The following is a 133,975-nucleotide window of genomic DNA, read 5'->3' as shown; positions in this document are numbered from 1 at the left end:
TGTCGCGGAGCGGAGCCGGGACTGTGCGGGAACGTCCCCGCATGGGAGCTGCCCTCGGCCCCGACGGCAGCGGAGCGGAGCGGCCCCCGGCGTGCGGCGGAGACAGCCGCAAAGTTTTCCCGTGTTTGAAACCGAGAGGATGCCATCGGCTTTGCCGGGAGAGGCGATCTCAGGGATGAGATCCCTTCCAACGCAGCCGATTTTTTTAACAAGGATCTGCCCCGTTTTCCGTAATGCTTTAACAACTCTTTGCAGCCTTAGCCTCGAAACCCCCAGCGAGCCCAGCGCTGGGCGCTGCCCGTCCCGCGGCTGTCCTGTCCCGTCCCGTCGGGCCGCGGGCTGCTCCCGCTTCCCTGAGAGTGTCGGAGTTACTTAAATGTAGCTCGTTGCTCCTAGAAAAATATGCTCCTAGAACATTAAGGAGAAGAGTAGAGCAGGAGACTGGATTTAGGCCCACAGTGTAAGAGATTATACCTCTACGTATGTGTAAGCGGGTAGGGGCTGCTGGCACTGAACGCTCTGCTGCTGCCGTAGTCGTTCTCCAGCACGCCAAAGGCGATCGTTGTGTGCTGCTGCCTATCGCATCCCGGAGTCCCTTTGCTTTAAGTCTCTTCTGCGTTTTCCAAAGCCTGCTGAGGACTCAGCCCGCAGCTCCGTGCCGTTTCGCCCACAGATCTTTTAAAAGATAATATTTTTTATGTCCATTTAAAGAAAAAGAAAAGCGAAATAGTCCCTGCTCACTCTCCCAGTCCACGTCCCAGCCCCGGGGAGCGGTGTCTGCCCGCGCTCCCCAGCACAGCTCAGAACAGCAGAGTTGTGTGGGAGGGATGCGAATGGGCACACTGGAGGGAGCTAAGGCAAAAAGAGAGCCCGTGGATAACCGAACCCTTTCCTTTTACTTTCCTGGTGCCTGAAATAAAAGTCAAAGAGGCAGGCCGGCACCCATCGTGCTGGAGGAAATGCATTTATTTCCAGTCTTCGCTGCTTTTAGTTTTTTTCATAAAATTTCTGTTCAACCTCTGTTGTTACACACATCTCTCCTTCCATATGAGCTGTACCAACCAGCACGAGGGCTGCAGAGGACTCCTGGTCAGCACCAGCACATCCCCAGCTCTGCCCGTGTGGATCTCTGGGGTTCTGTGTGCCCAAACACCACCAAGCACCCCCGGGAGATGCTGCCACAAACAAAATGCTCCATTCAGCTGCTGGAGCAGAGTTACTCCTTCCCAAACAGCTCAGCACACTGCTGGCTCCATGCAAGACATGTTACCCCATCTATGAATGACAGCGTTAAGTTTATCTCATCTCCCACAGTGCCTAAATGCTGATGGATGCTCCGCAATTCATTCTCTACTCCCACAGCCCTCCTCCCACACTCCACCTTTCCATTTCTCTCCTCCTACTCCTGCTCCCATTTTCTACTCCTCTACAGTGCAGTTTCTCCCCTCATTGTTTGCATCCACGTGTGTTTTTCCAAATGAAAAACCTGAAGATTGCCTTTTATCTTCAGTGGAAAAAAGCAGAGCCTCTTATTCATACGCCGGGTTTGAGACAGCCAAAATAAAGGATCTGCTCTGCCTTTTTACTACTGTATGTCTAGTTCACTTTCTGAGGTTTTGATCACATTCAGCAAGGGATTACATGAAGTTGCAGGCAATGCTGTTCTGTGCAGAGCTCCTTTTGCTGTGCGTTTGTGCACGGTGAGCGAACACACGTGTAACACAGCAGTAAGCCATGATGAAGGATCAGTTTTGTGCCAGGTATGACAGAAGCTGTTGTGCTGGGAGGAAGATGACTGCAGATGAAGACTGGGGGAGATCAGCACCCCCGTTTTCTTCCCTCCTCTCTCAGTAGGAGAGACTTTATAGAACGTTTGATAGCATATGGGAAACGTTTAGCCACCAATTCCCCTGCCATGCCATCCCCAGGATTTTCAGTGCTCCATCAGTGTCTGGTAGCCCAGTGCCAGCCAGAAACTCCCTGGGCAGCCTGTGCCACTGCCTCACTGCTCCTTCTGAGAATAAATGTTTCCTAACATCCATTGTGAACCACCCTTGGCACAAATTGAGGCCATTACCTCTCATGCTATCACTAGCTACCTATACTTCTGAATTGTGTTATTTGAAGGAATCAGAATTTAAATTTTTTGTCTAAGATGGAAGCACTTGGATGTTTTTTCCTAATGAAAATGAAGAATAGAAATAATAATATGCTGTTATTGGCTGGTGTGTTTAATGTGGCTCAGATTCCCACCTAGCATTGTTAATAGGAGTTGGACAAAATCATATTCCCTGAATAAGTCCCAGTGAAACATACATAGAATCACAGAACCATAGAATCATAGAATGGCCCGGGTTGGAAGGGATCTCAAGGATGATGAAGCTCCAACCCCCCTGTCACAGGCAGGGCCACCAACCTCCCCATTTAATACTAGACCAGGCTGCCCAGGGCCCCATCCAACCTGGCCTTGAACACCTCCAGGGACGGGGCATCCACAGCCTCTCTGGGCAGCCTGTTCCAGCATCTCACCACTCTCTCTGTAAAGAACTTCCCCCTGACATCCAACCTAAATCTTCCCTCCCTCAACTGAAAACCATTTCCCCTTGTCCTGCCATTGTCTACCCTTTCAAAGAGTTTCAAAGGTTCCTCTCCTGTTTGTAGGATCCCTTTAAGTACTGGAAGGCTGCAATGAGATCACTCACAGCCTTCTTTTCTCCAGGCTGAACAAGCCTAGCTCCCTCAGCCTGTCTTCGTAGGAGCGGTGCTCCAACCCTCTGATCATCTTTGTGGCTCTCCTCTGGACCCTCTCCAACAGCTCTCTGTCTTTCTTGTACTGGGGACCCACACCTTGGATGCAGTACTCCAAATGGGGACTCACAAGGGCAGAGAAGAAAGGGACAATAATTGGGACCCACAAGTTGCCACCACATTCCCCAAGCAGAAGAGGAAGATGAGCCAAAGGAAATCCATAGCACAGCCCCTTATCTTAGGTAATCTGTCCAGGCTGAGCCCCAGCATTTCACCATGCCCAGCTCACACCCACGTGCATCCATGCTGAGGTGAAAGACTGAAGTGCAGCGTGCCCAAGAAGTGATCCTCACTGGGATCAATACAATAAATACCAAAGGTAGTGCCTGAGCAGCTCTATCTGCTCCCACTGTGTCATGTGCAAGCACCGACCGTGATGTAAAAACAGAAGGCAAGAGTTTATCAGGTTTCAGATTCAGCTGAATCACCCGACCCACCCCTATGCAAAGGCCAATGTGCCTGGAAGTAAACACAGTTCGAGCAGCACGTATGTTTTCCAGGGTGTTGAGTTTCTGTTTTGTCGTAAATACGATCCATTACAATATTCTCCCACATCCTCCAGTCAGCGGCTCGGCGCTTTCAGGTGCCTTTCTCAGTGGTTGTTTTCCTTTCTGTATCGCTCGAGGAAAAACTGACTGGCTCCGTCTGATAGCTTTTGTATATTAAATAATTTGATTGTGTTTGAGCAACAAACTAAAAACAGGATGTTTGACAGTTACGGTGTAATTCAGTGGTTTCTCTTGAACCCGCGCGAGGGAAAATTCATGGCGCAGCACAACGCGGTGCCTGACAACCAGAATCATAGAACTGCTTCATCTCCTTCCCCTTTATTTCCCAGAACAGTGATAGCTACCTGTCATCACCGAGAAGAATCACGTACACCCAAAACGGGCACAGAGGCGGTGGCACAAGAAAGGCTCGCTTTTAAAAACAAATATATTTTTCCGTTGTTTGAATTCGTGCTTGAAAAGCATATTTATATCTGCATAAAAATGCATTTGCATACAAATGAGTGCATTATGCATACACTACACATATGCACAGTATCATTATATACATTCTACTCTAGATTTATATAGATGGAGACGTGCTTAGGCAATAATAGTAAAGCGGTGTTTTGACATATATGTATATATTCCCACTCTGCTGGTAAGTAAGGCATTAAAGAAGGCGGTGTTGGGACAGGATGCTCAGTAGGTAAGGTACATCCCACGCATGGATATGCTTATGGTAGGGCCATATCAGAAATGCAGCGAGGCCAAGGGGCTGCACCAGAAGGAGGACAACTCAGCTGTACTCTCCTGCTGCCAAATCCGGTAGCTTTGTGCTTCTGTTTACCTCTCTGTAAAATGGGTATAAGTAATGCTTGTCTGCTAGGACTGTGTTCATTAACAGTTTAAACACAGCCCTGCTCTGTGAGGAGGCTGGTTTCAAACCAGCTAGGTGCCAGCCTAGGATCTGCCTAAGAACAGAAGCATGCTTTGTAGTGGCATGGAAGCAGGTAAGAAGAGCCACCAGCAGTTGCAATTTTGCATTTGTCAAGCTCTGAAGACCAAACCTCCTTTAGGATCAGATGGAAGTAACCTCATTTCCATAGCCTCTGAGCTTACCCACGGTGCTCTCAACAAAGCCAAGGGTCAGCCTTCACTTCTGAGGAAACGAGGAGGAAGCCAGGAACACTGGGCAAGGTGAGGGGTTGGGCAGACAACTGCTCTCCTGTGACCCACAGAATGAAATGCCAAGGGCCCACTGCACTCCTTGCAGTACTTTGCCTAGGAGCACTCAGGAGAGACGATGGCTACCGATGGCTGCATTCAAATATGGACTTGGGAGTCAAAAGAAAAACAAATTATATGTAATTCCTTAATGTACGTGGGTTTGTTAACAATTTGAGCCTTGTGCAGTTTGGTTGCAAAATGGCAACGTACATTTGAAATCTGGTGCAGAAAAGCAGGACAGATTGTTGTTTTTCTACATCTGCCAAATGTGTTTTCCTTTCAGTTGATATCTTCCTATTTTTTTTTTTTCAGTGAAACCTTTCTCACTACTTTTTGTTTCTCTCTTACTTATTATCTTAGTCTTTGTAAAACCTCTGCAGTATACTGAAAATCCACGCTGAATACTAGCAAGAAACACACTTTTTTCACAAAACCCAACAGCATTCTTCTCTCTGTGCATGAAACTTACTGCAAATTAAGACAGCAGACCCCTGTAACAGAAGACAAGAAAGGCAGCTCTGGATGATGGAAGTACTGTGTTAAGTCTTCAGCACAGCCAGTTAGAGCTGCCGTCACCACTGCTCCTGAACAAGTCTTTTCAGCCCCTCGTGATGTCAGGAGGCACTATTCAGACAGATAACAGCAATCTGCATGTCTCTGGATTCTCCTTAACCTCCATAAATAGGCACTTTCTTTGCTGCTCCATCATGTGAATCTAATGAGTTTGAGTTTCTTCATATTCCGACTAAATCAGGAGTACAAAAACAGACAACAGTCTGACCTTATATAGACCTTTCCTCCTCAATGTCTCCATAAGCAGTGCAATATCCAAGGTGTGAAGCCTCCTTGAAACCTGAAGCCCAGCACAGCACAGCAGCAGGCAACCCACTCAGCCCATCCCCACACCCAGCAAGTTTTGTGCCTCAGCCCACCAAAAAGCAAGGAAGGGACTCATCCTCTCCAGAGGCAGCAGCCCCAGGCTAGGAGATGACTGAGTTCATCTGGGTTTACCTCCTTGGAGACTGAATGATGGGCAATATACCTCTTTATACTTCTTATCATAGAATCATTCAGGTTGGGTTAAGACCACTGAGATCATCTATTCCAGTCATCAACCCATCACCCATGTCAATTAAACCATGTTCCTCAAATTTCACCCATGTTATCTTACAGTGTTGGCTCCTGCTTCAATCAGATCCCTTCAAAGCACTGATTTTAACCAGTGCTGATCACTTTGAAGCTGAAGAAAGAGCAAGGGTGATGTTCGGTCATCCTACAGAGGTCTCTGTGAAGGATGGAAAGGTGGCTCTGGGGATAACTGCTGAGATAAGAAAAGGAGAAGGACTTAGAAGACTAAAAATACGCCATCCCATTCTTCAAAAATGATCAAAGTCTGCAAGTAGAGATCATGCAACTTACTGGGAGCACAGTGAATTTCGTAGCAGCTGACTGATCATCACAGATTGCAGTTTCCAGTAATCGTCCAGTATTTCTGACCCACCAAAACACTTCTCATTTTTGTTCATTCATTCTCCTGACAGATCTTCAGGAAGGTACTTCCATTCTACTGCAGTTTGGCAGCATCCAATGGGTTTGCATTAGAATCTATCCCCTTGAATCTTATTTCTCCAGGTACAGGAAAGTACTCTGTAGCCTGACACAACCCAGAGGAAAGTCCCAAAAGTCCCTTCAGGAGGAGCTGCCCAGATCGCCTCATCCTCACCTTGGCTTTCAGCATGAGCTGGTTGCAGGTAAGAAAGGAGACTCAGCAGTCACTGGTGCTGTGAAAGCAGTGGCCAGAGCAGTTCAGATGAGTGGCTTGCAAAACATCAATTGTGGAGCACTGGCACACTGATTTCACAACCCTTAATCCCAAACCCCAGTGTTGCAGCACGGGTGGCAGTGACTCCTTCATGATCAAACAGAATTTTCCTGCAGTGGTCAGAGAAAAACATCTATCTGGCAAACTTCTCTGAAGTCGTGCAAATGGGCCTTCAAAAACATCTACGTCAATGGATTCTGTCTTTGATATTTTAAGCGAATTCATGTGCCAGTGTCAGATGAAATCAGCACATCTCTTCCTCAGTGAGGTTACTGTCTTGCTGCCAGATTGCGTCTTGTGCAGCAGCATCAGAGCCAGCCAGCGAGGTCTGCAGCTGAGCAAGGAAGTGGTAAGTGCCATGAGGGTAAATGCAAGGTCAAGGACGTGCCAAAGGTAAATGCTAAGCAGAGAAGTGACAAGCATCCAGAAGGGGTTTTTCACAAGCATGCTGGCACGCTGTCTCACACAGCTTGTGACTCTCCCGTAGATTTCAAGCAATCGCAGTCTGTGACAAATATTTTGAGAGTGCTTCACAGGAATCGAAGCTGCGAGATGTTGAATCCTCAGCGGTGGAGCCAAGCACCAAAAGTGGTGAGTGAACTTCTTCCTCTGCAGACTGCATCACAGAACGACAGCTTCCTCATTTGCAGAAGCTTTACACATCTTGTCATAGGCGACCCTGCTATGAAAAAAGTACATGGAAAACTTGCAGGACATGAGTGTCGTATCTTTGAATCAATCTGGGGGCAGAGAAGATAGAAGGCAGAGTTACTGAAGTGGCAGAAATGACCCAAGAAAGCTGCAGAATGCTCACATTGGGCATCGTCTTGTAGCAGGCGTGATGAGCAGCCTGGCAGCTGCTGCGCTCAGCACGGTAGCAGCACCCTATTGCTGCCTCGTAGATGATTCACGAGGGCTTGGTGAGGGAAAGAGGCAATTCGCAACAGGAATTTCTTCTAATGCAGCAGGTTTAGTTAGAAACCAAAAGAGCAATCCAGGCCATTGGAAACAATTCAGGAGTACAATTTCCCTTCTGAAAAGACAACTGCTTTCCTTAGCCCTATCACTGTAGGCACAGCAAGAACATGGGAGAAAAGCCCTATTTCTCAACATAGCGTATGTGGCTCACACAGAGTCTTTGCTCACCTTCACTGTGGGAAAATGGAGTTAATTAACTCATTATGGCAGTAAAACGGGCCTTTGCTGCCTTCTAACAATATCCCCAGGCAGAGGGGAAAGTACCTGCAATCTTCACAGTCATGAAGTGGAAGAGTGGCTTTCAAGTCATTTTTGTGCTGGCTGAGTCTTCTGGGGAGACGGGCACTGAGGAGCCTGCAAGCTGTTCCATTCAGCAGTTCAGTGTAGGCAAGGTTCACCAGCCATGACTCAGGCATCTGAAACTTAATGTTTACTTCCCTACTAATCACCTTCAGCTCGATTTGTACTTGAGGAAGAAAAGCCGGCAGAGAAAATTCACTTATCCAAATCCAGGAGACCCAAAGGATACTTTGATAGTGCCTCTGTCTGTTTTGACTTGAAGGGAACACAAAGAAAAGCTGGCTCTGACCTGGACATGAATTACCTTCAAACTTCCACTGTCAGGTGCAAAAATTACCAAAACATTATGTGACTAGAAATACGTGCAGCTGCTTCAATAGCCAATGATTTTTTCTCCAAGGTAATCCCAGTTCTCTCCATCTACGTAAAATCAGACATCGGAGCACATCAAGGAGCGTGTTGGTAAGCCTTGGCTCTGGCTCAAACTTGACAGCCACACAACTGCCAGGACAATGACCAAGAAAGCTCTTCCTCAAAGCATTATTAAAAAAAATTTAACTGCCTTCACAGTTGTCAGGCAACTGGCATTTCCTTCAAGGCTTGTTGAATGCTGAATCCAGCCTATACCAAATATCAATCGATAGTTTTGAGGCAACTTCTGTGCTTGAAGGCAACATGTTGGGTAGTGCCATCGCCTCAGTTTCAGGTGGAAAGCCTTCACATATTGCTGAGTTTTGAGATGACTTGCTGGCGTCCAACAGCAATGAAGACAGAGAGAGCATTTGTTTTGTACAAAGGTGGATCATGTGATTCCAGGGAAAAATGATCCTTTCAGTACCTAGAGGGGGCCTACAAGAAAGCTGGGGAGAGACTCTTTATTAGGGAATTCAGGGGTAGGGCAAGTCTTTAAATTAAGAGGGGATAGAAATTCAGACTAAACATTGGGAAGAAATTCTTCACCATAAGAGTAATGAAGCACTGGCACAGGCTGCCCAGAGAAGCTGTGGGTGCCTCATTCCCACAGAAGTTAAAGGCCAGAATGGATAGGACCCTGAGCAACCCGGTACAGTGGGAGGTGTTTCTGTCAATTGCAGGGGACTTGGAACTGGATGGTCTTTAAAGCCCTTTCCAACCCAAGCCATTCTATAATTCTGTGAAATCAAAACCACGCCAAATACAACACCATTCCTTAACCAAGTAGATCTTTAGCTTCAACTACAAACCATCTTCTTTTCTGTAAAATAAATTCACAGCTAAACTTAAAATTGTATGTTTGGTAGTACCGTGTAATAGTAGTATAGATGGTATTAACAAAAGACGCTATTATTTAAAAGCACCTGTGCATGCTGCTGTGGCAAAAGCTATGCTAATTAGAAACCTGCGAATATTGTTCAACCTCTGCTATTAATTTTACTTCAAAATACCATACCACTGTAACAGCCTTAATAGTGACTTAAAAACGGAAGCACGAACCTTGACTTGTCTGGTGTTCCTGGAAAGAGTGAGAAGATAGTAGTAATTTAGTCATCAGTAATAAATTATTAATCGTTCAACCTCTGCTACTAAATTTACTTTGAAATGCCATGTCAGTGTGGTAAGTCTAACAGCAACCTAAAAATAAAGGAGCTGACCTGAAAGTGGATTGGTGTCAGTGGAAAGGGAGAGAAGACAGATTGATTTTAAAGTGTGATCCTCCCGCATAGGTTATAGTTTGAGTCACTAGTGGCCTTAGGAGACCAGACTGCTCTTACCTGGAAAAGCTGCAGATGCAGCCAGCTGGTGCCTCCATCTCTACAGAGTAAAGTAGTTTTTTCTCCCTCTTGAATTGCTCCTTTAACCTGTTATTATAATGATGATGAATCTACATCAGAAGCTCTGTCACAGAGCTCCCCTTACCTACCAGGTGAGAATGGTGATTTCTTCCAGATACAGGACAAAAAACGGCCATGCAGCCAGTGGTGAGGAGTGAGGGCAACAGGCTGAGAGGGAATCTCACCAGCAGGAAACAGAACCAAAATGTCCCAGGGATGTACTGATCTGATGGCTGTGAGAGGATTGCTTTTGTCCTCTCATGAAGACAGGAAGAACCGCTTTGAAGTATTGTACACAGAAAGGGGAAGCAGACTGAGGATTCGGGGAGACACCTACAAGAAGCACCAAAAATGAACTCAAGGAAACTGTAAGAGATGAGCTGAAGGATGGAAAGAAGCGCACATGCTAGCAGAGTCTGCCTCTTCAAAGAGCTATCTAATTTAAAAGCAGCAAAATCTTTTTGCAAGAATCTTCACACTGAGAACTAGAGCATGCAGAAACTGCACAGTCAAAAAGGGAAAGATTCAACAGGAGAAAGGGAGGTTTTCAGAAGATGGCTATGCTTAGTGCCTGAAGCACCACCTTGACCAGCTTCATCATTAGAAGCTGATTCACCAGAAGGCAGCAGGAAATATTTTGAAGTGCAAACTCAGTTTTGCTGAACACAGCTTCTCATGATCAGAGTTAGAGGATCGTTCTGGTAGAGAATATTCATAAACTTAAATAGAAAGGGAGAACACAACCCCAAACATGCAAACAGTTATACTGTTTGTGGAAACGGAGGAGTGATGCGAGGGTCAGACATCATGATTCCCATAGAGAACCTGTGCCATGGGACAAGGGCTCAGAGGAGTAAGAACAAGCAAGTCAGGAAGTCTCTGTCATGAAGTCAGGATGAATATCTCTGGCATGAAGGGATGAATACCTTCTGTGCCCATTCCCCCAGCTGGGTAACACCTCCTGACTGTAAAAATATGGAATTTCTACAAACATTATGAAAAATGAAACAAAAATATTTGATGACAACACATGAACTGAAATTCTGGCACACACAGAACTGTGTGCATGCGCCATGGACTCACAAAAGCATTAGGTGCTGGTGGAGGTGGTCTTGATTCCTTTCAGGTGAATACTAAATCTGAGGAAACATATGTGGCTGTTCCACATTTACAGAAGGTCTTTTGCCTCACACAAACACTCTGGCTTGGAACAGCTCCAGCACACATCATCCTGCTAGTCTAGCCCCAAAACAGTAACAAATACAGGTAGATCTCCCCTCACTAGTTCCTTCTCCTCGAATATTTGCTCATTTATCATTATAAAAAAAAAAAAGAGGCAATTATCAGTTCAGCTTATCAACTTCTACAACCACCAGCAGCACCACCAGCAGCATCACCAGCAGGAGGGCTTCTGGTGACAGATGGAACTGAAACTGGCAGGGAATGTGAAAAACAACAGGAAGGGATTCTATACGTACGTTAGTCACAAAATAGAGTCCAAGGAGAGTATATTCCCTCTTTGATAAATGAGAAGGGAGAGCTGGCAACAACAGACATGGAGAAGGCTGAGGTCCTCAAAGAGTTCTTTCACTCAAACAGAAGTGTTCATGGACAGAAGGACAGCACCCTGGGCAGACTGATCTAGTGGGTGTACACCTTGTCCACAGAAGGGAGGTTGGAAATAGATGACCCTTAAGGGATCTTCCAACCCAAGCTTTTCTATGGTTCCATGACTTTTGGCCAGAGTCAGAGGGGTGATGCTGGAGCAGATGGGACCAGAGGGAGAGCAGGGTGAACACAGCAGAGCCAGCCACCCACATGGACACACTCCTCTGAATCACATTTACCTCATTCCTGTTGCTGAGAAGCAACTGCATCAAGAAGCACCACTTAGCAGCACCATCCTTCATGGAGACACATTGCACTGGACCCAGTCCTCTCTGGCCTTTGAGAGATGCTCTTGCTGTATCGGGATATGGGAGCATCCTAACAAAGGCGCTGATAGTTCTTCCTGGCTGTGCAGCTGTGAAACCCCACTGTGATATTGCTGCTTGCCATGCTCCAGATGCAATTTACCATGACACAGCAGCTGGAGGAGGTGGTCTCAGAGAAGCACTGGGCAACTCAGAGGACGGGCAAATTTTGTGGAGCACAGGTTTCCTTGCACTGAGCATCCTCATCCTGTGCAGAGGAGAGCTGCACAGTGCTCTCTTGCTACAGGGATACTGATGGGCTGAAATAACCTCCTTTATAAGAAGAAAACAGAATCATAGAATGGCCTGGGTTAAAAAGGACCACAGTGATCATCCATTTTCAAGCCCCCTGCTACGTGCAGGGTCGCCAACCACCAGACCAGGCTGCCCAGAGCCACATCCAGCCTGGCCTTGAATGCCTCCAGGGATGGGGCATCCACAGCCTCCTTGGGCAACCTGTTCCAGTGCGTCACCACCTTCTGTGTGAAAAACTTCCTCCTAATATCTAACCTAAACCTTCCCTGCCTCAGTTTGAAACCATTCCCTCTTGTCCTATCACTATCCACCTTCATAAACAGCCGTTCCCCCTCCTATTTATACGCTCCCTTCAAGTACTGGAAGGCCACAATGAGGTCTCCCTGGAACCTTCTCATGAGAGTTGGGGATGGATCCTAAAAAAAACTTGTATTCACCACTGAACAATAACATAACGGCTCTCAGGCTTATGCAGAGACATCTATGCTCATGCCTCCCTCTACACACATCCATCCCCCAGGGGAGATGCTCTATTCCATCTTCTGTGCATAATCCACCAGCTCTGTCAGCCTCTCCTGGCTCCCAAGAAGATGGATATTACAGATTATGCTTTATGGGAGCTTCCTCAGATGCTATCAGCCACAAATACCCCCCAGCAGCATGCGTTTCCCTCTGCTCCCACTCAACACTAACTGACGGTGGAACTTTGGCACCTCATTGCTCCTCTCTGCAGTTCCATGCCAGTGGGCTCTGTCCTGCCTCGGGAAACTTACTCTGGGGTTTGGTTCTCACCTTCTCCCAGCAAAGAGAAAGCAGCCTCAGGAAATGATGTGTGGGAGAGCCATGGTTTTATGGCTCCTGTACTCCATGTGAAATAAACACTGAGGTGGAGGAACAAGTAAATCATCATGGACAGGAAAGAACAATCCTTTGCTCGCAAAGGATTACAGGAGGTTATTGAAATACCAAACAGATGCCATCAGAGGAACTTTAAGAGCCTCAAAATACTTCAGTGAAGTATTCAAGAAAAGTTAAATATACACTGGATCACTTTATTCACAACTCGGATGGGAAGGAATAGCTCCTTGGCTGTGCACAGCAATAAGAACACCAGCAGTTAGGTACAGGAAGATAAAAAGAATACAACAGATATATTACATGTGAAGAGATAAGTTAACTGCTCTGACAGCATTTTACCTGAGTTGGGGTATGACTAGTATACAAGGGATAGCTTCTAGAATCACAGAATTGCTCAGGTTGGAAAAGACCTTAAAGATCATCGAGTCCAACCACAACCTGACCATTCTACCCTAACTCTAACAGCCCTCTGCTAAATCATGTTCCTGAGCACCACATCCAAATGGTTTTTAAACACATCCAGAGATGGTGACTCAATCACCTCCCTGGGGAGCCTATTCCAGTGCTTAACAAGAGACTTCACTGTCCATTCTTTCCCCAGATAAGTGTCTCCAGTCCTTCTGAGGAAACTTCCCCTGGGAAGGAAAAGTCATTTCTTGGGACACCAGCTTGAAGGAAAGCCTCCAAACACACTGGGTGAACGCCTGGAACTGAGAACCACAACATAATTTTAAGACAATTCATAATTCATTAATGGAACTTCAAGAGAGATTTCAGGCCTTTAATCATGCAGGTTGATCATGATTAGTAACGATCTGTTGCAGTGGTTTGTGGCGTGTTTCCTTATAATTCAGTTCAAGTACAAATCTGCCTTGGCAGTTTCTGAATAAAGCAGATATCCTGTAAGAATTGTTCCTGTGAGAGCAACAGTCTGGATACTGTAACACTAATTTCCATTGTAAGATGATTTTAAATAAATCAAAACCAACTGCTCGCACGCAGGTTCTTGCACTGAAAAGGTAACTTCTTGCCCAGCTGCTGAGAAACTCCAGCCCCATTTTTAAACAGGCTGCTGGGCCAACAGAATTGCTACACAGGCTCTAAAGGAATGAGTGGTGACCAGCTTGTTGTAACACAACATTCATAACACCTCCGGGGAACAGAGCAAACGGTTAAAAGGAAAGTTAGCTGACTCATTCTGTAAGTAGCTGGTGTCAGTCGTAGCAGCTTGGAAGTTAACAGATAAAAATGTTATCACAGCCAGCAGTAATATAGCCCTAACGATGGCACAGACTTGTGTATGAACGAAGCCCAATTAACTGCCTTAAATACGTGCCCAATTTGTATTTGGTAGTAATGTTTCAGTAGTATACTGGAGGCCAATTGACAGCTGCTTTAGAAGAAGTGTCTTGCATTTCCATGCCTTCTGCAGGAGAATAATTTTATTTGAAGACATGCAGAGACTTCAAAGTGCTACTCCCTTCTGGTAAGTAGGCCAAATTCTGTATTCAGTCACACTGGTGGTATAAACTGAGTTTACAGTAACTCCATTGACTTCATCAGCATAATTAACCACTGGAACAACTTATCCAGCGATGCCACGGACTCTCCATCACTGGAAATTATTAAGTCCCAAATGTCTGGCTTGCTTGTTTGTTTTTCCAGAGGAAAAAAATAGAATAAAAACTAAAAAATGAGTTAGTTGGAACTAATAAGCCAACTGGCTTGTGCTGTACGTGATATCAGATGAGTGGGCTGTATTGCCACACTTTGACTTCACAAGCCACAAACGAAAGGTCTTAGTACAGGAACTCCGTGGTAGCACAGTATGGTGTGAAAAGCCTTCCCTCCAGCACAGGCACCTTCTCACAGCATCACCAAGTCTTTTCAGGGCAATATTAACATACAGTGAAGGAGATCCCTCTTGCAGACAAGCCCTTGGCAGGGACCTCTGAACCAACCTGAATCTGTCTGAGATGGCCTGAACTCAGCACTTCATCTCTGCTTCTGCTGAAAGCCAAAGCATGCAGCCCGATACTCACAGTTCATTTGTCACCATCAAAAAAAAAACAACCAACCAACCAACCAAAAAAAAAAAACAACATTTGAGTGTCTTCTGCAAGTTTCTAAGCAATTATACACATGCGTCACCTGAATTATCAGATACCACGGGCTATTTGTTGATTTGTTATGTTTGGCTTCTGTGCAGTAAAAATCATATGTCACCATTTGTGGGGGTGAGTAGGTCTCTCAAATGGTTCAGAAGGGTGTAATGTCTTTCCATAGCCCAATTAAAATATGTAACTGCTGCAAAGACAGTCTAAAGGGAGCCACAGAAACTATTCAAATTAGCAGCTGCTCTATATGGGCTAATTACGAGAATCTGAGTGAGGAGAGGCATGTTAAGAGCCAGATTTAATTTTTTATCAGAGCCATTTCATCCTGGGCAGTGTCACCATGCTGGAGCAGGCTGTGTGCAACCAATCCCACACCACACAGTTACACCAGATCCCAGCAAATTAGGGAGGTTTTGCTGATAACAGGATAGGTCTGGAGCCAAAAGACTAAGCTAAAGACTTGCTGAAAGCCCCCAGGCCTCTGAGCTTCTCTTCTTTTAGTATAAGGAGGGCAAAAGCAAGGGGGAAAATTTACATTGGGATTTTAATTTCTTCCTACGTTTGACATTTGATGATTTTGCCTCCTCTTCCAGCAGCAACAATTCCTTCTGAGTGTATGTGATGTTGGCACAAAAAAGGAAAAAAAACTGATCCAAGTAAAACCACAAGCCACAGGTCACCTCCTCCACCACCAGCCCCACTATGGCATCCAGCCCTGCTGCCATTGGCCACCTCCTCTATCACTAAGCTCCAAGAGGCACTTGCCTTGCTCCAGGCACATACCCCTGGCACTTCTGACACCAAGAAATTAATATTTGGAGTTTTGGAGCTTTTTTAGATTTGGCTAGGATTCATCCATTCTCACCTCCACCTGTCTTCCACTCTGCCTTTCCCCTTCTTTTTAACAGCCATGTTCAACTCTCAACTAAATCTTCTACATAGCATCTATCAACACCTCTGATAACCACCAGGTGGGACAGATTTTTCTCTGCATCACCTTTCAGATTTGCCCTGCACAGTTCAGTCCACAACTGAATACCCAAGTTTTCTACAAGTATGGGTGCCACGCTGCAGACTGCTGAACCTTGCGTGCCAATTTCACGTTTCGGTGGAGCCCAGTGTGTTCATCAGTGGGAACTGCCTATGCCCTGAACTTCTCTTTTCTCCCTTTCCACATCCTCCTTTCTCCTCCTCCTCCTGGTTACATGGCAGTGGAAAGTAAATACTGCTTCTCTTTCCCATCATAGACACATGAGGAGTGAAGCAGGCTTTCCCTTCTCCGTTTCCATGTGGTAGTGAGACCTGATGAATAGGACTTTCCCAGTGCACAGTGAGAGGGAAAGCAAAGGCATATACTCTGCTGCTGAGTCTCAAGATATGGAACTGGACCCTGGTGAGGACCACAGACACCCTCATCACCATCTGACCAAACATTACTCCAACTTTGGTACCTACAGAACACATCCCACCATGCTCACCCCCAAAATGATGTACCCTCATTAAAAAAAAAAAAAAAACATCCTAAATTACATCCACATCAACTGCATTTTAAGGTGATAAGAGACTCTGGGTGGCTGCCTCCAGTCCAGTGCATCTCCAAATTGGCTATCTCCTCCTCATCTATTATTTCTCTCATGTCAGACTCCTCCACTATCATGACATTTGCCATCATGACCTGTTGAAAGGAGTGGAATGCGGTGGGATCATGTTTTGGGAATGGAAACATTCAACATGGAGAGAAGTTGTAAGCCAAAGTATCCCAGGGACAGAAAGATTTGGCCACTCCCAAACCTGCTTCCATCACCAAAGAAGAACCTGAATGAGCCCCAGAGGTGGTCCAGGGAGGGATGCAGAACCCCTTTTTAAACCACAGCGTGGTTTAAATATTTCAGGGCAGAGATTAGCACTGGTGAAAGCTGTCTGCTTGCTACATGTGCATCTAATTAAATGCCCATTTGGGGAAAGCCTTGCAGAAGGAGAAAAAGAACAAGTTATTGCCAACAGCTGGGGGGAATCAAAGCAAACCTCACACAGCCTGCTTCAAACTCGAAGTGATGCTACTGCCAAGAGAGAAACCCAATTTCCTTTCAAAATCTTGTGAAAAGCCAGGGCTGTGACTCAAGGAGCTGCATCTGCAAACCCATCTCACTTGCACCCAGTGCCAGACTCAAACATGTTCCCTTCAACAGGTCACAGACTTTTTATCGAATCCTGGTTCAGTGCTCAGGGCTTAGTGTCTGCTCTGGACTTCATGATGTCCCCTTCTCCTCAGTTTTCCATGCAGAAAGCGAACAACTGGGCAGCCCAGCCCAGGCAGAAGCTTAAGCAAGCCCACCATCTGCAGCCCTTCATTTGGTAACGGCAAAATGTAAGGACTGGGTATTTTAGCTACAGTTTTAGTCAGTCCTATTATCATTGCACTGCAGAAAAACCGCCTCAAGTGACAGTTATCCTAAAACCAAACCTCTGCATTATATGGTATACATGTAGCCGAGAATCAATGCCTGTATGGAGGAAGCTCACCCCCTCCAACATTTCTTTTTGTCAGATGTACAACCACGAGCTGTTCCAGACAAGCTGGCCACCACAAATGCTGCAAGTCTCTCAGACACTTCCTACAGCTTCATATTATGTGAACTCAACTGAAGCCTCTTCCAGCAGGAACACAATGGCTGGGATACCCAAGCCTGAGATCCCCAACGCTGGTATTGGTTATTTCTAATCTTGGGACCGTTGCTGGGACCAACAACATCAGTGGCAAAGATCTTGTTAGAAGTAACCCACAGAGTCAGGCCTCAGATGCCACCTCCAACACTTCTCCAAATGAGTAACAACCTACAGGGTTGGACTTTGAAGGAACAGAGAAGGCACACCAAGCAACTGGAAAGACCACCAGAGTACTCTTGCAATACCAGGTCTTTAAAAATCACTAGATAAAGAAAGGAATCTGGCTTCATTTGTTAAAAATTTTCATACTTACAATCACTGTAGCGTGAGGATACAAGCTGTTCAGCCTCCAAAGCAGCATCTAAAGTTTGCAAATCACTCCTAGGACATCTACAGGAATCACTCATTAAGAAGGAGACATTTTGGGACTGGGGAAGTAGACCACAAGTGGGACCACTGCCTCCTGCAGCACACCAGAAGCTTTCTCACATCCCTGCTGCATCTTGCATCTTGGTGAGGTGCAGGGCAGCATGACTACATCCCTCTGTACCAGCACACCAGATTGAGTCCCTTGGTTGGCTTTGGGCAGTCTTCATCCCTTTGGTTAGTAAGTCATACAGCAACAGCAGAAACAACTCCACCACAGACCCGTTAATTCAGACAATTGATCTCTCACATGCCTGGCATACCACCTAGCCTGGCAACCACTTTGACTCTCAAAGCAATCTGAATTTACACCCTAACAAGGCAGATACTGGCACAATCAGGGTATGGATAGTGCTGCTCGGCATCACTGCCAATCTGATTTAGCACTGCCACACTCTGGCCTGTGTATCTTGTGACTGTCCTAAAACAACCCCATAAAAGAAGTTGTAATATCAAATTCCATTCAGAAGGGGAAAAAAAAAAGGAACTTCCAATAATTTCATTGCAGTTATATTTCAGGTGAAACATCCAGAAATTGTGTTGGAAGCAACCTTAAAGCTGAGCTAAATTGGAAGAGCTCATTCCTTTTAGTTTCCTTCTTGTCTGATCATTTGTAGGAAGTGTGCATGATCAGATTTCTACATTTTTGTATCTGTTGATATCCTGTGGATTTCATATCTAACATTCAGAAATAGCCCTGATCCAAGAGACTGGGAGATTTTTACAACCAGCTTTTGGTACGGGCTGTGAGCTCTGCTTTCCTCCTTGGAAAGCCGCCAGCAAACTTCCCCTCTCCAGGGAGGCTTAGACTGAGATCACAGTAAAATCTTCATATATCCAAAACAGCAATCTGCTTGAGCAATCCCTAATTTCAGCAAGCCCCTGGCTTTGCTCTAAAATCAGGGCATCTGTACTGTTTGTACCTTTTCCCTCATACAGTGAGCAGCGTACCAGGAGTTGTTCTATTCTATTTAAAGATCAGCTCCAAAGATAAGATTATGCTTATCAGTGAAAATCTCCAGGCTTTGCAGAGCATTCTCCATCTCAGGAGTACATCTCACTGGATCCCCCAAAAGTCCTAGCAGCCCACAAGGAGAACTTATACATCATGCATGGAGGGGAGAGGCAGCTTCCACTCTGTCTCTAGCTGAGCAGCACCAAACCAACAGCAACAGGTAGGTTGTGATGGACAAACACTTAGTTGGCTATCAGAGCTGGGCCCTAGAAGGACAGTGAAGCACTGCTTTTACAGTAGGTTTTCCACCCTCGCTGCAAAGTTGAGGAACAGCACTGCTCTCCTTCCCACTGCCTCTCTGCTTACCCACTGGAATCCAAAAGGCAGCTATTTCTGACCCTGCTGACAAATACTGTCCTCTATCACTGCTTGCCTCCCTGGTGGGTGATGGAGTGCAGCACTGGGGCCATAAATGAATCATCGCCACCCACAGCCAGGCAGCAACACGGGGCAGGGGCTGGTTGGGAAGATAGCTCTAAAATTGCAAGGGTTTCAAGTGAGGGTAGGTTTCCTAGCAGAGACCCAGCTCATCGCTCACATAGCGAGGCCACTTTCTGTGTGGAACGAACCCAATGAGCTCTGGCAACCACGCACAGCTATTCTCCTCCAACAAGCACCTTGATCCAGTTGCCCTTGAATCCTTTCTTTCACCCAGGCTGCCCTGCTACTTTTTTGCTCCCTCTTCCAGCTTTTCTTCAAAAACAGACTCATCCCCATTCGGCATTAGCCCAGTACGGTACTGGCACCTCGATTTTACCAAATATTTTGTGGAGTCCTTCTCTCAGTTTAGGGTGCCATTCACACCTCTCCCTGTAGGCCAGTGCCGCCTCGCTCCTCCACAGGCAATGCATTCCCGAGCACAATCAAATCGATTGTGTTGCTCTAAAACAAGTTTGGGCTTTAATCTGTCGAGGGAACAGCACAAGGATTTGCTACCTAATCCCATAAATCTACACTGACATCTTGTGGAGATCACGAGACCAGAATGGCTGTAGCCACAGAGAGCAGAGAGACTGACTGACAGGGCAGCCGAGGCCAAGAGGAACCCGTGTCTGTCAGGCTGACATGTTGGGCACCTAGACCTCACCTTACGGGCAGCCGGGCTGCCCTGAGGGCCTCCAGTCTGTCTGCAGGGAAACCAGTCCCCTCAACCTCAATCACCATTCTCTGTCTAAATCAGGAAAAAGACTTTAGCCAAGAGATCCTTACAATCCCAGCTAAAATGAGACTGTTTACTTTCAAATCATTACTGAAAGCAATGGTGTGGCTCCTCTTTCATAAAAGCCGAAATGCTTCAGGCTTCTCATCAAAGCACAAGCTCCTGAGGAGGAGCTATTTTCATGCTGGAATTTTATTATCTCTGTAAGCACTGGAAGAAAATGGACCTGAGTAGCGCTCCAGGACTCCTTTAATGCTCCTCTTCGTCTTAAAAATATATGGTTTAAGTACTCAGGGAAGTGTTTGTCTCTGTAGTCAAGGAATACAAACTCCCATTAGGCACACACCACACCAATGCCACAGTATGACTGGTCGGTATAGTAAGAGCTGAAGCTCCACCACAGACAAAGTCTTGCAACCAAAGCATCATTCCTCCAGCTTCCTCTTAATACCACACTGGGGAGAAAACGTTTCATAGGTGGTAAAAATAAAAAATTAATAATAAAAATCCAATTTCTAGCAAATCATTCATATAAAATAGTTTTTAAAAGGCAGGGCATGCCATCCAGTGTCAAAGACAAGATTGGGTTGGTGCACAAAGTAGGTGGCATCAACACCCTACTGCCACCTTCTTCTTTAACAGCCATTTGGCCTGTCGTGGGTCTTTCATCCCCTCCCTTCACGCATGGAACCATCCCTGAGAAGTTTGTTTTTTTCCCAGCCCAACTTCTGACACATCAGCTGAAGTTGGAGAGACCCAGCACCAGGCTCCCAAGTACTGTAAGCAGCAGATGGATGTCACAAAGACCACAGCCGCTCGTCAGACCCACAAGCGCTCAGATGAAGGGATGCCTGATGAGAAGGAATACAAGCCTGTAAAATGAAGTCAGCACCGCGCCGCTGCAACCCGGGCAGTCTGAGGTTCTGAACAAAGCAAGGCTTGTCAGGAGAAGGAATGTCTGATATTTCTGGAAAAATGAAGCAAACAAACCACCACAGAGTATCCATTTGGTATGCTACCCCAAAACCAAAGCAGCAAATTCAGCTAAGGACAACTTAAAAAAACAGCTAACCCCTAAGTTGCAAACATGTTGCTTTGCATTTAAGCTCATCATGATTATCAATAAGACCACTGAGGGGGGCAGGGCAAGATCAGCATTTGGAAAGCAGAGATAAAGAAATTACAAAGGCAGAAAGAGAGTGTTAAGAAATTGTACGTGTTCAACCTTTTCATTACACCTTCAATCTGCGGTTTCTGGAGGGAATCGGGGTGTTTGTGTTTGTTTTTGTTTTGTTTGGGGTTTTTTGTTTATTTTGTCTTTGTGGTATCCACATCAAAATACAGAAGGGAACTACCACACAACCCAAAATGCTTGCACCACTGACACCACACCTTGTTTTCTGGCCAAAGGCCAGTTCACCAGCCCCAGCATGGGTTTGGTTCAGGGCTGGGAACAGGCACAGAGGGGAACGAGCTGTCCTGTTCTGAGCACTTACTGATCTGCTCTGCTCAGCCAGGCACCACATCTCAGAGCACCTCAGCCTGCCTCTGCCTCAGTTCTTGTGACATCAAACCATAACAGCAGTCTTCATTTCCTCTGAGGTGGCCAGAACCCTTCTGAAATCCTACTGGAAAGTCCAACCACACTATTTTACATCTGGATACAAGTTCCTGTAGTTCAGCCATCTCCACTCAACAAGATGGTTTTGTTCCATTGCACAACCATTGCAGCTATAGCTACGTATGATATATCACAGGAGTATGGCATTAGCACTACATTAATAAGTCCTCAGCTTCAGGCATAAAGAAGGAAACCTAAGCCTGCAGTATATAACAGATGCTATTTTGCCTTGAACAGCTCCCAATGCTGAATATATTATACTACACATAATACCACCTAGCCAGTTAAAAGAGGGAAAAACTTCATCATAAGAAATCCCCAAATGACCACAGTGAGGGAAACCATAGCTCCAGCACTGGCCGCTTTCTGCTGCATCCACCAGCAGCTAGATTTTGCCCTTTGGGCCACAAAAGAATGTTTATGCTTGCTTCTAAATGACTAATCTGCTAGCAACACTTTAAATTCCTCCAAGACCACTCCTCTGGGATGAACATGAAGTGTGCACCCCTCTCCAATACATGCCCTCACCGCCAAAAAACAGGAAAAAAAAAAACAAAAAACAAAAAACAACCCACATTGTATCACTGCCACTTAGGCTATTAATGTACACTGAACAGCCCCAGTAAGTGTATATACATACCTGTAGCTAGATCTGATTATTCAAATCCTGTTGTCTTGTATTAACTCCCAAATCTATATTTAAGCACTTAAGAAGGAATTACTACAGCTTTCCAAAGATGCTAAGCACCAAGAGCTTTTGTTAAGAGCTTGTCGAAGTAGTGACCTCCTAATAAATAAGTTTAAACGACAACATGCACCTCTGGTTCTAATGCTGTGAAATTCACTGCTCAGATACACAACTGAGGCTCCTGAACCTCTTTTGTTGAGGGCACAACATGTGAGGACACTCTATCTTTCATACCAAAACACAGGTTCAATGCAAAGAACATACATTGACGGGCAAACTTGAAATACAGCAACATGCAGGCTTTCAGGAAGGCCTCTTCAAACAATTCCCAGCATCATTAGCATTTAGGAAGAATGGCATTTATTAAGCAAAATGTATCCAGGCATTAAACTGAAAGTTAAAACCATTCTGGTATCGAATGGATAGACTTTTATAATGTTCTTGCTTTCTACATTCCAAAGTCAGGAATTTTCTGAACAACTCTGCAGAAATCTGAACCTCGTTGCTGCTGCTCTTATAGCTAGAAAGTTGAAGAGCAGCTTACCCCTTCCACAAAATTCTTAAGTCATAGAAAAAGGCCACCTCTTATTTTTCATTTGTTTTGTGCAGTTCTGATTAAAAATCAGTTTGCATGTGAAGGCAGTGCTTTATCTTCATTACAAAACCTCCTGCGCTGACTGTAAGGAAATAGGAATAACCCTGATAGGGTTATTAACTGCTGAAGTGGTTGCTGTAAATTGCAGAAAGCAAGCAAGAATTCAATGCATGAGGCTGGAAATGCCCTAGAAATCTAAGCAGTGAGATGTAATCCAGAATTCTCAACATCTGAGAAAATTCAAAAGACAACTGAGGACAAGTAAATATACTGCATTGCTTAATAGATACAATGAACCACATGCATTTAATTAGAATAAGGCTCATCTAGTTACTTCAGCATCACAGGACTAGACAGAAAATAGTAGCACAGTGCAGCCACAATCAGCAGGCAACAGCTCTCCTTGTGAACAGAACCAAGTCCTCTTGTCTTGTCTGTATTCAGCAGATAGAGGAGATAAGGCCTCAGCTCCAGACTTTGCAGTAATCATAAGGAAGCTTGCTCTAATCAAACATAATTTTGTGGATTACTCAACAACTAGGCTATTCTTAAGCATTCTTTGATGAGAAATTGGTCAAAGGCTTCAGAATTGCTGAATGAACAGTAGAAGAGACTTCTTGTATTATTTTATGCAACTCACCACTATTACGCTGTACATATATCTCAAGAATACGAGAGCTTTTCACTGAGAAGGTGAACTAAGGATTCATTTCACATGACCTAGTCAGTACCTACATTTTAAAATGAACCAAAAGGGATGATTAATGAAAGGAGATGGTATTCCAAATATCATCCAAATACCTGTGCATTTCATGAGCTCGCAAAATGAAGTGTTTGTTACTGTCTCGGTAACAGGTTTTAATAAGGCTGCATTAGGAATTTTAAAAAATGAAAGCACTGCAAGTTTTCAAGAACGGGAAAGATGAACAAACCTGTCAAGATACATACCAAACATGAAGGCAGTAGGAACTGGAATCAGATTTAGTATTTCCTATGGTCAAAAGATTAGTTTCAAGTTTAAAAGACAACGATTTTGATCAATTAAATTTTAAATGCACATTCTACAAAATCTAGACTTATCAGTTCCTTCTTTTGTTGCTGAAAGAGATCTATACACATACATGGACATACGCACACAGAAGTACAGCCTTTATTATTAAAAATGCAACTTTCAGATCACATGACTACTGCACATTTTCTTCACTTAAAGGTTAAGCACTTTCCCAAGTCTCAAATCTCTTGAAGAAATTCCTTCTTTTCCTCAAAATAATTCCGAAACCACTCAATATGTTCAATCTTCTGCTTAACACTGAGGTATGGGTTTTTTGAAAGCCCACAGATGACCAGTTCCATGAAGTGGCGAATAGGTCCTTGCTTGGGAAAGTCTTTGAGGTGTTTCTCCAGAAAGATATGTTCATGAAATTCAGCACCATCATCCATCCCTACCAAAAGGGACACAAAAAGACAGGTCATTATTATCATGTAACAGAGAATTTAACAAAATAAAAAAGGATAAAGCGTGTAAACAGACCTTTAATCAGAAAAATTAATGGTTATTGCAAAAGAATTAAAAAGCCCATAAACAAACAACAAAGAAGTGGAAGAAACTGCAGAACTCTAAGATATTAATTCCTCCCTCCATACAGAAAACGTCAGCATATATCCTACTCGTCTGCCATGTTACCTTCATTTTATGCTCTATAAGAATATCTGATAGTAAGTCTGCTGAAGGCTCATGCCAAAAATCTCTTAAAAAAAAAAAAAAAAAAAGCTCAATACATGAAACCTTTATTGACCATGTGCATTACATTTTAGATTCTCAACATTTTTAACACTTGAGGAAAACACTGACTACCTAATTCTACAGAGGATTAAGGAACACAAGTTAGTCTTGAATGAAGCAAAATCTTGAAGTATCTAATACAGAATAGTTAAGAAATACTTGCATGTTCATTACAAGTCACAGTTTTAGCACCCCTCTGCTATCAAATGGACATGGAAAATTGTTTTCCTGATGTTTTTCAAATCTGCAGACGTATTTTGATGTAAAAATGTTGTCTGTTCACAACAGTAGTGACCACTGCAAAAGACGTTGCATTCAAAAGCATTCAGTTGCACAGGAAAATGGCATAAGGGATTGTTTAGATCTCTAACCAAATATGGCTCAGATCCTATAGTAGCTTTTGTCCTCCATCCCATGGATTTCATTTACAGTTGGTTCATATTTTGACACCACTGTACATGAGATAGACTCAGAACACAAATTCCTACCTAAAGGAGAAAAAAAAAAAAGCTGATTTGCAGTTCCTAAATCTGCGATAAATTGTCAACACGAAATCAGCAATATTTAAAAATGAGCCATCTCAGTCCTAGGCTTCGTCTCATATTACAGCTTCTTCAATTTCATGTGCATAACACTGGGACAGAGAACACTTTCAGCCAGTATATCATATTTGTTGAGTTTGTATTCTTTCCTTCCTATGTTAGGTAATGCAAAGCCTGAAGGAGATGCATCTATTTTTCCCTACACATTTTTCCAAGAAGTGTGTGCAGGGTCTATTGGTGCCAGCTACATGCCACTTATCTCCCTTGTCTCTGGAATAGAAAGCCTATTTTTTTCTTCCATAAGCTCTCCTTTTCTGATAAGTTAAAAAAAGGAAGGAAAAAAAAAAAAAAGACCTCACTCACTTTAGAATGAGAATGCTTGAAAAACTATATCCACTTAGAGAAACACAGGGTTGGTATCTTACCATGCCATCTACACTGACTTTCTCCCCACCATGAACAAGTGGGATCTCAAAGTACCTAGATGCTGACAGTTGACTTCAGAAGTTAACATCATTTGTACATTTCATACTTCTGTTGGTCACAAAAATCCAAAAGAAATAAACCGATGAACCCACTACTGATAGGATCTGGACAGTGCCACCAGTAAGTCTCGTCTTTTTGATGCTTCTCTTTTGGTGATAAAGGGTAGAGGAAGAGAGTATGTCTATTAATAATTTCTCCAATTTTCATATCTATCCTAAAAGAAATTAAATCATTTATAGCCTTACACAAAAATTCAGGCCGGAGGAACAATTAAGTCATCTGCTTTGATCTCCCATTTGTAAAAGACAGAATGAATGGTTTCAGGATGAAGTGCTAAGTCCAAATATCTCAGTTAGATCACATATTTCAGTCCTCAAAAAAGTAAAGCATGCATCACAAGAGACCAAAGCATCAGGGGCTGTGACTTCTGGCAGAAACCAATTAGATACATTTGCATGATTCCTTCTCTCCCAGCAAGTCATACCTTCTGCTGCAGAGAACGATCAAGACTGTCCCTCTTTAACTGTCCTCAGAAACCTCTTTTGAAAGCACAGGTGCAGCAGGAGCCTGAAGCAGAGGATTTTCTTATCAACCTCAAAGCAAGAAGTCATCTACTCTCAATATCTTATCTCCAATTTGCGGTGTACTACAAAAGCCTGGAAGAATTTCTCTAGCTAACACACTAACTCTTAAAAAGACATGACCAATCTACCTTTAAAGACAACATCTCAAATGTAGATGTCTATCCTTACAGTTTTGAAAGAGAGAATTTGAGCCCTTACTGCAGGTTCCTAAAAGAGACCTAAAATTAACAAAATCCCTCCCTTAAAATGGCTGCATAACATCTGTCAGCTCTCCTGGTAAACTTGCCCAACTAGGAACAGCACTATAGCAGAACAATCAGAACAGGACTTTGTGTTCTTCTGCCTACATTAAGCCTATTGCTTATGCTGTAACAACCTCTGACATTCTTGAAGTGTTTGCTCCTCAGGATCTGAGTCATCAAGGTACAAATGCACAGAAATAATTTTAGAAAGTCAGAAATGGATGTCTTCCTCAACTTTTTGCCATGGCTGATCATGGAGTAGAAGTAACACTACAAGAAGAAAAGACAAGCAGATGGAGGAGTGAGAATGATGTTATCTGAGCTATAGTAATGGTTTGCTAATCTGGTAAAAATTAGAGGCAGGAGAGAAGGAAAAAAAAAAACATTTTCTTTTCTGCCTAGCAGTGTCTTCAGCTGCATCAGAGAAGGGAAAGAACATCAAGAACATGCATGCAGGAACCAACAACAGGAAAAGGGGGAAGACTGCTACCAGCACTTAATGGCAGCAAGCCATTAAGTCTGGCCACATCTTTAGATGTCCTCATTACGGTCAGACAAGTTTAAAAGTCATGTCCCTGCCTTGATGCCTCAAAGCAAGCACAGCGCCTCAATAAAGCACTCAAACAAGAACACTGAAGATGCTCTGAAGCCAAGAAAAACAGTGACAAACTGTCTTCTTTATTTTTCATATTTTATTTAAAACTTTAAAGGCTCACATAATGCTAAAAGTTGAGCACACATGCTTCCTCTGTAGAAAATTTAATTACATAGATGTTTTTAAAACCACGTGCTTGTGCATAAAAGATCTCTCATTTCTTGATACAAAACAAGGCGAGGGATGACTGTTACCAAACAGCAAAATTAACAGTGGGAATAGGCATCTTTCTTTTGAAATTGGAGTATGCTGAAATAATTGGAGTGAGGTTCTGAAGATTTTAACTGTACTTTGACACACCTGGTCTGATTAACAGCCTGTGATACAACTGGCAGTTCGAGAGGACTGAATTTCCCGACTTGATATTTTAACCTGAGAGGTGATAGATTTTGGAACGCTCCACTGGAATTTTCCACACGACCAGTCATTGTAGACAAATCAATAAAGACTCTTGTTTAACTACATGTAAAGACTCTTTGTCCATCCGTCATCGCATCCCAGACAGCATGGTTCAAGCCACGCTGCCACAACAGAAAAACCATTGGCTGCCAAAGACACCTGGTCCACTAACAGCCCCAGACAGCAGGGTTCCAGCCACATTACAACAGAAAAACCACTGGCTGGGGCTATTTTAAGTTTGCAAAAACATAAGTAGAGTACTCTCGGATTTCTACCTGAACAGATAAATTCTGGGACCAGGGATTAAATTCTGTGAAGAAACCTCCAGAATAGGATGAGAATAAATATCAAGAAACAATGAACCATATCATGCAATTTGCAATTCTGTAAAGGACAGTTTTTCAAAGACTCCCAGCTTCAGATACTAACCTGTTTTGCTATCAGAATGACTTTAAAGTAGTTCTGTTTGATGTCCTCAAATAAAGAAAATCCACATTCAAGCTCTCCCTGAAGTTATGAATCTCTATTCCTAAAGCGTATGCTTGTTTTCTGTATTTCCTCTTCCCTTAACATTCTCTCCGTTGGCCTACCTTCACACAGTTTTTTTGTTGTTTGCTGCTGTTGTTTTAATAAATGGAAATAGGAGCAAATAGAAGCACAAAGACGTCAAGATAGGTGCCCAGAATGAGTGAATACTGTGATTGTTTTTGCTAGGAAACTGATAGAGCAAAGGAAGCAAATGACTGTTCAATACCCAGCCACTGCAGATAGGGAACTGGCAAATAGCTAGCAACTGTGTCTATGAACCACACCAAAGAACAGTATAAGCATTATAAAACACTCAGCAGTTCCAAGAGTCTCCTTCTTCTGCTAGAAGCTTTACTTAAAAGACATTTCCTAGTAAAAAGTATTATGTAATAAGACCTGAACAGCTTTGTGGTGTTGAAAGCATCAGGACTGGGAGGCAGGGAGGGAGTGCATCCCTTTCTGGCAGAAGCCAACTGCCAGATCAGATCAGATCAGCCAAATCACTTGCAGGACTTCACCCGAAAAGTGCCAGAATGAGAAGAAGAATCTTAATCTGAAGAATCTCTCATTTGGTATAGTTGGAAAGTTACATTTGTCTACTATCATAATCTGAAACACTATGTTTTAAAACAGTCCAAGTGTTATAGCACACCACAATTCTCAAAAATGATAAATACACATAAATAATCAAAGTTTAAATGTACGTACCTGCTTCATTGTCAATTGGAAACTCCCACAGTATTCCTTCTTTTGTCCACTGGATCATCTCTTCAAAACCGTTCCTGGGAGGCTGCTCAGTTACTGCTGCAATCTCCTTTGCAAATTCCAGATCCCAAATTGTTGGTGAAGATACTAAATAAGAATTTTGTTTATAAGATCTATCAGTAGGCCAAAGATTTCTCCTTGGCTAAAACTATATACATATATATCCTTTAACATTGACCTTTACAGAGACTAGTACTTTCAGTTGTGCAAGCTTTTCTATCTTAGATGCCAGCATCATCTTTCTTCACTGAGAATTCTCTGTTGAAATGAAAATTCACTCTATGATCAAATGTCCACTGAAAACAAATCCGAACTGCCAGAGGTCAGTTTATTTTTAAGTCTGCCACTCAGAGTACGATTTTTTCACAATCTTTTTTCCCCTTTTTGTCTTTCACAGATTTTCACATGACAAACTCTGAACTTGGCTGGTACACTATACTAAAGCAATCTTGCTTACTAAAGGAGCTGTCAGGCACTTTACAGCTATAGCAATTCCTCTCCTGATCCTCTTAAGAGACCTAATTTTTTGCCTCTTGGGCTTGAGAAATCCTGATCCTCTATTCTTCTCCCAAAGTCCAGCAGTTCCTTTAGGGATGCATCTATCCTGATGTTTACAAATTTGAATTTATTTATGTTTTAAATCCAAGTGTACTCATACAGCAGGAGCTACTCTCAATGAGTTCCTGCCCCTCTACTCCAGGAGAATCAGACATGAGCCCAGACTGAAACACATCACTGAAATGAAAGGAAAATGAAGGAAGCAAGCTGTTAACCTTTATGAACTGGTCTAAGTTCTGTTACCCTCTGTCCCCCTGTGGTTATCAATTCACCTTGAACTTCCTGGGACAGAAATTTTGGTGTGAATTCAAATGTTACACTTGAAGTAGATCACGGGCAACCAGCTACTATTTTACTACTCATAATTTTGAAACTAAGATACAATTTAATCTTTGGTTCAATGATTTACAATTTGAATTAAAAAGAGTCTCCCCCACCTTTTCAGGAAATAAAAGTGCAAACAGTATTTTATTCTGTGATTTACATGCTGAAAAGTGTTTTCATTTTTGTATTAAATCAGAAGATACTTTTTCAAATTATATCTGCAAATGTTCCTGCTAAGAACTGTATTCCCCAGCTGCCTACCTTGATTTGAGAGCTAAAGGTATTAAGAAACAGATAAAAGACAACATGAGAAAATAATGCTATAATTATAGTTCACATCTTAAAGAATACCTTCTAATAATGTGCTAACACATCTTCTAATAGAATAGAAGTCATATTTTTAAGCTTACAATAAAGATTATGTATTTTCACCTCTGTGGAAATAATACTGATATTCTATGTTCTGATTTTTTTTTTCCCAATTTGCTTTAAAGTTACTGGTTGTGTTTCAAAATAAGTAAGTCAATACTTAACACAGAACTTGCTTCTCTGTCACCTATAAATAATATTTTAACTCATGATCTCCACCAGCATGAGCCAAGAAAGTGAAAATGCAAGCCAATGGAACAAGGTATCAAGTAGCACCTTGGTATTTCCTGAGACTTAGACTTTTAATTTTTGATTTATGATCATTAAGCTTAGTCAGTAAACCATTTAACAAGCCTTCTCTCTTTGAAGGTACTATAGATTTTGTCAAGGCAACCTGGAATCAAAGAAGAAAATGTCATCTAAGCTGAAAGAACCTTATTTCTTTATATCTGATATAAATGTGGTAATGTCCACTTGCTGTCTTACATCACTTTTGGCAAAACTTATGCATCCTAATTTCATATTTGGTGTGACTACCATTCGCCACCTCATCTCTACTGTACCATCCAAGAAATACATAACTAAAATCTGATTATTTCACCTGAAGTAAATGTTGCAACTCAAACATTAGTTACTTGAACATCCCTTTGGTTAAGATAACTTAACCAAACAAACAAACATCCTGCAGCATTCACTGTGGCTTCATACAAAAAAACTGATGGATTTTGAAGTCAACTGCCTTAAAAACAGCAAACTGAATTCCATTTTTAAAAGCAACTTTCATAATCCAACACAGAGATAGCTGCATTCAGAAAGCTCACAGTTGCTTGAATATATGCAAACAGCACCATCTGACATTCTCCTGGAGAAACTATATAAACTATTTTATCCCTGGAGTTTCAAGTGTTAAAAAAAAAAAAAAAGTAGAAGACTACTCATCTATAGCCTTGAAACAAAGAGTATCATTTTCTAAGATGCCAGAGAGGAATGATCTTTCTTCTATGGATGCTAACTTTATGTACAGTTTTAAGTCATTACACTGCAATAACCCCTTTTTTCCGAAGACCTCAGGAGAGTTTAGTGATATCAGCACACTAAGGAATAGTGCTAGGAATGGAGTTTCACTGTTCAGAAATCAAAAGCAAGTGAGACTACTTTAAATGACTTGCCCATATTCATACATCCTCAGTCTGTAGTAAAGCTAAGCCATAATTCAATGCTAGTCTTCTTGTGTGAAATTCATCCTGTTTATATTGTAACTCAGGCTCTTCCTGCAGAACTGTGCCCTACAGTGAATACAAAGGTGGATCATATCTGATCACATCCATTCCTCCACTTTTTGAGTTTAATTTGGTGTGTATTTTAAGCGTACACACATGAAGAATGAGCTACAGCAGGTAAAGCAAAGCATCTGTCAGGTACTACAGGATCTTTCAACACAAAGCAGCAGATGAAAGAAGCCCCCAAAGGAACCAAACATTCAAACTATAGTTTGTTTCCACTCTGCTCTGGCCTAGCTATCCACAGAGCAAACTTTTTGCTCTGAGATCACAGCTTTGAGTTTCTGTGTCATTAAATGAATGCAAGATGCTTCTGAAATAAACAAATTCACCAACAGAACCCACAAAACCATTTTCCACTTAAAACCACTTAAAAATGGTTTAATACTGTCAAAAGGAGCCCAATCTAGTGACAAGAAGTCAGTTTTACTATCAAATCACAGAACCATAGAATGGCTTGGGTTAGAAGGGACCTCGAGGATCATCACGTTCCAACCCCCTACCAAAGGCCACCAACCTCCAGATCTGGTACTAAACCAGGCTGCCCAAGCTCAGTATCAGACCATTCCAATTAGTACAGAAAATAGTACAGAAAATATCAACCCATGATACAGTGCGGAAGTTTTGTATGCTAAAAAGTCGAGTAATATTAAAATTGTTATTTTTTTTTTTTTTTACAGATCTGAAAGCAAGAAGTGAACAGATCACGAGTCTCCTTCACAACACTGAATCCCTTGATATTCTAAAAATTCACAACTCGGCTCCACTGGCTTTTTTTTTTTTTTTTTTTTAAATCTATGAATTTCCACTAACCTGTTTTCAGTGTATTTTCCGTTTCTGGAGAAGCCTTAGTGAATATATTAAGCCTTTTTCCTGCTTTAAGACTTCTATAAACAAAAAAGAAAAATGATATTTAGTATTTCACAACACTTCACAATATTGCCAGATAAAAAAAACGTAAAAGCACAAAATATTCTCATGAACTAACAGATCTCTGGAGAAAAAAATGACATACTGACTCTCACAAAATCCTCAGGCTTTTAACAGAGTGTTTATGACTGAATTATTACTCTGTAACAGAGCTTCCCAAAACACTTCGGTGTAAAAGAACGAGCATAAGTCAAATATTATATTTGCAATCATTTTTTACTGAAATATTTAGGAATTGAATGCAGTTCAACAGTATCAAACTACAGCACTAAGTAACTTCACAAAGTTGCAACTAAAAAGAGAATATGGTGATTGTTTTTTTTAATGTAAATATTATTACACAATTTGGGAAGAGAAAAGGCAACAGTTTAATCAAACAATTCCTGCTTTCTGACATAAATAGCCTTTTTGGAAGATCACACAGCCACCTCCTGTGCCTTATGGCAAACACATAAAGCATATCTGTATGATATATTTTAAACAGCATCACCCTGGTGCTCTCCCTTCTGAGTATGAAAATATTTTATTCTATCTATTTTTAAACAGGCAAGAGCCTATACTAAAAAAAACATATAAATTCCAAGAGCTCAATGACCAATCAAAATAAATTTTCATATAAACAGAAACTAAGGAAAACCAGTGCCTTTACTGTAGAACACACTGAACCTTAGGACAAATGATTCTTTTAATCATGCAGTTGTCTTTGGTTTTGTAGGTTCCCACCGAAATTCTAGTAGTTCCCACATAATGAAAATACATATCCACAGCTGCCCTGGCAACATCAGCCTTTCTTCACCTTAGAATTTCTCCTCTTCGGTTTTACTGCAGATTTCTGAGGGCAACAACTACTTCTGCAGCCTGCTCTTGTCATATTACATTTTACTGATGTAACTACCCTGGATCCACTTCAGCACGGAGCAATCTAATTACAAAGCCTTAAAAGAATGTTGATTTAGGATTATATTTTCCTATCTGTGTGTTAACTCCCCAAAACATTGGCTGAAGATAGAAGAATGACTTGGAAGAACAAGATGACTAGTTCAAATTACTACAAAGCAAATCAGCCATGTCACTGAATCTCCTAACTCAGTAAGTCCATTCTTCCTAATCCATTCTTTGCATATTATCAAACCATAAGTACACCTGTTAGACATTCAGGGATGCAGAAGGAAACCTACGACTGAAACTGGAGACAGTTACAAATAGGTTATAAATTATTTCAAGGTATTGTTCCTCAAGTTTTAAAACACGTAAAATTTCATCACACAAAGAAGGCGAGAAAGGCTTCTCATATACCCTGCCGAGGAGGACCTGGGGTTCCTGATAGATGAAAAAATGAACATGAGCCAGCAGTGTGCTCCTGCAGCTCGGAAAGCAAATGGTATCCTGGGCTCCATCAGAAGAAGAATGGCCAGCAGGGACAGGGTGGTGATTGTCCCTCTCTACTCTGCCCTCATGAGGCCCCATCTGGAGTACTGTGTCCAGGTCCGGGTCCCCAGTACAAGAAAGACAGAGAGCTGCTGGAGAGGGTTCAGAGGAGGGCCCAAGATGATCAGAGGGTTGGAGCACCTCCCCTGCAAAGACAGGATGAGGAAGCTGGGTTTGTTCAGCCTGGAGAAAAGAAGGCTGCAGGGTGACCTCATTGCAGCCTGCCCGTACTTAAAGGGATCCTACAAACAGGAGGGAAATCAACTCTTTGAAAGGGTAGATAACTGCAGGACAAGGGGAAATGGTTTTCAGTTGAGGGAGGGAAGATTTAGGTTGGATGTCAGGGGGAAGTTTTTTTGTTTTTTTGTTTTGTTGTTGTTGTTGTTGTTTGTTTGTTTGTTTTTTACAGAAAGTGGTGAGGTGCTGGAACAGGCTGCCCAGAGAGGTTGTGGATGCCCCATCCCTGGAGGTGTTCAAGGCCAGACTGGATGGGCCCTGGGCAGCCTGGTCTCATACCAGATCTGGAGGTTGGTGGCCCTGCCTGTGGCACAGAGATTGGATGATCCTTGAGGTCCCCCCAACCTGGGCCGTCCTGTGTGATTCTGTGATACCATAAGTTCAGTAAACGATCTTCAAATTTGCTTTACTTTGCAGTACATTAGTAAATAAAAAGTTTACCAAACACAAAATAATACACACCGTGTAAGCAAGTAATAGCTCAGGTTTTTGGTATATTCTTATAGCTCACATTATTTCCATTCTTAAACTTTGAAAAACTTCTAATCCAACACCTTAAGACAGATATTCCATCCAATTACCTAAGAATCATAGCCTAATAACAAAATCACTATCATCTGACTACCAACTCATCTGATAATTACCCTCAGATTAAAGATATCTTTTAAGCTATTATTCAGCAACCGATAACGAAGGCTGTTTCCTTACTCTGTAGGCTGACAGCTCATAGCTGAATGAAAATCTCAAGAGAAAAATAGCAGAGCTGTGAAGGGTTTGGTCTGGAACCTCATTCCACTTCTCTTCAGTTCCCAGCACAAGAAGTACTTTTACATGCTTTTTATCAGGAAAGGCAAACACTGCTTGCTGGTCTTAAAACAAGTCCCAAGAGATAATTCCCTAACCTTAATGGCTTGGCATCTCAAGAAAAAAGAAGTTACATAGGAACATTTCAACAAGCAGGCCAAGTCATTCTAATGACTGGCTATAGAATCTTCTCTGTGGTTTTCGCATTATCTACATGGCTCAGTGCTTAGGTTCCACTTTGTTCCTTGTGGAAGTCAGAACCCTGTTTACAAAATACTCAAATAGATGTCTCAGCCAAAGAGGGCAGAACAATGTACACCTACTCAGCTACAACTTTATGCTCATGTTGTTCTTAGTTCTCCACATTTTTTCTTCAGCATTATCCATCTTTGCTCTCTTCCAATATCTGAAAGGTAATACAGTGAGAGCAGGGCTGGTCTCTTCTCACTGATGACAGGACAAGGGGAAATGGCCTCAAGTCGCACCAGGGTAAGTTTAGGTTGGATATCAGGAAACATTTCTTTACAGAAAGGGTTGTTAAGCACTGGAATAGGCTCCCCAGGGAAGTGGTTGAGTCACCATCCTTGGATGGGTTTAAAAAGCGTTTGGATGTGGCACTCAGGGACATGATTTAGCAGAGGGTTGTTAGGGTTAGGGTAGTATGCTCAGGTTGTGGTTGGACTCGATAATCTTTAAGGTCTTTTCCAACCTGAGTGATTCTATGATTCTAAACATAAATGAATTCCTCAGCTTCCAGATCTCCAAGAAAGTGGAGTTAATTTGCGAGGCCATGATTAAAGAAGTTAATCTTACTAAAAACAGAACTGCCACGGAAAGAATATGCTGAGAAGAAATGCAATCATGAGTTACGATGGGAAAATAAAAAGAATGCAGGCACGGACTGAGAAATAGACTGGCCAGGTAAAAGAGCAGCAAGAGTTTACAGAGTAACCTGAAATCATCACCTAAATTGAGAAGTTCACTCTACAGACAATTACCATGTCATGGGCAATAAAGAAATAATCCATAGAAATGACTTGCCAGTTGCAACATGGTAGTAAACACTGAAAACAATCAAAAAAACAGCAACAAAAAAAACCCACAGCTCTAAAAAACATCTTTAAAACACAAACAGCTCTTCCCCCTGATATCCAATCTGAACCTTCCCTCCTTGAGCTTAAAACCACTCCCCCTTGTCCTATCACTGTCTACCCAAGTAAAAAGTTGATTCCCCCATGTTACCCATTAGTAATTTCTCACACATTCCTCCTCTGAGAGATAGAAAGTAACACTACAAAAGTACCTTCCGGAGTCAAAAGAGCGAGATGAGGATCTTCCAGGCTTGATTCTTTGACCATCTTCATCCATCTCCAAGGAGATGCGATTGGATATCCTCACACCTCTCTGAGCTGGCGATTGCCTCTTAACTGCCATTTCCGAAATAACATTGCTGAAATGAAAAATGTAAACATAAAAACCTCAACAAATTGACAGGGAAAAGAAGTTTATCACATTTATTAAGCAGAAAGTCTACTCTCCATTGGTTGAAAAGCCTCTGTAAGACAGAATTAATACAATCCTCACAAACTGCATCTATTTTTAAGTCATCCTAATATCAAGTATTACTTTTTAAACCGTCTACATATAGAATGTAAGAACTGAAAGTGGTATTTTAGCCTACAATTAATACTTCCTTTGAAATTATCTCACTTTCAACTACAAGAGAACTACCATTTCATAATCTGCATATCCATATTCACAGAGTGTACTAGGTACATTTTGCTCGAGTACATGAGAATGTTCTCAAGATACAAGGAATCTGCTGAAGCAGGGAGGTAAAAAAAAAAAAAAACTGGAGAGGAATCAACTCTGCCCAGGGACAGAGCTGTGCTGTTACACACTGAAAGGAAGCTTGCTTTCACACATCAGCTGACATGGGTCAATCATGCCACCCTAATAAGTAGGTCACCTTTCCTGATCCACTGCAATCTGCTGCATTGCATAATCACGTTACAGCACTTACAAACCTCATCTTCTTTTGTAATTCCGCAGCCAAAATCATATATGAAGAACAAACACTCTTATCTTTGCCAGTGCAGTTTGCAGTTTATACTGAACATAAAGGCTAAAACATACAACATACCTGCTCCTGTCAAATAAGTCCCTTAACTGCTATGGCTGTTGGCTGGGAAAGACCAAGGAGATTATTCCTCACAGCAATCCCTTTCTCCCAACTGCTTCCAATAACGTGCAGGCAGCCAAAATTGCAGTGCTCAAGTTTTAACACATACAGGCAGTTTCAAAAAAAAAAAAAAAAAAAAAAGCCTAAGTAAAAAAATACTGTCCATCCACTAAACTTTACTGGTTTTGTTACCTTAAGTTAAAAGAGATTTTATTAACAAGAAATACTTCTGGGAAATTATAAAAACTAACTGCCACAGCAACCCAGTGGGATTTTATCTTCAGTCTTAAATGTGGCTTTAAATATTAGCACAAGAGTAGCATAGCTCTTCAAGTACCTACTCTAAGGCATCTGGCAAAAAAAAGGATTGAAATCTTCTTTTTCTTGAAGGTTAAAGTGAACTATCTCAGGTTACCTGTGTATCTCACGCTACAAATTGTTCTATGAAGTGCCTGGTGGTATTAATGGGCTAGAGACCCTACACATTTCTGAGGGTCAAGCAAATATAGTTCCTAAGGTCAAAAAAGGCCGAGGCCAACTGCTCAGTTTGGCTGTGGTATTCCCCATACTACAGGGGGATGAGGCATCCTCCAAGAAACTCTCCTCGTGACAGAGGTTGATTTAGTAGCATTTTTGCACAGTGGGTCATACTTCCTTTTGCACAGATTATGCCACCAAACTATTTAGCACATGCAGTGAACCATCTCGTGTTTCTGATCAGAAAGTCCTAACGTCACCCCCTCCTGGTACATGAACACTGCTGGCTGCAATGTTCATCACTCCATAACTAATGATGCCCCTTTATTCCCTAAAAATAAAACTACAAAGATGTTTTTAATCACTGTCTATAATGAAAAACATCAGATAACAAATTCATACTCCAACCCGAGTATGTACAGTGGTTAGATATGACATGATAAAACCTCACGTCCCAGCATGAGGTTAAGAATCTAAATTCCTAGACACCTCTGCCTTCCAGAGATGAGAAGAAATTGAACTTTTATAATCAGATTTTCCCTCTTTTCTGACTATCATTAATTATAACACCAAAAACAAAGACCCAGGAAGTTTAACATCTATTTTAGCCTTAAGTTCCAATTACTTATTTTCTTTAACCAGAACGGGAGCTGAAATTTCAACTTGTATTGCCACTGGTTTTATTTTGGTACAGTGCTGTTGTAATTTCCACTGAGTGAAACTTCATTCCACACCAAGAAAAATAAATTCCTGTATCATTAATATTTTCCCCTTCTTGTGAACACGCTGTCCTCACACGTTTACAAAACAAGGCAACGAGACAGCTGTGTAACACTGACCTCTGGAGGTTAGGACACAGAACAGGGAAAAAAAGAAAAAAAAAAAGAAAAAAAAAGGCACAGACAAACCAAAAGATCCAGAAAATATACGTCTCATACCCTCAAAAATCTCAGTAGTCTCCCAGTTTTTCACAACTGGGCATTACGTGGTTCCTTCCAGTACATAAAGGGAGCCTACAAACAGGAGAGAAGTCAACTCTTAACAAAGGTAGATAACAGCAAGACAAGGGGAAATGGTTTTCAGTTGAGGGAGGGAAGATTTAGGTTGGATGTCAGGGGGAAGTTTTTTTTTGTTTGTTTTTTGTTTTTTGTTTTTTGTTTTGTTTTGTTTTGGTTTGTTTTTTTGTTTTTTTGTTTTTTACAGAGAGTGGTGAGGTGCTGGAACAGGCTGCCCAAAGAGGTTGTGGATGCCCCGTCCCTGGAAGTGTTCAAGGCCAGGTTGGATGGGGCCCTGGGCAGCCTGGTCTAGTATGAAATGGGGAGGTTGGTGGCCCTGCATATGGCAGGGAGGTTGGAACTTGATGATCCTTGGGGTCCCTTCCAACCCAAGCTATTCAATGGCTCTATGATTCCATGATAACGCTTGTGAAGGTATCTCATCTTAAAAATTGTTTTAAATAGAAGAGGAATCTATTTTTTTTAATTTGTGAGTATACTGAATGCAAAACCTTATACTTTAAAAAAAAAGTTCAACAGCCCACATTTTCTTTTGATTCAGACATGATTATTTTATATTGATTTTTATTTGGGAAAAACAAACAAACACTTTCTGATATATTAAAAGGACTCCAATGCTGCATGTGGATTGAGGCACTTTTGGAGAATGAACTCCTGCCCAAGAGGCGTGAATGAAATCAACTGGACCTTTCAAATCAACGTTTTAAAACTGACCAGATAGCTAAAAGTAACAAATAAATCTCAGATTCTAATCACAAAAGGTTACTGTTGGCCAGTTTTCAGTCACGATGATCAGCAAGTTACTGATCTACACAACTCATCTACTGCTGGTTTCGGACTGTTACCTAACTATAAACAGAACCTTTCGTGTTTCCAAGTGGAAAAATGGTAATTCACCAAGTTGCCATCACAAGTAGAAGAAACTGCCAACCCAAAGCACAGCAAGCTCATCATGACCTTCCTAACCAACTAAAAATGCTGTATTCACATTTTTCTAACCTTAACAGTTTATCCACAGGCACACTAAAGGATAAATGTACAATCACACCTTAACATATCTATCAACTACATAGAGCCACACAATGCAGGAAATTTGGCTGCTAAATGTTCGTAGAATTTAAACTCTCTTTCAACAGGAAAAAAAGAAAATCCTCTCTGCTTAGACTACAGCTTCCTTGGACACCTTCTTTTTTCCACAGCAGTCACAGCTGGTATGTGCTTCAGGACAAGCATAGCGAGTGGTGAGGACAGAGAGGCATTGTTGCCAGTAGGCAAAACAACCAAATTTAGAGTGCGTGCCTCAATAAATAGGCACAGGTGCACTTGAGGTTAACCACTGCATTTATTAGCTCGATCAGTAACAGCATGACCCTCCAACATCTTATCAGGAATTAATATTCTAATTACATTTAAATTGGTAACTCACAACCTAAGCCACTATTAAGACATTTCTCTATCCTGCTTGTCTAAAATCCCTTGTAATAGAAATTGGAATAACCTCACTGGTTATTAACACTTTAACAAATACATTCTTTACACAAAACATTCCTCATTTATTCCTCATAATTAGGAAGCGTCTCAGGTTTTTGTAACACTGCCCAGAAAACAAGCCAAAAAAAAAGAGCAGAAACACACTGATTTTACTTAAAATACTCAGATTTCTGATCTCTAAAGCAATTCATTTTGGCTCCAAAAGCCTGTGGAGAGATAATTTCTGTTAAGTTCTCAAGATCACTTTCACTCAGCCTGAGGAGAGGTCATTAAAACACCATACACACAACTTTTGGAGATGCTTGTGTACATTACCCAAAACCATACCTCCACCTACAACGTGGACTTCAAACACTTGAAGAGAATTCCATTCTGCTCTCTACAACACCCACTAGCGATCTAGGTAGAAAATCCTGAATTCAGGCTAAAAGAAGATCCTGTCAAGCTTCTCCCCTTTCCTTCCATAACCTCTAGAATACACACTTTGTTTACCAAAGTTGTTCACTGAGCACTGTGCTTTCCAAATACACATCCTATTTGCAAACAGTTGTTGCATTCTCCCTTAGTTCTCCCTCACTAAAAAGGCAACCATCTGCAGCAAACAGTATTAGTTTCTTGGGTGCTGATCGCAGTTCAGTGAGAAACACACAAAGCACAAACAAATCTTTTACAGATCCCTATAGCAACCTACAAATAATAGTACACAGGCTAAACTTGAATCCTGGTTTGGGACAAATTCATTTCCCCAGAATAAATTAAAACTAAGATGACCGGCTCGTCTCCCACCCTGCAAAAAGCCATAGAGATTTCATATTCCTCTTTTGCTGAAGAGCCAGCTTTCTGTTTAGTTCAACATTTCACCTGGATTTAATGCCTTATTTTCTGAGCAGTTGTACACGAATACAAGCCAAACAAATAAAAAAGACAACAGAAAGCCTGTATTTAGCTGTCATCCCAAAGAAGAGTAATACACACACAACCATTCAAGTTTCCAAACAAATGTTTCTCATCTGTTTGAAAGCCACACTGGAAACGGACCAGAGCCAAGTGATGAGTTTCTTGGGTTGACTGGAAAGTTTGGAAAGGAAGGGTGGGGCTATAAATAGAGCTGCACTAGTTCAGTCCAGTTCTTCAAACCTGTCATGAAAATTCACTGGTCCAGACAGAATGTCTGAAACGTCCACAAGTCCCTCCATTGTGTGAAAATTTCAGAAACTGAAAAAAAATAAAAAAAAAAACCCACTTACTTTGCTAACCTATCCAAGAAAATAATGATCCTGGGCAGGAAAACAATTCCATTTCTGCAAAAACATTTTAGAACAAGGATGCCAAAACTTAAGAGGTTTGGTATAACCAGACCAATGATATCTCCATTACTCATTAATTCCCTGGATAATAGATCCAAATTTATCTTCTAGGGCCATCTCTCCAAAAGGGAATCCAGTCACCTTCACGATGACACTGCAAAATTAGAATGTCAAGTATTATTGAAAATAACATTTGGTATACGGACCGTATGTTAATAGTTCCTCCCCTTCTCTGTTTATCTGTGGTTTCTTCATGTCTTCTAAGTTGTGCAAGTAATTCTGATTCTGCCTGTTCCTTGCTGCGTGGGAAAGAAGATGCAACGGCAGATGCAGCCTGCACCAGTTCTGGATTTAAAGGCTTGCTTCTGTAAGAGATACAAGAAATAAGGAAATATTTATTAAAAAAAAAAAAAAAAAGTCGTAATATATTAAAATTGTCATTTCTGTATTGTCATTTTATATCTTTCCATCTCAGCGATCACTACAAATAATCCCAAAGGGGCCGTAGGTAAACAAAGAGAAGGTCAGATTTATCTTACATTTTGCTAATCTACTGCCAAATGAGACTGATAGGCTGCTCTTCTCAGCCTGGGGAAAATGGCAGCTATACCAACTGCATAGCCTGTCAAAAGTGAAACGCTGATGACTACAAGCAGCACTGACCTGCAGTGCTATAAATGTGACATAACACATTGTGGAGGGGGTCCATGCACAAAATCAGGATGCTCTCCTTATTTTGTTTTTCCTTTTTCCTCATCACATTTTATCTAAACAATATTTTCTTCCTCCCCTTAAAGAAACTTTCCACAGACAAATTCTAGTGCTTTCAAGAGCCTCAGCGCAGAAGAAGGCAGGATATTGTAAGAAGCACACATCTTTCATCCAGATTCTCCCATGTGATTTACTGAAACCCACATCTGTATACCACATTCTCTTACAAGATTCTTTTCCATATTTGGTAGCAGCATTTGACACTTTATTTTGTCCTAGATAATGACTAAAGAAAAATGGTGGGGGAAAAAAAACTGTTCAAAGTGCACATGTTATACTTTACCGCTGAACGTCTTCCGCAGTATTTTGAAATGTGCTACTTTCACTGTCCAGGCCTTCCTGCTCGTTAGTGGCTTGCTTTTTGATCTCCTGTTCTTTTAATTCTTGAAATTTCCTCTTGGTGGTCACTTCTACTTTCATATCACCAATAATTTTTAGCAATTTCTGCTTTGGTGTTTCTGCTATACCCTCCTTTGATGCCACTTTGGTGGTGCTGTCTGTGGAAGTGGTAGATTCATCTTTTGTGGTAGAGAGCACATTACTAGTGCTGAAGAGTCTGCTAAATAATACAAAAAATAATAATAAAAAAAGATATAGAAGTTATTAATAGACTCCAAGGCTGAATTTTGTAAGCCCACAAAAAAAAAAAAAAAAAAACATTACCTACAACTGTCTAGGCTTAATCATGTGCAAACTGTCTACGTTAAGTACATATGAAACATATTTCTGTTCTTTGAGAAGGAAACAAAATGTTGAGTATCTCTACATTAGACTGTAGACAGAGTTTGCAGTTTCTACCTTCTACTGCTGGTGTTGGTTTTATTCAATGCTACAGATTATGACCTTATAATCATGAATTTGAATGAGTCACTTGCAGTTTTGTAAGCCTAGATTAAAATAATAAAATCACAGGACTGTTTAAAAAAGCCAAAACAAAACAAAATTTTAAAAAAGCCTACCAATTACAAAAAGCAACTCATTCCTAATACTTGAATTCATTAGTACTAAAAGTTGACTGAAACTCCTAATTCCCACCCCTCAGAAAAAGAGATTTGACAACATCAGACTGTATACACCCTGTATTTTCACTTCGTTTTCTGTCTGCGGGACTGCTAAGGTTCACATTAAACCTAGGATTTGCATCACAGCAGCCAAGCTTTTATGCAGCTGTATTAGGAAATGCATCATAGAATCATTTGAGTTGGAAGTGACCTTTTAAGACCATCTGGTCCAACTGCCCTGCAATGAATAGGACACCTACAGCTCCATCAGGTGCTCAGAGCCCAGCCAGCCTGACCCTGGATGCCTCCAGGGATGGGGTATCCACCACCTCTCTGGGCAACCTGTGCCACTGCCTCACCATCCTTATTGTAAAAAACCTCTTCCTTACATCTGACCTATATCTCCCCTCTTTTAGTTTGAAACCACTCCCCCTTATCCTGTCACAGCACACCCTGCTAAAGAGTCTGTCCCCTTCCTTCTTACAGCCCCCTTTAGATACTGAGAGGCTGCTCTCAGGTCACCTCGCAGCCTTCTCTTCTCCAGGCTGAACAGCCCCATCTCTCTCAGCCTGTCCTTGTAGGAGAGGTGTGTTCCACCCCGGGATCATTTCTGTGGGCCTCCTCTGTACACACTCTAACAGGTCCACGTCTCTCCTGAACTGAGGTCTCCATTCCATTACTACTTCAGTCACTCTGCTCTTAATAAATTACCCACAATAAACCATCAACGTTAAACCTTAAACGTGACTGCTAATAGGAAAAGGAAGATTCACACAAAGCTTCAGAGCCGCATTACAGGACAGCAGGTGCTCTGCTGTTTTACACAGGGCTGCTCCCACAGATCTTTCTCCAAACACGTTTTCCATTAATTCAGGCTGCATGCTCTTCAAAACTATTTATCCATTCGGAGATCTCTGCCTACAGCACTGGAACAAGTTCAGGCACCAAGACTGCGAGCCCTCAATACACGGAGCCAGCGGCACTCTGCTTCTCTCCGTCCCTCCTGCCCGCCCGAGCGCCGCGGGTAGCAGCCCGTAGCCGGGCACAGGCCCACGGCCGCAAGCCGACTGCCTTCACCGCAAGGCCCAGCTCAAGGCAGAAGCGCGGGCAGGCCGCCTGCCCGCGATAACGCTGAGGCGACTCCCGCTCCCCGGTACCTGTGAGGCCGCCCGCAGCGCCGCGCTGCCCCGCCGAGGAGGAGGAAGCGGCCGGAGCCGCGTAAGCGACCCCACATGGCGCCCTCGGCGCGGCACTCACAGCCCTGGCGTCAGTTAAGCGCCGCCGGCCGGGAACTGGAGCTGCGACGAGCGTTCCGCGCCACGGCGTTCCGCCCGGCCCCGCTGCTGTGCATTGGCGGGGTAACGTAGGGGTTGTGGTCTTGGGGCCCCAGCAGTGCTTCGAACGGTGTAAACCTCCACGTTACGCAGTTTTTCCCGTAGGGTTGGACTCCTGGTGGGCTACAGGCACATAAAGCTTAGGATTTACCTCGGGATGAGCCTGCCTGCCCTCACAGCACCTACCTTTAATGGGTTTTGTGGAGAAAAAGAGGCTCCTTTATGCCAAGTTTGTGTCTCTATCAGATAGCTTGCATTACTTCCACCCCTGGACAGTCATTAAGTTGGCTCTGGGTCCACCAACCATGCCATAATGGAAGAGTGGCCCACCAGTGCTGCTTACCTGACTGTTAAGTACAGATTTCTTGATTTTTTTTGCCAGCAGCTGATTTAAATTCCAGAAAGCAGGTTGTGGGTGCCCCATCCCTGGAGGTGCTCAAGGCCAGCTTGGATGGGGCCCTGGGCAACCTGAGCTGCTGGGTGGCACTGCTCATGTCAGGGGGTTGGAACTCAATGATCTTTAAGGTCCCTTCCAACCTAAGCCATTCTATGATTCTTTAATAATGGTTTTGCGGTGCCCAGCTCAGGGATGGACACATGCAGTAGATCTGACTTGAGGCCTTCTGCTGTTGCTGAGGAAGGATTCAGCTCTGAGCACAAACACTAACTAAGAATCCTGATCTGAACTGAAAAGGATCAGAGGAGCTTCAGATGTACCAGAAACTGAAAGAAAATATTGGGTCTGGCCTACATCTCAAAGAAACCAAACTGAAAACAAAAACCCAGTGAACTAGGAGCTGCTGTTGTTGGCCAGTTTCCTCAAATTCTGTCTGACTGTTGGCAGTACTCACTTGTACGTGTGCTTTTTGTCCTCTAAGTTTTGCTGTGTTTTGTTTTTTTTCTTATTCTATGGAATAGCAAATTCCGGGTGACATTTTCAGCTTGGCATACAGAAGCCCTGTATTTCCACCACACCTCTCTTTACTGATTTATTGTGGTTTGATGGTATCTTTCTTGCTGCATGTTTTAGGCAAGAACCGTTCTGTGTGCAAGTTGTCTGGGGAAAACTAATTTGTCTAAAACTCTTTCCTTCCTTCCTTCAAAATTTAGAGATGTGGAAGAGATGTAGAGTAACTGGAAAAACTATGGATGGCAGATGATGAGTACTACTAGAGGCATGAGAAATGTTGTGTATTTTATGGTTCATATCAATATTAAGCAAACTAAGAAACTTGATTTATTGTGTGGTCAGTGTATAGAAAATAGAATATGGAAAGACAGTTCTCTCACTGAAAAGAAATGTTCCTCTGAAAACCTATTTGCACATTATTATTGGAACAGGCTGTCCAGGGAGGTGGTGGAGTCACCATCTCTGGAGGTGTTCAAGAAATGTGTAGATGTGGTACTGAGGGGCATGGTTTAATGGGCATGGTGGGATGGATTGATGGTTGGACTAGATCATCTTCCAGGCTTAATGATTCCATGATTCTACGATCCTGTGATTGGAATCAGCAGCAATTTCACCCTAAAGTAAGTAACATGACAGTAATGTCATCGTCATCAAATCTGATCCAAACTATCTTAGTGGTTTTCAGCTGCCCATTTACACAGCTCTGCATTATGTCCTGTTTACCCACATGTTCACTATTGCTTTAGAGTCACCGCAAGCAGATCCTGAATGATAAAATGCTGACTGCAGCCAGGTCCTCTGCTCACAGTGATCCTCTATAGCAACTATATGTACATTTTCCCCCATACTTGTGTTATCCCCCAACCCAATGCTTCCAGATAGACTTGTACTGAGTCAGTCTCCATGCTTACTAGAAATATGCCACAGTCCAGGAAGCTCTGCAGTTCCCAAGGTGAAGGACTGCCTATGCTAATAATTAATTTGGTGCAGCAGAAATGGACTCACAGACTGAAATGTCTAATACTGAGGATCCTCACCTCTGTCCCAGGAAGTCTATTTTGCTTTAGGTTTGGTGTAGTCCAGCAGACCAAACATCCCTCCTAAATACACAGTACAGAGTTGTTCCCAGAGTTTCACTTCATTGATTGCAAGCTACACTGGAAAGGCCAACTCTCTTCTTTTACTTGTAGCATTCCTTCAGTATTAAGAATGCCATCACCTGTATAAGGCCTGAAATGCAGAAACAATCTTACTTTTGCTCCTTGTGCAACCCCCACGTGGCACTGTATGGCTTGATTCACCTCTACATATAACTGGGTGAGTTTTGGTGGTCTCATTTATGTAGCTTCTGCTGCTATTCCAGGAGGACACTTTAGAAAAGCTGATGTTCATCATCTTGGATGAACTAAAGAAAGGCGAACTGGTTTCTAGGGAATAAATGATTTGCCGTTGGTTGATTGGAGATGGGCCCACGAGCTAGGACACTGGGATCCTGCAGAATGAAAATGAGTCCATTTTGCAAGGGAACCCTCGCAGAAGTTACCGCTGGGCTTTATAAAAAGGAGTGCAAGTAACACAGAGAACCACATGGTGGCAATGTGCTCCTTGCAGCGCTGCATTTCACAGCTCTAAACTTTCCCACGCAACATCTCCAGTACTTTCTATCTTTCATGCAGTGTCTCAACATCCCACCAGGACTAGGGGTCTGAACAATCATAAAATCACAGGATGGCTTAGGTTGGAAGGGACCTTAAAGCACACTCGGTCCCAACCCATGCCATGGGCAGTGCCAGCCAGCTGCTCAGGCTGTCCAGTGCCCCATCCAACCTGGCCTTGAGTGCCTCCAGGGATGGGACACCCATAGCTTCTCTGTGTAGCTGTGCCAGGGCCTCACCACCTCTGAGTAAAAAATTCATTCCTAACATCTAATTTAAATCTCCCTTCTTTTAGTGTAAAGCCATTCTCCCTTGTCCTATCATTACCAGACCACACAAAAAGTCAGTCCTCCTGCTTGCAAGCTCCCTTTGAGTATTTGGAAAGCTACAACTAGTAGCTTTCCCCAGTACAATCATCCTGAAATACCCAAGATCTGATGATGGAGCTGACAAACAGCAACTGCAGGCAACATGTATTTCTAATGGCAAATTAGTCACTGTTCCCACTGTGATAGGCATTAGATATTTTTCACCAATTGGATCTCCCAACAGCACTTCAGTTCTACAAAAAAAAAAAAAAAAAAAAAAAGAAGTCAACACAGCTGAAAATTCCTTGCAATTAAACAGTAATCTGTTGCAGATCATTTGAGATGCACAATTAACCTGCTGTCACTAAACGGTTCCCAAAGACCAGGCTATTATTTCTACTCTCAAGTAAAAAATTCACAATTTGGTAAGTCTGCTCTTCTTTAATAATTGCCACATTTTGAAGATTAGCCCTAAATCATTTTCTTTGCTTTGGGCTCTCAAAACAGGAGCAGTTCTACTGAGGCGAAAACACTGTGGATCTAAGCTGTAATACATAGGTCTGTGTGTCTCAAGGCATGGAAATACATGTGGGCTGTACTACGTCCTATTGTTTTCAGCTTGGCACTGCTTCATAAGAGCCTGATTGTAGGCATTTCAATTAATTCTCAACCAAAAGGAAGAAAAGGAGTTATGCATGGTTTCAGTGGAAGGAAGTGATGTTAGCCCTCCCCATGGTTGCTTGAACCATTATATTCTACCTCATATTCCCAAAAATTTAGAAGCATTAAAGAGACATCTTAGCTTAGGATGAGTCATTTGCTGACCTGCAGCAAACTGCTGATGGATGTCTGTCTATATTCAATATGCCTTGCATACTGGCTTGCACATGTAAGTATAGCCGGAGCTGTCAGCAAACTTCAGAACAGGAGCACCTTTAAGCTTGTATTTCCACAATAATTTGTGTATTAATTCACACATGTGAAATGTATGAGGAATTTCATATTTTAGCAAAGAGATAACAGCCTTTTTTTTTTTTTTTTTTTTTTTTGCATTAACTGTTATACAAACAAATGGCCACAGGATAATTTCCGTTCTCCTGCGCTGTTTCAATGATAAGCATGCCAAATACTGCAAACAAGCAGGAAACCAAAACACGTCCTGCTCAAGCACGTGCCTGTTGTGGTTCCCAGGGAAATAACTCTGTCTTATCTCTGGGTAATTAATTCATAGCTCAGTGCCTTATTTTTTTTTCTTTCTTTCTTTTTTTTTCTAAGGGAGATGGAGTAAAGCTGACAAAAGATGACTGGATGATGACGCTCTGCGTGACCCAAATAGCAGGATGCTGCCTGGCAGTGCGCACACACCAGGAGCACGGCTCCACAAGGCCGCTTCCCTCCATCCTTCCCCACCACGTGGAGGCACGTGGCGTCCCGCAGCTCCCGGAACCGGGGGACGGCACGAGGGATGATGCTCCGGGCCCCGCAACCTCCCCTGTGGGAGGCGTCCCCCGCCGTGCGCGCTCTCCGCGGGGAGCCCAAGGCCCCATCCCCAGGTTCCACCGGCGCGTGAATCAGAGCCGCGAGCAAAACGCAGCCACCGCCGCACGAAAGAGCGCGGGGAAGGGCACAGGAAAGGCCGCCGGGGGCACCGCGTCCCGCCCACCGCCCGCCCGGCCCGCGCCTTCCCGGGGCCGCGGGGGGCCGCGCGGGGCCGCGCCGCCTTCCCCGGCCGCCTAAATAGGGGCGGCGGCGGCGGTGGTGGGGCGCTTGGGCGCTGCGGTGAGTGGCGGCGGCCAGGGGGCGGGCCGGCCGGCCTTGTCCGCTTCCCAGAGCGTGGGGGCGGCGGGGAGGAGGCGCGGAGCGGAGCGGGCCCTGGGCGGCAGCCGGCTCCCCGCGGCCTGCGGCGCCGGGCGGACCCGGGGCTCGGCTCGGAGCGGCGGCGGGTGCGGGCTTCCTCCGTTCCTCCTTCGCTTTTTCCTTCGGTTCCTCCCCTCGTCCCGAGCGCGCCGGAGGTGGCCGTTCACGTGCACCCTTCTACGCCGGTTGGCTGGCGATGAGCAGCCGCCGCAGCCTGCCGGGGCTGAGCACGGCGTGTCCCGCCGCACGCGGGGCCGCCCTGACCTTGGCAGCGGAGTCCCGATGCCACCTCCTGCCCTCGGAACTCCTCCGGGCCGGGCGTGGGGAGGTGACGCGTGTGGGGTTGGGGTGAAGGCCCTGCGGACCTGTTGAGCTCGCTGATGCTTCTGTGTTTGCAGGTCCGAGCTCTGGGTTTGCTGTAGAAGTGGCAGAGCAGTCGTTAACTCGGCATGTCCACGAGCAGTTTGTAATAGGATCGTGTAATCACAAAGAAGACGCGGGAGTAGGTACGTACGTGTGTAATAACTGCAGTTTTGACTAAGTCTTCTGAAAGTGGCAGCGTGCTCTTAGTAATCATGGGCTCGTAGAACTTTCATACTCTCACCTCCCTCTTTGTTTTTCCTTTTGCTGCCATGCATTCGGTGGCATGTGCTGCTCTGGGGACTGGCACAAGCTGATAGCGCTCAGCGTGATGCCTTCTGCTGAAGGCAGGTGGTGGTTGCTGTCTGGTAATTCTCTTCATTCGGAGGCTGCCTCACTGAGCTGCCTTTCTGAAGTTTCTGCAAGTGAAAAGCAATGCCTGTGTAGTGCTGTGTGAGGGATAATGAATGCAGCTTGGTTCTAGAGCCTCTGCTTTGTAATGAACATCAGGCTTATTGTGTGATCAGCAGTGAAACAGTTCACACAGAATTACAGAATGGCCCAGGTTGGAAGGGACCTCGAAGATCATGAAGCTCCAACACCCCTGCTGAATGCAGGGCTGCCAACCTCCCCATTTAATACTAGACCAGGCTGCCCAGGGCTCCCATCCAATCTGGCCTTGAACACCTCCAGGGATGGGGCATCCACAACCTCTCTGGCCAGCCTGTGTCAGCACTAATCTGTAACCACGGAGATATTGAAATATTGGTGTCGTTTATTACAAAATCAGGGTTTGTTTTTGTTTTTTTTTTTTTAACCCTTTTTTCGTCGATTCACACAATGCATCTAAACAGATGAAATATGTGAATTCACTGAGTGACAGAATTTGGCTTACTTCTTAACCTCCATGAATAACAAACATGTTCAAAGACACGTTTTCTTAAAGCCTTGTTTGTACTTGAATGCCCATGCTTGTAGCAAAGAGGATGTAAAAAGGATGCTTTGTAGTGTCTTTTGTAAGTCTTCCAACGTGACCTACAGGAAGTTGTATTTTCACTTTATATTACTCAGGAATATGGTTCAGGTAACAACAGGCTTCAAAAGAAGCACCACAGTGGGTAGAAGAATAGAAAACACTGTTTACTCAATGTGAAGACAAGTTTACCAGTCAATGAGGCACTGATTCACGTGTGTGCTAGTATTTTTTTGAAGACCCATGCAGCTTCTTTGACAGTAGCACCAGCCAAGTGCCTAGCTCAGCAACATGATTCAGAAACAGTGGGAGCTCTTTGGCTCACTGTTCTTACTCCAAATTACTCCAAATGAGCAGGCTTGTCTTAACAGCTCACCCAGCGAAATTACCTTGCTGCAAGCTTGAAAACTGAATTCTTTTGAATGTTTTCTTTGAAACTGTTGCCTTTGTATTTCTGCTTTCCAGCTGCCTTCCTGAGAGATGAGCTATAGTTCTTATTTTACTTTATAATATGTAGTTGTGTAAGGACTTGCACTGGGAACATGTCAGCTGGATGCAATTCTAGATATTCGTATTCACTGTTTTGCACTTGTATCTTCTGAAAGCCACACAGAAACACTTGATTTGCCTGTATCTGTGTGATCATGCGTGTAGTTTTTGAGCTGCTGTTCACTGTAAGTAGAACAGTTTTGCAATCTACTTTGCTTTATAGCCGGGGAGTCAAAGCAAGTAGTTATTCCTGCTGGTTGGCATTGGACACCTGATGGAGATGCTGCTTCTGTAATCAGTAGAAAGGTAGTAGTCAACAGTGCTCCCTGGAGCTACTCTTTCTCTTTATGTGAGATCCAAGAGTTCTAGAAACTGGAAAGCAGAAATAAGCTGAAGCTAAGTGGTGATACTCCAGAGGGTTTGCTTAATATGGCAGAAGTAATCAAAATACAGGTTTGCTACGTTTTGGTTTAGCTCTGGGGACAAGCATTCTCTGTTCCCAACTATCTTGAAAGAAGCTGAGTGGAAACGAAAGCATTCATGTGATATTCTGGCCTGTCAATTATTGTTGTGAATTGTGTGTGCTTTGTCTCACTTTTCCCTCAGGAGGAAAATATCTTGACACCTTCCAGGAATCTGGAGACTTTTCACTCTGCAATAATCAATAAACAAGTGTGAAGCATGAGGATCAACTCTGCTCTTCAGGCTGCTATTGACCTCACAGCAGGAGCTGCAGGTAATGCTGAGGGACAGTTTTAATACTTTTGATAAGTGCTTAAGAGCAATTTCCCACTGCTTAGAGAACTGGGGGGAGGAGAGGAGGACCTCACCTTCTGTATTTTAAGGATATTGAAGTAAAACAGCTGAACTTGGCTGGCAGAAGAAGTTGCATTGTCTCTGATGTTACTGTGCTGGTGATGTCTGTGGACTCATTTGTGGTGGAAGGGACCTCTAAAGGTCATCTTGTCCAACTCCCTAGCAATGAACAGGGATATCCACAGCTGTATCCATGGCTGAGAGATGAGCATTTTTTAACTCACTGGGGAAAGCAGTCTTTGAGATTCTAAGTTTCATCTCTGGGTGACATAGAAAGAGCTATGTAGCAAAGCTTTTGTTTTTGGAGCAGGCTGAGCTACAGAGATGCTAGTTTCTCATAGAAGCTTATGTGATACCCAGGACTCATTAAATATTGGAATAGAATAGTTAATTTGATAATGTTCACAGTGAAAAGGCTGAAGGAAGAGTTTATCTGAAGCGCTGTTATAACTGGTTTAAACAAATTCATCTTTTTTGCCCCTACTGTATCTATTGCAGTCATTCCTTTTATGACAGTGTTAATGGTGTTAAGTGCAGTTATTAGAGGACATTTGCCAGAGTGGAGTAAACCTCTGTCCACTGAGAAGGCAAAGAGTAACTTACAATAAGAGTTCAGTGTACCACCTTCATAAAGCATTTGGTCTTCCAGCACATTTTGCCAGTGCTTTGTTAGTCTTTGCACGATGCTAAAGCAAGGTAAGGCTCTGTTTCACTGTGAGGGAAGGCTCTTTTTACTATTATTCCCTTGTTGCCTTAGGAAAATCTATTTCTCTTAATCTGTTCACTCTGCGTTTTATATTTTTATTGCTTTGGGGTTTGTTTGCTTATTTTTGCTTTTGTAGGGAATGAGGAGTGGAGGTGTCTTTTTAAAGAGTAGCTGACAGCTGCTTTATTTTCCATGATAGCAACTTGCTATCTGTGCAGTTCTTGACAGTTTTACTGATGTTCCTTGGTTCTTAACCAGGTGATGTAATTGCTTTTCTTCCCAGGGCTTCAGCTAGAGAATACTGTTCTTAATTAACATCCAGGGCAGTGGAGCACTCTGACTTCTTGAGTTGCAGCCTTGTTTGTCTCTTCTTGTCTACTGCAAGTGCTGAAAGCTAGCGTTAGCTCAGGAATCTATTTGCCTGGTGGTACTCTCATACAGGCAAAATGCATGCACTTGGGGTTTGCCTGTTTTGTTTTTTTCTGTTGTTTTGATTTTTTTTTTTTTTTGTTGTTGTTTTTGTTTTTGTTTTTGCCCCAACAGAGATGAGAGAGTCTTAAAACTTTCAATGTCATTCTTTCTTATGGTATTGTTCTCCTTCTTTCAGATAGGATGAAGAAATTCAGACCTTTTTTTTTTTTTTTTTTTTTTTTCAATATGGTTTCAGAGTTCTTAAATCATTGTTCTTGTCCTTTGGTTTTCTTTGCTACTTTTGTTGTAATAGATGGTTCTGCCTGAGTATTTATTTGCCACGTTCTTTGCACATACTTGCTCAGTACTGCCTATGTTCACTGGCTGTGCCTGTTACTGTTGTACATGTCTTTGCACCCTTTAGGAAGTGTATTTAACAAGGCAAACAGCTTGTTCCTGAGCAAATGCATAACCTGATTTTACCTTCCTCTACAAATAATCTCGACTAGCTGATAAGTAGTGCTATTCTGGGGCAAGTAAATTGTGAGCAGTAATAAATCAGTCGTTTATGTGCCCGTTGGTCATAGTCCTTTGGCTAGGATCTGAGCTGCCTCTAATCACTTCTTAAAGCAGGACTCTTCTCACCGTGCTGCTGTTACTCTTAGGACCACACTTGCCTAAGCTTTCAAGCAGGGTTTTTGCATGTTTGTTTTTACAGACATTCTGCTGCTGACTGGAAGAAATTTTTTTCCTTAATATTTGAGATATTAACCAGAACTTTTTGTCTTGAGTTTACAAAGTTCATTGCTGTACTTGATTGGGCTTCTCATGCCTTCTCCAGAGATGCTGTAAGAAGAGCACTTTCTCTTTTTAGAACAACCATTCAGTCAACTCCCAGTTTTCCAGCTTTGGATTCTCAAAGCCATCGCTGATTATCTTGGTCTTCTTCCAACAGCCATTATTTTATGACGTGTATTTTAGGTCTAGCCTTACACAGGAACCTAACACATGTCCTGAGGATACCTTTCTTGGCTTTCATGCAAGTGGCATTTGCTGAGCCTTTCCAGAGTTCTTGTCATCTGAGGCTGTTACTGCTCCTTGGTTATCCCTCCAGAGCAGGCAGTTCTCCCTGTATGACTTACTCTGAAACTTGCAGTGATCCATGTGGTTGGGAATCAGGTTTTGTGAGAGCTGGGTTCCTGAATTCTTACAGGCCCAAAATGCCTTTTTGCAGAGGAACAGCAATAAGTGTGTTTACAAAGAGTAAAATGGGTTGAGAATCACCCTGGTTAAACAAGCATTTGCTTACTCTTTGTCTCTCTTCTTAGAAGAAAAATAACTGCTTACATGCACACACTTGTTTTTACTTCAGTGTCTTGAGCTGGATTTACAGATAAATATTTCAGTTCAGCAATAAAGAAAAAAACACCATCTTGTTCATCTGCCCTCTTTAGGGCACGTTCTTGGTACTACATCGAAAAGTCAGTTTCTGTTGTAGGATGGTCCTTTCTTTTTAAAAGCAAAGCCCTATAGCAGACACCCATCATGTGCTTCCTGTTAGCTGTCAGCTCCCAACAGGTTGCTACCAACGTACTCCTGTAATTCTTATTGATAGCTTATGTGTAACTTTTTCTGTAGACTACTGAATTGAGTTGAGTTTCACAGAAGAATATTATAGTGAGGGCAAAGTGGTTATTGACAACACTGATGGAAGTATCTCACAAGTTTGTAGGGTATTGACCTTGCAATTCAGTTTGGAAAAGATAACAGCTTAGGAAACTTTGCCCTCTTGCCCTTTTTAACTTCTCCTATATGCACTGTTCCAATATATAGGAATACAAGTAAAGAAACTTCATCTGAAGTTTTGAAGGGGAGGACTTACAAGTTTGGTTCTCAATTTATAATGTGTCATCAGTTTTTAGCACTCTCAGCAGTGCTCCTCTTGTCCTGGAGGAGTCTGCCTCACCTGATTACAAATCATTCAGTTTTTTTATTGCTGGAACACAGAATCAGATAGCTTCTGATCCACTGCACTAATAAGTGAAAGCATTGCTTTTTAACTTATCACAAATGCCTTGATTGCCAAAGAATAGCTCTAATTCAGTACTCCTTTATAGAACTGATTAATTTAGATGCTTGCTTTTATTACAGTAGAGACATTTTTACTGAGAATCAAGCTATTAGTCTTTTTATGCATGATTTTTTCCCTCAGGTGACTAAGTTCACCACTGACAATAGATGCTATTGTGCTAAATTTACTGCAGTTATCTTTTCCTGCAGAGAACTGATTCATCTTTGCTTTCTGCATGACTTTTCTAGCAATGTTTGTGTGCAGACCCTTCAGTTGTGTTTACCTTCAGTCACCCTCTTAACTTCCACTGCTTGCTTAGGTGGGACAGCCTGCGTGGTGACTGGCCAGCCCTTCGACACAGCAAAGGTGAAGATGCAGACGTTCCCTGACATGTACAAAGGAATTGTTGACTGTTTTGTGAAAACCTACAAACAAGTGGGATTTCGAGGCTTCTACAAGGGGACCACACCTGCTCTGGTAGCCAACATTGCAGAGAACTCTGTTCTTTTCATGTGCTATGGGTTCTGCCAACAAATTGTGCGAAAAATTGTTGGAGTAGACAGGAAAACAAAGCTCAGGTTAGTAACAGCAGTCTGTTTTGTATTTAAAAAAAGCTTGGGAGGGGAAAAATTACGGAACTGCTACTTGCAAATATTTTCTAGGTGCAACTGGTGTCCCAGGTATCTTTCTGCCAATAATGCAGTGTAGTTTGTTTTGAAATGTAGATCTTCCTGCTAGGATATGGTGTCTTACTGCGTCAGAGCCATCTCATGGCTGAAGCTGACTGGTTTAGATGTTCACAACTCAGCTGAAATGTTCAAGACCTGGAACACTTTATCAAAGAACTGAGCGTTGCAACTTACAATTCCCAAGCTGTTCTAATTGTACAGGGGAGGTAATGGTTCCTCTTATAAGGAAACATACTGAGGGGAAAGAACGCTCTTTTATTTAATGGTTTTGTTGTTATTTTTTTTCTCTTCAAGTTTCAAAGGCTTCAACATAATATTGATTAGACCAGAGGATCCTTTAAGCACTATGTGTTGTCTACAGTACTGGCAATAAATGATTGCCTAATGGATGAGAAAGAAGAGAGAAAATATTTAATGCTTCCTCTGGGTCCTGTCAGTTTGTGTTCTTAGTTAAGAAGATTTCTTAATCCCAATGTGATTTTTTTTTTTTTTTTTTTAATCAGTGACTTTGGATATCTTTCAAAGCACTTGTTCAGTCTCTCCTTGAGTTCTTGTAAGGTTCTGCACCAGATGATAATTATTAATTCTGTAACTGGAAGAGATGGGGAGCAGCTGGTGCTCAGCCACCTTCTCTGGATCATTTGGATCTCATAGATATCTGTCTGGATTTTCTAGATTTCTATTTCTCTGTGCCTCTCCTCTCACCCAAGTCTCTTTGTAGGTAGAAGCCCTCCTGGTGAGTGAACAGTCAAAGCTGTTCCTTTAGCTTTCCTAGCTGCCTTTCTCTGAAACTACTGTAGTGCCAAAGCATCTGGGTTTTAAGCTCATGCGATCAGAGCTGTGCAGAAAATTCACAGTGTGAACAAGCCATGAATTTATGCACTGGCATAATGATGATAATCTCCTTCTAGCTAGGATGGCTTTTTCTCCAGTTGTCTCAATTCCAGTGGTTTGTGTGCCTCACTCTTAAGCATCCCTCAAGCTATGTTTTCAATTCAGCAGTGAGAATAAGTCCACCTTCTCCATCTCTCCAGGGATGTGCTGCCCCTCTGTGTATAAAAGACTCTCTTACAGCTCTCCTAGCTCAATTTATTCTAAGATGCAAGGCTGAGCATCATTCAGCTTTTTATTAATAGCTTTGTTCTGAACTTGCATCAATTGGCATCTCCAGAAGTAGCTGGGGGAGGTCATGATTTTGTTTTAGATCTGACATGATGTGGATAGCTACCTGAGTGAAGCCTCCCCAGCTGTCTAAAAGTGGTGTTACATTTGGTGTTTGTTCTCTGCTGCCCGTGTTGTGCTATATCTTAATACTAAGGCCTGATAGGAGCAAATATAAGATGCTGAAACATATCTAATGTGTTGCCACCAATTCTCACTTTGGAAGAGCCAAGAAGCATTTATAGTATGTCATTGGGATGGGGGGGGGGGGGTAGAAGCTGAGGTGGATGTCTTTCAAATGAGACAAATAAACAACTACAACTCCTCCACTGCCTTTACTGTTTAAAAAAAATGTTGTGCTGTCTTACGCTGAAACAGAAAACTTTTAAAAGCACAAACTGAAGTGACCCTGACCTTACACTCACCAAAGCAGTTGCTACCTTAGTTTGGTTTTGTTTTTGTTCAGCTTTTTGGTAGTATGTCCAAATGGCTTGGAAGTAAGCTTTCCTCCCTGTGTTCAGGGATACCTGGTCAAAACTCTTGCAAGGACAGTTGCAAAATGACACTTTCTCCAGTTGAAGAAATACATGCCACTGATGCACAAGTCAAAAAGAAAACAAAGAAAATGCTGAATTCCAGTTCTCTTTTAATATCCATTAAGTCCAACCAAACTGATCTCATCCCATGCTAAAGTCTAAACTGAGGCACCTATTATTCTTGTTCACCTCAGTTTGACTTTCTCAGTACGTGACAAGTCATCTTAAGTAGATTACTTTCTTTGCAAAACAAGGAAAAAACCATTAGTAAAAGAAGCAGCAGTGTTAAAGAGTGGCCAGTTCTTGTTCCCATGCTGTGTATTCAAAACTTTCCAGGAAAAATACTGAATTATTCATTTTGAGTTGAGAGGGAACTTGAAGAGGATTCAAGGCTTATCACTTGTGCCTTGAGGCTCCCTATTGAAGACCAAAGCCTAGACAGCAGGCCTCACTGAACTGTTGTACGTAGAATTAAATATCAGGGCAGGCAGAAGTGGAAGAGATCTGAATTACAGCAAAATCTTGTTCTAGCTCTTCACGTATGTCAGAACTTTCTTTAAGTCTGATAACGTCTAGGTTTTTTTCCCCTTGAAAGAGGGGAAACTACTTTAGCATGCAGTTAGGAGGCACCTCTTCCATGTTTCCATATCCTGATTCTTTGTTGTATAACTCTATTGCCTTGTTTTAGCTCATTGCTGAATGAATACAGGGCATAGCAACATAATTTGTTTTTACTCTGCCTTGCTCTGTCTTGTCCTGTAGTGGATTTCTTCTCAGGTCCCTGTTACATCAAACTGTGTGCTGCAGGGGGATTACGTGACCAGTGTTGTCATTCCATATTTACAGCATATTACTTCATTGCTGCTCTGCAAAATTGACTTCTTCCAGTCTGATTGTCATTGCCATATCTGAAGCTTTATCTCATGTTGTGATTTAGGTTTTTTCACGATGCTTCTGTGGGCTGAGAAGTTGCAGCTTTAATCTCTGATGCTGTGGGTGTGTAAAACAAGGCACAGGGCAAATGTCTTTGCGTGGAAAGAGGTTCTGTGCAGCAGTAAGGCCAGTCCCTGCTGTACTGCTCCCCAGGTTCTGAAAGAAGGGAGATGCCCTGCTTGCTTTTCTGTACTGTTGTCCAGAAAATTCTTTAATATCCTTATCAGTGGCATTGACAGTGGTGGTGAGTGAACCCTCAGCAAGTCTGTGGATGGCACCAAGCTGTGGGGTGTGGTACACAACAGCAGAGAGACAAGATGCCATCCAGAGGGACCTAGACAGGCTCCAGCAGTGTGCCCAGGAGAACAACCTCATGAGGTTCAATGAATTCAAGTGTAGGATCTTGCACCTGGCTTAAGGCAACATCCATTAACAGTACAAGTTTGGGGATGAGAGGATTGAGCACAGCCCTGCTGAAAAGGACTTGAAGGTACTGGTGGATGGGAAGCAGGACATGTGCCAGCAGTGTGCCCTCGCAGCCCAGAAAGCCAATTCTATCCTGGGCTGCATCAAAAGCAGCGTGGCCAGCAGAGTGAGGGAGCAATCCTACCCTCTGCTCTGCTCTGTGAGACCTCACCTGGAGTACTGCGTCCAGATGTGGAGTCCTCAGTGCAGCAGAAACGTGGACCTGTTAGATTGTGTCCTGGGGAGGGCCAAAAAATTATCCAAGGGATGGAACACTTCTCCTACAAGGACAGGCTGGAAGAGCTGGGGCTATTCAGACTGAAGAAGAGAATGCTCTGGGGAGACCTGAGAGCGGCCTTTTGGTCACTAAAGGGGAGCTGCGGAAAAGAAGGGGACAGACTCTTTATCAGGGTCTGTGGTGACAGAACAAGGGGAAATGGCTTCAAGCTCAAAGAGGATAGATATAGGTTGGATGTAAGGAAAAAGTCTTTTACAGTGAGGGTGGTGAGGCAGTGGAACAGGTTACCCAGAGATGATGTGGCTGCCCCATTTCTGGAGACTTTCAAGTCTAGGCTGGATCAGGCCCTGGGCAATCTGATGGAGCTGTGGTGTCCCTGTTCACTGCAGGGGAGTTGCACTAGGTGACCTTTAAAGATCCCTTTTAACTCTAAGGATTCTCTGATTCTATCCAGCATACCTCTGCAGGAGCCTGTATTGTAAAGCAGTGCAATCCTGAAGTGCCAGCCTCTGATTCCTGGCAGCTCACCAGCGTATTCCTTGCAATATGGTTAAGATCACCACCGAGTCCCAAATGTGTAATGCTGTGAGTTCACAGCTTGCAGTGCTGTCTTATTCAATAGCATGGTTTATGTTTGTCTGCACTGTCTCCAATTCACGTGGTTGCATTTGTGGCAGCACATCTATTGGGGTCCACTCTGCCTTAGTTTCAGACTTGTAGTATCTCCCATCAAAATCCTTTATTATTACTGGCAAGGTGAATTTGAGATCAGGGATACCTACTTAAGGCAGTTATTGCTCATACTCTCTTTGCAGCAGTAAGAAGTCCCCAAAACTACGCAGTCCATAGGAATTCTTGTAAAAGCCAAGAGAAAGGTTTGATTGTGTTAATTCCTCTGCGGTTGCTAAATCAAAAAAGGGTAAAGGTTGCACTATGTCTTTTCAGGAGTCAAAAGGATGTATTTGAGATGGATATGAAAATGGGATGAGTTTTGTTATCCGTCTCCATACTTCACACTACCATTCTCCTCCATTGAGGCCCCTACCCCAAGGCTGTCCTTCAGTCTGTCGGCAACGTTTAGGATGCACATTTGGATGCTGCCCGTCAGTACGTGGCTGTGCTGCATTGAAGGTGGCACTCAGAGCTTTGTGGCTTCCTCTCTTGCAGTGACCTACAGAACGCTGCCGCGGGCTCCTTCGCCTCTGCCTTTGCCACACTTGTCCTGTGCCCCACAGAGCTGGTGAAGTGCCGGCTGCAGGCCATGCACGAAATGCAGTTGTCGGGAAAGATAATGCAGGGACAGAAGTAAGTATTGGTCACCTTCAGTGCCTCTGAGTCCTTTGTATGTGTGTTTGTTGTTTTTAATTGTCATCTTAGCAGTGCCACATTGGTAACGTGCTGTTAGCCAGAGAAGAGCTGTGATGAGAGAGTCACGGCCCATGCCTGGAGATCCCATGGGCACTGGTAAAGATGTTGCCAAGGACGGACTCTAGGCTGGACCCAGTTCTAAGTTGTATGTGGGTCCTGTTCTCTGCACACTCGTCTAACTCTTAATCGTTTCTTTTCCATAATCTCGTTACTGAGTCATTAAGCATCGCTGACTGGATCAATCTCTCTCTCAGTACAGTTTGGTCAGTAGTGAAGAGCGTTATCCAAAAGGACGGCCCCCTCGGGTTCTACCGCGGCCTGTCAAGCACTTTGCTGCGGGAAGTCCCCGGCTATTTCTTCTTCTTTGGGGGGTATGAACTGAGCCGGACGTTCTTTGCCTCTGGGAGATCGAAAGATGAATTGGGTACGATGCCCTTTTCCAGGTGGATTCCAGCATGCTGTCATGGGGCTCGTAAGGGAGGGGGTGTATCTGCGAGGGATGATGCATAGCAGATAAAAACAAAGGGAGCTGGATATACAGAGATCTGCGCTTTGTGCATAAACAGTAATCAGTTACTGAAATCATCCACTTCTGATGAAGCTGTAAATGGAAAACACATGCAGTAAGGTAACAATAATACTGCAGAACTTTTACACCACTGTGTAACACCTCTGAACTGCTGCTTCTCAGGGGCTGTTTGGAATGAGATTTGAAGTCTTCTGCAGCACTGCATTGTACAAATAAATGTATGCGGACCTGTAGAGGTCATTAAAGTGGCAGTAAGAGAATACATTAAAAATTAGACATTGAGAAATGAGGAGATGCCAACATAGAATAGAGATTGTTTGTCTCCCTCTCAAAGACTGAACAATAGTACTTTGTCTTGCTGGGAGGTTCTACTTCAGCTGCATGTATTCTAAACTCTGTTGTTGCAAAATATTCATTAAAATGTGATCTGAAACACAAAGCAAGTTTGCATCATGAAAAATGACTGATCACATAATAACTTCACTGCGCCAAGTAAAACTCCGTAAGGTGATCGGTGTCACTGTGGTGTTTCTCTTAACTGTTTCATAATTAACACTGGAAAGTGATTAAAGGTGTGAAAAGAGTGGAGTTAATTTGTTAATAGTCAAAACAGAGCTCTGAGCTGTGCTTTCTTAGCATGGTCAGTGTACTATAAGGCATTCCTTTGTAACCTTTGAGCTTCTGGCTAGACCTGCAATATAGCAGTGGCTTAAAATTAACTTAGAGCTTTCTGAGGGAGCAGAAAGTGCTCTTCTTTTGTGAGATCCTCTGTGTTCTCTTTGACTTCTGTACTTGAAGTAATGCAATGTGTATGTTGCAAAAATTTTGTGGTATGCCTAAAAGCTCGCTTCTGAACCCTAGGTCCCATTCCTTTGCTGCTCAGCGGAGGTTTTGGAGGCAGCTGTCTGTGGATTGCTGTGTATCCTGTGGACTGTGTCAAATCTAGAATTCAGGTTCTTTCAATGGCTGGAAAGCAGACGGGCTTCATGGGAACGTTTGTAACTGTTGTGAGAACTGAAGGTGAGTGTGCAGGAGATTGAGAGAATCTGTAGGGCTACGTTTTCAAACCTATTCAGCACCAAAAGCAGCTTAATAAACCTTGTCCATCGATAGTACGTTAGAGACTTTCAGTAACAGTTTCTAGCAGAACTATTGTCGTTTCTCCTAGTTGGAGAATCTTGGATTCTAGAAGTTGAGACCTACTTCATTCTGCTCTGCTTGTTGAGTCAGGAAGCAATTCCCTTAAAGCTAACAAAAGCGTATTGAGCATTAAAAGCAGACAAGTAAATTTCATTAATTACGCATAAAACCTGAAGGAAGCAGTTAGTTAAAGTAGAAGTGTGCTGAAATTACCTCTAGAAGTTGATTTATGACTGACTGCAGGCTGTTTGATAAATCGGTCTGATCTATACTGGCAACTTGGAGCTTCTACCTAAGCATGTCCTCTCTGAAAAAGGCACGTAGCAGGCACTCCAGAAGCTGGTGTAAGAACGTAAATGGCAGTAGATGTGATTCCTGACCCTGATACTGGGGAAGAGCAAGGGTATTTTGTGGCTCAAATCCTGCCCTTCTTTCTGCCAGCTGTGGTACTGCTGCTAGGAACTGCATCCTTTAATGACAAAGGTAGCCTTCTGAAGACTCCATCATGCCTGAGATGTATCTCATGTAAGCACCTAAAGTTAAAAAGCTAAGCTCGTGTTATTACTGTAAAACACTCCTGTATCAGTATCCAGCAGCTCTCTAGTTAACTGCTACAGCAAGGACTTCAGTTGTGTGTGGCTGCGTGTACGTGTGCAGAACCGTAACTTAAGTGCCCTTGAAAGCTGAAAGCACAGGAGTTGATGCTAAAAGGCATTATAATGAATTACTAACCAGCTGTAATTTCATTTCTAGGTGTACTTGCCTTGTATTCTGGACTAAAGCCAACTATGATCCGTGCATTCCTGGCCAATGGGGCACTGTTCCTTGCCTATGAGTACAGTCGGAAACTTATGATGAAACAGATAGATTCTTACTGATACCTTCTAGCAAACAGAACAACCCTTGAAATAAATGATCAAAAAGGACTCATCATGATCTGAGAGCATTACCAGATCACTGACCTGATTTTAGGAACTCAATTCCAGTTTAGAATTTGTAATCTTTTAAATTCAGATGATTTTTATGAAGAGGTATACATGCTTCTTGAATTGAACTGGCAGGACTGTCTCCATCTTGCAGATTCTGCACATCATAAATGTCTTTTCCTGCCTGTAATGGTGCTAAAAAGATGTACTGGTTTTTAATGTTACAGGCAGAACAGGCTATGATTTAAGAAAAGCACTGCTTTAGAGCCTGTGCTGTGACTGCTACATTTCCCATTTTTTGCAGGCAATATCTGATTCCAAGTAATTCCAGTCTTGTCTAATCTTACTGAGTGCAGCTGTCATTTTCTAGCTCCCTTCCACCCTATGACTGTCTATGATCATTGCAGCTGGTTCCTGACTTGCATACTCTGACACACTGATGGCCTTACAGAAGCTAGAAGCTTTCGCCCCCTACTTTTACTGTCCTATGACCTAGAGCTGAGATAGGGCTGCATTTGAGATAAAATATGAAGTTTCTGGCTGTAAGGAGACAAAGAGGAGACAAAGCAGCATTTGTGACAATTTTTGCTGCAGGCAGTGCTGAAGTATTATAAATGTCACTGAATTAAACTAACATAGGAGGGCTACTTGAACAAGCAGCTGTTTCCAAGCATAGAGTTGTAATGTGCAAGCTCATGGTTAGGTCACCTTGATGGAGATGAGCCTGCGTGCTTGAAGAATAGGAAGCTGAAGAGGAACAAAAAGCCAGAGCCAAGTTCTTGAAGACAGCTGACACCATGGGCTTCAGTTTATTTCAGCTGGAGTCCTGCCACATGTGCCACTTGCTGCAGTTCTTCAGCTGCATGGAAAGCACTTGTTAGCTGTGTTAGCAGCACTTTGACACACCACATAGAAATTAGCAACTTGTTACAGCAACTAGAACATGCCAGTAAGTGACAGTTTCATGCTACAGCCTGTTCCATAGCTCCAGAAAGAGGAAAAAGCTGTAGACAAACATCTCACTGCCTCTTGCGATAGAGCCAGAGGACACTTGAATGGGCCACTGGTCTCTGATGGAAGGTGATTACTGCAGGTCCATTGACCCTTTTTGTTTCTTCAGCCTTCAGGAGCAGTGCAAACCCCTCCCACATAAGGAGCAGTTACACACAGTGCATGGCTGAAGAGGCTGTAGTGTCTATTGCACCACTTTACCTCGACTCACTGGTACAGGAGGCAGTAACACTGCACAAAGTCAGTTCTTTAAAAAGGAGCTTACAGCAAATGCTTGAGTAATTCAGGTACAAGGGTAGGATTTCAAGAGTCCTAAGCATTCTGAAGTTGTTTATCCAAGAAAAATAATATGAAATGTCATGATTATTACAAGTGCATACAGAGATAACAGAATCCATACCCAGGGAATACTGAAATCTATTTCTTAGATTTGTTTTTACTTTCATTATAAAAGCTCAGATGCAATATTTAATTAAAAAAAGCTTCAAGAGAAGCAGGAGTTTCAGTACCACTGACAGCAGGAAGTTAGTGACAGGAACAGACGTGCATTTTGAGAGTTTACCTTTCAGAGTTGAACCAAGCAGTGACTTCTACAGCTGCAGTTAAGCTGCACACATGTATTGGTTGTTCAGCTGAGAACTTCATAATGTTGTTACAGGAATTCCTAGCAATAAAGTTTGATTCAACTGCCTAGCAGGCTTTGTTCTTCAGTAACACCCAGCTTGTCAGAGGTTGGAGGTTTAATTTAGTGTTACCACCCCTCTAGAATTAAAGAGAGTATTTCAGAAACCACCACCAAGTTTATAAAGCCCTCAAATTCAAGCTAAGAAAAGGTGCTGACAAACAGTTGTATATTTTACATAAACCACTGTGTAAAATAACCATAGCTTAGCCCTCAGCCTGCTGCTTTGTCACTACCAAAATTAGTTCTAATATTAGGGATTACATCAAGTTCCCCTACTGTTAACACGATACGTGGTATAAGTGATTTTCCGACCAGTAACCCAGAACAGGGAAACTTGGGTAACATAAGACCCCCAAAAGCAAAGGATGAGTGTCCACTACACTGAAGCCGAGGTAACTGCTCTAGGAAGTTCAGAAACTGCTACTAGCAGTCTTTGGGTCCCTGAAATGAGATGCAGTGCAATTCTAGTAGTTATTTTGTTACTTGTTCCTGGTTATAATATTGAAGTGTGTATTTCAGCTGGACAAAACGCCCTGACTTCTTGCTGTGAGAGCCTCCACCAGCAGGACAGAGAACCTTAAGTGCCCTACAGCTGATTAGAAAGGGCAGTTTAGGTGAATGCTATCTCACTGCCAGAGCTGAGACACTTCCAGCTGCAATAAAACAGCATTGGATTCCAGTTCTAGCAAGCTCTGTCTGCTGCCTTGCTCAGTCGCCCTCTAGTGAGGGTACTTTGGTCTCACTCCTTTATAAGGGGGAAATTTTGTTGCCATCAGACCAGCAGCAGAGCATTAACTCCACCAGCATCCCTTCACCTTCAGAAGCAGCTCCAATAACTACACATGGAAGTGTGTAGTGAGATGTAACTAAGTGACCCAGGCCCACAGCATCCTGTTTATGGAAGTGCTAAGCATTTGTAGAATGCACCTTCAAAATAAGTTCAGACCTCTACACTTGAAGCACAGTGCTCAGATAAGCTGCTGCTGCCAACTAGAATGGAGCTTCAACACCACACTTACTAAATACCAGGCAATCATTCAGCAACAGCTAAAGTCAGGTCTGTATACACACCTCAGAGCATGCCACAACCCTCAGCTGAGCATTTGGAAGGTCTGGGATCTCTGCTTACTTCTTCTTACTTATTATGGGTATTAGCTAAGGTAGCACCCACCTGCCAGTGACAGGTTACTATTCCCCCTTCCCTCCATATTACCTTAGTTCCAGTGACCTGATGCTGGGGGAAGTGTCTTAGTCTACTCCAACAGTTCCCTGCAGACTGCTGTTCTCCACCCAACAACAAGTGAACATTGTTGTTTAGTGCTCACAGCTTAGAGTAGGGATTACCTGCATGTAAACAGATCTAGCATAGATCTCCAGCAGATCTATCAGCACATTAACGTAAATCACAGTTGCATGACATTAAATACTTGAGAGATGTATTGCTCTGCACAACAGAACTTCAGGTCAGTTTATTTGAGAAGCTGTATCTACATAGAAATACATTAAGTACAACATTAAGTACACCAAAGTGAGACCGCTTCACTACACTGAAGCAGCAAGGCATCATCAGGACAGAAGATGAGTTTAAGTATTTTCCTTCTTTCAGCTTTCCCTTACAGCTCAGTAAAATTCATCTCTACAGCAAATGTCTCACTGTAGACTTTCCATGTTTTTGACTTGTGAGGGTTATCCAGCTCGTTCCTGGGAAGGTACAGTCTGAAAGATAAAATCCAGTAGTATTTCTTAGGACCTGAGGAATGTTTTTCCATTAAGATTGTGGACAAGACTTGAAGTTTGGCTCCAGAGTATTAACTACAGGCCTAGATCTTAAGTTCAGACAGACATTAGGTAAACCTGCATGGGGATTTGGACATGAAGCAACTCACAAATACACAGCCAACCTGATGATTTGTGGTCTATTCCACACAGGACACAACTGTTACAGTAAAGTGAGTGTTATGTCCAGCTCAAGGTCTTTCAAGGGAATAGGCACCTGGTTAATAACCGACCTCATGGCATGCACTTGATTTAGTATTCAGTCAAGCTCAGCCACCATGTTCTCTCCACCCCTTCTCCTTTAATGCTTACGAAATTCATTTCTAGCAATCACCTGATAGCACCTGCACATCACCTTTGATATAACACTGTTGCAGAGCTACATGACAACAGGCACACATTCCTCCTGCTGCTAGATTCGCGTAAATGGCCATCTCAGTTTAGGTGCAAGGTGCATTGGTGCCTAGCACATTAAGTTTAGAGTTATAACTCAAGGCTATTTCTCCTCAGACTGACAGGATAAATTCAGTAAGAACTGTTTGTTTTTTTATAGTTGTGAAAAGAATAGTAATTATACCCGATACTTTAAGTTCACTGTTCTGCTATCTAAACCTACCCATTTCAGTAGGCAGGCCAGAAGCAGCTGAAGTCTCTTTACTTCTCTATCACTCCCCTAGCAAGATAACAAGCTCAGCCTTTGCTGGCAGGATCTCCTCCAGGAATTCTGGTCTCAACAACAAGCCCACAAGAGTTTAACTTTTAACAAAAGCATGAGAACTAGCAAGTTAAGAGCTTTTTTTGGATCCAAAACATTGATATTTAGCTTTTAATATTTGCCTTGCTTAGCTGCTAAATTCAAGTTCCAGCCTCAGTCAGTTGTGCTATTGACATTTGAATAGTTAACTACCTTGAACAAAAAAGGTATTATTAACAGTAGAGTGCTGGGAAACAAACCAGTGGATTAAGATAATTGACAGGACAAGGGGAATGATTTTAAACTAAAGAGAGGGGAGATTCAGATTAGATATCAAGAGGAAATTCTTTACTCAGAGGGTGGTAAAGCACTAGCACAGGCTACCCAGAGAAACTGAGTGCCCCATCCCTGGAGGAGCTCAAGACTGGGTTTGATGCAGTCCTGGGCAGCCTGAGCTGCTGGGTGGCAACCCTGTCCACCCAGCAGTAGGTTAGAATGGCTTGGGTTGGAAGGGACCTTGAAGTCCATCTAGTTGCACAGCCTAGTCCATCACCACTTTGCACAGTACAAGCACGTGCCAACTACCTGTTCACAAGTTAGAACCAGAAATCAGAAAGCCATACAGAAGCTAAGACTGGCTTGGTTAGCACTCTGTTTCAGCTCTCAGCTCTGTGTTCAGTAACTGTCAGCTCTGTTCAGACACCAGAAGTCAGGTTCTGAAGGCATCCACTGTGATCACTTACCTGTTATTTTCAATAAAGGAAGTGTTGAACCAGAAGAAAAATGGGCAGTTATCATAGCCTTTTGGAAGATCCTGAAAGTAAATACTTCATTTAAGGAATGATTTCTGTAGACACAAGTACCCATTTATCCTCAGTAGTTTAACTTACAAAACCAGGTGCTAGAATCAGTACATTTAACAAGACATATCACACCCAGATCACATTTTTCATTCAATTTGTTCCTAGCTATCCAAGCTTAACATAAGACCCATATCAGAAGCAGCAGGTACTCAGCTAAGATGCTTCAGTTGTTCTGCATGAACAGCCACCCCATCTGCACAAGCTGCTGCAGTAACACTTGCTGTGTTCTCACTTCACTGCAGCAGCTCTTGTTTGGCCCTGAAGGGTCCATTCCACACAAGTCAGCAGGGTGGAAGAAAAATAAAAAAAACAAAAATCAGACTTTGCCCCACAGAGCTCAGCCAGCCAAGACCCAGCTGGCATTTGCATCACTGCCCCTCCTCAAGTTAAAATGAGGATCTTAGTGCTGTTGTACTTACAGAGTTAGATTCAAATCTGACTTTCACATCACCACTTATAACAGGGCTGTCTTCCAAGCCAATGACTACAGAGTCACTTTCAGAATCAAAGAAGAGCTAGGTAACAGAGCAAAATATTACGTTTATGAAGACCTACCACAGAGACAGAAGGTCAATTGATGACAACATAAGCTACTAATTCATTGTGTATAAATACAATAGCAGTGCTAGAATATTAGCCAACAATTTAAGCTTCTCAGATCAGAGTGAGCCATCTAGTACATTCAAATGACTTCTAGGAAAGCTTTTTACTACCTTACACTATTTTTCCTAAGGCTTAGCGAAGTTGCATATTTTTTTTTTAACAAAAGTTCATACTTGTCTATTTATTTAGACAGTTTTATGTTGATATCCAGCTTCTGCGACTCAGCTGACAGTTTCATACTCTCACCTTGCAGTTTCCTTGTGTGGCACACGCACATTCCAACACAACTTGCTTTTTCATTATTATCTGCACCTTCATATCAGTTCCATTGCCCTTCCCAACTCCTAGGAAGGAAGAAGTTGCATTAAACTGGAGCACAAACATCTGCTGAAAACTAAACAGAAATCAAAACCAAGTACATCAATCTTATTCAAAACTGCCTTGCTACAGACTTCAGAGAACTCAAACCCTGAAGGTAGCTTGAGCTCCAGAGTCTGAGCTCTATTTTGAAGCAGCAGTGAATCCTATTAGTTGAGCAGGAGCAGATGTGTAGTTCTATCAACTAAACAAGAACAGCAGTTCAGGCCCCCTAGAAAAAAATAAAACTAACCTTCTAGTACTAGTTAGCAGTTCACACATACAGAAACTTACGTATATCAAGCTGAGAAACTGCAGCTCCAGATGTTGAGTTGTATCCACTAATCCTACTTGATAATTGATTCCTTTTCCAAAACAGCAGCTTGCACAAAAAGCACCATTTGACCACATACCCAGGAAGTGACAAAACAAGGCAACTGCACTTCAGATTTTGTTTTCAAATCTGTGCCATTGAAATTCTCAAATCAGAGTAAGTCTACATTCCTACCACAGGCTTAATAAGAGACAGTACAGAGATCAGCTGCCTGTGCTAAGAAACCATCACCAGATAGAGAAAGGCCCAAATTCAAGAAGTTCTTACCATGTATAGAGTGGATTTTGAGGTTTTTTATTTTGAGTTGTCTCTCTGGTGGGAGTTTGAAGTTATACTTGTTTTTCAGGATCTCGTAATACCCAACATATCTACTCTGTAATGCAAAAAAACCCAGATACATTATGCAGTTTCTGTATCTCACACAGACTAATTCCAGATAGAAGAATTAAGTTGGTCTGCACTGAGTTCTTCTCTCAAGTCCAAGGCTTAGAAGAAATTAAGCCATTTGCTTTTTCCTTCCACAGTTTAAGCATGTGGTTGTTAAAGCTCTAAACAAGCTTTACATTTATCTCTAAACAGTATTTATACGTAGTGTTTTAAGAAGAAATCTCTAGAGATCAGCAAAAAGCATGGAACTTTTTTGTGTTTGGCCCTTAAAAAGCTCTAGGAAGCTTTCACTTTGAAGAAACACCAACTGGAGGAGTAACTATCCTTCCATTCTATTTTATACCAGCAACTAGAGTACCTCTGCCAACAGCTTCATCTCACGGTACACAGTGAATCAAGATCTGTGGAGAGGCTTTAAATCTAATCAGGAATGGTTCTGGGCAGCCTGCTCTGGCTCACCTTAAACACTAGATGGTCTCCTTGTGTTAGAAGGGTGGGAGCCCAGATTAAATCACATTTAATACTGCACTCAGAAGCAGCATAAGAAGTGGACTGTAACAAGGGCATATAAGAAAGATGCAATGCAACCCCACCAGTTGATAGTCCTATCCCTAAAGAAAAGGGTACAGTAGTAGGAACCTACATCTCTGAAGCTGCTACATCTCTGCCACTTTGTTTAAGTGCTCACAAGGCTAGGGTAATGAGCCAAACTAACAAAACCTGCTCAAACTTACCTGGGATGGAGTTTCAACTCCTTGAAATTTGGTACTTGTAGTTCTGTCAGTTCTTCTCTCCCCAAAGTAGTCCAAACTCTCCTATACAGGAAGATTTTAAGAGTGAAAAATACCTCACCACCATTCCCCTCCCTGAGGATAGCACAAAGCAGAGTTAAACTAATGAATTTCAAAGGAATACAGAAAAAGATACACAACTTTCTCTGTTACCTTCTGCCTAGAAGGTATTGTAGCTGACTTCCTAACTCTTTGAAAGAGGAAAGCAACATGCTTAAGCAATTGTAGAACCATACACATTTCTCAAGTTACCTGTGGCAGACGAAAGCTGAACACTGGTTTGTGGAGATCTACACTAAATTCAGAAAAGCAAGTGGCCAAACTGATACATGCTCCACACAGATCACCTATAGTGACCTGAGCCTTCTGCAACCCAGGTTTCTGAGTCTGCATCAGAGATTTGGTAGAGCAAAGCAGAAGAACATGGCTACTCTAACTGCACACTTGCTGATCTCCCTTTTCCCAGAATGTTCAGGAAGGCTTCTTGCTGTAACGTTAGCAATCAAAATAAAACCACAAGCAGTTCTTGATGCCTTACACACCTTGGAAGGAGGGTAGGGAAGACAACTACAGGCTACTTAAACAGAGGCTTGCTTTAGTAGTGCATGCTGAGAAGCCACCTACAGTTTGAAGTAGATGCTTAAGGTTCTAAAGAAATGCTTTCAAGGCCACACTCCCTGATCAGGAATAGTCTTAAACAGAAAGTTCACATAGCTGTAAGACTTGTTTTTTTGTTGTTTTTTTTTTAAATACAGACTCTCACAATATTCTTAGTTTATAATATCAATGCATTTCCCCAAGTAAGCAGATTCTAATGAGGATATTCTGACTATTGAAAGAAGCAGAAATAAAAGCTAGTTTTTTTTTTTTTTTTTTTTTTTTTTTTTTACCTTTGCACTCTCAAACTGGTCACTGTGTATAAGCCAAGTACAGACCATTGTTCCAGTTCTACCTGTATTGGAAGTAAGAGAAACTGAGTTATATGAGCTCAAAGGTTTGAGAATTAGTTTTGTGGAAATGAATTCATAGCTTGAAATAGAGGTAACAGGAAATAAGTGGACACAAGTAAGCAAGTACCTGCATTTCTGAAAAGAATAAAACACTGTAGTTTGTTACCTTGCTTACTGAAAGCAGTCCCTGCAATTCTTTATGGTATTATTTAAGGTATTTAATTGGTCAGTAACTGCATCCTCTATTTAGCAGTGGTGAGAGTCAAGCACACCTTACCAAGTCACACTATAGCATCAGTCAGTGCCAGCTGGAGTCTCAAGTCAACTTCTCCACTCCATCTTTCCCTCCCTCAGCCCTACTAAGGCAGCACCAGGACTACTAGCACATGGTCTCCAGTATAATCTTGGTCTCAAATTCAAGCCTGAAGCCACATCATCCCTCCCTACCCTTGTTCTTCAAGCTGGTTTTGGCCTGCAGGTAGGTTCAGCATTCAGTTTCACTAAACCTTCTAAGATAAGTTTCCAGCTGTGGAGAAAAGGCTTTTGTAGACATCTGGTTCAAGTGAACCAGAATTTGTAGTCACCTGATGCTGCGTCTAAAAATGGGACAGAAGCTTTCAGGGCTTGTTCACACAGCTACTAATGTACTTCAACAGCTCCTGCACTACTACAGATTACACATAGCACCCACAGGTCATCTTATGCAGGAGCTCACACAGAACCTGTTCCCACAAATCTACCATGTACTCTCTCAATGCTTTATGTGTCTTAAGGATCCAGCAGTACTTTGGACAACCCCCCCACAGAAATTCAGCAGCTCAAAGTTATGTTGCAGTGCAAAATACTCAGTATGGATCAGTGGCTGGCACAAAGCTAAAGCAGCAACTTAACAATTGCTAGTAGCAATGTTAGTAGCTCCCTGTCCTCAGTCCCTCCTACCAGGATGGTCAGGACAGCAGGAACTTATTGAAGAATTCAGGTTAGCTCCCTCCATAAAATGGCAGCTGATCTCTTAAAACTACTTCAGAACAGGTGTGCAACACTAAACAGCATTACACTGTTGCTAGTCACAGTGCCTGTACAATCTGACAAGTTAAATCATAGAATAGATGGGTTCAGAGTATCAGACTTCAGTTTAACAAGAATGTGTACAACCTGTGTATGCCACAAATTGCAGAAGAAGCCTTACCCTTGCCTCCTTTGCAGTGAATTGCTATGATATTCTTCTCATCTTGATTCATCCACTCGCTGACACTGGTAGTGAATTTCAGCATGTCCCTAGATAAGAAGAAAATTAGTGCAGACAAAGCAAAAGCATGAAAAATTATGCTGGTGCAAACACTCATTAACAAGACTCACTGTAATGCTGGAACATTGTGGTCATCAATAAAGATCCTTTCTACTCTGTAGTGGAAGTACTTAGGGTCATAGCCTTTTTCACCTACAAAGTAAGAGCTGGTGTTACACCAGGAAGAGCAACAAAAGCTTGCAACAGTGAAAGTAGCTTATGATACAAGACTGCTGATCTGAGCATAAAATAGCATTTAAGTCCTTTTGATAGATTTTAAGTTCCTGAAGATCTGATAGCATCAACACCACACCTTGAAGTGATACTTTTCTTTTTAGCAGTCTTTCAATAGTCAGCAACAAAACATACTTACTGCAGAGATTGTAGACTTTATAGTGGTCTGCATGTTTGGTGTCCAAAAACCTTGCAACTTCCTGAAGTAACAAGAAAATTCAAAGTAATTAGTGTTCTTGTCCTTGAAGAAGAGGCCTTTCCATCAACCCAATAGTTCAAATTCCTGTCTCAATTCTGAGAAAGCATGACTGTGATTCAATTCCTTACTCTACATATTTATGTAGAAGGTATCAGACAGCACAGTTCTAAGTGGATGATAAGCATTTAAACATCATCTGTGAGAGAATTTATTTGGTTCACTGAAAGATTCCTCAAGAGGAGAGACATCAGAACATCAGTCTGTTCACACTACAAGATGCATCTTATCTGAGACTAAATCTGAGACTAAAACACAGCAACACAACACAGGGGAGATCACTATAAAATCATCCTGACCAGCCAAGCTCAGGACTAGGATTCAATAGTGTAACCCACATACAAGTTAGTTCACATGCAAGTTCTAGTTCACCTAGAAGTGAAAGAGCATTTAGAAATACTAAACCTGGTAATGAGAGATTCTTACCTCTATAGGATTCCTATAGAAAGACTGCTTCCCAGAAGATGGAAAAGACATTGCAATAACACGATCTGTGGAGAAAACAGCAATCAGAAATAACAACATGGAGGCAGCCCACCCCCCCCAAAGTCCAAGAACAATTTGACTGAGATCATCATGGAATAATCAATTCCTACCCTATGAGTACACTAGGAAAAGCACCTAACCATTTCTAACCATTTCCAAGAGTTTTTCTCCCCCACTCCCATAGTTAGCACAGCTAGAGCAGGCTAATAGACCTTTCTGAAGGATTAGTTACCAGTAAGTGCCAGCCACCATGGACAAAACACCCCAGTAAGTTAGGCAGTAGTTACATAGCTTCCCCAGGCCTCAGAACTGCTATCACTACCTATAGCACATAAAACCTCTCTCCCAGAAGGCTAACCCTTGAAAGCAGTAGTTACTTCAGTGTTAGTAGCCAATTTCATGCTGTGAAGTTTCATCTGTTGTTATAGAATTTCTACCAACCAGTAACATAAGTGAGATCCAGATCAAAGCCATCTTTCATGTAACGCCTTTTGTTTTCAGAGACCTGTAAAAAAATGGAGCAGTCTCTCAAGAGAATGACACAGATCAACAGTTGTCTATTAGTAGGAAAAAAACCAAACCCTGACTCTGAAGCCAAGTCATGTTTCAGAACCTCATTTTATTTTTGCAGAGTTCACAGCATTGGGATTGTGTTATTTGAGTGATCTCCTACTACCTAAAGTAATTTTTGCCTTGATGTATAGAAGTGAAAAAACACTGCAGATTCTCCACGAACAGCACATGAATGGGTCTTTGCTACTTCAGTGTTTGGGAGCTGAATGAAAGGAAGAGAATGATTAGGGCACAATATTTAGGTATTTACTGCTGTGTAAAGGGTTGAACTCAAAACTCCAAATTCCACTGTAGTACCCTGAGTACTAAGTAAGAGGCATTTAAAACAGATAGGGCTTTAATGCAGCTAACAGATGAGCTGTTTTGTTTTCTACCAACCTCTCCTCAGCCAAAGAGGGACCTGCAGTCCGTGCACCACACAAGCCAGCAATTATCAAGACACACCACAGTGTCACAATCACTGATACCCTGCCTTTGTAGGTCAAGGAGATTCTTGCTCAACTAGAGGCAAGAATTACTAGTTCTACTGCAGTCAAAGGCAGAACTGCAATACCCCATCAAGGACACAGAACAGACATGTTGCTTCTGCTGTGTTATCAGTTTCAGATCAACATGCTGTAGACAGATTTGCTGCTTGCTATTTTTTGACAGTTGCCTGAAGAAAGGAACAGTAACAGCTGCCTAGATATACTACTAGGCCAGCTTACCATTCTTCTGGTTACCACTTCAAGTTGTTTCTTCTGTGAAGCCAGGCGAAATATTCTTATCAAGATGACAATTCTCAGAACTCGAAGGAGGGTAACCATTCTAAATGAAAGAGATTAATTGGAAAAAGAAGTTTTGAGCCTAAATGTAAAGCTCGAAATTATTTAAAAGCTGTTTCAGAGAATATTAAAAAAAAAAGCTTTGTTTCATGTAAAAAACCCAAGGCCTGGAGTACCACAGTTTTATTGTTGATTGTGCTAGGGATGCATATTCTGAAGTAGTAACAGAACTAGAAAATCCCATAGTCTATTCTAGGAACTTTCTCAGCTATCTCCACTCAGCAAGCAACAGATTCCCTTAACACTGCCAATTATCCCTTGACACTTAAGTGGAACCAGCCACCTGACAAACAAGCTGAAAAGAAGTTAAATAAGCTAGACATTCTTCAATAAGAAACGTTTTCTTTAATCAGTCAACAATTTGACAAATTTAGTTGAGAAACTTTGAACTCCTACTGAACTTTGGATCAGGCAAGATGCTTATGTGAGTAACTCTACAGAAACAGGGGGAGTTGCTTCAGCGCACCCTTAGGGACAAGGGCAAACTAGCACTTGTTTCTTAAGGAGATACATGAGCACACATTTTTAAGGAGCACATACATGTTTCAGGTCCTGTTATACCTAAGGTAAGAAATTCAGTAAATACCCACAGTTCTCTACCAACGTAGAGCTTGTGGAAGTCAATACACAGAGTTGCCCCAGAAGCTTGGTAAGTTTCAGTTTCTCCCTAACTCCCTTCTAGTCCAAGATAACTCTGCTATTGTTTCAGAGGAATTCCCTGGAACTAGAAGCCATACAAGGACATGACCTAGTACTGGATTGAAGACACTAGAGCCCCTCTCCTCTGCTTGAACCACAGCTTGCATGAAGAATTTGCCCTCTGCCCTTTGCAAAGGCAGCTAGTTAAGCATTAGTTTGCAAGTAGATACCCAACTCAGACATCCTTTTATTGGTCAAGAGACACTTGCTCCAATCCACACTAACTAGACCAGGTTAGAAATAGACACCCCTTGATGGAAGGATGTGATGTATGACAAGTTAGATTTCAGTGGCAGCCCAGAGAGGCAACAAGTTGAGTGCTTTCTGTGGGTGACAACAAGTCTCCAAACAGTCTGAACAGATTTTAAGAATGCTGTTCATATCTGAAGGAAGAACCACGAGGAAAGAAAAGCAACAAAGGCTCAGGTAAGCTACTGGGAATTAGTTTGATTGTGTGGTAGCAACTGGAGGATTAGGTGGGAAGGCCATTATCTCAAAATTTGATACTTGGCCAGGTCTACAGCATCTGAGCTGGACTGAAAAGCTTTTAACAACAGAAGTCTTATGGAGAGCTCAGGAGTTGCATGGGTGAGATAGTAGGTCCCAGCTGAATATCCCAGCATGACTTTTTTTGTGTCGCACCAGAGCTTGTCCTAAAAGCTCCATCAAGTCAGAATACAAGGGACTTGCACACCAACCCACAACAGCATAGAACAGCACAGAAACAGCCCTCTGCCCCCACCACTCACTTTTAGTTACACCAGTAGATGTTTGGATCATATCTGCCTTTGAGACATGGTCAAGATACAACAGAACTGTGAGCCTAAAGAATAGGAAGACTTTGCTTTGAATTCTGTACTGTGAAATACTATCACAGCCGTATTTGTCATCTTGCATGCACTCATCTAGCCTAGATATGCCCAAAAACATTCTTGGTTGCCCATCATGGAAAGATCACATTTAACACTGTCATACCATTCTTACCTTGGCATCTGATCTGTGGCAGCAAGGTCAGAGAAGGAGTAGGTCATATTAATTAGCAGAGTGCCCACTACTATGAGTGCATCTAAAGTATTCAGTTTGGACCGGAAATAGTTCTTGAAGCTGGAAAAAAAAAGTTTTGGATAGATGCCTCTACAGATGTAACAAAAACTCCCCTGATCAGGAAGGGAAGAGCTAGGGACAGATTCTTCTATTAAAAAAAAAAAAAAAAGCTTTTCTTAGAAAGTTAAGCACAAAAGACCCATTATGAGAGCAGTCATAGCAAAGCCAATGCCATTTCCAAGCACTTAAAAGCATTCTACAGATTAGCCTATGAAACAGTAACAGCCAGCAAACACAGCCAAGAGAAGATGAGGCTCTTCTTTATGAGAAGTCAACCTGCCTATCGTTCCAAGCTTGAAGTATTGCTCTTCCTGCTTATGTCTTACCCTTCAACAAACACTCTCATGAGAACATCAACGAGGAAGAAGAGTGCTATAGCCAGGGAAACACCTTCAAGAATCTCTCTAATGCCTCTTTTCTTCTCACTGATGGCCAGATCCACAATCACCACTATGATGTCCACAATGATAAGCACAATCCCAAATACTCTGTGAGGGAAAAAAATATACATATACAAGTTACCTTTAGAAACAGCAAATAATTACTGGTATATACAAACTGGAGATTACAAATCTAGGTTTTTATTTTAAGCTTATACAGAGATTGAGTCCTGCTGCTTGTGTTACAGCTGAGAGATTCAAATTGCATTTTTTAAGTGATCTGCACAGAATATACCATCCACATGGAACTGTATGTTTTTAGACTCAACAGTAGTTATTAATAATCCCATATCTATCCATGTATGATAGAAACCTGAATGCTTTAAGGCACAAAAGCATCAGTGCTGCTTTCCAGCTTCCTCGCTTTCCCTCCCACTTGTAAGGAAGAGCAGTCCCTGAGAAATAACCATATTTAATGGTTCACCCTCTTTTAGCACCTAGATTGTATACAGAAGACCAACTGGCTGCCACAGGCTTTAGTACAACATTAAGAACTCTTATGCCAATAAATGACAGTAACACAATTCCAGCTCTCCATTCTCTTTGGAGAACACAGACACCTGTTTAAGACATCCTTCTCAAAGAAACCTCCCCTTTGCTGGAGGAGGTAGATTCAGTACTTCCCAGACAGAAGCTCAAACAAATATCAGAGTTCCTACAATAAAAAGAACTACTTCCCTCTTTCCCACATCATTACAAGCATAATCTTTTACCTGAATCCAAATGACATCACAAACGGGGAAATTTTTCTCCTAATGGTACTGCAAGAAAAGAGAATCAGCATCAAGACAAGTGACAATTTGCTACTGATTAAGCCAGAGTAGCACTGTTACTGAAGTTCATTTTTTTATTTTCAGAACTGTGTCATTGATATAAGAGAGTATTCAGCTGTATTCATGAAGCAAATACATTAAGGCAGTGCTTGGAAAAAAAAGAAATCTTTCATCACTCAAACAAGAGGTATTTTATCAGCTACAACCTTAAAAAAAAAAAAGTACTATTTTGTCAGTATTGTTCACATATTTGTCCTATTTGTCCTGTTATGTATGGTTACTGTACCTCCCCATCACCACCCACACCATTGGAGACACCCAATGTTACAGGAAACATTCATCAACTCAGTCATTTATATCGCACCTCAATCTCATCAAAACTACCCTAAAGGAAACAAGTAGTTTGAGCATTACATTTCACTTGGTGAGAGACCTTAACTTCATTATCCAGTTTAAGACAAGGCTGAGTATCTTTGAAGTGAAGAGGAAGCATTTTGATGGGCATACTGATTTAGTCCATACTCCTCATTATGAAGTTTAAAGTTCAAAATATGAACAAGTAAACAGCTACACTTTTGAGACGGAAAGGTGCTGCATCCTTAACATGGATGGGAAAACTGAATACTGTAACTGAAGTAATAAGCCTTATTTTCAAGGCAACGTAGCATATGGAAGGTTCTCCTCACACTGATGAATGCCCAGGATGCAAGGAAAACAATAATTACATTATTTTGTGACTTTGTCCAGCTAACCCTATGATATAGGTATAGTATACAGGAAGACTTCAGCTTCCACAGCCCAAGGACAAGCACCTTTATTGGATGCACTAAAAAGGTACTCTAATCTGGCCTACAAACATCTTGGATCAGTTAAAGGCACAAGAGTTGCTTGCATATTTAGCTTAAGCCTTTATGAAATGCACTTCTAAGCACCTTGACCTGAATTCATACAATTTCAGACAATGAGAGAGGAACTGAGACAACAGGTTTAATCTTACTGTTCTTACTGATCATGAGCAGGTTCAAACAGTTCATTCTTGATGATGCTTACCATTTGCTCCAGATGCTCATTCACCTGATTCTCTCACCAGCATTTCCTCAGTGCTCTCCCAAGCCAATTCTTTTGGGAGAACATGTATGCAGTGCAGTTTGAACTACCTATTTTCCACTCTGTGACAGATTTGTTGCTAACTGGTGAACTGAGCTTTCATCTCCATAGGTATTAAGAAGCTTCCTGAACTTGCATGCAGTTATACATTAGAGCAAATCTTGGTATCAAGTGATGTACAGCTTCAAGGTACTGATCAGGATAAGATCAGTGCACTGGTATCAAAATAATTAAGGCTTATCACTAACTTCAGCACACCACCTGCCTTCTCATTTTGGCTCAGGCATTTTCACTTTGGGGGGGGGGGGGGGGTAAACTAAGCACTTAGTGTCTCATTAGCTTACTTGGAACAGCTGTCCTCTTCATTATCCTCATCACGACCATCATCAATCTTTATCGTGGGCTCATTTGCTTTTGGAGAGCTGGCAAAGGAACAGCACAAAAAAAAAAAATCACATACCAGTACAGATGTCAACTTCATATATTGCTACCCTTCATTATTTCAGATAAAGTAGCATTAACTACTGTCAGCTGAGCAGCAAGGAGCAACCTGGGCAAGAGCACAGTAGTAGTACTAGGGGAAGAAAGGCTTTCCATATGTTGGCACAACAGAAGCCTTTGGTTTGCATTGACCTAGTTCCACTTAACTATCCATCTACCAAAGTTCTCTTTCGGGGAAGGAAGGGAAGATATTTTAAGTAATAAGATAAAGGACTTTGAAGTAAAGCATCCAAAAGTCTGTCAAGAACTTGAGACAAGTCCAGACTCTGGAAGTGCTGGAAACATGCATGTGCAAAATTCAAGTGGAAAAAAAAAAAAACAAAAACAAAACATCAACACTACTACAGTAAAGTACTTGTTCATAAAACACTTGCTAGGAGAAACCATAGCACAGCAATGTTTTTGTGCTGAGCAGGATACCAGACCGGAAACTGGAAGACCAGGGCAGCAGCAGCAGCTGAAAACTTTTGCAATTGCTGCTCACCATAACTTCCTCAGAAGAGTCTCCTAAAAATCAGGATTTTGTTTTGCCACCTGAAATGCTTTGAATACCACAAGATGACTTCATAGAAAGTCAAACGTAATAGTCAAATCCAACAATTTGCATTTTTAACTTACTGCACAGAAATAGTGTATTGTATAATAGCACAGCCACAGTGTTTGCTGTGGCTCTGTCTCTGGCATCACTGTACTCACACAGAAGCAACCATATGCATGGTAATTTCCCAGCTCCAGTATCTCCAGATACTGGCAAGCTTGCTCTGTTCCTAAAACTGAAGCAAGGCTCTGGAGATATGTGACCATTCAGCTCTGTTTCCCAGCTGTTCTCACAGGACATTCACTTCAGAGTTATCTGCTTAGCGTGGGCTGAAACACTTTTTAGGATGTTACTGCTGCAATAGCACTCCTGCTGCAGATCACTTGCTTGTACTTGTATACAAGTGAAGGGAACTTAAAGCCAGCTTTTTATCCTCTACTCTGAGAGAAATAAGATAAGAAAGAGCTACAGTAGTGTTTTGGGCTAACATAAGAAAAAAACAGAAGCCAAGCCCAAGGACACTATTTATACTGTGCTCTCACACAGTAATTCAGATCTGAATAATGCTTCCCTAGCAGATAGCTTTACTTTACATCTAACCGTTGCCCAAACTAGAAAAAGCTTTCTGCTACAAGATCCTACATCTAGTCTTCAAACACAAGGAAGAAGACAAGAAAATGAAGGCATACTACAACCTATTTCCTACTTATGTACTGTCTAAAGAGTACACGAGCTTTTCTAACTGCTCACAGTTAGAGTGAGCATCAGACTGGAAGATTATAAGGAGAGCAGAGCAATATGCTAACTACAGAACAACTTGACAGTGGCTCCCAAAAGCTAGAAGAAAGCAAGACTTACTGCCCTCAACTTAACAAACCAGGGCAGGATAGTTGTACCTCCTCATTACAGTTCTCAACTACTTGTAAGAAGCCCAGCACAAAAGCACATTCCTATCAGAGATATCACTCCTCAAGAAGCACTGTTCTCAGGGTGGAAGAAAAAAGAAGAAAACAGAGACCGTGCATGAAGTGCTTGAAGTTTATACGGCATATCTCCTCTTCATCACGTTCAACAAAGTAAGGAATGCTAGGCAGAAGGCTGCATGCAGCACACTTCAGCTCTGAACTCGTGCACCAGTGCAGTTAGTTCCACTCACCTCGAAGCTTCAGTGAGCTCTGACCCCTGTTCATACCTCACAGTCGTCATTGTGGTTTTTCTTGCTCTGCTGGCGTTAAGAGAAGCACATGCAGTTAGATAGCAGTACAAGCAGCAAGGAGTAGTCACATTTTTGCCTATACTAGTTCTATACGTTATGAGAGGGCGGGCCTGTGCTCCCTCCTCAAGCCCCTTCCCTCACAGCTGAGGAAGCACAGAGGAGCCATCGCTCAGCACCACAACCAAGCACATCTAGCACGCACAAGAGACGACAGCTTTGTTATCTCGGCACGATCTTTTCCCCGCTTCCAACCCGTCCCCTGCTCCGGCTGGCAAAGCCAGGAACTCGGGTAGCAGCGCACACGGGATGCCCACACCTCACCCCCGGCTGCTGTACCCAGCTCGTCCGATCCCGGGCTGCGAAGCCCCGCCCGGCACAGCCTCACCCGCCGGGCTAAGGAGAGAGGCGCCTCCCAGGCGGGCTGTTGGCCGGCCCCGGTCAGCCCCCGGCACTCCCCGCCCAGTAAAGCCCCGCGGGCCGAACCCCGGTCGTCGCCAGCCGTAGCCCCGGCCACCTCCGGCGGGGCCTGCCCGGGAACTTCCCCGAGCGCCCTCACTTCAGCACGGCCACCCGCCTCCGAGCTCAAAGTCGAGCCCGGACACCCGCCCCCGGCGCCCCGCGAACTCAGCGGAAAATTGCGTTAAACTTCCTGAGGACAGCCTGCCCACCTCCCGAGCGAAGCCCCGCTCACCCGCCGAGCCGAAGCGGAACCGCGAAGCAGGAAAGCGCTGCGGCCCCTACCTCGGGACGCGGTTAAAAGGGCCGCGGGGCCGCACCTGGCCCGGGCCGGGCCCGACCGCTGCCATGGCGACGGCCTCTCTCCGCCGCCCGCCTCTGCCCTCCGCTGCGACCGGGAGCACCTCCTGTATGAGAAAGGCTGCGAGCCCTAGAGCTGTTCAGCCTGGGGAAGAGAAGGCTGAGCGAGGATCTTATCCAGGCTGGATGTGGCTCTGGGCAGCTTGGTCTGGTGGTTGGCAACCCTGACTGTGGCAGAGGGGTTGAAACTAGATGATCATTAAGGTCCTTTTCAACCCAGGCCATTCTATGATTCTGTGATCTTACCAATGCTGTATCTAATGGGTGGGAGTCAAGTGGATGAGACCAGGCTCTTTTCAGTAGTGCTCAGTGACAGAACAAGGGGAAATGGGCACAGACTGGGACACGGAAAGTTCCATATGAATGTGAAGAAGAACTTTACTGTCAGACTGGCAGAGCACTGGAACAGGCTGCCCAAAGAGGTTGTGGAGTCACCTTCACAGAATCACAGAATGGTCTGGGTTGGAAGGGACCTCAAGGATCATGAATCCCCAGCCCCCATGCCACAGGCAGGACCACCAACCTCCCCATTTAATACTAGACCAGGCTGCCCAGGGCCCCATCCAACCTGGCCTTGAACACCTCCAGGGATGGGGCATCCACAACCTCTCTGGGCAGCCTCTGCAGCACCTCACCACTCTCTCTGTAAAGAACTTCCCCCTGGTATCCAACCTAAATCTTCCCTCCCTCAACTTAAAACCATTTCCCCTCGTCCTGCAGTTATCTACCCTTTCAAAGAGTTGATTTCCCTCCTGTTTGTAGGCTCCTTTTAGGTACTGAAAGGCTGCAATGAGGTCACCCTGCAGCCTTCTTTTCTCCAGGCTGAACAAGCCCAGCTCCCTCAGTCTGTCTTTGTAGGGGAGGTGCTCCAGCCCCCCAGTCATCTTAGTGGCCCTCCTCTGGACCCTCTCCAACAGCTCCCTGTCTTTCTTGTACTGGGGGCTCCAAATTTGGACACAGTATTCTAGATGGGGCCTCACAAGAGCAGAGTAGAGGGGGACAATCACCTCCCTTTCCCTGCTGGCCACCCCTCTTCTGATGGAGCCCAGGATACCATTTGCTTTCTGAGCTTCAAAGGAGATATTCAAGACCTGTCTGAACTTCTATCTCTGTGGCCTGCTGTAGGGAATCTGCTTTAAAGGGGATTGGATTCTATGATCTGCAGAGATCTCTTCCAACACCAAAAATTCTGTTATTCTGTGACATTCAGCCCGTGCAGTTGGGCTGAATCACTCCATCCCTGAGAATCCTGTGAAGCAGCACGTGGTACATGGCTGCTCCCTTACCACAAGTCGAGTTATCTACAAGCAGCCCGTTAGCATGAGCACTTTGTGGCAGAAACCTGCTTCTCGCTAACGCTAGGGCCAACTCTGCCCTTTTCCAGCGTTTTGCAGCACGCTCAGCAGCAGAGGGAGCTCCAGGACAGCGCTTGGGTCCTGCTTCCACAGCTGCAAGGTTGGACAGGCAGGTGAGGCAGGGAGCAGCAGCCTTCGCCGAAGAAAATCACATTTTCAAGGCGAGAACTGAGTAAGGGACTGCTGGACAAACCTTTCTTGAAGGCTTCAGTATTTTTGTTTTCAGTATTTTGCCTGAATTATGTCACTCTCCTATAACCCTTAGAGATAAAAAAAACTTCTCAGAAAGAGCAACTCTTTGAAAGGGTAGATAACAGCAAGACAAGGGGAAATGATTTTAAGTTGAGGGAGGGAAGATTTAGGTTGGATACCAGGGGGAAGTTCTATACAGAGAGAGTGGTGAGGTGCTGGAAGAGGCTGCCCAGAGAGGTTGTGGATGCCCCGTCCCTGGAGGAGTTCAAGGCCAGATTGGATGGGGCCCTGGGCAGCCTGGTCTAGTATTAAATGGGGAGGTTGGTGGTCCTGCCTGTGGCATGGGGGTTGGGGATTCATGATCCTTGAGGTCCCTTCCAACCCGGGCCATTCTGTGATTCTGTGAGTAGTGAGGCAGTGGCACAGATTGCCCAGGGAGGTGGTAGAGTCACCATCCCTGGAGGTGTTCAAGAACTGTGTGGACGTGGCACTGAGGGACACGAATTAGTGAGCATGGTGGGATGGGTTGGTGGTTGGACTAGATGATCTTGGTGATATTTTCCAACCTTAATGAAAATAAGTGTTTGAAGGTGGAACATTTCTGGACATCAGAATAAGTAGTTTCCCCTTCAGGTCTATAAATATGTGAAAAAGTAGTTATTACAGACAGTGCTAGTCAGCGATGAGCTAAGTACATTTTGGGTATTCAAATAATTAGAGAAACAGCTAAACATGGATCAAAGCTGGATGATGAGAAGAAGCATTAGATTAACTTCTTAACTCTGGAAATAACCTTACATACGGCAGGTAATTTGGTACAGGTTTGATCCTGAAGACCCTGTGGGATTCTGTGAGTTCCTTTCAGCAGGATCTGGTGGCTGTGGAACACCTTTGTGGGGAGGACTGTATCACAGAAGAGTGTGCAGATCTGGGCATTTGGTATCTTTTCTCCTGGGCCTTGTAAGCACCAAACTGTGAAGGCAGTTTGGGTGTTGAAGTGGATTTTACACTAACAACCTACAACGATCAATCTAAGCAGGGGCTGGAGGCTGGCAGGCTTCCAGTTTGGCACTCAGACTGAATACGAGGGCCAAAAATATAACAACTTCCTAGAGGATGCAGATGCACTTAGAATAAAAATCAAACAAACAAACAAACAAAGAGTTTTTCTCTCATTTATTGCCAGTGATTGCACCATAACTGTTGCTTTCAGTAGAGCTAATCCTATAGCTCTAGCAGGTTTGCCAGCTCTGATGTATCTTCATGAGTTTCCTGATGGTCAATCTATTTTCTTAAAACTACGACTTCTGAAGTCAAAAAGCAAAAGTAAAAACACCACATTTAGCTTTTAATAAAATTGATTTTCAAGCTCTCAGCTGGTGGAGAAAGGATGTATAAACATGACCCAAGGTTCATGAAACAGAAAATAAAAAAGAAGCGTTTAAAGTATTCTGTTTTTTAAATTCAAGGCTTGTAAATCAGTTTCATTGTATTACGTTGTTTAATTCATAATACTGACATTTTAAAACCCCTCAGAATCCAGTTCTGATCCCTGGATGATTATTCATAGGTGTAAAACAGCAGAACTGACAACAAAATAAAAAAAAAATAAAGATAGAAATGTTCAGTAAATAATACAGTTATACTGGGTAGGAGCAAGATGAAGTGTGTATATCTCAGAGAGGTGATGACGTATTTTAAATTCCAAAAATAACAGAGAAGCATGATAAACAGAATCTCTTAACTTGACAGATGTCAAGATAAGTAGGTACAGATCATTTATATCTGATACCTGTAAGAAAGAGAGCCAAGCAAAATAACGAGCTTTTTATTCTGTTTTGGGATAACAGAAGTATGGAGATAAGGAGAGGGGAAGGGGGATCAACTCAGTGCCAGTATCCAAAGCAGATAGATCGGATGACCTAATGGTGCTAGCTTGGTTGGTTTGGCTCTCAGAAAATAAGAGAAGAGTAGACAGAAGCTTCAACTGATAGAATATTGAAGAAGCTCAGTGATAGTAATAATTACTAATGTCAGTCAACATGGGATTATGAAAAATAATTCCTGTCAAATAAATTGATATTTCAAAAACAGGATTGCAAGTTTTACTGATAAAATACAGGTATTTTGTTGCTTCTGTGAACAACTGTCTGGCTAGAATATTGTATTTGATTACAGAGCTTGAAGGGTGTGAAATCAATGTGATTCACACGACTTTAATGAAAACTTTGCACACTAATCTTAAAATAACTGTGAAACAAGAACAGTCCTTAAGCAGTTCATTCCCAAAGAGATTCTGCAGGGACTGGGTGTTGTCTTCTATTTAATATTGTGTTGGGCTGTTTTGTTTTGAACTATGCCCCTGAATAAAACCTCCAGTGATAAAGTTTTCAGCTGACACAGAGCTTGGAGAAGCGGTCAGTTACAAGAACTGCTGCCAAGCACTGATTAAATTGTAACATGTGGTAAGAGAAGATGAATGAAGAGCTTGCATTCCATACATCCACTGTCAGTCTCACAACGAAGGACCTCAGGGTGGTGCAGCCTGCAGACCTGAAGGAACAATGCAACATCTTTCAGAAAAAAAATATCCTTGGTCATCTTATAGTCTCACTGTCACTGAGAGACATTAGCCACCTGAATGAGAAATGTGTGTATGTGTCATAAAGCTCATGAGCATTTCTTGATTAACTTCTCATGTGTTGCAAATCGCAGCCATCCTGACCGCAGTGATTAAAACCAAGGGCAGATCAGACTTAGAACACCAGTGATTGTGTTGTGAAAGCAAGTAACTGAAAAAACCTGACTTAGCAGTAGGGAGTAATCAGCTGCAGGTGGTCTTTCCATATGTCTCTGTGGCAAAATGCATAACAAGATTCTTAGATCCACAAATAGGAAAGATGTGAGGCTGAGTGCATTGCTGGAGCTACTTTGCTTCTGTGTTCTCTCAGTTCTCTAGTCCTGGTAGCCATAACTCTAAAAAGAAAAAGGAAGAACCGTGATGTGAGCAAATGACTAAAGTGTAGCTCATCACATCTGAGTCTAAGAGCTCAAAGCTAGGCAACTTATCCAAGATAAGGGATGACTTAGCACTGTTGGTCAGGCTAGTTCCAGAAAAAACATCTAGGGAACTAAAAGGGGATGAAAGCAGACTCTGAGCATCAAAATCTTGGTGTGAAAAGATCCTTGTTTAGCAGCTGCCTAATCCTGCAGGATATTAAGCTTTTTTGGGCACTTTGCTGTTGGACTGCAGAGGTCCTCAGAACATGCTGTTCTGCTTCTGGCATGCCTTGGGCTGTTCTGGCCTTCTGTGTCTGCTCCTAATGGGGCAGATCAGGATCCCAAATGTAGGCAGAGGAGTACTGCGTTACCCGCTCAGTAAAGCCCCTGAGTCCACCATACACCAGCCAAAGCTCTTTCAAGCCTTCTGTGTGAGTTCTGCATTAAGCAACTCTGAATGGAATCAGCACAGGAGTAGAACTTGCTCTTGCTTTTCCCAATTGGAGGCAGGCACAGAGCTCATAGTTGCTTGGCTTTAAGCAGAGAAAAACAAATATGGCAGAAGAGGGCTTACAGGGTAAGACATCTTGAGAATAAAAGGCTGGAGGATGGGCCTCAGCAGATTCTGACTCAGGGCAAATAACAATAATAATAATAATAATAAACAATGAGAGTAATTAAGCAGTGAAAGATCATGCAAAGGTCTGTGGTTTGTTGTTCAACACCAAATATTTTACAACAAAATATCTTTTTCTCAAAGAGATGCTTCCGTTCAAATGGGAATGAGTTAGGTCAGGGGAGTTCTCTGACCTGAGGTAGGTAGGAGATCACGCAGATTATCCACATGTTCCCTCTGGCCTTGTGACTAATTCGCTTTTGTACAGCTATTCCTGATGTAAATGAGATGGGCTCAGACCTGTGCTTGCCCTCAGGGGCTTAGGAACTAATTATGTTTGTTGTATCAACCCATTAGATACTCATAGGCCGCATATAGACTTCTTAGATGAATTATGTCTTTGCTCTTTGAACATTATCAAAACATTCAGATCTGGCATGTTTCAAGGTCTGCCACCATTATTCCTTTGTGCATGGATTTCTGTGGTTATTCCTTGCTAACAAACCACAAACTTTTAATACGTATGTCCTGGTTTCGGTTATTTCATAGATTGAAACTACAGTGGCTGACGTCATCACGATGTTTTAAATTTATCATACTTTTGTTGAAGTCCTTTATCATTAGATTAAAAGAAAAAAAAAAAAAAAGTTTCAGACCTCATAAATTAACTTTGTTCAAAAAAAAAAAGCAAAAACAACAAAACCCTAGCAGCCCACGTTCCTCCAGAAAATGCATAGCAGCTGGCTCATTGAGAGCTTGCAGGCCGCCGCCGCCTGCACACCTGCAGTGCCTACAAAGAACACTGGTTTGTTGTCTCTTCCAGTGAGCAAGATGTTCATGGAAGGTGGGAAGTGGTGGAGAGGCACAGAAATAATGGCAAATGCATGGAGCACCTGGGTTCAGTGCAAATGAGCTGTTTTGCTTGGATCTGGCTCTGGATTACTCTGAATTTTCCTAGGGTGCGGGTAGGTAGCCAGACTCTTGCTGTGAAAACTCAAGTCTGTAACTCCTTTGAAGCCTTGGAGCAGCTGGCTCATTTCTTCCTTACTGCTTTAAGAACAAACAAACAGCCAGGAACTTGTTTGGGAGAAAAACTTGTCCTGAGAATTTGGGGATGCCACCTCTGTCTTCCAGCAGCAATGATGTTCTATTAATGCCTAGGGGAAGGAGAATGTCCTTTGGGTGTCATCTTCATGTCTTCATGCTGAGCAGCTCTGGGGGAGCCCAGCACACCACAGCTGCAGGAATATCCAGAGCTGTCCCAGAGCCCCTCTGTTCACTTTTGTCCACTGCTTTACATTCTTGCTGTGCTGGCTGTGCATTTAATGTATGAATAGTAGTTTTTTTATGACTGTTATTCAGCACCTACACACTTTTGCTGGAAGCAGGGAAGAAGAAAGCAGGGTGGGGAAGTTTTTATTTAATGAAATGGTTATTATTTGCTGACAAGATCACTGAGTGTCTTATGAAGAGGGAACTTGGTCTCCTTCCAAGTAACTAAACAGGAATTTGCACTGCAGTATGTGTGTGAAGCACGTGTATTTCAGACAAAAAAAAAAAAAAAGAAAATGTACAGCCCTATTGCCTAGAGACTTCAACATCTGTGAGGACGCTTTATTGCTCACGCTGCCCGCGTTCTGTACGATGACTTGGTTGTTTTACCTCAGGGCCAGTGAAGCGGTGCAGGAACATGTCTCCCTGCTTGAGCTGCCTCATGGGAACTCAACCTCGTGGCTCTGCAGTACTTCAGGTATTCCTGACTCTTCTTCTAGCCTGGGCAAATAAATTCATCATGAAACAGGTATGCGAGGAACATGTTCCAGCTGACCGGGATTTTCACATGCAGACATTGTCGAGGCTATCACCACTGGAGCCTTGAACAGAACATGGGCGTTTCAGGCCTCTGGGCTCTGAGAGGCGTTTGGGGGTCCCTGAGGAAGGGTTGGACTTTGAGTTCTGCTCCTACAAAGTGGCAGTCACTTAACATACATGCACGAGTTTTTCCCCCACCAGGTTTACAGCCCCACTGCCCCATCTACTAGGGACCAGCAGGAGTTGGAGATGTGGGGTCTGATGGCTGCCCCATGGGACGCTGTAAACACCTATGGCTGACCATGCTGCACTAATGCTGCTGCTGCTGACTGGATTCATCGTGCTTCTCTATCCAGAATCAAGATACGTCCATAGGTTGAGGGGACATGCATGCTGGCCAGGTAGGCAAAAGCATAATTTGGTGCGTGTCATCTCAAGCACTGTCTGACTTGCTCAAGCTGAGAAAGGGACAACGTGGATAAAAGCAAGAGAAGAGCTGAATGACACAGCCCAAGGAAAAAGACACAGACCCCACATGCTCAGGGGCATCCAAAACAGCCTCAAAAGCCTGCCTCAAAACAAGGGTAGTGAATAAGTGGTGAGAAGAGCACTGCTTACATAACCCTTTTGTGGTGAGATGGGTCAGCAGTTTCTGATGAAGAAGACAAATTGAATTTTTAAGAAATAAACATCACTGCTGTACTTTGTAAGAGCTGTAAATTTCTGTTTAGTGAAGGGTAATAGAGAAGTTTATGAGGGGCTTACTTATATACCTGGTCTTTTGGCCCCACAGCCCCTCCTCTGACCTCAGCCCTGTAAAATGGAGCATTCCTGTTACTGTATTTAAAATAATCTGTAATTCCTTGGCCATAATGCAACTGGATGCACTCATTTGTTTGCTTTTTTCTCTCTTCCACAAATGTCCTTGTTTGTGTTAACTAGCAAATCCGATCATCCAGCTCTGAGGAGTTACACAACTGCAAACCCTCTGAGATTTCAGCTGAATATCAAATCTTGCTCAACACCTCTGCATTCACTTCTTGCTTCAAATTTTCAGCTCTTTCGGCATTACGGCTGCACTGTGCTTTTTACGTATAAACCAGATCAAACAGCTAAAGAAACACTGACCACAAAAGCTGCATTCATTCCACCTTGTGGGGCTTACTGAAATGAGCCCGGCCGTATTAAATATGAGATAAAACTCCCACAGGGAGCGTTAGTCTGAGTGATTCATATAAACACTTCAGCAAGTCAGTCTTGTTTGAGCTCCATGGTCAGATAAGGCGGGTAATGGTGCACAACCAGCAGAGTCACTCTCATTTGGAGAGCAGCACTGATAGAAACATAACTGTTCCTTATTCTAACTGTGAGGCAGCAGGGTAAGAGCAGTATTGGGTAACAACAGATACATCAGGGTTAGTGTAAGACTGCATGTGTTTTGTGTGGAGCTGCCTGATGCCGTGAAGCATTTTTCTGAGCCCTTGATGTGGGCCATCTGGAAAGGAAAATCTACTCAGCCTTTAGAAAGAAAGCCAGGATTATGATCACTTTATTTTGCAGTTGACTTTCAAGGGAGATATTCATATCAGGAGGAGGTCTGAAGGAAAGGCGAGTTGCAGGTATGTGGATTTAATATATGTTGATAAAGGCATAGGCAGAATCACTTCCTTTTTCCCTTCCAGACTTCACTGTCTATTTTTCAGGAGACATTGCTCCAATCCATCCTCCCTGTTAGCTTTTTGCTTCCACCCACATTCTCTGCACTGAGCCTGATCCTGACCTCAGTGCCAGAATGGCAGTGTGCTGCAGGGCAGCGGGAAGGAGAAGTACATGCAGTCCTGGGCTCAGGGGGAACCATTCTATAACTCTGAACTCTTTTCTCTGTCATCTGAAAAAATGCCACGTGCCAGAGCTCACACCTGCATGTCTCTTATCAGTGACTTCCACAGGGCAGTTCTCTTGGTTTGCCTTGGCCTGGTTTCAGGCAGCTTCCCTGTCACAGCAGCTTTGCCAGCTCTATATGCAGCTGCTGCAGTGATGCTCCTAGAGTCGCAGCTAAAGAAAAGCAAGTCCTGGGAGTGTAGATCTGGGGAGCCAACTTTTTTGCAGCACTTCCAGATGTGAAGAGGGGGAGTTGCTTTATCCCATTTTTCAGATTTTGTTTTATTCTTTTATGATTTTTTTGTTTTTTTTTTTTTGTTGTTTTTTTTTTTAAGTGCACCATGCAGGCACACTATGAACAATCTGTACTGTTTGCTTGCACTCAGCTGCATGTTCCCAGTGGTGGTTGTTTACGTGTTTTTTTCTAGCTGAGCCTCAGCCCAAAGCCCTGTCTGTGTGCTGGGGCAGAACAGCAGCAGAGGTTTTTTTTCCACTTCCCCTCTGAAAAACTGAGAACCCCACTGAAAACCATCCTGTGCTCACTCTGTGCCCACTCTGCAACTCCTGTACTAATAGACAGCTCTGTGGACCTCAGAATGGCAATCCATATGCTCACTGAACCGGGAGGCAAAATTCCTGTTATCTCTGGGGAGAAAGAACTGCACAGGGACTATGTAGTTTTGACAATCTATTCTGACAAGGAGTACTCTGGTGAGATGCTGAGTAACTTCCCATGTGTGTGAGCACTAGAGAGAGGGGGCAGAAGCTGCTGGAGCATCACATGGGGATTTTGTTCCTCCAGTGCAGCAGAAGCTTGGACCAAACCCTCGGCCTCCATGTCAGCACACTGCACTGATGTTTCAGCTTCTCCCTTGCACGCACCTTTTGTCCCATTCTTTCCTGTCCATGGCTTCAAGTTACCTCCTTAGCAAATAGAATAGAATTACAGAATTGTTAAGGTTGAAAAAGACCACTAAGATCACCTAGTCCAACCACCATCCCATCCCATCATGCCCACTGACTATGTTCTTCAGTGCCACATCTACACAGTTCTTGAACACCTTCAAGGACAGTGACTCCACTTTCCCTGGGCAGCCTGTGCCAGTGCCTCACCACTCTTTGTGAAAAGATATCCAATCCTGCAGCACTTACCGGGGAGTTAAATGTGATTGTGATGTAGGGGAGAAGGGGTAAGCTGTGAGAGAAACTTAAGAAACAGTGCAGTCTGTCAATGCTTCTTTTCAGGTGATGAGAGATGAGTGTGTTGATGTCCTGGTGGCTGCTGCTCCTTCTGGTCAACTTTGGCTCATCTGCACCCAGGTTTTCGGTGCGTATGCCTCAACCAGTGTCTGTACAGCCTCTCTGTGATACGCCAATGGGTTACCATTTCCAGTCACATAGGGATAGGTGTCCCCTGCAGACAATGTGGGACTGCAGGAGCTTACAACTAAGGGAAGGTTACTCTTGCTGCTGATAACAAGATTTTCACAGCATTAGGGGCTGGGCAACCCTCCACATGGCTGGACTGACATTGCTAATAATTGCAAAAACAACAAAAAAGCCCTTTCAAGGGGAAAAAAAAAAAAAAAAAAAGATGAAGAAAAAAGAGATTTTATGGCCAGTAAAGAAATACTCCATTCCATTTCCTCAGGGAAAACTGTCTTCTTTTTACTCACTGCAATTTAAGAAGCAGGGAAAGAGGAGCTAGACATAGTCTGAAGCAATCTGTTTTCATCTGATGAGCAAATCACTCTTGGGCCAGCTCAAAGAGGTACAGATTTGGCAGAGGTGAGCCCAGAGCTGTCTGCAGCAAGTTCCTGTGTGGCTCCAACCTGGCAATACTCCTCTGCAGGGGAAAACAAACAAGTGGAGGAAAAGAAGCAGGTGGCTGGGCAACCATGTGTTGGCACACAAGGCAATCTGCTGTCCTGCTTGTTTCTCTCATGCCTAGAATCGGGCCTGCTCTGGTGTTGCTCCAACCAGCTTGCTCAGAGCAAAACCAGCAGCTGGTTCTTATGCACACCTTTTCTTGACTGTCTTGGAAGGTAATTTGCTCTGTTCTGTTGATGTAACTAGTGGAGTAACATCAGCCACAGACTACGTTGTTGCTTAAAGCCTCAGCCAGTTTGGGCCAGATTCTGGTCTTGATTATAGTAATGCAGCTCTGAAGTTATTCCACTTATCCCAGTAGGCCCACTGCTCTTCAGGCTCTTTTATCTTCCAGTTTTACAAGATGTTTCTGTACCTCACTGGTTTAGTCTGGCTGCAGTGCAAGAGCAAGGATTTTCTGCTCTTATTACCCTGAGCAGTTTCATAGTCCGCAAAACTCCCTTTGATTTCCTTATATGAGCTGAATGACTTTTGTCCAAAGTAATTTTCCACATGTCTGATGATATTCTGCAATGCTCAGATCAGTGGAAAGACCACTGCAAGAAATCACTTTTCACTGGGTGCAAATCAACAGCCCATGCTGCAGGACTCATACTTCTTAGAGAGGGACTGCCATCATAGATTCATCTTGATCCATAGAGGCAGAGCAAGGTCAAGAGGAGACAGGCACTCATTCCCTCTCTGCCCCTCTGTTCCTATCACTGATTGAAGTGTGTTTCTTGTTCTTTCTTTTCATTTATTTTTTTCCCCCCACAGGAAAATGATATTTGCCTCCTAGACAACAATAAATTGAGACAAAGATTAAAACATCTTCAAGATCTGCTTTACTTATATGAACTGCAGCTGAAGGACATCCTGGAGAACACTTATCATAGGACAAAAAGTGGGCTCTTCTCAGGCAACGGGAGCATGCAGCATGAGACTCTTTTACCTACAACTAGTGGAAATTTGATAGTCTATGACCAAGGTACATTTTGCATTAGTATATGTGGAAATGTCAGCCTGCAAAAAAGTTTAGTTCTTCTTGCAGTGTCTCTTGTATCACATTTTATTCCTGCTAAAAATTTATTGAGCTTTTAAAATGTTAAAGTGGAATGTGTTTTAACATGCAGTCAGGTACATGGAAGGAGAAGGGCAAACTGTGCTTGGTGCTAGGAGGCTTCCCTGGGGCTGGATTCATCTGGCCCAGATTTAGGCAGCCATCACCCAGCTACCACCCAGCTATCTGCAACTAGGTTTTCACCCAGAGACTCTAGTGCAGAGGAAAAAGCATGTTGCAGCTCTTTTCCATCGGACCTGCTTTAGACATGTGCTATAGGAGAAGATGGGGTGCAGGCACTGCAACCTGTCTGAAAGAAACCAGCATCCCTGTTCTTCATCACTTCTGTTGTGTGGTAATACACAGGCATGCTCTCTCTTGCTGTCACTTTGATAATAGTGTCATAACTTGAATCATAGTCTGTGGCCATGATTTTATCCTTGATGGGCATTACTCTAAAAGTATGAATCCCTGCTGGGGACAGTCACACAAACTCACCCTCTAGCTTTAGAAATTTTAGGCCTTTATCCAGTCCAAAGTACAGCTGAGGTTAAGTTTCCACATGGAAATTAAGTACCACTTGCAGTGAAGCTGGATCTGTATTGTTCTGGGAGTCTGAATTATGCAGAACAGCTGGGCCCAGCCAACTGCCCATATGCCATCCCCTGGTCACTGCACGGCACCTGCTGACAGAGCCAGCCCTGCTCCCACATTCCACGTGCTTTAGCCCCACCTGAGCTGCACCTGTCCCTGTCTCACTGAATATTTGGAATGATTCCCAAGGCTCCAAAGCCCTGCTCTGGAAGTCAGCATTCCTAACACCTTTCTGATCTGTCTGCTTTGTCTCTGCAGGCCTTGCAGAGCCGGCCAAGGGTCCATGTCCTATTTCTCTCAGCGATGCTCTCTCTTAGCTGGACATACCCCCTTGCGTTCCCTCATGTAACAAACCAATTCCATTCTGCCCAGATTGTTCTGCAGTGTATAATAGGAAGAAGACCAAAAGTGGCTACTACCGAGTCAGGCCCAGGGCAGACCAAGAGCCTTTCCTGGTGTACTGTGACATGTCTGATGGCGGTGGATGGACTGTAATCCAGCGACGGACTAATGGCAGAGAGAATTTCAACAGGTAGGTGCCTTGAGGTCCCATCAACAGAACCTTCAGTGAGACCCCCAGTGCCCACCAGGTGGCAAAACCCAAGGATTGGGAAGCAGGATATGCAAGGTAATAATGACGGTAACTCTTTGCATTAGGGCAGTGTGTGGGTGTGTATTGGTAACAGGAGGCCATTTTCAAGATGGATTTATAATACCTTTTCCATGGCTGTCTGCATTTGAGAGTGTATGTGCATGCATGTTTGTATGAAGCAGTTCAATTGGAAGGGGCCTATAAAGATCATCCGACTGCCTGACTTCCTCAGGGCTAACCAGGAGTTAAAGTGCATTATGAACAGGACTATCCAAATGCCCCTTAACCTGCTCCCGTGTTTGATGACCCTTATGGAAAAAAGTTTTTTACCTGGAAAAAAATGTCCCCATGAAGATTAATTATAGCACACAGAGTTTTAGGGCATGTGTAGTGTCTCTTAAATCAAGTGCAACCCATTGTAAAGCTACATCAACTGGCTCTATGCTAGCCTACCCAAAGGAGGATAGCTATCTAGCCATGATGATTCAACTCTTAGCAAAGATGAATTTATGTCAGTGAAAAACATCCTAAGGAGTAGCATTTACTAGTAAGTAGGTCAGGCAGATTTCAAATCCCCACAAACAACCTGAGAGAGAGAATAAATACAGGGTTAATTAAATTTGAAATATCAGTACACAGGAAGTATATGTGAATATCAAAGACAGCACAGAAATAACAGGAGGTTTTAAGTTACTGAAATGATTAGAAGAATGTAATAACGTAAGATTTATCTTAAGAACAACAAAGCTACAGGATTCTGGTGAAAAATAAGTGTGTGTCTTTAAAGGATAAGTTGCCACTAGCAGTGGCTTTGCAAAGAAACAGAAGTGAGAGTGGTCAGTGAATTAAAAATAGGTTTAAGTGGAACAGGAACACAAAGCAGATCCAGATATTTTCCTTCCAGCTTCATCCAGAAGCTTTTGTTTGCAGCTTCTGCTTGTTTTCAGATTCTTCACTGTATCACTTTATTCATCCAAGACTATTATATATATCTGAGACTGCAAGTATCACCAACTGACACTTGTTGCCCCCATATGCTGAAATTCATATTTGTATCTACTGCAGGAAGTGGAATGATTACAAACTGGGATTTGGGAAGTTCCAGGGCAAGAATGATGAATACTGGCTGGGCAACGACCACATCTATGACCTGCTTGCTAGAGGTGCAAGTATTCTCCCTCTGTTGATTTTTCCAATTCGCCTGAGATAGTTCATCTAACAGGAGTCCACTTTGTGCTTAGGAGAGAGCTCATTAAAGATTGACCTGATGGACTGGCACGGGGAAAGACGTTATGCAGTATATGAAAACTTCCAGCTCACCAATGAACAGGTAAGAAATGGAGAGAGCAATGACTTCTTGTTTTAACCACACAGTGTCAGCCTTCAGCATTAATTCTCTACTAAGTGCCACAGGCAGAGAAAGACCAAGGACAGGCAGATCACTGTATTTTCATGTTTGCATTCTAGCTTTAGACAGCAAACTGCTCAATGCAGGGGCTGCACCTCTGAATCCCATGTGTAAGTAGCCCAAAACACCCTGCGTGGACCAGTTCTAGTCCCACCTCCATCATTGCTCCAGAAATGTATGCACTATGTTCCATTTGCAATTAGAGCTTTCTTATGAAAAGTTTTGAAAATAACCATTCTCCTTTTCTTTTTCTTTTTATTTTATTTTTTATTTTATAAATAGAATTGGAATATGATATCAGGAAAACTCCACATCACAGAAGTAATCATCCATCTCAGAACTGTTAGCTGTACACAGACAGTTCTATCAAGAATTCCTAGGAGGACAGGTCCGTTAAACTAAAAATCAGATGACTTCTAGGTCTTAGAGGAGAGGAAACGCTACAGGACTTGTTCTAGTTGAACCATGACCAGTTTATGAAAACATCTGCTTGGCACAGTTTCCTGCAACAGGTTTTGTGATCAATGAGCCAGGCAGAGCTTTCCAGCTTGTTGCATAGTGTATCAAATGATTCATGAAAATCAATAAAACCTGAAGCCCTTTGTGTTGATGCTAGTATAATAGAAGGGCTACTAAAATGATGAAGAGACTGGAGCACTGCTCATATGAGGCAAGGCTGGGGGAGCTGGGCCTGCTCAGCTTAGAGAAGAGGAGGCTCGGGAGGGAAATTATCCATGTGTATAAATACCTGGAGAGAGGGTGCCAGGAGGATAGGGTGAACTCTTCTCAGTGGTTCCTAGCGATAGGACGAGAGGCAGTGGACAGAAACTGAAACATGGGAAGCTCCATCAATACACAAGGAAAAACAACTTACTGCATGGGTGACAGAGCACTGGTACAAGTTACTGGTACAATGTATGTGGGGTCTCCTTACCTGAAGATGTTCAAAAGCTGTCTGGACACACATAACATGCCCTGGGGAGCCTGCTTGAGCAGGGACCAGATGGTCTCCAGATGCCTCTTTCTACCTCAACCATTCTGATATTCTGTAAATCATAAGACTAAAAGTCACTGACTTTTGAAGTCAGTGACTTCAACAGCCACTTATTTGACAGGGGATACAATGGATGGAGAAAATTTGATCTCAAAAATAAGAGCTGATATCAAAGACACATTTCACATCCTGTTGCAGGACAACTACAGGTTATGGTTTGGCACCTACTCTGGTAATGCTGGTGATGCTCTGTCTGGTGGAAGCAGTTTTGAAGATCAGTGGTCAGCCTCTCACAGAGCAATGCAGTTCACCACATCTGACAAGGATCACGATCGATTCCTGGCAGGCAACTGTGCATTGGAGAGCAGTGGTGGTTGGTGGTTTAACAGGTATGGAAAACAGTTGATTCTATTCAGCCTTTGGAAGTATGAACAGGGTGTGGGTGGCAGTTCTGCCAAGAGGACCTGCCTGCCTTGCAGCAGATGGAGGTTGCTTTTGGCACATGCCACCTTGCACAGCTAAATCTGACATGTTCAAACCAACAGGAAAATAATCTGCTACTTTCGTTATGAAGCCAAGCAGGTCAGTTGCATTCATTTTAAGAAAATGGGCCAGAATAAAAGTATAGAGAGAATGACTTGGAAGAGGAGCCTGACTGAAAATTCCTTGGAAGTGCTTTGGGTTATATCCTAAGAAAGAAAATGGTCATAGACACTGCAAGAGGAAGTGTGCACAAGTTTTTTATAGCATTTGTAAAGAGAACAAGCTACTCCTTACTCTTCCTGGTGATGTGTTTTCCATTTGGGTATGCCCCCAAAAAGCAGATAGGGTTCACCAGCCTCAGGAGCATAGACATCCCACCATCAGGAGTTTTTCTACACTTTAGTGCAAGACAAACCTCTTTTTTTGGTTAGTGTAAGCCCCCATTGCGTACAGATTGAAGTCAGTGGGGCTACAAAAGTGTACATCAATAGCTAAGTTCAACCTGATTAAAAGACATTTGCATTTTTAGGTGTTAAAACATAGTTACCTATACTTGAGCTGAAGCATACCACAAACCTCTCTGTGTTCAGGGAAATGAATCATGTCCCTGGTCAGTACATTCAAAGCAGCCAGCAGGTTGTGTAATCTGACCAGAGTAGGTGTTTACTTTAGGATGACCCACATACTTCTCTTGGCTCCACTGACTGCATTAACCAGTTCTCCATAGGTAGTTAGTAGGATATCAGATGTCTAGTTTATCACAGATGTCTCCAGTGTCTGAACCTGTCAGTGAATCCCACCCCCGGTATTTCCAAACATATGCTGTGTGAAAGTTGTACCTTGTTATAATAACATAACGTCTTCCCAGGCTAAACATAATCTTTTTCCCTCCCTTACGTTGTTCCAAGGTGCCACGCTGTAAACCTCAATGGACGTTACTACAAAACAGGAAGGTACAACGGATCCCATGACAATGGCATTGTTTGGTCTACGTGGCACGGGACGTGGTACTCGCTCAAATTCTCGGCCATGAAAATCAGGTCTCCGTTCTTTGTTGACAGTGAGAGTGGAGATGGTGAGGATGGACAGGGCAGCTGAAATCTGCTGCTTTAAAAAGTGAAAAAGTACAGGATGAAAAGAGTTTTGTAAATTAACAGCCAGCTTGCTGCTGCTGCCAATTGTCAAAACTGCACTGTGGTAACTGTAGTTGCAGCTGTTTCCACTAGCTGAGTTGCGAGTTGTTTGAGCACAGCCAGCCAACAATCTAATGAAAAATGTACAGAAGAACCACAGCTTCCTTTCTCAGCAGTTTTTGGGACTTCACTGCAGAGTCTGCAGTCTTCTGAAAAGCTCTCTGGATCTTGAATGATCAAGCACATTCTTTTAGCTACCTGTACTCCTCAAGGGTAGGTCTTTCTCATCTTGATTGTGATGATCAGTGCCTGAGAACACGGTAACAGAAACAATGAGGTGATAAGGAATTGGACTTCATCTGGTGTGCCCTCATTAGTGCTTTCATTTGGATTAGCAGCATGTTTTTAAGCAACTCTCTATGGTCACCAATTGCTACACTTTAGTTTCAGAACATACCTAGAATGTGAAACCAAGCCAGAAGATGGATGTGCTCCAACAGCTAGTAAGCAACCTGACTACTTTCAAGTAAGAGTACTTCAAAGTAAGCCCCCACAGCATGGGCAGTGTTGATGCTGCATTTCACTACCCCCAGCTGTGCTCTGCAGAGCCACTTCTACAGCATACTGGGGCGTGCTAATGCAATCATAGACAATGCTGGTAACTATATTTAAGTCTCAGATTTAAATTAGGCAGATTTTACTAAATTTAAGATTAGAACAGATACCCTTGGGAATTCATAAAATGCAATCGTGATCCATCTCTATGTTCTCATGTAATTTACCAGACCACTTTAGAATTATTGAATCATGGAATTGTTAGAGTTGGAAGGGACCCCCAATGGCCATCTGGCCCAATTCTGCTGCAATGAACAGGGACACCTACAGCTCCATCAGGTGCTCAGAGCTCCATCCAGCCTGACCTTGGGTGTCTCCAGGGATGGGGCATCCACCACCTCTCTGGGCAACCTGTGCCACTGCCTCACCAAACCTATTGTAAGACTTTTTCTTTAGCGAAGGGGAATTAGAATGCAGAAAGGGATTGAAACACAAGGCACAGTGCATTCATTATCTAATCTGACTGAAATAAAAGAGCATAAATGACTGAAAGAAACGGAATACTGAAAATTTATTTTCCACAAGTTGTTGAGAACAACAAGTCAAAATGAACAGTATTATCAACTTGATGCACATCACTTAACTACCGTGTTGTAGGATGAGCCTTTTTGTTTTTTCTGAATTGCAATTTTTTTTAAACAGGTTGTTTTTCATTTATTTGCTTTTAGAACAATACACGTTATAATTTGTATTATATAGCCATAAGTGTGAAATAAAACCATCTGAGTAGCACTTAACACTTTGTATCTATTTTTAAACAGTAGAAATTTGAACAGAAGTTTGGATGAGAAAGCACATAATGCAGGAATTTCATTATTTTGTTATCTCTGGCACTTAAGTACCTTCTGTCCTGGGTAGTTCAGAGGGCTCTGCAAAGTAAATTTAATTTTTGTGTCTCAGGCTGTCCTGGAGACAATGCAGAGACATATGAATAGTCAGTGTATAATTTGGTTTGATTCCCCTGCTTTTTCAGGAGGTAAATCCTGTTCTCACTTGTTCTAGACACCCCAATGACTGCAAAAGTGAATGCCAGTGTGCAATGGGTTGGTGCTCCAGGGAGCCGTTCTCCTGAAGTCCATGCCTTGATGAGACAACATCACTGCTCTCTTCCCAAGAACTGGTGTGGGCCCACATGGAAAAACCTGCACCTGTATGTCTGCAGTGAGCTTGCCCTTGTGAAGAAAGACCTGCTAACAACCAGCACTTAGTATTTCACTTTATGGAATCATGGAATCATAGAATGGTTTGACCCTTAAAGATCATCTGTTCCAACTCCTCAACTGATCCCTTCTGCATTTTACAATGCTAAAATCAGTGCAAAGCTTTAACTGTATGTTGAGAACATAAGAAATCCCTTTGCATGTCGTATAATGAGGCAGCCGGTGGTGTGGTACCAAGAGCAGGAAGGACGATTTTTGTTTAGGCAGAAGACACAGAGAAATGTGAACAAATTCAGGTTTTATTAAGGCCTTCTGGCAGGCATATGATGCTCAGTCTTCATTCTTCAGGTCTAGGGAAGCAGAGTAAAGAGTCAACTGGTGAAACTCAACTCTGCATGCTGGAAATCAGCAACACTACCAAAGGGCCAGCACCAGTGGTTTGACAGATCGCTGAGCAGCCAATAACCCATCTAATGCCAAACAACCAAGCAGAAGCAGTCAACAGGGCATACTCAGACAGCTGTTACCCAGTCCAACCCTCCAATAGCCATAAAGCCTCAGGAGTCCATTATCCAAAGCCATTATAGTTGGACTGCCTTCAGTGTGCACCGGTATTTTGCTGCTTTTCTCAGACAGAAAATGGGGTCAAGATCTGTTGGCCTGGGATGGAAGGGAGTCTGATTCATTCACTGGTGCTTTAGATTGGTGATGTCCACCTCATGCACTAAAGTCACCGGGGGGAGTCTGATGTTGAGAAGAGGCTGCAGAAAGCTTTAAGGCCAGGTTGGTTGGGGCCCTGGGCAACTTGATCTAGTACTTGGTCTAGTGGCTGGCAGCTCTGCCTGTGGCAGGCCTGTTGGAACTTAGTGATCCTTGAGTTCCCTTCCAATCCAAGCCATTCTATGATTCTATGAAAGCAGCAGCTGGCTTAGAGCAGGGCTGCCTCTTTCTTGTGCTGGGAGCCCCTTGGAGACACAAGATCGCAAGGCTTTGGGCAGGACCCCACAGCACCTAAAGCAAACCCTACTGAGTGTTTCAGAATCCTTTTAATCTTAATAAATACCACAAAATGGCACTAGACAAGTACTAGTTTGATCTGAGGACTACTGTCAAGCTCAAATACCTCCCACTGAAGGTTTTATTAAGGCTTCCTGACTGATTTTGTGCAGTACATTTGATCATCCATTTCTCCAGGGTCTCCTGCCTTACAAGACTGTAAATACATCTTGCAGCGCTGTAGTTCTGAAGCTGACAGATCACTGCTTCAGGGCAAATGCGCTTCGCACAGCCAAGTTTACCTTAGCACAGGGGTGGTAAGTGAGCTAAGAGGTAATTGCTCTAGAGGTCTAGTTTCCAGCTCATTTAAGTCAATTTAAAGACCAGTTACATTTGATTAGCTTTGGATTGGTCCTCAAGCGCGGACATGTTCTGAATTGCTGTAAGCAGCACACTGAGCTGACAGTTGATGGGAACACGTTGCTGTGCTGGAGCAGCTCTGGGAAGAGGCTGCACTCAGTACCCTGACACTCAGGCCCCAAGCTCCAGCAGCAGCTGCAAAATGTTCCTTTAGCTGTAGAGCCCAACTCCAGCGGCCAAACGCTGACATCCCGCTTCCTCCCAGCACAGTGAGCCCTGCCATACAGATCAGGCTGCTTATGGGGGTGTTTGAAGACTGACAGTTCTCTGCCTGAACCCACCTTCTCTCATCCCATCCTCTGCTGCCAGCATCTTTTCTTTCCTTGCTTGCGCCCAGCAGCACTCCCCTTGTCCCTGCAGACTCTGAAGAGGAGGCTGCTCCAACAAACGCCAAGAAAACACCCTGAGTCATTCTCGCTGGCCCAAGCTTTGTCTCTGCTGTCAGTCAGGGTTTCAACCCAGCTCTGAATTCCTGCAGCACTGTGTAATCACAATTTATAATTCCTGATTTTAAAGCATGAAAAAGAAAACACCAATGTAACTTTTGCAATTTCACCTCCAGGTTCTCTGGGAATCGACAGATGTTGTCAAGCCTTTTTCCTTTTGATTTGGAAACCAGGTATTCACCAAACAAATGTGTTCTTCACTGGGTTTGTCCATAATTTATTTTGAACTTGCTGTAGTAGTATTGTTGTCAATTAATTGACACAGAAAATAAACTGCTCAATAAAGGCAATGATGATCACAAGATGGGTGGGTGGTCAGACTGCTCCCACTGCCCACTGTGGCTATTCAAACACTCCACTAAGGTTTCTGAGGGATACAATTTAATAATTTTCTTTGCCCCTCCCACCAGCATGCTCTTTTCTACTATCTCCTGCAAATATCTGCACATCACTGTATTTTCTTGCTACAAATATTGGTAGAAAGAGAAATATCAAAGCACTGAATGACGAAAAATACCCCCTCCATTTTCTCTCCAAATGTGCAGTATGCACTGCTTGCACTTTCACCCAACCAGCAAAGTATCAATACATGATATGTTTCAGCAATTACAGCCAATCAACACAGCTCAATAATGACCACAAAAAATGATGGAAATTGCTCACAGCTTGGGGTTTGTGTTTCCTAAATAGGAAATGATTCACTAATTAGGACAGATGTTTGGACAACGGATTTCTTAGGACATCATCATCTACTAGTAGAAGGTCTTCACGAGACGAAAATGTCTAGATCAATGGTATTCATGATGTCTGAAGCATGAAAGGTGACTGCTTTATGCAACAAAACCCAGTGGATTACTCCTGTGTCACGCCTTCACTAATACGAGCTTTCCAGGGTATCATGCACGTATTTTTAGACACACACATACAAAAAATAATTATATGAAAGTACTTTCTAGTAATTATATAGGAATGTGTTCCTGCAAGTCAGACTTTGGGATTTCCCTCCTTCTCCAAGCGGAAAAATATAATTCCCACTGCTCCTCTCAGCAGAATCCAGCAGATGTTGCAGACCCGCTCCCACACATACCCCTCCTAAGAGGTTGCACTGAGTCCCTCAGATCACAAGCTTCTCAATACTTAAAGTACTTCTTTCGTCCTCTTCGTTTGAGCCAAAATACCCAGGGAGATCGATCATTTGCTGCTCTGCCTCCGTTAAGCCAAAGGTAGTATTATCGTAGAAAGCAAATTCAGGGTCCACAGGGAAGCTCTGGCACTTGTCCTTTCGGTACTGGGCAGGGCTTACAGTGAGGCCTCTCTGGTAACTCTCTTTGCCAGCGGAGCTCGTTTCCTTCCGCCAGGCACCTTTGGGGTTAGGTGAAGAGCCCCGCTTACTCCTGCTGGGCTCAGGCTTTTCAGGGGCCCTGTCCTGACTGGCATGTTGTCGATCAGCGATCAGATCCAGTTTCTTCACAGGTGGACACGCCCTGTGGTGGCCCCTCGTGCCTTGGCCCTGCGGTTCACACATCGGCGCAGCGCCGTGGGGTTGATCCAGCTTTTCAGAGGTTGGGTTTGTGTTCCTCAGTTTTGGCCGTGTCCTGTCTTCCAAGCCCTGGTCCCACATCCTGGTCCTGGAGGTATACAGAGGAGTCTGACGAGGAGTGAGGGTGGACATGCTTCTCTCTCTGAAAGGCCTGGCCTTCTTCGTTTCGTGAAAGCTGGCTGTTCTTCTAAACTGAGAGTTTCTGTGGCAGCCCCTCTCGGACAACTCCCCTCTGTTATCCGGGTGTTTGAAATGAGCTCTTCTTGTTAAGGTCTGGGTGGGGCTCATTGCAGCACTGGCCTGGGAGAATGGAAAATCCAGCCTTGGGTTACAGCCTTCTCCTAGGAATTTGGGCTGACTGGCTGGCTGGTCCAGAAATGGAGATTTGATCCTAAATTTGTTGGCCGCTCCCTCCTCTTGGGTTTCTGCACTCAGGGGAAGCATTGTGGTGGCACCAACAACCGTGTCCGTGAGGGGATTCTGAGAGACATGGTACACCTTAGTGGTCTCAGTCAAGCCCTTCTTCTTCATCTCTTTCAGCTGCTGCTGTGCGAGGCGATAGCTGAATATCGGAGGGATTATTTTTTGGGCGTTTGGCTGAAAGTTCTCACTTCCAGAGGCATCGTCTTCTTGGGCAAACTGAAGGCTTCGCCTGTAGGTCAGAGGAATGTTAACAGGGGCATCCCCTACTTCGGTGAAGCTGTCCCGCTGCTTGTTGCCCTGGCAAATGTTCTCCTCATCAGAGTTTTTTCGGAAGCCAGGGGAATGGACGGAATTCCGACGCATGGCCGTGCTGCACTTCTGAGCTCTGCAGAGCTTTCTCCACAGGGTGATGAGAACAGTGGCAAAGATGATGAACAGGCACAAGGAGATACCTGTGATGGTGACTATGTTGTTTGCTTTCTGGTCCTCTCCTGGCTGGACAGAAGGTGGGGTGGGAGGCTTGAAAGCTGTAACAAAGAGCACAGTCTGTCACCAGAGTTACATTTGTCAACAGAATTTGGTATTTTAGAATGGATACTTCAATAGAGTCACTAATTAATACAGTACAGTAAGTGGTCTGCCTGTACAATTTGCTCACTGCAGATGACTTAGTACGGCTCACTTCAAACTGGCAGGAACAGATCTACTTACTTTAAATCAAGGGACCCATAGATCATTCAAATGTAATTGTCACCTTTGCCTGTTCTGCTCTTTCCATAAGACACTCCTAAATAAGTGTAGAACAGGATGATAATACTTGCCCTCTTTTATAAAGTACATCAAGATGCCCTGGTGAAAAGTAATGCAATGGAGTAAAAATAACAGGAGAGTAGTACAGGTATCACTTTAACATTATTTTTAGGGTGACTTAAGGGTGTGAAAATTATCAACTTGTGAGCCCTGCAGTTTGAAGAGAGACAGCACTAACAGTGGAAGTGTCACTTTACGGAGCAGTCCTCTGCAGGTGCTTCTTCCACTTCCCAGTGTTGTCAACCACACAAGACAAAGCCTTCCTCCTACACGGCAGGTTCCTAAATGAGGTTCCATTGCTCTGCTGCCACGGCCATACTGGCATTAAAACTTCTGCTGTGAACTGGAGATGGACCTTCAAAAAGTGAAGAATATTCTGCTAACTGGAAATATGAACATCTCAAAGATTTCCATAGCATTTAAACCTCCTTCCTGAAGGTTACACACTAAACCACTGAGAGAGCAGTAACTCTTGGACAAGGTCTCCAGCATTTCAGTGGCATCCCCAAGCAGAAAACAGCATAACTGAAAGCATGTAAGCTGTTCCAGCAGCTAATTTTAATACCAGACAGCATTCATTTCCTAATTCCTTACAGCCAAACATCTTCATAAGGCCATGAAAATGCTGCTGGAGGACAAAGCTGCTCAGTTGTGGTGGTCAAGAGCTGGCCATGAAGCTGTGAGCACAGACTGAACCACTTAAAGCTTTGCCCCAGTTTCTAGTTTGATCCAGGACCCAGAGCCTTGCATCAAAGCCATGGACAGTCTATTGTAAATCTGGCCGTGCCTGCCTCGCAGTGACTGTCCACCATGCAAAATGTGTGCAGAATAATGAGAGGCAGACACCAGTCTGAATGTACTGCCTAAAACCCAGAAAAATGCTCATTCAGCAGTGAGCTATTAAGTGTGCAAGATGTACAAATGCACAGGCAAACAGGTCTCAGGCTGCTACAATAATGGATGTGCAGGGTGCTGGGTGCTGGAGGCCCATTTCTTTGACTCAGAGCTGCAATGGCAGCCCCAAAACCTTTGAAAAATCCTGCTGTGAACTAAACTTTGATCTTCATACCACACTGAGAGCTCAATATCAGCACAAGGAACAACAGAACTGCCTGTTGAATGTTTCTGAGGATCCCTAAAACCTACATTCAGCCCAGCACCACCACACCCAGGGCACAGAGCACTGCTGTTCTGATCCCAGCAGAGAAGGCAGGACCTGCATTTGACCTGGTCATTAGCACTCGTGCAGAGTAATTCATCTATTGCTCATCCATTTCTCAGTTTCACTTTGCTCAGTTTCTAAATACTCTGTTTTCTATCTGTGATGTGCATTGTGCTATAACGTTTGGATTATGCAACTAACAGATAGTGACGTTTGACACAGGATTAAGCTACCAGAGTTTGCTTCTCTCTCCACTTATTCAGCCATTTGCTCCACCTGCTGGACTGCTGACTGCAGACACGGTCATGCTGGAATAACTGGGCAGGTGTGGGCAGCCGAGGGAGCGTGAGGGACGATCCCAGGCTGAGATCAGACAACTTTAGAAGACAAGCTAGCCCCTGGTGTCACTACTGCCCTCAGCAGTCTGAAGGAGATCGGCACAGAGAAGGTGACTGCCCCTAGAGCAGGCCATTAGCTTCAAACTGCACCCCTCTGAGTTGTTCCCCTCTGTGTACGCTTGCAGCTTTACAATATAAGAAAATCCACAGAGCCAGCCTTATCTGGTGATTAAAAACATCAGAAAACTTAACAACAAACTCCTAAAATGAAGACTGACAAAATGCAAAACCTGGCTAGATGGAATATCATTTGTAATGATATTTATATTTTAATATTTTCCTTTTCCTTTCACCTGACCTTTTGCTCAACACCATTTCTTACAGTGCTCCACAATGCATTTATTTCTTACCTTCTAGAAACAATATAGTAATGTTCAACAAACTTTCTGAAGCTGGTTCAAGCCAATGCTCCCATCGAAAGAGCAGTCCTGCATTTTCCTGCTGTGGCTACATGTTTTCCCCCTCTGCCGTTCTTCCATCTTCAGCATTGCAATGTCTATGTGCTATGCAACTTCACAAAAACCCCAGACTACCCACTTTTTAGCTGGATCCACTCCAGTTCTCCATACTATATTTTTGCCAGCAGAAGGGATTAAGTGGCATGGAAGCAGCTAAGGCAAGCAGTAAGGCACTGCTGGCTTTATAATAGCACAGAGATACATAGTTTATAGCTGTAATCTGTTAAATGATAGCCTAAGAGCCCAGGAGCTTGCATGGCCCTGTGAGCCCCCCTTTGCCCATCCCTGTCGGGCAGTGGCACCCATGGGACATGAGGACATTGTATCTTCTACATCAGCCAGGTTCTGAGCAGAGAGACCTCCAATCTCTCCCATCAAAGCAGAGACAATTTGAAAGTTAATTATCAAGCAGCACAAGAAACAGAAATATGGCAGAATTCCATACTTGGTTAAAACCACGAGGTCCTGTGCAGGTGGCACTGGAGAACTTCCCAGCACCCACTACTGCAGATTCATGAATCCCAGCATACTGCACATTTTATGTATTACATACATCTCCAGCTCTTTCACAGATAACTTCATTGTGGCAGTAGATTTTTCCACGCCTGTTCCAAAGGACTTAAAAAATAAATAATTCCTCCAGTTGCAAGCCAAAGAATTACCTTTATAATAGATTTCCATTGCCTACAGTCTTTGAGATATTGTACCAGATATGGAATCATAGAATTGCTCTGGTCGGAAAAGACCTTAGTGATCAAGTCCAACCACAACCTAACCATACTACCCTAACTCTAACAGCTCTCCGCGAAATCATGTCCCTGAGCACCACATCCAAATGGTTTTTAAACCATTCAGGGATGGTGACTCAACCACCTCCCTGGGGAGCCTATTCCAGTGCTTAACAACCCTTTCTGTAAAGAAATGTTTCCTGAAATCCAACCTAGAAACTAATCTCCCCTGGCTGCTGCTCCCCTGGTGCAACTTGAGGCCATCTCCCCTCGTCCTGTCATCTGTCACCAGTGAGAAGAGACCAACCCCACTCTTGCTTCCCTATTCCCCTGGCCCTGAGATCCTTCCTGCAGCCCTTCCCTAAACCCTCAGCGATGTGGAGATTTTCATAGAATCACAGTGTCTTTAAGGCTGGAAAAGACCACCTAGGTCATCCAGTCTAATTATCAACCCATCACCACCATGCCCACTAAAGATGTCCCTAAAACTCACGTTTTAAACCACTTCCGTAGCATCCCCAGCATGCAGAAGTCTTGGAGCCCAATCTCCAACTGTCCCACAAACACAGGTATGCTCCTGTCAACCACAGAAATGTGACATCCCCCCATAAATCAATAGGACTGAAGGAGAGTTTGGACACTTCCATTTTATAAAGCCCTCCTAACTATATGTTGCTGGCTTTTGCAACATGAGGCCACAGGAAAAGGAGAGCAGAGCTACGTACTCAGACACTCCTCTAGTGAGCACAAGGAGGTCTCCTTTGGGGAGCCAGCACAGCCTGGTTTCACAGGTGAGGAGGTGAGGCACTCTCGGAAGCGCTCTCGGATGCCGTCTCCACAGGTGACGCTGCAGGGGCTCCAGGGCTGCCACGGGCTCCATGTTTCTGCAAACACACAAGCTCACAGCAATGAGAAACACACCTAGCTCGTTGTCTGTATGGAGAAAGGCATTTAACTATCCTCTGTTATTTAAGAAGAGCAATAAATAACCAAACAATGCAAACTGCAACACCAAGAGAGCAAGCAGCATCCAGGGACTTGCTCCTGTTCCCACCAGCTTGGGGCAAAGCTCCCATTTTTGCTTTCCTTTCTTTGCCCCATGCTATGCAGCACTTGGCTAACTGAGGCTGGCAGGAGCTGTCTGGAACAACAGCAAATGGAAATTAATCCACAAATCTTTTTAATGGCTTAGTAATTTATATATTCATGAGTCCAATTCCTACCTGACAAATACTGCTTTTACAGCAGGATAACTTCATTGACTTAAGTGTAGTTACTCCTGATTTACATAATTGTGAAAGGAGGAGAAGCCTACGAGGCCTAATGAAAAGGCAATATTGTTTTTCCTCTTTATGATCCTCTTAGCACACAAACATGTTATTGAATCGCTCATCTGACAGCTTTACAGATCCTTGTTTTATTTCTCGTGCTTCAGCCATTAACACAAGATGAGATTTTGCAGGTTTATTTATTTTGTTTAAGTGGAGGCAGGCTCAGGTTTTAATGCTAACTCAATACTTAAATGCAATCCCTTTCATGCTAAGGTAACATCCTCATCCAGTGCTCAACACCCAAACTTAACAGCAGTGAGGACCCCGAGACAGAAAGGGACCATTTCTGACTTCCAAAAATAACAGATGAGTCCAAGTGCAATCCTTAAGGATAAGTATTCTGGGGACTGTCTGATTGGTCAGTTGACTCAATATCTGTCTTTAAAATGCAATGGAAAGAAAAACAACAGAGCAATTACTCCATCTCCCTGTTCAGAGATAAAACAGAAAATCAGATAAATTACAAAAAACAAATTGGATTTGTTAAAGCTTGCTCTTTTAAATAATTTATGGTTGCCAGTGCCAACCCAGGTCATGATATTTAATTTTCTTACACAATTGCTCTGCTGCTGGAATGCCTCAGCACTCCTGAGCAGCGAACAATCCAGTGCTGCATGACTGTTGGTGCTCTGTGACTGGAAATGGCTTTGTGATTTCATGCTATATCCATGCATGCTGCAGTACATCTGCATGGCCTTGTGGAGCACAGGGGGGAACAGTGAGGGGCCTGGTGGCACTGTGCTCCAGGTCCATGTGAAGTCAAAAGATCTCCGTATTTGCCTCCAACCCTACAGCAGCAATGAGATATTCATGGTCCAAAACTTGAACAAACACACCCCTGGCTCCACCAGCTATGAGCAGGTATCAGTGAAGGAAGCAGGAAAGCATGGCCATCATCAATAGTCAAACAGTCCCTTCTCCAATGCACTTCATGGTGCCATGGTACCTTAGGGTTTCAGGATGTTTTTCTTGATGTCAGTGTCATGAAGGACCCCAGCAGTGTCCCACCACTGAAGAAGAAGGGGGATGAGCAGAAGCACACAGCTCCTTGCAGATCAATTTATGTAAGCAGCTTGATAAATTAGTCCCATCATTTCCAGTGCATGAGCTCGCTTGTTTCCTATCTCCACACTCCTTGCTCGCTTTAGCTTCTGCTAATAAAGAGTCAGATAGAGGGCCAGATCCAGAAAGGTTCTGGCTGCTTCCAGTGCTGCCGCTTGTTATACTGGAGGGTGCTCAACAGCCTCTACACTTGTGCCTGCAAGCTTCAACATACGTAACATTTAGGATGGGTAATTTTCTAATTCTAACGTCAAACCCATGACGTGCCCATTGCTTTGAGCTCTTTTCACAGAGTTCAGCTTCAGCTGAGGGCACGGAGTTCCTTAGCTAGAACACTTGGCATCCATAGCTCTGGGGCTATGAACGTGTGCCTGCAGCAGCAGGAGAGCAGGAAGCGCTCCAGCCCCTGTGAGAGACAGAGAGTTAAACCCTGCAACTTGCTCTGCAACCTCCTGCAATGCAAAAGAAAATGAAGCAGAGTTTATTCTCCCCCAAGGAAACAAAATAATTAACCTCCATTTAAGACAAACAGATCCAAAGCGCCAGGGGGAAAACCAGAAGGTATGTAGTGCAAACTAGCGCTAATAAGTGTGAACTTTTTCTATACGCATTTGAGGAATCAATTAGCAACATGAAGGCATCTCATTGATGAGTTAGTTTGAAATAGCTGACAGTTGGCAGATCTGTCGACATGAAAGATAAACTCAATTAACTGTGTTAATGGTTGCTCTGCAGAAGTATTTCCCCTCAAACTTCTGTATTTCATCCTCATTCTGTGAGACTGTGTGTCTGCGATGCTATCCAACAGCAGAGCCAGCGAGGAATACTCTGCATCACCCTCCCAGCCTGACATGTGGTTGTCCTAAGCTCTCCAGCAAGACCAGTAATAGCGGATAAAATCATTATTTATGGGTTCACGCAAATGCCTCTGCTAGCCTGGGGTGGTGCAGGCTACTTGTGAAAGCTGAGTTTTCGGTCCTGAGAACAGGCGCAGTGGCGTTTGGATGAGACCTGGGAAAACATCCTTCTCACCCATCCCGTGCTTCTCTAAGGGAATAAAGCCTGGGTGAGCTGACATGGTGGCATGCTCCAACAAGTTTCTAATTTGGACAATGAAAGGACGATGATCCCTGTAGAAGAAGAAAACCTAGACTCTGCCTGGGCTAATTACAGACTTTTCCCCATAAACCAGCACCTTTAAGAACCGCAGGAGCATTGCCTAAAATCTTTTCTCAGAAGCTCAGAGCTATCCCAGTGACTCCACAACACCTGATGTATTCTTAAAATGCTGGGGATATGGAGATTTAGAACTCAATGGCGTAAGAGAAGCCGACTGGGGCACAAACTGTGCTTCCCCAAATTAGTCTGTTTCTAAATAAATGCAAAGCAAAGAGCAATTCAGGCAACAGAGCTAATTGGTTCCCAGATCTTCCTACAGATAACAGGCAGGTCTGATTCATACTACTTTACTCACGGAGCAAGAAGTTGATGGGAGTCTTGTATCCTTGCCTGACTCCTGGATACTCCGCTTACTCCCTGTTTACCAACTACTGCTCCCTTCAGAAGGTCTTTTCCCACTTTCTGCTTTCCCTTTGAGAGCAACAGCTGTGCTTCTTGTGCCCTGGGCACCCCCAACAGCTTCTCTGGATAGTTAGAAGAAGTCAGATGTCAGAGAAGGAACAAAACTCATCTCAATAAAGGCAATAAGCTCCATTAGGACTTAGATCAGAGTTGAAACTGGCCTCAGAAGTGTAACTAAGAACTGTAAAAAACATTAATTAATGCTGGAAATACACAAAAAGCATGTCCCTTTCTATGCTGTAGCACTACTGATTAATTTTATCAGGCATCCCAAATGACTCCAGCTTGACACTGGCTAGGATCTAGAACATCTTCCTAAGGAGAGTTTCACTGCTGGGGGCTCAGAGTCTAACCATGTAAAGCACAGGATAACACACTGAAATGAATGAGCCTGCAGCACTTCTGCTGCTGACTAAAATCACCTAGCACTCTTCTTTCTCAGACATTCAAACAATTCAGTCAGATGCAGGGAACTCTGCATGGCTCTCTCTAAATCATCTGTGTGAAACAGTTAGCACCCCACTGAGATGAATTAAGTGACTCACATATCTCCTATTTTTTCACAGGTTCTCCAGCTGGAGTATACAGAAAGTTTCACAAGCACTGGCTCACATTTGATAGACATTCTCCCCACATCTAATAGGTAAGATTCAGAGCCTTGGAAAGCAGGAGCTTTTTTGTGACGCTTTCTCTGAAGCTGATGGCTCCTGCTGGGAGAGCTGATGCTCTCTACGGGTCACCAGGAACCCTGTCCCTACTGCAGGCACAAAGCAGACAGACTCCTGCTCCACAGGCTGCCCGAGCCCTGCCAAGGATGAGGAGTAATGAGATGGATGGAAGAAGGGTCAGGAACACAACTGATGCCTGACCTATGGAAAATGGGTAGTTGCAAAATAAACTATATCTCATCTTCTGTGGTTTGGATGAAGATAGCTTTAATGATTTTGGATCTTTCATCTTTTACAAGACAATACCTTTGTTTCATAATAATAGACTGTATGCTAAATGGAGTAAGAACTGGCTGAGCGACAGATTTGATATGCAGTTGTCAACAGAAAATCATCACCAAGTCGGAATGCATTTGGAGAGATTTCAAAGGGAATTAGTATAATGCTTTGTTCTGTACAACGCTTTCCTCAGTGACAGGAAAGTAAATATAAAATCGTTAATGAGAAAATATGTCACTACTGTGATGACATAAGTACACAGTGCATGGGGCAATGGAGGTTGCCAGCTAAGTTGTAAAATCAGCAAAATGCAAAAAAAGCAGAGAAATTGTAGCTGCAGAATGGTAGATTGTAACTAAGAGGTCACATGCAAGAACAGCTTGGGAGGCGTATATAGGGTCAAAGCCAATGCCATCTGTGGAATTAAAAACTGAGGAGCAATAAGTCAGCGTAAGGAGAGTGTTGCAGCTCAAACGGCATTGGTGAGAGGATGTTAGAAGGCACCAAAGTCAGTGCCTGTGTTGTGAAATTAAAAGTACTGTTAAAGAAAAAAAAAAAAAAAAGGAAACGAAGGCAGAAAGAGCCAGAAAATTAATTAAATGCTGAAGAAAAACGCTTTCCAATTAAATACTCAATCTTTTCAGCTTATTAAAAAGAACACTGAGATTATCTGGAAGGACTGACACAATTTGGACGTGCAAATGCTTCTGCAGGGAAATACAGTGGATAGGAAACAGCTGTCTAGTCTAGCAGAGAGCAGCAGCAGAAGAGCCAGTCACTAGAGGATGAAGCTAGATGAGCTTCGTTATGAACTGCATGTCACATCCTTTCTTCTTTTACATCAGAGCACAGCGTTGAGAGAAATTACCAGAAGGGTCTCTGTTTGGTGGTGCCTTCAACAAAAGACTGGATGGCTCCGGAGGATGAGCAGCAGTTGCATGCAAAGACTGGTTGTGGGCTCCCTACCAACGTAACTGGATGACTGCAACGGCCCACGCCACATAGGAGACCACAATCAGTGATTTAATTGGCCTTAAACTGAGCAAGCTCAGAAGCAGAAGGCAGAATATCAGTGATCCGAGTAGAGAAGCACTTTTTACATGGAGAGCCATCAGGGGTGCAGGTCTACCTACAGTGCAATGAGGCACGGTGAGGGGCTCTGGAGAAGGCCTCGTGAAGCAGCTGGCTGCCATCACTGCGAGCAGCTCACTCTGCCTCCCTCAGGGCCAGAGGCTCAGGACAGGGCCTTGTGAGGCAGTCAGGAGGCCGGCAGCCATCTCTGGCACCGCAGGCTCGCTCTGCGTGCCGCGGCTTCAGGCTGACGCGCTCCTCCAAACACAGCCTGCTCCTCTCAACGCTGCCTGGAGGCTTTGAAGTTGCACAGACACGAAGACAGATGTGCTGCCGCCTAATTAATTTCAGTTTGACGTTTTATTTACGGCTACGCGATGTGGTTACGCTTTCATCGGCTTTGTGGATGTGACACTTCTAACTTGCCAGCTATTGACTTGAAGCCGTTCTGCACGCAGGTAGCCTGATTCTTTCGACTGCAGTCATAAGGATGGTGCTACCGCGCAACCCAGGAAACAAAGCAAATTGCAGGGAGTTGTTGCCTAGGGTGGATTTCACCAATTAAAACGGTCAAATATTGGACACAGAAACACAGCTATGTCATATCCTGCATATTCATCTCTCTGGGTAATTAGCTAGATAGTATCAGCGTGACACAAAAATACCACCCAAGCACAGAAGAAGAATTAGAATTCTCTCTTCCTTTTTCCTTGAGAATTACCTTGATTAAGGAAAAACGCTTTCATTTTTAGGCGGACTTTCTTGTGCCAAAGAGAGAGAGTGCCAACAGAGAATATAGTTGGAAAGTTAAGCAAAAGAGAACTGCGTACCACGTTTGGCATGTGGTGAAAATAGAGGTCATTCTTAGTACAGATTGTTAATTAAAAGGCTAACAGTTTTAGAATTTGTGAAATAGCCTGAAGTAAAACCACACAACGCTAGAAGCCTTGTTAAAGTAGTTTGTGCCTGGACCACATGCTATAGAGCATGTTCCATGCTCCTGGCCGCAATTATCCCCTCAGAGACCTGCCCAGGAAGTGCAATGACCCTTTTTTGGCTTCAGATCCTGCACTTCCTTCTCAGGAAGACCAGGGTGGGGAGGTATAGAATATATCTCCAGCCTTTCAAGCCAAGCTCTTTGAAGTGTGCTCATGGGAAAGATTAATTCATTACCTATGGACGCAAGCCTGCACCAAGCCTTCGGAACATTTACTTTTCTGTTTCAGGATGTGGGAAACACAGCCTAACTCAACTCCTATCCCCTCATGTACATGCAGCCCATCCCTCGCTATGGCTGCCCTCTACAAATAAGGGGAAAAAATGCATTTGCCTTACTCTGCTTTGCTACTGGGATTTGTGGACAACGCCAAACCGTGAATTACTACCCCTGAATGACTATGAGAGTCCATCTATGTACGTTGTAGAGATATAAACAGAATGCATGTATACCCCTTAGACAGGACTGAGGAACGGCCCAAGTTCATCCCTATTTATGATCACTCCTTAACTGTAATCACTTATACTCCATGGTTTTGGCTTCTGCCAACCAACACTCTCCTGGAGAACGCCTAGTCATGGCCAAAGGACTACACAGACTACAGACTGTCCCCAGCTAGTTGTATGAATTTAGTGTTTTCTTGGAAGAAAAGAACTCAGATGTACAGATGTGACTCATGATTGTCAGGTGGCCTTACTGATCAGAAAATGTGCCGTGATCTCTTTTAAGCAGCAGAAGAGACATGGTTGGAAGGATAATGGAAAAACCCACAAGTGTCTGTTGCTATAGCCGGATGTTGATTCATGTGACCAAAATTTATGTATCTAGTAGGTAGGTTTTTAATCTCCCACAGCAAATAGTAGAGAAAAAGATAGCCAGACATGGACTCAGCCCATTTATCTTCTATACCTATTTTTATATGGGATGAATCACCCTTGTGAGATGTCTGCCTCTCTTGACTAAACAGCTAGATGGGTTCTCAATGTTGGACACCTGGCTTCTAGACACTTAAGTGTAGTATCTTTGTATGTACAGAGATTAGATTTAATGTTTCCAATGGGTCTGATCTACTTAAACTCTGTTTAAGAGTTTCAGTTTTACTGGAACTAGATGGATACATCATTTTAAATATCCCAAACAGTTTTGGTTTAAGCAGTTTCAAGCTACCACTGCAGCTTTTGTTACTAAATGTATGCCCCCACACAGGCCTAATCCAATTTGTTCCCACCTACCTTTCCAACTCCTTTTTTTTCATGGAAGAGACCCAAAAAATAGTTATGCAATAGGAGACAATACAGTCAAACCAATTTATCATTATCCACATTAGCTGGAAAGAATGCTGATATTTGATAAAAGAAGACAAATGTTGGTACAAACCCATATTCCTTTCGATCATCATACACTGCTTAGCTCTTGTTGGGAAAAGGCTTCGGTTTGAGAAATTATAGAGGTCAAAGCAGTATTTGTTCTTTCCCACATCGAACAAAGTGCAGTTAAATTCTGTCCTGTTGTCTCCTGGGTGAAGGATGTTCTCATACAGCCAAGCTGTTCTCAAACTAGGATGCTTGAGAGCCTCTTTATAGACAACAACTTTTCCACTGATAGAAGTGCATGGTGGTGAGACTATGAAGACCTGAACCAAAGTTCTGCACACTGCTTCTGGTGCCACAACCAGTCTGTATCCAAATTTGTGGAGATCTATGGGTCCCATAGAGGCAATAACAGAACGTGTTTCTAATGATTTCAGTAACACAGTGATGTACATTTCTTGACCAACGTGTGGGCAGTCAAACTCTACCCACTGGGATCTGGAAAGTGGGATTCCTTTGCTAGTTCTAATGCCCAGCATCTCATCAGAGCTTACTCTTCCTAGTTCATAAAGTGTGCTGGTGAATATCACATCTAGTGAAACCAATGTTTTGTTCATGGCACACAATTGCTCATTTGTAAAAACTCCAACCTGAAAGGAGCTCCCAAGCACCTCTGAAGTCTTGTTCAAATCAATGTGAAATACAGGCCATTCCACATGGAGGGTGGATGTTCTTCTTCTGCTTGCAGCAGCACTGCTATTATCACTAGGAGAGATCATTCTGAACAAAAAATCTCCAGCACTTGTGAAATAGGAACACTCAAACTCTACCATCCCCCGGGACTGATTTGCTGGAAGCTGTTTTCTTGCAATGATCTTGTTGGTGTTGGCATCCAGCAGTAGGATGGACAGGTTCTCTGCTGTCTCATTACCACTGTAGTAGTGGTATTCCACAGAAACTGTGTCGTTGCTGAAGGCTACATGACCTGGGTGCTTCAACAGGAGGTCCTCCACTTCACCAAGAACTGAAAGGAAAACAGGTTAACAACAGCATTAAGAATCAAAGCAGCAGCCAACTGCCTATGAAACATAAAGAAGAAAATACGTATCTATAAAGTGAATATTTAAGAAATGGCTGTTAAACTCTTAAATGTGAACGAATCAGTTCACCAAAAAAAAGGTCCTAGCTAGAGCAGTAATAGCTCACCTTTCCTTTGTGCAGGGACATGATCTGCAAAAGCTCAAAGTCCACTGTAGCAACATGTTTAGGAAGGAAGGTTAAAAGAAGATTTCTCAAATAAAAACAAAACAAAAGATTTACAGAAAACTTCAATTCTAAGGATAGACCATGAAAATCCTCAACTTCCTTTCACTTGTAGATTCTAAAGTCCACTTCACCATGGCCAGCTGTTCTACCTTCTTTAGTGCTAATGTAGTAACAAAAATACAGTAGTTTCTTAACACAGAAACATGAAAAATATCCCTCAAATTAAATAAAATAGTAAATCTGCATGATGCTTTTTGAAGCCTCTTCTCTTGCTCTGTCTTATGAATCTTTCATTTTGCTCATTTGCATCACAGAGACACATGAGTGAAAGAGCTGAAAATAACAGTGATGGTGACTGCAGCACTTTTCTTGTCTCAGATGTGGTGCAACATGTCTAAATGACATCATTTCATAATAAATGGCACAGTCTTTTTAGATGCACTTCTTGCATGACCATGTTTGTACAAGTTGCCAAATTATTCCGAGACATGCTGTAACTCGTGGGGATAGATGGTATCTAAAGCATTGGATTGGGAAGATCACATTCCTGCTCTCAGCTCAGCTAGTTTTTCTGAGTTGCCTGAAAGTTAAGGATTTCAGACATTGAAAGGTTACCTGAAAAATGGGAACTACGTACACCTATCCCAGATACAGAATGTGCTGTGAGACATCTCTATATAATAAATTGTCTGGAAAAGGCTTCTGAGTCTTGGATGGAAGGTGCTCTGGGAGCATAAAACCTCAGTTAAAACAATCCTTTCATAAGTGGTATCAACTAACAGTATTTCAACTTGTTAAATCTGTTACATATGTCTTAAGATTACCTCAAAGAAAGCTTTGCTGGAAAAACACTGCAAGTGCCAAAGCAAGCACTCAGCATTTAGGAGTAGCAGGACTCATCTTACAGAATACTAGACAACTACCACTGTAAGCTTCAGTTTGAGTCTGTCATCTTGGATTCACTTTCCTGTCAACAGAAAATTAGTTTCAGGAAGAAATTCATCTGACCAGTTAAGGCCATTTACGTCAGGGTGAGGCACAGTGCACACTAGTAAGACCCACCAGCTAAAATGTGGTTAAAATAACCAGCTCTAACCACATCCATAATGTTTGAATGAAGACTGTATGCACAGCCTACATACATAAATCATGTATATACTCTTACATACATGTATTGTAAGTCAGTCTTTCATCTGAGTGACTCAATACTACTTTTTTCCACAAGATTCTGCCTCATTTGGCAGATGGATAGTGCTCGTTACCGGAGGGCTCTTTTATTCTCGTTCTTCCTTGGGTGGTCCCATGTATTATTGACTATGCACCGTTCAAAATTCACCTTGATAACACAGAATTATTCATTTTCCCCATGGATCCTGCTATTGTGCTCTTATCATAGTATATTAGTGTATTAGAAATATTAATGAGTTTATCCCTGCAATGTTCCTGAAAGATGAGTAAATGTCACTATTCTTGTTTAGAGTGCTAGGAACCAAGGCAAAGACATAAAGGTGAAAACTATCAAATGTTAACTGAACAACCATCTTTTAACAGAAGAATGCCTGCACAGGGAGTGGAGAGCCCAGTATATGCAACTTGAGGGCCTGTTACTATAAGCATGGGGAAATCTGCTGGCCTGGGCTGAAGCATGCACAGTATTGTGTGGGGCTGGCAAGAGGAGCCGAAAGGACATGGAACATGTTTGACCCTTCGGAGAACTTCATTGCTAACTCATCTGCAAGGACTTAGATATGGACCAAGACCAAGCAAACCTCCATACAGGCAACAATGTCCCAGAGCATCATGAAGTTTTGACAGCTGTGTTACAGTTTCCCAGTGAAATGCTTGCAAGTTGCTGGGTTTTTCTTTATTTGAACATGAGTGAACTTACACATTTCTCTATAAAGGACTTAATCAGATATAACTTGGCTGAAATGTTTTAAGAGAAAAACAAATCAGACCGTAACAAAACCTCAACACAAAAAATTTCAACAATGAGCTTCAAATTTTCAAGAAAAACATTTTTGTGATAGTAATGAAAAGCACTGATGTTTGCATCTACTATTCTGCTGTCCTTACTCTCTTGCACTATTTTCTATTTGGACTGGCCTGTACCAGAAGAAATAACACCACTGTATATGTACAGGAAAGGCCTGGAGAGAGACCAGGGGTCTGCCATGTAGCTCTCATCAACTCTCATATGGATCACTTGGAAAGTGAGGAAAGCAAGTATTACTGGAGGACGCCCTTACAGCACTGTCGAGTTCTGCCTGGGAGAAGCAGCCAACCTTCACCTTGCCACAACCTCCCTTCAGGCAGTTGTAGAGAACTATAAGGTCTCCCCTGAGCCTCTTCTCCAGACTGAACAACTCCTGTTCCCTGAGCTGCTTCTCACAAGACTTGCGCTCCAGACACCTCCATAGCCTTGCTGTTCTTCTCTGGTCACGCTGCAAGGCCTGACTGTCTTTCCTGAAGTGAAGAACCTAAAACTGAACAAAGTACTTGAAGTGTGGCCACACCACTGCAGAATTCAGAGGTATGATCACTTCCCTGCTCCTGCTGGCTGCACTGTTTCTGATACAAGCCAGGATGCCATCGGCCTTCTTGGCCATCTGAGCACACTGCTGGCTCATGTTTAGCTGTGTCGACCACCATTCCAGGTCCATTTTTTCAACACAATCTTTCAGCCACTCTGCCCCAACCTTGTAGCATTACCTGGGGTTGTTGTGTGCCAAGTGCAGGACTCAGCATTTGGTCTTGCTGAATTTCATGCCATCGGCCTAGCTTGTCCAGATTCCTCCATAGCGCCTTGCTTCCCTCAGGCATATTGACACTTCCTCCCACCTTGGTGTAATCTGCAACTTTACTGAGGGTGCACTGAATCCCCTCATCCAGGTCATCAATAAAGATATTGATCAGGATGGGCTGCAATACTGACCCCTGGGAAACACCATTCATGATTGGCTGCCACCTGGATTTATCTCCATTCACCACCACTCTCTGTGCCCAGACATCCAGCCAGTTCTTAACCCAGCAAAGGGTGTACGTGTCCAAGCCACAGACTGCCAGCTTCTCTAGAAGAATACCATTGGCGACAGTGTCGAAGGCTTTTCTGAAGTTTAGGTAGATTATGTCAACAGCCTTTATCTTCACCGTATTTCCCATTCAGTGCACCATTCTTAACTTTGCTAGTCAACTCTGTTTTGTTAAAATAACACATAGTACTAAAAGCAATAGGCAAGTGTCTTCTATTAGACTCGAGTTCATCTAAAAGAGGGCAGTCCTAAGTTCTTTATGTCTTCTCATGATCCCTTGCTCTAGAGTGGAGATGGAACAGACACAAAGGTACAAGCAGATGAGCATGTTTTCTCACATATACAGGAAGAGCAAACTGCACACTTTCTCGGTCCATTTCTCTCCTTTGTAAGACATCTTCAGCCTTTTGATGCATGACCTACCTATTATCCCAGCTCATGTCATAACTGGGAACTAAAACAGTCCTTTTTCCAGTTTCCCATGCTATTGATACTTCAGCAATGCATGACTTCATTCTTAATCATGGTTTGACAATGTACTTCACCTATGAGGTTAACAACTTTTAAATTATGAATGTAATTTTTGAAAATATATGTATTATTTATAAATTAAGGATCTTACTTTCAAAATTTCTAAACTGCATGTTGACTCACTTTACTAATCCACCTCCTGTGCAGTACATTCTTAGAAAAGATAGATGCCATGCACAGTATGCCCCTCAGCTTGTAATCATCTTATAGCTAACCCAAACTAGATGTCTAACTTCTATTGGCATGTGAAGGTGAGAAGGAGGTGCTTTCTCATCCTTTGAATCTTAGGCTGTGGTTCGATTGTAACTGCTCTCCAGATGTGCTGATCTGTGTGTGAACTACTCAAACAACACTAGTACATTGTCTCAGACTAATTTTACATGACTAAAATGGAATGAATATGAATCCCATCCTACACAGTCAGAGAGGAGGCAATACCCCTCCTGTCCTCAAAAGTTTTCTCTGAATTGGTGGGTTAAGTCCATCACACGGGGTTCACTCAATCACAGGAAGTGGCCTGCACCATAGAAGGTCACATTTCATCCAACCACTATAAGCTACTTTTATAGAAATGGGCAGTTGTATGCTGTAGTTCCTCCCACCTTGGTACAGACACTGATCTCTGACCTATCATCTAACATGTATTAAATGTTACCAAGTACAAATCTCAGAAGAGAGCACAGCTCCTTCTACTGCTTCTAACACAGTTAGTCCCTCGATGAGGCCCACAGAAATCTGCTCATTTATCTTGCTTCCTTCACAGAGCAAATTCACAGCAGAACAGGTTCCTGCCACTTTGACACAGAGGAGCAGCTCGTGAAAGCAGTCTCTTCCACCTACATATTGCATAAGACCTTGACTACATCCTAGGCATATCACTGGTGGCTTGTGTGAGCAGTGATTTTTTGTGATTTTATTTCAGCAGACAAAAGGAAAACAGCACTATCCAAAACCACTTTATGAATATGCAACTCACAGTTCTCCCTTGTAAGCTCTAATACTCACCGTAGTCACAGAGCACTACTAACAATAGATTTGAAAAATCTTTCAACATCTGTTTCATTCTGACCAGTGAGATCCCAGGTCCTTTTACTCCTCATGTCCTTCTTCAGCTCCAAAGTTCTAAAGTGCAGGCACTATTTTCAAGAACACCTGAAAGATAAAAAATTACAGCTGCATTGACTTTGTTTCATAAAATACAAGGAGGAAGACACTACAACTCGTAAGAAAAAAAAAAAAAGCATTAATTAACATTTTTCTCCCATTTACCCAACCACTATTAATACTGGATCAATGGATAAGTGCAACTATATTTCATCACAGAATAAATTTTCCCTCAGGAAATGTCAGCCCTTGAGTCACAACAACAAAGATAGGCCATAAGAATTTACTTTTGTACTGCAGAAACTGCTCTTGTGCATTTCTTATATTAAAATCAAGACTCCTTCCAATACTTGAAGGGAGAGTATAAACAAAAGGGGAACGACTGTTTGCATGGGTGAATAGTGATAGGACAAGGGGGAATGGTATTAAACTGAGACAGGGGAGGTTTAGGTTAGATATTAGGAGGAAGTTTTTCACACAGAGGGGTGGTGACGCACTGGAACAGGTTGCCCAAGGAGGCTGTGGATGCCCCATCCCTGGAGGCATTCAAGGCCAGGCTGGATGTGGCTCTGGGCAGCCTGGTCTGGTGCTTGGTGACCCTGCACATAGCAGGGGGTTGAAACTGGATGATCATTGTGGTCCTTTTGAACCCAGGCCATTCTGTGATTCATGATAGCAAAGTAACAAGTATTCTGTACAAAATGTGACTCACCTCAGCCCGTGTAGATACTAGAAGTTTGTTGCTGCTACATAATTCAAACTGTTTTCAGGTCCAGTAAGCTATTATTATCTCACTGGCTCTATATAACACATTAAGTTATCTGCCTGGCTCTATAAAAGACCCGCAACTGCTTTTTATGTCTTTCAGATCGATCAGCTGTGTGATCCCAAGTGCCAAGTATTTTTAGTTGACTTCTCCACAATTTTTTAAGTTTACAATTCCTGTAGCATTGTCTATGCAAACAAAAATAGAGATCCTTTTGGAAAGTTTCAGGATCTTACTTCAATGTGCTCTAAAGCAGTCATCACGAGTCTCATAACAATCATATAAAACAGGCTGGAAGAGAAAGATTGCAGCAAAACCAACAGCATGCTACAGAAACAGAAGACACAGAGAATCTACAAAGAGAAAATCTAGCTCAAAGCAGCCACTCTCAAAATATGAGAATTGCTCTCTTTCGTATTGCAAAGGAGTGTCAGAAAGTCAGACTCACTGCACTCACCATCACTCAAACAAGCGGGAAAGTTCTTGTTCAGTGGAGTTTACAACCTAATTTTATGAGAGAAAACCGGCACGGCAGCAGGCATGGAGGAACGTAAACACGAAACACAAGGCCCAGCTAAGGCAAAGATGAGGTGCATCTTCAGGAATCACAAAAATAATGAGGTATTTCAACAGTAACTGTTAGAGCTGCTGACCTACGACACAGCCGATGTGTTCTTTGAAAGCTTTTAAAATTGTTTCAGTTTCTTCTCCTGTCTTCTCTACGCCAATTTGCTCTCCGATTTCTCTCATGCACATAATTCAAGTGGCTGGAGAGAATAGTTTCTGTGGCTTGCTCAGCACAGGCCCATTGCAGCAATAGCTGTACCCATCTGACGAGGAATATCATCACCTGCCCACAGGCCTGACAAGGCTCCAGAATTAGACAGCAGCAGCGATACCCCAAACACCCACATCTGATACGCTGTAAATTACCAGAAGACAAACCTCCTGCCTCCACACAGGGGCAGGCTGCTGACAGAGCCACAGCACAATCACTTAAGGAAAAGAGCAGAAATTAAGCAGCACTGCTTGAAATTTCACTGCACTAAAGAGGGAAGAAAGATGCTTTGTGGGCAACAGTCATTGCTGTTCTGAAAGCTTTAATGGGTCCTTTCCATTTCCAGCTTCCCCAGCTATGTATGTCTCAAATGTGTTTCACAAATACCATTTTTAGACCATCGCATACCGGCAGGTAAAATCCAAATAATCCTAATTGCAGCCTCACAAGTGACACGCTGCAGGAAGAAACAAAGCGACAGAAGAAAGAACATGTCCTAGGGAAGAAAGAAAGAAGGCTGAGCGGGAGAATTCTCCTGAGACAGCGGCCATACATTTTAATTCACACGTGTCAGGTTGACAGATGGAAGAGCAGCGTGGTTCATGAGATGAGGCACTGGAGGGAGACACAGGAGACCTGACTTCTGCTCTTGTTCCTGCCTCCGTCAGATGCACCATGTTAGCAAATTGCAGCATTAATCCGCTCCTCTCCTCCCATTCCCCTGCGCTGTATTGATACCAAAAACTGTGCAGGGTGGAAGCTCTTTCTGACCACGTCTGTGGACGCAGCCCAGCACCTCTGGGCGTTCCGTTAACCAGACCACAAGCTCTCTTCCCTTTTACCCTTTCATCTGTGTTATCTGAGTTTGCTTAGGAAAAGGCTCTGGCAGAGTGCACAGGCAACACCCAAGCTCAGACGAGTGTTTGAACCAGCACCGAGACCGACTTCCAGGGACTTCACCCAGGTGCCTGGGAAAGCCTATGCTGGGGCTGGGCCCTGTGCAGCCTTGCAGCCTCTGCAAGGCCCTGGAGCCCTGATCCAGCACAAAGCTGGCTGCCCACCCATTCCTAGCACTGCATTCCCCTCTCATTTCACTCTTTTTTCCCCGTATGTTTGTTCCTCTCAGACTCTCTCACCCTCCCCATCTCAGTTTTGTGCACACATGGCACTGACCTCTGCACCTGATTCACGTTTCTCCCTTTCAGCCTTCCTTCAGCCATCTTTTTCCTAGCACTCATCTTTTCTCCTTTGCTTAAAAATTCCCCACATCCTTGCCTCCTGCCCCCTGCTCCACTATTGCTCCCTTTCTTGTACTCACATAAAATCTTGCTTTTCAAGACAGACGGCGTATCTTAAATGGTTTCTTCTCTATGCAGATCTTTTTACCTTGAGTTCACGAGCTTGATGAGATGAAAAACGATGGAACAGAGAAGACTATCAGACTTTGAATAATTGGCTTTTTTAATTTATTACTCTGGTGGACAAGCAGGGACTGAGGCTCCATTGTGTGAGACGCAGCAGAGGCACAGCAGCACAAAAAGACGCTTTCTGCTCTGAGAGACAGTGTAAGGGGCCAACTGGAAATAGAAGATTTCCTCTCCAAAACGAATTGGAAATGGCAGATAAGGAGGGCATAAGCCATAAAGGCCTTGGAGATGAACCAAGAGGTCTGTGTGTAGCACAAATGCCAGGAAAACACTGAGTCCTTCCTCTGCCACAAATACCCTTCAGATGTCCCTGTTCCTTGCTGGGAAGCTGGACTAGATGACCTTTAAGGGTCCCCTCCAATTCAAATGATTCCATGATTCTACTCTACTCTACTCTACTCTACTCTACTCTACTCTACTCTACTCTACTCTACTCTACTCTATCCTACCCTATCCTACCCTACTCTACCCTACCCGACCCTATCCTACCCTACCGTATCCTACCCTATCCTACCCTACCCTACCCTATCCTATCCTATCCTATCCTATCCTATCCTATCCTATCCTATCCTATCCTATCCTATCCTATCCTATCCTATCCTGTCTTAGTCTCATCACTTAGCTTTCCTCTGGCACAGCATCTTGCTGGAAGCTGCACTCTGCTGCCTGACAGAGGTTTTAGGAGAACAAATCCACTGCACGTGGGCACTGCAGTATCAGGAATCGTGCAGGAACCAAAGTCACACTATTTTATGTTTGCTTTGAATGGCACATAGCTTTTACAATAACAACAACAAAACCTACTAGATTTATGACTTCCAGTGCATTTTCCACGAGTACCAAAGGCCAGAGAGCAGACTGGTTGATGAGCAGGCTGGATGGTGCTATCACTGCTAGTGTGCACAGCTAACAAATGTGCAGCTTCACCAACATATCCCCCAGCAACTATTTCCCTTTCATAGGGCAGATAAAAGACAAATCAGTGTTGTAGTTAAGAAGGGGTCATGGGGAATCAATCACCCACCTCACAAACAAGCTCCAGGCTTTGAGATGATATGTGCATCAGACATAGCCTGTACTCTCCCTAACCATGTGTACTCTCATTGCAGATCCCTGGGAGAGCAGCCCCTGCCCTCACTCCACCCTCCTGCAGAAAGGGGTAGGCCTGTTCTCGCCCACCTCATCCCATCACAGTTCGGATGCTGTGTCCCAATTACCATGAGGGACCCAGCCAGGAGTTGTCAGGTAAATAGAGTTATCTGCTGAAACTCAAAATGAGCAAAACATTACAGAAACACAGAATCACAGAATGGCCCTGGCTGGAAGGGACCTCAAGGATGATGAACCTCCAACCCCCCTGCCACAGGCAGGGCCACCAAGCTCCCCATTTAATACTAGACCAGGCTGCCTAGGGCCCCATCCAACCTGGCCTTGAACACCTCCAGGGATGGGGCATCCACAACCTCTCTGGACAGCCTCTGCAGCACCTCACCACTTTCTCTGTAAAGAACTTCCCCTGACATCCAACCTAAATCTTCCCCCCCTCAACTTAAAACTATTTCACCTTGTCCTGCAGTTATCTACTCTTTCAAAGGGTTGACTCCCCGCCTGTTTGTAGGCTCCCTTTAGGTACTGAAAGGTTGCAATGAGGTCACCCTTGCCAGAATGTAAAAGGGAAAACAAAGTCTCAGATGAAAAACAAGTCTCCTTAACTGCTGTCGATTAGTAAAAGTATTGCAGTCCTATTTGCACAGTTCTATTATGCATGAGAGTGGCTGACAGTGAAGCAGCCGTCATAGAATCAGAATTACAGAATTGTCTGAGTTGGAAGAGACCCTTAAAGGCCATCTGCTCCAACTCCCTTACAACAAACAGGGACACCTACAGCTCGACCAGGTGCTCAGAGCTGCCCCAGCCTAAGTCACCGAGCCCTTCCTACTTTTCCCTTGAGGAGGCGGCCAAGCAGCACCAAAAAAAAGTGCCCATCTGCCACGTTTCTGCAAACGTGAGATATTTCATCTGTCTGCCGAGAAAGAGATTAATTATTTTCTCTATTGCGCCGTGGGATTAGGCAGCCATTGAAGTGTCACCACCTGCTGGGAATTTCAAAACTTCTCACAAAATCCTCCCCCCCGCAACGAACGCGGGAGCACCTCAGGTGCACATCACCTCGCTGACATCCCACTGCTGCTGACCATACACACGGCCCTGGCTGGGAGCAGCGCTCTGAGACTGGAGCTGGGCTCAGGGAGACGCACACACGGCTGTGTGCCGCAGCAGGGGGCCGGGGCTGCCAGCCTCAAAGGCATCGCTCCTTCTTATTTACACATCAGACAATTTGACGTCCTTATCAGATAATGGCTGTATTGAAATTAGGCATCTAAATTCACCGGGCTGAAAATGACAGTGCTTGTGCGAGGTTAAAAAAAAAAAAGAATAATAATTAGCTGGTAAAGCATACAGCTATCACTCTTTGGGGCTGATGCTGAGAAATGCTGGGATTTGTCAGCTCTTATTGGTATTGGCTCAGCACAACAAGAGCTGCCAGCACTCCCCATCCTACAGCAGAGTGAATAGACGGATGAGATTTGCTGTGGAAAACGTATAGTGACAATAAGTTTATTAAGCATAAGGAGGGTCGGGAAAACGTCCAAGCAATAATAAATCACCACCGTGCAGAATTAAATGCATCGGACTGACCCTCGTGGCATAAGAGATGGATGCAGCCATCCGCTCCTCCGCTCTCCTCCAGATTTTGTTGGCAATCTCTGTATCGCCCATCGTTTCTGGGATCCCCCACTTACGGAAGTTTATCGTAAGGATCGTGACACGCATCACACAGCTGAAACAATTAGGAATCAGCTCCGACATGCCACCAACCGCCAATACGAACAGGAGAAAGCCTCCCGCTGCGCTCCCCGGCGCCTGCACCGCGCACTGTGCCCGGTGTACGACGGCCAGCAGCAGCAACGCCGCTCACGGCAGGACGCAGCGCGGTTCCTCCTGTCCGCGCTTCGGGGCAGCGGGCTGCAGCCCGGAGCCCGAAGTTACTCCGCGCCTCCTCACACGCAGCGCGGTTCCGCGCCCCCAGCACAGCCCGCCCCGCGCCGCCTCCCCCCGGCCCCGCGTTCACCCCTTACCGCGGCCGCGGGACCCCCCGAGCTCCGCGGAGACGGAGGGCCGCCTGCCACGGGGGCCGCGGCGCTCGCTCACCTCAGGCGGCGGCCGGGGTAAATGGCGGGGCGGCTGTCAGCGGGCGCCGCGCGAGGGGAACCCGCGCCCCTGGCGGCGAGGCGAAGCGAAGAGACGCGAGGCGAGGCGAAGTGAAGCGCCGCACCGCCCGCCCCGCGCCCGCCGGGGCCGCACCGCCCTCGCCCGCCCGCCGCCGGGGTGTGGCGGCGCCCCCGCCCCGCGCCCACGGCCGGAGCCGGTTGAGCGCCGGGATGACACGGTCTGGCCCCTGGGACGGAGGCACTTGAGACCCCGTGACAGCTCCAGTGGGCCCGCTGCGGCGGAGGTTTCGGTGATCTCAGCCCTCCGCTCTCCAGTGCCCATCCGCTGCCAACTTGGTGTGTGCATGGGTGTTCCTCGTCATGAGTAATACTCGGGGACTGCTGCGGCAGGACGTGCTGATATGGAAGGGAACTGTCTTCTAGAGAGGCTTCTTAAAAGAGAAATCCATGTATTTTTACACAAGAGTAAAGTGGTTTATCCCAAACCACTATTACCTGTATTTCCCAGACGTGAAGTCTGTGCTTTAAATATATACCCACTCTCCCACAAAACGATGCCCCGTCCCTAGAGATGTTCAAGGCCAGGTTGGATGGGGCCCTGAGCAGCCTGGTCTAGTATTAAATGTGGGGGTTGGTGGCTCTGCATGTGGCAGGGAGTTGGAGATCCATGATCTTTAAGGTCCCTTCCAACCCGGGCCATTCTGCGATTCTGTGATTCTGTGGAAACAACAGCAGGATCTGAAGAGGCCTTTGTGTTAACTGCTGCCATGCAGAGAATCTCCCTGCTTTCCATAGGCAGGCCTATAGAAGACCAAGAGGAAGCAATTCTCAGGTGGTTTTTTTTTTTTAAGTATTGTTCCTAGTTACCATCTGGGTGACCATGAAAATAAGCCTTCCATGCAGCACAGATCTCTGCCCCGTTGGCACGCCTAGGCCAAGCAGCAGGCTGCAGCCCCATACCACCGCCATTCCCACTGTGGCCCTGTTTGGATCCACACGTGCTGGGTTACTCTCCCATACACACCCGGCTATGGTGTGCGGTGTTAAAGCTCTGAAGGCAGAGTGCCATCTGGAGTGCTGCTGGGAAGGTTCAGGGAAGTAAGGTAAATCCTTGCTAAGCAGCTTGTAACATAGCATACAGAGAAGGAATATGCATGTACGTGTGTCTAAGAATGATCACAGCTTATCGCCATCAGGACACCACGGAAGATGTGGCTGTGTAATCTGTGCTGGTCATGGCAGAAGCTCATTGTGTGCTGACCATTTCGGGTGCCAGCTAACAAGTGGATGTGTCATAGTTGTGGATTTGGTTTGAAGGAAATTGTTAATAAATTATGTTTGTTAATAAAATAATACTACAAAGAGATTGTTGGTGATGGGGAAGCGTGTTTGCAATGCTCTGAAAGTTCTACTGAGTGCCCAGGACTGAAATTCAAGTCTCACTCACTGCCTACGTTTAACATCTGACGAACTTACATTGGTGAGTGTTTTGCCATGCTTTTTTCCTTTAGAAACACAGTTTAAAAAAATTTAATCACTGAGAAAAAATGTCTTTCCTCTATCGTAATGCAGAGGAGTAAATAAATTCATGAAACAGGAAAGAGCCTGAAACACGTGGTGATATACTTTCCTCATACCTGAGTATTTTGCACTTACTATACTGCCTTTGATCCAACAGCTTTCAAATATTTTACAAGTTATTTGTAATCTTTGGTCTTTTTGTTTCTCGCTCCTGATGAAAAAAGCTTTGTCTTCATCTTTATGCTAGAGTAAACTGAGATTATGCTCAGATTGTAAAGCCAGAAACAAAATGAAGACTGCAGCTCAGGTGGCTGTGTTAATAGAATCACAGAATCGTTTGGGTTGGAAGGGACCCCTAAAGGCCATCTGGTCCAACAGCCCTGCAGGGAGCAGGGACACCTACAGCTCCATCAGGTGCTCAGAGCCCCATCGAGCCTGATCTTGGGTGTCTCCAGGGATGGGGCATCCACCACTGCTCTGGGCAACTTGTGCCACTGCCTCACCACCCTTATTGTAAAAAACTTCTTCCTTGCATCTGATCTGTATTTCCTCTCTTTTAGTATGATACCATTTCCCCTTGTCCCATCACAACAGATCCTGTTAAAGAGTGTCCCCTTGTTTCTTAGAGTTCCCTTTAGACTCTAAGACTCTTCATGGCTGCTTCAGATCCATCTCCCCTTTGCATCAGCATTTCCAAAAGGGAGTGCAGTCCAAAAAATAATGATTTAAAAACACAGGTCGTCAGTATGATTACATGATAGAAGTTGTAACGAAGCCAGAGAACAGAAGGATGAGCACAGGATAAATACACAGGCTGCATTATTAAACCTTTTGAAGCATACAGGATTATGTTTGCACTTAGCACACCTGCTGTGATGCTAGAGACTGAGATCTGTCTTTGTTAATGTGCCATCCAAATTTCATCAAGATCATATTTTTCATTACAACACGTCTGGTTAGCAGCAGGTAGAAATGCCTCCTTCCTTGCCACTCAACTTGGTTTCCTTGGAGAGCGAGAAACTAGTAACAGAAGGGACAGGAGAAAGAGGGAACAAATGAGCACTCATTTAACCCAGAACTGTAATATTGGGAACAAAATTATTGTAGACACCAAAGAATACAAACAGAAAGTGACCTGTAAGTGCTTATCTGTAATGCTGGCAGCCAGCATAATAAGCAATTGGGGAAGGCAAAGTGATGGCACCTGAGCTGTGTGCTGGTGGGATCTACCTGGTCCCAGTGTTTGGGACAGTCCTCACAGGAAGGTCAGGCAGGGGAATGGATCCTGGTGCAGGATCCTGGCCTGTATAAACAGGATCACCTGTTTTCCAGCTGTAAAACAAATGTTTGCATGCACGTGTAACTGCAGGCAGTGGTGGAGGCTGCGGGCAGCTGTCCTGCTGGGTGCCAGGGCAGATTCCATCAGTGGGCTGAGCACTGCTGCCCATGCAAGAGGCACTGGCCGCAGGCGTGGAGTGGCACAAGGGTTAGGCCAGATCAGGCATGTCGGCTGAAACAGATCAACCTGGTTCTGCCTGAACTGAATTATAGGTGTCAGATGGGCAGCACCAGCTTGGCTGTGCTGGTGGTTTCCGCAGGCACAGGCTACTGAGCTGCTTGTGGCTTTCCCTCAGTTCAGCTGAGAAGAAAACGTACTTTTTTTCTTGGCATAAAAGCAAGATCGTGTATTAGCACATATGGACTGCAGACCGGCTGAGCGGTGAGCAGCATGGCTGGCTACCACTTTACTTCTCACTATGTGCAGGGAAGTGATGTTACATGGTGTGTGTGACTTCTGTCTGAGCAAATGGACTGAAAGGTTCCTGTTGTGGATGTTAAAATGACCTCAAGCTCTAATAATATCCTGAGGAAGTGAACCACACAAGCAAGACAAATCTGCCCAGATCCGCACTGACAAAGAAGAGCTAACTGTAAAACTCCAAATAGTGCTGGCTTAGGTACAAGCAAGTAATCTGACATGAGCAAAGGAGGTCTGAAGCTGTAATGTAAATATTTGATGGTTTAGGGGGAAGCATCAGAAGGCAGGAAGCAGTGAGAAACTGAAGTGTATCCCTTTGGAAATGATAACTCTGATAAACTGATAAAGAACTTAAAAGGACAGGAGAACCCCGGTCAGCAATGTTGAGAGAGATTTTTCTGATTTTAATGTATATGTCAAAGGAAAGAATGGTAACTATCCTACTATGTGAACATTTGACTTGTCGATTGGAAAGCAGAAGGAATACAGATGTTTAGTAAATATTACTGTTCTGTTATGAGGGGAGAACAGATGATAGAGCCATATTCCAGCACTGCAGCCAAATACTTTCTGTTCCAATGCTGGCCCAAGAACATAACATAAGAGCAGCTCAAGTTACATCAATTTAAAATCAGGTCTGGAGAAACTTGCATCCAGCAAATGGTAACAGTGGTTTTCCAATCAATCGGTTGGGAAGCTTCAGATCACTGGAAGAATTCTCACGTGTAGGGTTATATTGATTTCCGTTTGCAGCATTAGAGCAGCCTGGGTTGATCCAAACCTGCCAGCCTTATGCAGAGTCCAGGCATAGCGATGGAAAAGCTGATAGAAAAAAAGGGGAGTACCACTGCCAGAGCCAATTGACAAAGATTGGTGGTATCTTATATAAAATTACTTGTTTGGTGAACAAAGGTAGCAGTATTGGGATGTAATTATACTTGCATTTTCATTGAAGGTTTGGCTTGACATTTCTACAGAGGAAATTTCTGCAGAATTAGCTCAGCATGCATTAAAAAGATTAAATATTGACTAACTTGTCTCAGAATGTCATTTTAATGGATCATCTTCATACAAGATGTATTTAACTAAAAATCTAAGCATGGATTAGGCTTTGGCAATTTCAAACTTTTTCCGGGGACCTATAACAGTCTCTGGAAAAAGACAACATCATCTTTACTCAAGTTTTCAGATAACGTGCATTGGGATAATACTACTGATGACAGGTATCATAGAATCATAGAATGGCCTGGGTTGAAAAGGACCACAATGATCATCCAGTTTCAACCCCCTGCTATGCGCTGGGTCACCAACCACCAGACCAGGCTGCCCAGAGCCACATCCAGCCTGGCTTTGAATGCCTCCAGGGATGGGGCATCCACAACCTCCTTGGGCAACCTGTTCCAGTGCGTCACCACCCTCTGTATGAAAAACTTCCTCCTAATATCTAACCTAAACCTCCCTTGTCTCAGTTTAAGACCATTCCCCCTTGTCACTATCCACCCTTGTAAACAGTCATTCTCCCTCCTGTTTATATGCTCCCTTCAAGTATTGAAAGGCCACAATGAGGTCTCCCTGGAGCCTTCTCTAAGTTAGGTAGTGAGTGACCTGTCACTGAGCCTTCGGGATCTCTGAGTATGCTGAGCTTTAACAAGCAGTGCACGTTTCAGTGTAGCTTCCTTAAAATTCTGTCTCCCATCTCAAATCCCATTCTCCCTTCTCCTTAAGATCCCCATGAGAATGAGAGCCCAGCAGAAGCCTGCAGTCTGAATAATATTCACATTTGTATGGGTGGGAAGAGAACTGGACAGGAACATGGGCTCAAGCACGTGTTGGATAGCACAGACGTGCAGGTGGCTGGGAGTATGAAAAATGGGCAACTATGGAGAAAGACACAGATTGCATCTGCAATTGGTACTTCTGCAAATAGCTTTCTCTTCATTGAGTTCTGATGTTCACAACTGAA

The 133,975-nt window shown here is 43.5% G+C and overlaps 5 protein-coding genes across 25 annotated transcripts; 2 read left to right on the top strand and 3 right to left on the bottom strand.

Annotated features, from left to right (window-relative positions):
- Positions 1–23,939: 23,939 nt before the first annotated feature.
- On the bottom strand, positions 23,940–44,282 carry MRPS31 (mitochondrial ribosomal protein S31). 3 transcript variants are annotated; one of them, XM_085215941.1, is made up of 8 exons: positions 44,128–44,282; positions 42,253–42,528; positions 41,405–41,563; positions 36,029–36,175; positions 32,140–32,213; positions 28,739–28,882; positions 26,107–26,189; positions 24,135–24,253 (listed from the first exon to the last, which is right to left on the bottom strand). In XM_085215941.1, exons 1-7 carry the CDS (start codon positions 44,202–44,204, stop codon positions 26,152–26,154), a joined length of 915 nt encoding a protein of 304 aa, XP_085072067.1. In that variant the 5' UTR covers positions 44,205–44,282; the 3' UTR covers positions 24,135–24,253; positions 26,107–26,151. The 3 variants fall into 3 exon arrangements, with proteins under 3 accessions (XP_085072065.1, XP_085072066.1, XP_085072067.1); XM_085215939.1 differs by lacking the exon at positions 26,107–26,189 and having other exon boundaries at positions 23,940–24,253; XM_085215940.1 differs by lacking the exon at positions 26,107–26,189 and having other exon boundaries at positions 23,940–24,253; positions 42,253–42,525.
- Positions 44,283–48,395: 4,113 nt separating this feature from the next.
- Positions 48,396–64,547, top strand: SLC25A15 (solute carrier family 25 member 15). Of its 3 annotated transcripts, none has more exons than XM_085215943.1 (8): positions 48,396–48,956; positions 49,433–49,540; positions 51,463–51,592; positions 55,180–55,438; positions 60,050–60,187; positions 60,505–60,674; positions 61,641–61,799; positions 62,673–64,547. In XM_085215943.1, the coding sequence occupies exons 3-8, from the start codon at positions 51,538–51,540 to the stop codon at positions 62,795–62,797; spliced, it is 906 nt and encodes a 301-aa protein (XP_085072069.1). In that variant the 5' UTR covers positions 48,396–48,956; positions 49,433–49,540; positions 51,463–51,537; the 3' UTR covers positions 62,798–64,547. The 3 variants fall into 3 exon arrangements, with proteins under 3 accessions (XP_085072069.1, XP_085072068.1, XP_003203346.1); XM_085215942.1 differs by lacking the exon at positions 48,396–48,956 and adding an exon at positions 48,967–49,120; XM_003203298.5 differs by lacking the exon at positions 48,396–48,956 and adding an exon at positions 49,185–49,362.
- A 1,433-nt stretch (positions 64,548–65,980) lies between these two features.
- Positions 65,981–82,209, bottom strand: LOC100540211 (phosphatidylinositol 3,4,5-trisphosphate 3-phosphatase TPTE2-like). Of its 15 annotated transcripts, none has more exons than XM_019612116.3 (19): positions 82,077–82,209; positions 81,276–81,344; positions 79,425–79,502; positions 77,914–77,961; positions 77,087–77,248; positions 76,641–76,760; positions 74,841–74,940; positions 74,002–74,065; positions 73,501–73,565; positions 72,958–73,018; positions 72,656–72,737; positions 72,486–72,574; positions 71,237–71,298; positions 70,290–70,370; positions 69,436–69,541; positions 68,724–68,821; positions 68,294–68,389; positions 67,755–67,825; positions 65,981–66,257 (listed from the first exon to the last, which is right to left on the bottom strand). In XM_019612116.3, exons 1-19 carry the CDS (start codon positions 82,139–82,141, stop codon positions 66,155–66,157), a joined length of 1,620 nt encoding a protein of 539 aa, XP_019467661.1. In that variant the 5' UTR covers positions 82,142–82,209; the 3' UTR covers positions 65,981–66,154. The 15 variants fall into 15 exon arrangements, with proteins under 15 accessions (XP_019467661.1, XP_085072059.1, XP_085072060.1 ...); XM_085215933.1 differs by having other exon boundaries at positions 82,027–82,170; XM_085215934.1 differs by having other exon boundaries at positions 81,276–81,341; positions 82,027–82,170.
- Positions 82,210–90,397: 8,188 nt separating this feature from the next.
- LOC100540786 (fibrinogen-like protein 1) lies at positions 90,398–100,492 on the top strand. The gene is made up of 8 exons (XM_031557840.2): positions 90,398–90,745; positions 92,253–92,334; positions 93,654–93,864; positions 94,903–95,062; positions 96,188–96,285; positions 96,364–96,452; positions 97,723–97,913; positions 98,916–100,492. The coding sequence occupies exons 2-8, from the start codon at positions 92,263–92,265 to the stop codon at positions 99,103–99,105; spliced, it is 1,011 nt and encodes a 336-aa protein (XP_031413700.1). The 5' UTR covers positions 90,398–90,745; positions 92,253–92,262; the 3' UTR covers positions 99,106–100,492.
- Positions 100,239–128,979, bottom strand: THSD1 (thrombospondin type 1 domain containing 1). 3 transcript variants are annotated; one of them, XM_085215931.1, is made up of 5 exons: positions 128,640–128,979; positions 122,430–122,576; positions 116,663–117,619; positions 109,022–109,180; positions 100,239–105,267 (listed from the first exon to the last, which is right to left on the bottom strand). In XM_085215931.1, the coding sequence occupies exons 2-5, from the start codon at positions 122,485–122,487 to the stop codon at positions 103,892–103,894; spliced, it is 2,550 nt and encodes an 849-aa protein (XP_085072057.1). In that variant the 5' UTR covers positions 122,488–122,576; positions 128,640–128,979; the 3' UTR covers positions 100,239–103,891. The 3 variants fall into 3 exon arrangements, with proteins under 3 accessions (XP_085072057.1, XP_085072056.1, XP_003203350.1); XM_085215930.1 differs by having other exon boundaries at positions 128,713–128,979; XM_003203302.5 differs by lacking the exon at positions 128,640–128,979 and adding an exon at positions 125,391–125,411.
- Between the last annotated feature and the right edge of the window lie 4,996 nt (positions 128,980–133,975).

This window comes from Meleagris gallopavo, chromosome 1, assembly GCF_905368555.1.
Source record: "Meleagris gallopavo chromosome 1, MGAL_WU_HG_1.1, whole genome shotgun sequence".
In the NCBI taxonomy this organism is placed as follows: Eukaryota; Metazoa; Chordata; class Aves; order Galliformes; family Phasianidae; genus Meleagris; species Meleagris gallopavo.
Note: the sequence above shows the minus strand (reverse complement) of the source record. Positions and strands in the feature narration are given on the sequence as shown.

Excerpts from the sequence above, each read along its gene's own strand:
- MRPS31 (XM_085215939.1), bottom strand. The coding sequence starts at position 44,204 with ATGTGGGGTCGCTTACGCGGCTCCGGCCGCTTCCTCCTCCTCGGCGGG. Across the intron at positions 42,529-44,127 it reads CGCTGCGGGCGGCCTCACAG|CAGACTCTTCAGCACTAGTA; the intron begins GTACCGGGGAGC and ends TGTATTATTTAG. Across the intron at positions 32,214-36,028 it reads CGCTCTTTTGACTCCGGAAG|AAGTCTTAAAGCAGGAAAAA; the intron begins GTACTTTTGTAG and ends TTTTGTTTATAG.
- SLC25A15 (XM_085215943.1), top strand. The coding sequence starts at position 51,538 with ATGAGGATCAACTCTGCTCTTCAGGCTGCTATTGACCTCACAGCAGGA. Across the intron at positions 60,188-60,504 it reads AAGATAATGCAGGGACAGAA|TACAGTTTGGTCAGTAGTGA; the intron begins GTAAGTATTGGT and ends TCTCTCTCTCAG. Across the intron at positions 60,675-61,640 it reads GAGATCGAAAGATGAATTGG|GTCCCATTCCTTTGCTGCTC; the intron begins GTACGATGCCCT and ends TCTGAACCCTAG.
- LOC100540211 (XM_019612116.3), bottom strand. The coding sequence starts at position 82,141 with ATGGCAGCGGTCGGGCCCGGCCCGGGCCAGGTGCGGCCCCGCGGCCCT. Across the intron at positions 81,345-82,076 it reads CCTTTTAACCGCGTCCCGAG|CAGAGCAAGAAAAACCACAA; the intron begins GTAGGGGCCGCA and ends TCTTAACGCCAG. Across the intron at positions 79,503-81,275 it reads GAGCTCACTGAAGCTTCGAG|CTCTCCAAAAGCAAATGAGC; the intron begins GTGAGTGGAACT and ends TTCCTTTGCCAG.
- LOC100540786 (XM_031557840.2), top strand. The coding sequence starts at position 92,263 with ATGAGTGTGTTGATGTCCTGGTGGCTGCTGCTCCTTCTGGTCAACTTT. Across the intron at positions 92,335-93,653 it reads CATCTGCACCCAGGTTTTCG|GAAAATGATATTTGCCTCCT; the intron begins GTGCGTATGCCT and ends TTCCCCCCACAG. Across the intron at positions 97,914-98,915 it reads GGTGGTTGGTGGTTTAACAG|GTGCCACGCTGTAAACCTCA; the intron begins GTATGGAAAACA and ends CGTTGTTCCAAG.
- THSD1 (XM_085215931.1), bottom strand. The coding sequence starts at position 122,487 with ATGAAACAGATGTTGAAAGATTTTTCAAATCTATTGTTAGTAGTGCTC. Across the intron at positions 117,620-122,429 it reads AGTAGTGCTCTGTGACTACG|TTCTTGGTGAAGTGGAGGAC; the intron begins GTGAGTATTAGA and ends TTTTCCTTTCAG. Across the intron at positions 109,181-116,662 it reads GATGATCGAAAGGAATATGG|AAACATGGAGCCCGTGGCAG; the intron begins GTTTGTACCAAC and ends GTGTGTTTGCAG.